The 144179-nt window shown below is 37.8% G+C and overlaps 1 protein-coding gene, 1 long non-coding RNA gene and 1 pseudogene across 2 annotated transcripts; all 3 read left to right on the top strand.

Annotated features, from left to right (window-relative positions):
* The first annotated feature begins 5702 nt into the window (after positions 1 to 5702).
* On the top strand, positions 5703 to 6608 carry LOC131272918 (vomeronasal type-1 receptor 4-like). The gene has a single exon (XM_004476310.3). It carries the CDS (start codon positions 5706 to 5708, stop codon positions 6606 to 6608), a length of 903 nt encoding a protein of 300 aa, XP_004476367.2. The 5' UTR covers positions 5703 to 5705.
* Positions 6609 to 45667: 39059 nt separating this feature from the next.
* On the top strand, positions 45668 to 124726 carry LOC131276709 (uncharacterized). The gene is made up of 3 exons (XR_009184102.2): positions 45668 to 46039; positions 122388 to 122481; positions 124540 to 124726. It is a non-coding gene; the product is annotated as an uncharacterized lncRNA (long non-coding RNA).
* Positions 124727 to 139010: 14284 nt separating this feature from the next.
* Positions 139011 to 140856, top strand: LOC131276907 (G2/M phase-specific E3 ubiquitin-protein ligase pseudogene; annotated as a pseudogene).
* Positions 140857 to 144179: the final 3323 nt, after the last annotated feature.

Genomic DNA, 144179 nt, shown 5'->3' with positions numbered 1-144179 from the left:
CATGTAGTAGACGGACACCCTAACCACTGGACCAAGTCTGCTTCCATTAACCTTTTTAATGTAATATTTTTGTGATGTATGTATCTTTTTAAAAAGACAATAAAATAACTCTATAGTAGAATAAAAATAAAAGAGCATCAAATGCCCCTAGTGCTTCAAATGTATGACTTTCTCCGCTGAGACATTTCTGTGATTTTACTTTAATGATTCATGTGATTACATCAGGCCTGCCAAGTTTATCCAGAATAAGCTCCCTGTTTTAAGGCCAGATAATTAGCAGTATTAATTATGTCTGCCTAGGCTGCAACATAACACAAACATGGAGATCTGCATATGATATTATGAGACTATTGAAATTTTGGTCAAATTTATGTATATAAATTTTATATGCATATTTGTGTATAAAATTACATATATATTTGTTGTGTCTACAATTTTATTGTCTTTCATTACATCTTTGAGGGTATCTCACAAGGAAGAAGCAAGTGGAAAACATAATTAAAATTTGCAATGTATTATTTTATTTTCTAATAATTAAACATGTGTTCTACTTTAGAAACACCACATTTAAAATGTTTTTTATTTCATACCAGTCTTGGGAAATTTAAGCAATTTGTAGCATAGGCAGAACTTGGGAAAAGGACAGACTGGCACCTCTTTCCCATATTGAGGGCCAGATATTAGTCAACAGACTTTCCTGCCAAGGCAGCTGTGGTCACACCTGTACCTGATATACCACGAGCAGAGAGGCTGTGGAGATTTGATCCCCCAAAATCCAATGTGCAGTCCTTTACTATATGCTCAGCTTGAGAGGTTTTAAGCATATTTAGTGCAAGAAAAGTTTTTACCTCATATACTGAAACTAGACTCTATCAATGAATATGTTCTAAGTTGACTGTAAATGTGTGAATCAAAGAATGGTGGAATGATTTAATGACTCATCCGCCACTGTAAATTTTATCCCCAACCTTCATGCCTTCTTTCCCTGCATAGTTGTGATTTGTAGGCATTCCTTAAACATCCACCTGCCACCTCACCTCCACTCAATTATTCTCAACTTCTTTATTGCTCCCCTGAATCCACCCCATATCCCTTTTGACCTCCATCCCTCCATGGTTCATATTCCAGAATTAGCACAACCCTCTGAAATTACATTGTCTCCACAACCTTCCTCCTCCATGCCTTGCTGAGACTAGCTCAGCAGTAGGTCTGCACAAAGGGAAGGCAATTCAGAATGAAGAAATAAAGGACAGAAAGAGAGACACAAGAGAGGAAACAAAGATGGTATCAGGGGGCTTCACCGCTTTTGAAACTGAGAACCTCAACCCTAGTTTCTCCATTGTATTTACTTGAAAGTTAAGAAGCAACTTGCAAAGTCTACAATAAGGTACTGGAACATCTTGACAATAACAAGAAAAAACAAATAGGTAATAAACAATAACAGGAGGCAACTCCGACCATCATGTACAACAAGAAACAACTAATAGGTAAGCCAGTTTCCCACAACAATGCCTTCCTTCTCCCCTACCCTAAAACAACTCCCCTGTTCCAATGATCTCAGGCTATTTCCTGAGACTTTGGTTTCTGCTGCCCTCGAGCCCAAACCCATGACCATAGGGCATGCTTGGGTCCCATATGTCTGCCATCCACACCCCTTCAAAATTATGCCAATACTATGAAGCCTGTTCATTTCTCCGGGGACATTTAGTTCTATGATGCCAACTAGCTTCCTCACATCCATTAATTGCCCTTTGCACATTTTGCATCCCTTTGTCATTGTTGTTCATAACCTTCATCTCCTTTTTCCACCCTCTATCCTTCCCTTGAGAAACTAAGTATCCTGGTCTTCATACCTCAATAGTTATTCCTCTTCTCCCAATGATGTTCTTTAACTCCTCAAAGCTATTAAATCTCTTGTGCCTCTTATTCATACCTGCCTTTTTCTATGCCTTTTATCCGTCTTTATTTTCTATTTTCCCTGCATTCTTTACCCTCCTGTGCCCCTGAATCTGCACCCATGTATTATTCCTATGTTCCTTTTCCCAGTGCACTTTTTATTACCCTGCTCTATCACACACATAGGAAAATTCACTCCCCTAAACGCTCCAGCTTTCCCAACATGAAACCTTGATCTTGGCCACGGTAGTTGCTGAGGGTAGGAAGAGGGAGAAAGAGATGAGATGTGGGGACATTTTTGGAACTTGGAGTTGTCCTAAATGATATTGCAGGGACAGATGCTGGACATTATATATCCTGCCATAATCCTCTGAATGTACTGGGGGAGAGTGTAAACTACAATGTAAACTATAATCCATGCAGTGCAGCAGTGTTCCAAGATGTCTTCACCAAATGCAATGAACGTGCCACAGTAATGAACGAGGTTGATGTGGGAGGAGTGGGGAATGGGGGTGGGGTATGTGGGATCCTCATATTTTTTAATGTAACATTTTTTGTGATCTATGTATCCTTTTTAAAAAGACAATTTAATAAAAATTTAAAAATAGAATGTTAAAATAAAAAACAACTCATTTGTAAATGCTGAACATGGAAAATGAGGCTTTTGTAGGTGATTGGAGTCTTGGGAAGATCACAAATATGTAATAAGCACCACCTAGGCCTCCAGAGGTCTGAAGGTATCACTACTCTTCCATACATGAGCAATTTACTTCATTACACATCCACGTGGTGACGGTGAGGGTGTGAATTTATGAGAGTGGGTTTGACTGTGTGAGTTTATGTGAGCGTGCATAATTGAGAGGGTGTTTTTACATGGTAAGTGTATGCATGAGTGCAAGTGTGTGAGACTGAGATTGTGGGAATGTGGATATGAAGATGTTTATGTGAATAGATGTGATTTGGGATTATGAGTGATCATGCACGTGTGTGTCTGCATCTGTGTGAAAAGAGCAAATTTGTGTTTGTGCATGTTTGTAAAGTATGGGTAGTCTATAAATTTACAATTCCTGACATGTAAAATGGGGCAGATGGATTGAATAGTGGACAGGATCAAATTGTTTTTTGGTGAAAACAAATGATTGGTTGGTACACTTATATTTTAGGCTTCTTCATTAATAACAAAAATCAATGAATTCTTATAATTCAAAATTTTGCAAAAAATAATGGCAATTGAGTAAGTAGCATTGACTTATCTGTTAAAAGAATGGGTAGATCTGTCTTTTAAAAACCTGATCCTGGATGTTTTATTTCTGAGGAATCCTTTTATAAACTTTTCTCTTTTTTCTATCATTGTTCTAATTATTTATTTCTAGTGTGGGACAGTACTAGAAAAATGTATTTTCCTAAAAAATTCCATATTGATAGACATTCACTTGTGTAAATCAATCTGGTGATTTCTAATATAAGTTATTAGAAGCATGTTTTCTTTTTCTTATAGCTCTTTGAAAATCCTCAGTTATTTTGTCTGATTCCCTATCTGCTCATGTGGCAGGGTGAGATATTAGAGTCCTGTATGGTGTTATATATGCTTGTTTTGTAAGTTCACAACATTACTATACACTTATTGTTTATGTGCATTTATGTGTGATTATATACTTGAAAAAAATTAAAAAATAAAGAAAAGTTTTAAAAAATTAAATGATGTTTACCTAAATAGTATGAAGATTAGGAAAGAACTCACTTTGTGGTATAAAAGCTTATAAGGGAAGCAGAGAATAAAGTGACTTACTGCGTGCTCAGACATGAACGTTTCCTGCTTCTCTTCATATGTGTCCCTGTTTGCCTCCAGGGATTATGGAAAAGAAAGAGCCTCATGCAAACACTCCAATGGTCTCTTTTGAGACCCTGATTAGAAACTTGTAATTGTTTTTGGTAATTAGCGACTGCAAAAATGTTTTTCAGAAATATTCTCAGGAACCCATGACTGCACTCTCATGATACAAGTGAAATTATAATTGTTGCATGGGGAGGTGAGGTCACAAAATCACAAAACCCTATTTCAGGATCTTATTTCCCCTCTACCACACACATATTTGCAATCATGACCACCTCACTGAGACCAGAGGATTGAGAGTGAGAAGAATTTGGGTAAGTATTTTCTAAATCAATGGGAAAGGCAGAATCATAAGAGAAGGAGGCCTATCAAGTGTCAGGATAAGTGATACTATTCTAAAAAGGAATTCTTCAGGGTGTGAAACTGCTCCAGAATAAAAAATGCACAGATGAGAAGAAAAATTCCTGCAGCATGAGCTAAGCTAGTAAAGAAAAGTGTGGGTCCTAGATCCAATACCATTCCCTGGTGTTTCCTAATGTAATTTGGTTAATTCCTCACTGACGGTAATTGTTAATGTTTAGTCCAAGTGATCAAGAAATCTCTGATTTTTAGAATGATTAAGGATTGCAATTCTGTAACGAATCTGCTGTTTAGTCAGTCTACCTAATAGGAATCATATAGAAAATTCTCAGAATTAATATAGGTGTGCATGTAATACATCCATGTTTGTAATAATGAACAGGACGTATCAACAGGAATCATCCAATCCTGTGCAGAAATTGTGTATCTGAACCACAGTTGACAAAAAGGAAATGCTTTCTTTAAGTCAGGGGTTATGAATTGCTTCATGAAGACAGTAAATGTGCCTTTACTGAAAATATCTGTGGTCTCTTGATTATGGTGATACTGTTTTGCTCCTTGATGTTAGGGAAGGAATATTTAAGGATAATGTAACTTTATTAACAAGTCTTTCAGACAGTGTCTGTTAGGCTCAAATATATCTTTCAATATTTTCTGTTTTAAAAACAGATTATCAAACATAATCTTATTATTTTTATTTATACAGTGCAGAAGATTTCACGCTTTACAGATGCTATTTTTCATACATATTATATTTTGATATCTTTCACAGATTTATCTTATTGGTAACTCAATTTAGATAGTAATAGATAAATATATGATCCACAATTAGTAAGGATATAGTTTCAACTCCATGATATTTTATCATGCTTTAGCGTTTCAAGTCCCTTATATTAGAGCATGACCTAATGTTGTTAAATAAGTTCAGTGAGAGATGTCATTATACTTTTTTTTCCTGACATTAAAACAAAGGAATCTTTCTCTTGCCATCTTAAATCAGAATTTATCAGGCATTTACTAAATCCATTTTGTCATAGCATAGGTTTATGTAGTAATATGCTACAAAGAGGACATCCATATTTTACTGTAATCATTAAATCCTTATTCATAACTGATATTGAGCTATGTAATAACTTCAATACTTACTTGGAAAGCTTTAAATAAAATGCCATCAATCTAAAATAAATTGATAGGTTGTAAGAACAAATATAGAGAGATTATTTGAATAATACAGGTAGGTATCTTCCTTAGTATAGCATGTGTGGTTAAAGCTACCTAGGGTGTAAATTTTGCAAATCATTTAACTTCTTTGTGCCTAAATTAACCTCAACTTTATGATTAAAGTTTCAGTGTGTGCATCATGGATTTGCAAAGAAAATAGAAATTAGTATATGTACAGACTTGATAGCAGAAGTTCATACATAGTAATTTCTCTTTATATATTCAATGCTTAGAAATCTCTTAATTAAAGAAAAACTAATATGTCTTTAAGTACAATCTAACAGTAAGTGGAGAATTTTGTATTTTGATTGAGATGATAAATGTAGCTCATGATTTATGTTCCCAATGCAGTATTTTCTGGTTTTGAGATAATCAGTCACAGATAACTGACAAAATGGCCTCCAAGGATTTGGCAATAGGAATGATCTTCTTATTACAAACCGTATTTGGAATGCTGGGGAATTTCTCACTTTTTTGCCATTATATCTTCCTTTCCTTCACCGGGTGCAGATTAAGGTCCACAGATTTGATTGTCAAGCACCTGTTAGTAGCCAATTCCTTGGTCCTTCTCTGTAAAGGAATACCACAAACAACGGCAGCATTTGATTTGAAAGATGTGTTCAATGATTTTGTATGCAAAGTTGTTTTGTATCTTCACAGAGTGGGAAGGGGGGTGTCCATTGGAACCACCTGTCTCTTGAGTATTTTCCAGGCCATCATGATCAGTCCCAGGAATGCCCGGTGGACAGAGTTGAAATTTAAAGCCCCAAAGTACACTGGTTTTTCCCTTTTCCTGTGCTGGATCATCTACATTGCAGTAAATATTATTTTTCCAGTGCATATGTCCGGCAGACAGAACACCAAAAACATCACAAACCTTAAAAGTTTTGGATACTGTGCTTCTGTACGTCATGACAAAATCTCAGACTCACTCTATGCAGTGTTGTTATCAGTCCCTGATGCTTTATGTCTGGGGCTCATGCTCTGGGCCAGTGGCTCCATGGTTTGCATCTTGTACAGGCACAAGCAGAGGGTCCAATATATTCATAGGAACAATGTCTCCCCCAGATCCTCCCCTGAGTCCAGAGCTGCCCAAAACATCCTTTTACTGGTGAGCACTTTTGTAACTTTTTATACCTTTTCCTCCATATTTCAGATTTGTCTTGCTCTTTTAAATAATCCTAGTTGGTGGCTGGTAGACACCGCTGCACTTCTTAATTCCTGTTTCCCATCTCTCAGCCCCTTTGTTCTCATGTGTCGTGACCCCAGTGTTTTCAGGTTCCACTCTGCCAAGTAAGGCGTACAGAATTCCCCATCTTTTCAGAAATATGTAAATGTACGTTTCTGCAAGATGTTCAGTTATGATTTATACATCTCTTAGTTTATCATAAGAACTGTTATGAAAAGTCACACTTCAAGTGCAAGGAAAAAGACAACCTAACCTGCCTTTGCCACAAGAATAAACAAATGATAACAACAATTGAAAATGAAATATTATGCAATTACTACATAAGTATGTCTTCGAGTATGTAAGTTTCTACCTGATATAGTATATTTTTCCAAAAATTCACTACATATCAAATTGTTGCACAAGTTATATAATAAAGGAAGAGAGTGTGTGTGGGGGGGGGGGATTCAAAATACCTAAAAGAAAATATCTGCATGGAATAATGAAGAAGTAGGGTGTGAAAATGGAATCTGTATTTCAGATTCTGAATCAGAGAATATGATCATTGTGGGCAAGTTGTGATTTTGGTATCTAATGTAATTAGATAGATGGCAGTCATTTGAAATATGATGCTGAGAAGAGAGATTGGCATATATAAAATAGTGTAGAAATGTTCATATAGAACTGAAATAGATCAAACAAGAATGTGAAAAATATGTTTTTGCTGTTTTTTGGAGAGATCAGATGAGTTTGAGAATATGAAAAAATCTGGGTAACTGGTAGAAAATTTCATGGATTTTTGAACTGTAGATGGAGGTTTGTGTGTCTTGGGGTGTTTTATTTGATATTATGAGAACATTTCTATTGGGCATTTTGGCAACAAAAATTTTGGGAAGAGCACTCTCATTTCTTTAAGTTAAAGGACATAAGATTTTCACTAAGCCTTTCATTAACCTTGGAGCAGTAGAAGAATAGCCATTTGAAAGAAGAAAAGCATATATCCTTTTTTGGTTTATAATGTGGAGTTAATAACTTATTGGATTCTGAATTATCATAATGATGTTTCCTCAACTTTAAGAAACATTTTCTTACATCTCTCTCTCTGTAGCTACATGTAAAGCAGATGTAAAGTGGTAAAATCATAAAAATTTTAAACAGCAGCATCAGTTTGCTGTACATTGAATGTTATGCCAAAATATAAAGAAACACATTTTAGCTCCCCCAAAACATATAACTTATATATATTTACATATACACATATATTAACATTTTCATGTACATATATATGTGCATATATATAAAACGAGATTATGTTTGATATAAAATAATATTGGAAAAGTATAAATTGAGAAATTAAAATAACAGCAAATTTTGTTTAACTGTAAAGCATATTTAAACTGATGATTTATATCACCAGGCTTGTTACTTTATTTGTTAAAATTATAACTATGTGTAAGTATATATACTGAAATAGTTAATTAGCTGAATTAATGAGAAACTGTTTTAACTGAATAAAATCATAATATGAAATGTAATGAAAATGAGGTTAAAAACTATTCTATTGTAATTATGTATTAGTAATATCTCTTTTAAAATATCCTATTTAATATATGCAAATATTGTTTGATATTAATAGGAGCAATAATATACTTAGGAGTAATATAATGATGCCTGTATTTGAGAGTGTATGTCCAAATTTGTTGCGTGCTCTTTATTACATCACACTTAGTTAACTTCCTTGTTCTTTGTATCTTCTGCTTATTTGTGTTTAAAATTCCACATTTTGCCTTTTTTCTTTGGAGGTTGCAAACTCAGTATCTCTTAGTTTATAACCTAGAAATTAAAGTATACTTTAAAAATTAATCACAGGGTAAAGTTACCCGATATGTTCAACTGCCTTCCTGCAAATATAAAGTCAATGCAACTCTAATCTACAGATATAACTTGTTTTATTGTACTTTGCTTTATTGCATTTTGCATGTGTTGCAATTTTTTACAAATTGAAGGTTAGTGGCAACCCTGCATTGGGCAAGTCTGTCAGCACCATTTTTCCAAAAGCTTGTACTTGTTTCTTTCTCTATGTCATATTATGCTAATTACACTAATATTTCAAATATTTATTTTATTATTATATCTTTTAGGTTATCTGAGATTTTTGGTGCTATTGTTATAATTGTTTGGGGAGCAACATGACCACATAAGATGGCAAACTTAATAAATGCACGTGATCTGACTGCTCCACTGAACAATCATTCCCACATTTCTCCTACCTTCCTCAGGCCTTATTCCCTGAGACACAACTTTATTGAAATTAAGCCAATTAGTAACCCTAAAATGACCTCTATGTGGTCAAATGAAGAGATGCACATCTCTTACTTTAAATCAAACCTTGAAATTATTAAGCTTATTAAGGAAGGCATGTTGAAAGTTAAGATAGGCCAAAAATGTGGACTCTTGTGCCAACAGTTAGCCAAGTTGTGAAAGTAAATGAAATGTTTTGGAAGGAAATTAAAAGTGCCACTTCAATAGGCACACAAATGATAAGAAAACATAAAACCCATATTGCTGATGTAGAGAAAACCGTAGTGATCAAACCAACACAACATTCCATTGAAGCCAAAATCTAATCTGGAGCAAGGCCCAGCTCTCAGTAATTCTATGAAGGCTGAAAGGAATACAGAAGATGAAAAAGGAAAACTAAGGTAGCATAGGTCACTGCATGAGATCTAAGGAAATAACTCACTTCCAAAGCATAAAAGTGCAATGTGAAGCAGCAAGTGCTGAGATAAATGCTGAAGCAAGTTATCTAGAAGATCCAGCTAAGTGCAGATTGAAGGATTTTTTATGTGGAGGAAACAACCTTCTCTTGGAAGAATTTACATCTAGGACTTTCATAACTGAAAAGAGAAGTCAGTTTGATTTGACTTCAATGCTTGGAAGCACAGGCTGACTCTAATATTAGGGGAAAATACAGCTGCTGACTTTAAGTTGAAGCCAGTGCTCACTTACCACACTGAAAATTAGGACCCTTAAGAATTATGCTAAAATGGAATAACAAAGCCTGGATGACAGCAAATCTGTTAACAACACAGTTTGCTGAATATTTTAAGCCCATTGTTGAGACCTACTGCTCAGAATCAATAATACCATTCTAAATATCACAGTTCATTGACAACACACCTGTTCACCCAAAAGCACTGATGAGTATGTACAATGAAATTCATGACTTTGCCACAACATCCATTTGCAGTGCATGTATCAAGGAGTTAATTTTGACTTTCAAGTCTTATTCTTGAAGAAATAGATTTTGTAAGACATAACTGCCTTAGATGGTGATTCCTCATATGGATCTGGAAAAGTAAATTGAAAGCCTTCTGGAAAGGATTACTTTTTTTGATACCCTGAAGAACAAACATGGTTCATGGTAGGATATCAAAATATCAACATCAAAAGATGTTTGAAGAAAGGTGAGTCTAACCCTCTTGGATGACTTTGAAGCATTGAAGATGTCAGTGAAGGACATCTCAGCATATGTGAATTCAAGATAACTAGAATTAAATGTGGAACCTGAAGAAGTAACTGAATTGTTGCAATCTCATATCAAAACTTGAATAGATAAGGAGTTTTTTTTTTATGTATGAGGAAAGAAAGAGGTTTCTTGAGATGGAATTTTCTGGTGAAGATCCTGTGAACATCGTCAAAATGACAAGAAGAGATTTAGAACATTACACCAACTTCATTGATAAAGTAGCAACAGGCTTTGAAAGGATTGATTCCAATTTTGAAATAATGTCTACTGTGTATAAAATGCTATCAGACAGCATGGCATACTACAGAGAAATCTGTTGTGAAAAAGTCAATCAATGCAACAAAATTAATTATTGTCTTATTTTAAGAAATTGTTACAGCCAATCCACTGTTACCTCCACTGTTACCATTCAGCAGCTATTTACATATAGGAAAGACCTTCTACCAGGAAAAAGGTAATGACTTGTTGAAGGATCAGAAGATGATAAGCATTTTATTTTAGCAATAAAGAGTTTTTAAATGAACCTATGTACATTTTTTTAGATGTAATGCTATTACACACTTCATAGACCAAGGTACAGCATAAACATAGCTTATAATCACTGGGTAACCAAAAATTTTGTTTAATCACTGTATTGTGATATCCATTTTATTGTGGTTGTCTGGCATCAAACCTACAAAATCGCTAAGTTGTGTCTGTCCTAATGCTCTACCAGCCTTTTACGTTGCTTTTATGTATTTAGGACTATTTATAAGATGTATGTATTGATGTTACATGGAGAACTTCCAAATCCTGAGCAAACTACTTGTATTAGTCTGCCAATGCAGTGTCAATGCAAAGTACCAGAAATCTTTTGGTTTTTATAAAAGGTATTTTATTTGAGTTAAAAACTTATTGTTACAAGGCGCTAGAGAGTTCAGTTCAAGTTGCTTTCCCACCAGAGTCAGTTGCCAAATGTTGAAGCAAGCTGGCCAGTGATCTCTGTGTGGGTTCAGCCTTCCCCTCTGTTCTTCCTCTCTCTCAGCTGCAGGCTGGCATAAGGCCTGTCTCTCAGGGCTTCCTCTCTCTCCCAACATAGAGCTCATTTATTTCTGGGCCTTCTGTATCAATTTCAGCTGTATGGTTCTGTTTCCAAGGTCAGCTGCAAACTACCAGACAAATGACTTATCTCTCCCTGGGACCCCAGGATAAACTTTGTCAGAGCTCTCTCTCTTCCCAACATTTCTTCTTGAGCGTCAATTTATATTGGTCCACCAAGAGTCAGGGAGTCAACCTGAGTCAAGTGTTACTCACATGGTAGAATCAAAGCCCTACTCTTAAGAGGTAATTTAATTAAGGACCCCTCAAATGAATTTAATATTATCAAATGAATTTAATAATCAAAGGGCAACACACCCAGAAGAATAGAATAGTTTACAAACATAATATTTCTCATTTTGGGATTCACAGAAATAATTGCAAACTGTAACACCACCCAAACCAGAATACTGATATGCTCTAGTATCATTTTATGTTTCCTCCGTGCCACTATCCACACTGGAAACACTAGTCTGACAGCTATTACCACTGAGCAGTTCCTTCTGTTTTTTACTTTATATAAATGGAATCATTTAGCACTAATGTTTTTGTACGTTGAATTTCCATTCCTTATGTTTTTTGTGACAAAATGTACTGCTACAAGTTCTTGTGGATCATTCATTAGGATTGTTGTATAAAATTCCATTGTATCATTATCAAATATTTAATATAATAATTCCATTGGTTATGTGCATGTGAATAATTTTCATTATGGAGCTAGGATCATTAGTGTAGGTATTCAAATGGCAGAATTTGTGTTTTGGTGAAATGTATGAGTTTTTGTAACCTCTATGTGTTTACTGAAATTATTCATCATGTTTACATCCATTCTGACATAGATGATGATGCCAAACTGTTTTCCTATATTTCTGTAGCAATTTTCACACCCACCTTAAGTGGATGAGATTTCTTATTTATCCACATCATTATCCACATTTGATTATTTTTGTCATTTTCATTTTAGCCTTCTGGTTGTTGTGTCATGCTACAAGTTAATGGTTTACTAAAGAAGTTGAACATGTTTTCACATGTTTATCAGCCCCTTGCTGACTCTTTCTGGGAAATGCCTGTTCATTTACTCTGTCCATTTTTTCTCAGTTGAATTTTCTTTCATTCTCTTTTCAGTTTGTAAACATTCTTTATGTACTCTGGAAACAAGTTCTTAACTTCTCTGTCCCCGATTCTCTGTCTCTCTCTCTGATAAGCTCTTAATTCTACTAAAATCTAATTTGCATACACCCCTTTAAATTTTTTTCCTTTATGAATATTTTTCTTTTCTAATGCCATAATGCCATTGTTTTCTTATAAATATTTCATTATTAGTCTTTAAAATTTCAATCAGCCATTCATTAAGAATGGACTTTTTATGTGGTGGGAGTATGGATTGATGTTTTCCCAAAAACAACTATAAATACAGTTCATTCTGAAAATAAATCATAATTTGATTTCATTTGCTCTCACTTGCCATTGTGTCAAATAGGTTAACATCTCCCCATCCTTGGAGATGTTTATTCATACTATTTCTACCTATCATCTTATTTTTAGCAATCCCACTTTGTCACACCAGCAAGATGGGACTTGGAGAAAAAAGTCTTCAAAATCTTTTTGGTCATAGGATTGATTTTTCCCATATTTTAATGTGAAAGTTGTCCCTATTAGGATATATTTCTCAGTGGGTATCTCAGCTTTTTCACGTATGCATCAGCTTTATTTCAAAATAAATTTTTAATGATTCTTGTAGTGCAAGCCAGCTTTCAAGATGTTAGTAAATTATTTCTCTGGGGCATGGGTCGTATTAATTACCTGGTGATTGTAATATAGGTAAATCCTTCCACTGAGGAAAAACTAGGGCAAACTTCATGATAATGCAGTTAAAAATTGGGGGATTCTGGGAAGTGGACATGACTCAACTGACAGTGTCCATCTGCCATATAGAGGTTCCAGGGTTTAATTCCCTGGGCCTCCTGACCCATGTGGTAAGCCGGCCCATGCATGGTGCTGCTGTGTGCAAGGAGTGCTGTGCCATGTAGGGGCGCCCCAGGGTTGGGGTGCCCCATGCGCAAGGAGTGCACCCCATGGGGAGAGCCACCCCACGTGAAAAAAACACAGCCCACCCAGGAGTGTTGCTGCATGGAGAACTGATGCAGCAAGATGACTCAACAAGAAAGAGATGCAGTTTCCCAGTGCCCCTGAATTAATATAAGTGGATGCAGAAAACACACAGTGAATGGACACAGAGAGCAGAAAACGGAGTCAAGGGGAGAGAAAGAAAGAAAATAAATCTTTAAAAAACAAAATTGAGGGAGTCATATGCCCAAGTCCCTCACTTATAGCACAAATCTATTATTTGTGCAGCGTATACCTGAGTTCCTTTGTATTAACATCATGGAACTTGCAGGGGGAAAGAGTGAGCAAGAGAATAATATTAACATGAAGATATTGTTGCCAGTTCTGCAAGGAAAAATAAAGCCTTTTGTTTCAGATCCAGAATCCTCATGCCTTCTGCCAGCATCCATGAAACCGACTGTCTAGTTTGTTAGCTTGCAAATAGGGTTGAATATAAAATCATACATATTCTTTGATAATGTCTGTGATGAAGATATAATGCTGACAGAAACCTAATATCTGGAAGAGCAAAGGACAAGGACACTTTGTGGTTATGGTGTGAGAAGCCTCCCTTGAACTAATAGAAAATTCTCTAACCCAATGTTGGGTGAGGTGGAGCGAAGGGCCCTGCACATTTAATGGGGAAACTGTGGGAAAGGCAGGATTGAAAGAGGTAGCTACATGTGCTTTGTTTACTGTCTACTCTCCTTCTGCAGCAGGAGGAACCATCAAGAAATTTTGTTCATTCTCTTCTTGGCAGGAGAAAGGTCAAGCAGTCCCCAAAACTGATGGTTAAGGTAAATCAAAATAATGATTTGAGGTCATGTGGGTGATCTGCGAATAGTCACTAGGTCGCTAGGCATGAAAAGGGAATGCGTCTTGCTCACTCTGACACTTTGTGTCCCTTGATGTCTTCCTCCACCTGCAACCCGACCTCCAAATCTTTAAGGAAAAGTTGAATTTGTGTGGGATTTGAGGAAGAGAAGGGTTTAGAACTTTTATAGTCCTTTTGGATACTCGTGCCAAATTTGTCATCTTTTATCAAAGACCCAGGGGAGGGATGCTACGTGCAGAGGGTGTTAATCATGGCTAGGGATGTGGAATTGAGCATGGCTGCAAGCAGTCAGAAAGAAAGATGCCCCGAAACCTTGGTATTCTCCAGGTGCTGCAAGGCACAAGACTTTAAGATGAGAATTCTAAGAAAAAGGAGAGAAATAGGAAAAATCTCCTCATCCTGGCACTATTCCCCCATGGTTGCCTCATTTGGCTCCTTAAGATCTCCAAGCTCCTGCCTAGGGGATACACTAATCTTGCTGCAGCCTTTGACTCATGCTGGTGTTAAACTCTTTCATCTGTGTTCATGTAATAAAAATTAATAAAATAAAATAAAATAAAAACACCCAAACTCAACTGGTAGGGTTTTCACAAGGTGCACAATGAGGGAACAGAATTTATCTGATGATATAGATGGGGTCTTATGAGATAATTCAACATCCAGTTTACTTTTTTTCATGAGAATCGATTTTTGGAATTAATGTATTATATACTTTACTTCCCTGTCCCATAATGCCGCAGGGGATTATCCTAATTGTGGCAAGTTGCCAGTAGAGAAGTATTGATGAGATAAACTCCCCTATCATTTGCTCTCAGTGGGCAGGTAAAAATGAAGCATGTGCACCTCTAGCTTGTGATTACAACTTTTCAATCTGTAGATGATGTTCTATTTGTTGGAAAGTCAGAAGCTTCAGTCCCAATAGCCCTGCAGTAGACATTATCTTATGATCTCCAGGGAGGGGGAAAAAAAGAAAATAAGAACAAAACAAAGAATTCCAGAAACCTGACTCCTAGTTAAATATTATTGAATGTATTTAGGAGGATTTACACTACTCAATTCTTCAAGGAAAATTGTGACAGTATTTTGTCATTTGCAGCTGCTGGCAAATGGAGGCAGCCTTTAACTAGAGATATCCCTTGTAGCTACTTCTTTTTTTTTTTTTTGAGTTTTTTTTTTATCAAATTCTACTCAATTTATTCATTTTTTAAAAAATATTACATTAAAAAAATATGAGGACTCCATTCACCCCTACCACCCCCACCGCACCACTCCCCCCACAGTAACACTCTCCCCCATCATCATGACATATCCATTGCATCTGATGAGTACATCTCTGGGCATCGTTGCACCCCATGGCCTGTGGTCCACACCATAGCCCACACTCTCCCACGTTCCATCCAGTGGACCATGGGAGGACAAACAATGTCCAGCAGTTGTCCCTGGAGCACCACCCAGGACAACTCCAAGTCCTGAATATGCCTCCATATCTAATCTCTTCCTCCCATTCTCCACACCCAGCAGCGACCATGGCCACTTTCTCCACACCAATGCCACATTTTCTCGATTATTAACCACAATAGTTCATGAATAGAATATCATTAAGTCCACTCTATTACTTAATATATTCCTCCTTCCTGTGGACCTTGGCTTGGTTGTGTCCATTCCACATCTATGTCAAGAGGGGGCTTAAATTCCACATGGATACTGGATGCAGTCCTCCTGCTTTCAGTTGTAGGCACTCTAGTCTCCATGGTGTGGTGGTTGACATTCTTCAACTCCATGCTAGCTGAGTGGCGTAAGTCCAATAAATCAGAGTGTAGAAGCTGAAGTCTGTTGAGGCTCAGGGCCTAGCTATCATATTGTCAGTTCAGAGATTCAAATCCCCTAGATATATCTTAAACCCCAGCACCAACTACAATTCCAGTAAAGTAGCATAAAAGGCTTGTGAAAAGAGATCCCATCTGAGTCCAGATCCATCACGCAGAAACACCAGCTCCAAAGAAGGGCCAACTGACATGGCAGTGAACCCGATCTGCCATGAACATAGAACCTGTGGGTCTCTTTAGCCCTCAAAAGGACCAATACTTGCGGTTGTATCTACTTTATCATCTCTGAGACTCTGCTCAGGTGTGCATAAGGGCAATCCTTCTGACAACCTTCATACTCTTTTTTAGAGACTCATAGCCATATAAACTCATTTGTCCTTTCCATTTCCCCCTTACCTTAGGTCAAACAGCATTTTTAAATCTTGTTATTATATGCAGACAGGGATATTCTGCTGGTCCGCGTTGAACCTTTAATTCAAGGTCATTTTCTAGTTACATCATCAGCTGGTACTTGGTAGTGATCCCTTGGTGCCAGAGAGGCTCATCCCCGGGTGTCCTGTACCACGCTGGGGGGAAGGCATTGCATTTACATGCTGAGTTTGGCTTCGAGACTGGCCATATTTGAGTAACACAGAGGCTGTCAGGAGGGAACTCTTAGGCACAGTGCTGCTCTAGGCCTTGTTCTTATTTCAGGTGTATAGGCTCACAAGCATAGTCATTAGTATCAGGGGCTCACTGTTGGACCCTCATTCCTTCCTGGTCCTTACCGTTGCACCTGGGGGACTGCTGCTACTCCGTGAGGGACCACGGCAGAGCCCCCCCACCCAGCCAGGAATCCAGTACCCCCCCAGCTGTTGTTTTTAATTGTTTCCACTATGAGTATATCCAAACATTTCCATGCAACCTGGACACATGCCCTGTATAACTCCCTGTCAACCAAATATCGCCTGTCAATAACATCCCATACCAGTATTCCTCCGCTGCCACTGTTGAACCACTCTGTGATCCAAAACTTCCTGAAATGTGAAGCCCAATATAATGTCAGGTTCCCTTACTAATAAAATGGAATATAGCGATGAGTTTAAAGGTTAGATATAGAATACATATTTGCGGCCACCCCTCGGGCTGAAGTGTGGTTTGCTGACCTGGCGGGGGGCGGCGGCCGCGGTAGGCCTATTCCAAACCGCTGCCCCCATAATAGGGTGGTTGGTCGGGCCCACCGCCACCCCTGAAGGAAGCTCGGCATGGGCACAGAGTGCCCTCGGGTCTCCCCTTCTTGGCAGCCATGCTTCCGCGGCCGCCCCTCCTCCCGGATGGCGCCACACGATGCCTTATGGGGCAGCACCCTTCTTCTTCTTTCTCTCTGCGCAGGCGCAGGGCGGAAGATTCCAGTCCGCCTTTTCCCCTCCCCCCGACAGCAGCAACAGCCAGGTGTGGGCGGGAAACTCAAGTCTGCCCTCTACCCCAGCAACAGCAGCCACCAATCCCTAAACCCTGCCCCTTCCCCCAGCAACAGCAACAGCCAATCCCTAACCACCATCCCTCCCCCTTCCAGTACCTCCCACTGACCTTTCTCCGGCAACCAATCAGAACAGGGCGTGGCTTCGACCAATCAGCCTTCCCCAGCCCCTATAAAACTGTTGCCTCTCCCTCAATAAAGTTGGACTTGTGTGTTTACCTTGTCTCCGTGGTAGTTCTTCTGCTGTGCGCCCTCCAGTCCTGAGAGCCCCCAACAAGGGCCTGGCCTCCCTTGTCCCCAGTTCATCGCCTGCTTCTCCGGGCGACCCCTTCGTTGCTGGCTTCGCCGGGCGACCCCGTCAGCCGAACCGCGCAACCCCTGTGAGACCGACCCCTCGTCTGCTACCGGACCGACCCCTCGTCCCAAGTGGGACCGACCCCTTGTCCTAAGCTGGACCGACCCCTCGTCCGCAGCCAGACCCCACCTCTACTGACCGAGCAAGCCGCCGCACATATTGATTTGGAAAAATTCTACATCCTATCTTTTTCTTTTCTTTTTTCCTAATTATTGAGCATATCTTCACAAGAGCCTTAGATCACAGTAATTCATATATGGAATATACAGTACTCCTGCATATCCATTACAAAACCTTTTCCCTTCCACAGCAATAATCTTTTAACTTATTCATATCATATTTACTGAAACTGATGTAAAGATATTGAGACAATAGCTTTCAAACAAGGTAATATTTGTGTTTACATTGTGGTTTATACTTTAGGATATACAGTATTCTAAATTTTTTAGTTATCCTATGTTTTACCTTATGGTTTACATTATTAGTCTGTCATCCCCTATATGTTTTTGGTGTAATATTACATGTTTTATATCCATCCTTGTGTACTCTTATGAAGCACTTCTTTTGCCCTCACAGTTACTTTGGTTCCATCTATTCAATATCTATTTCCCCCTCCCTTTGGGGCCCACAGTGACAGTCAATCTTCATTTCTTGAGAAGCCATGTTCAGAGATACTTGCAACAGTGTTGAGGGCTTGACTTGCTCAACTGCCCTAATGCCCTAGGAGCCACCATTCCTCTTGAGAGATACAGTTCCCCCTATTTGATGGCATTAGTCCTCCCCAGGATGTGGGTCTACCTTCACTCTCATTTTATGGGTTTCTACCCAATGGTATAACCCACTCTGGCAAAATGAGCATTCAGATATTCCCAAGGAGTCTGTCCTGCATCAGATTATCCCGTTTGAGTATCTTAAACAGGTAACTTTCCTAATTATATTTTGAAAAGGTTTTCTCAGCATTATACTCTCAACCAACACCTGACAATACCTATGTTCATATGTTGTCCCACCCTCCCCCCAATTTCTTGGGCAATATTACCCATCTACCCATCCCTAGCCCCCCTCAAACCCGGGAAGCCCCACCCAAAGGTAACCCTATGCCCCCATTTTATCCCTTCCTTGTGCACATACTTACCTTCAGCTTATCATAGATTTCACCCATGTAGATGTCAGCTTACATCCTTCCTCTACCCCCCAATTTCTTGTAAGCCTCTCTTGCAGTCTCTAGCTCTCTGAGGCAGCTTGCTTATTTCATATCATTGAGGTCATGGAGTATTTATCCTTCAATGCCTGGGTTGCTTCACTCAACATAAGGTTCTCAAGATTCATCCGTGTTATCACATGTGTTTGTAATGTATTTGTTCTTAAAGCCGAATAGTATTCCATTGTATGTATATACCACATTTATTGATCCACTCATCTGTTGATGGGCATTGGGTTGATTCCAACTTTTGGCGATAGTGAACAATGCTGCTATGAACATTGGTGTGTATATATAGGTTTGTGTCCTTGTTTTCAGTTGTGCTGGGTATATACCCAGCAGTGGTATTGCTGGGTCATATGGCAAATCTATGGTTAGATTTTGAGAAACCGTCAAACTGTCCTCCAGAATGGAAGGATCCTTCTGCATTCCCACCAGCAGTGGATGAGTGTTCCCCTTTCTTCACATCCTCTCCAGCATTTGTATTCTTCTATTTTTTTTTCATAGTGCCAATCTAATGGGAGTAAGATGGTATCTCATTGTAGTTTTGATTTGCATTTCCCTGATAGCTAAAGATTTGGAGCATTTTTTCAAGTTCTTTTTAGCCATTTGTATTTCTTCTTTGGAGAAGTGTCTGTTTGAATCTTTTTCCCATTTTTTAAATGGGTTGTTTATCTTTTTATTTTCAAGATAAGGAGTTCTTTATATATGCAAGTTATAAGTCTCTTATTGGATATATGGTTGCCAAATATTTTCTCCCATTGTGTAGGTTCTCTTTTTGTTTTCTTGACAAACTCCTTTGAGGTGCAGAAGGCTTTAATTTTGAGGAAGTCCCATTTATCTATTTCTCCTTTTGCTGCTCGTGTTTTTGGTGTGAAGTTCATCAAGCCATTTCCTATTACAAGGTCGTGGAGATGTTTCCCTACATTGCTTTCCAAGGTCTTTATGGTCTTGGCTCTTATATTTAGGTCTTTGGTCCATCTTGAGTTGATCTTTGTATAAGGTGTGAGATGGTAATCCTCTTTCATTCTTCCACATATGGATATCCAGTTCTCCAGGCACCATTTGTTGAATAGGCTATTCTCTCCCTGTTGAGAGGGTTTGGTGGCTTTATCGAATATTAAATGGCTATATAGATAAGGTTCTATATCAGAACTTTCATGTCGATTCCATTTGTCTGTGTGTTCCTCCTTATGCCAATAACATGCTGTTTTCACTACTGTAGCTTTGTAGTATGTTTTAAAGTCAGGAAGTGTGATTCCTCCAATTTCGTATTTCTTTTTCAATATGTCTTTGGCTATTCGGGGCCTCTTTCCTTTCCAAATAAATTTCATAGTTAGTTTTTCTAGTTCCTTAAAGAAGGCTGTGTTGATTTTTATTGGGATTTCATTGAATGTTTAGATCAGTTTTGGTAGGATAGAGATCTTAATAATATTTAGTCTTCCTATCCATGAACAGGGAATATTCATCCTTTTATTTAGGTCTTCTTTGATTTCCTTGAATAGTCTTGTAGAGTTCTCAGTGTATAAGTTTTTCACATCTTTAGTTAGATTTATTCCTACATATTTGATTTTTTTTTTACTATTGTGAATGGTATTTGTTTCTTGATTTCCTCCTGATCTTGCTCATTATTGGTGTACAGAAATGCTACTGATTTTTGCGCATTGATCTTATAACCTGTGACTTTACTAAACTCATTTATGAGTTCTAGTAGCTTTGTTGTAGACCTCTCAGGGTTTTCTATGTATAGGATCATGTCATCTGCAAATAATGAAATTTTGACTTCTTCCTTTCCAATTTGAATGCCTTTTATATCTGGTTCTTGCCTCAGTGCTCAAGCAAGTACTTCTAAGACAATGTTAAATAGAAGGGGAGACAGTGGGCATCCTTGTCTTGTTCCTGACATTACAGGGAAGAATTTTTTGATTTCTCCATTGTAAACGATGTTGGCTGTAGGTTTTTCATGTATACTCTTTATCATGTACAAAAAATTTCCTTGAATTCTCATCTTTTGGAGTGTTTTTATCAAGAAAGGGTGCTGAATTTGTCAAATGCTTTTTCTGCATCTATAGATATAATCATGTGATTTTTTTCCTTCAATCTGTTTATATGGTGTATTACATTGATTGATTTCCTTATGTTGAACCATCCTTGCATACCTGGAATGAATCCCACTTGGTCGTGGTATATAATTCCTTCAATGTGTTGTTGAATACAATTAGCAAGTATTTTGTTAAGTATTTTTGCATCCAGGTTCATTAGAGAAATTGGTCTGTAATTTTCCTTTCTTGTGATGTCTTTGTTTGGTTTTGGTACTAGGGTAATGTTGGCATCATAGAAGGAGTTAGGCAATGTTCCTTCTGTTTCAATTTTTTGGAAGAGTTTCAGCAGGATTGGTGTTAATTCTTCCCAGAATGTTATGTAGAATTCATCTGTGAAGCCATCTGGCCCTGGGCTCTTCTTAGTTGGGAGATTTTTAATAACTGATTCTATCTCTTTACTTGTGATTGGTTTGTTGAGATCATCAATTTCTTCTTTTGTCAATATATGATGCTTTTGTGTTTCTAGGAATATGTCCATTTCTTCTGAATTCTCATTTTTGTTGGAATATAGTTTTTCAAAGTATCCTCTTATGATAGTCTTTATTTCTGTGGGGTCAGTGGTGATATCTCCTTTCTCATTTCTCATTTTGTGTATTTGCATCTTCTCTCTTTTTTTCTTTGTTAGTCTCCCTAAAGGTTTGTCAATTTTATTGATCTTCTCAAAAAACCAGCTCTTGGTCTTGTTTATCTTTTCAAGTGCTTTCTTATTTCCTACTTCATTTACTTCTGCTCTTATCTTTGTTATTTCCTTCCTTCTTCTTCCTGTTGGATTACTTTTTTGTTTTTTGTTTTTCTAATTCCTCCAAATGTGCAGTTAGTTCTTCAATTTTTGCTCTTCTTTTTTAATGTATGAATTTATGACTATAAATTTCCCTCTCAGTACTGCTTTTGCTGCATCCCATAAATTTTGGTATGTTGTGTTAACATTATCATTTGTTTCAAGGTAGTCATTGATTTCTTTTGAGATTTCCCCTTTGACCCACTGTTTTTCTAAGAGTGTGCTGTTTAATTTCCATATCTTGGTGTGAAATCTGGGCCTTGGCCCTTGTAGATTTGCAGCTTCACTCCACTGTGGTCATAGATATTATTTTGTATGATTTTGATCTTTCTGAATTCATTAAACCTTTCTTTGTGGCCTAGCATATGGTCTATTTTGGAGAATGATCCATGGGCACTTGAGAAAAATGTATATCCTGCTATGTTTGGGTGTAGTGATCTATATATATCTATTACATCCAGCTCCTCTAATATACTGTTCAAATGTTTTGTTTCTTTAGTGATTCTCTTTTGAGATATTCTGTCCAGAGTTGATAGTGGTGTATTAAAATCCCCCACTATAATTGTAGATGCATCTATTCTTTCACTTAGTTTTTCCAGAGTTTGCCTCACATATTTATAGGCACCCTTGTTAGGAGCATAAATATTTATGATTGTTCGTTCTTCTTGACAGATTGTCCCTTTCACTAATATGTAGTATCCTTCTTTGTCTCTCACAGTTGTTTCATATTTAAAGTCTATTTTGTCTGATATTAATATAGCACCTCCTGCGTTTTTTTGGTTATTGTTTGCTTGTAAGAATGTTTTCCAAACATTCACTTTCAGCCTCCATGAATCTCTGGGTCTAAGATCTGTCTCCTGTAGACAGAATATAGATGGGTCATATTTCCTTATCAGATGTCCCAGTCTGAATCTTTTGATAGGTGAGTTTATTCCGTTGACATTCAGTGTTATTACTTTCAAGGAATTATTTATATTAGCCATATTTTGATTGGATTTGTGTTTGTTATATTTTGTTTGTTTGATTTTTTCTTCTCTTTTTATCTTTTTTGTTGCTCTTACACTCTCTTCTAACTCTACCTGTCCTGTTTTTTCCTTTCTTCCTGCAGAACTCTCTCTAGAATTTCTTGAAAGGGAGGTTTCTTGTTGGCCTACTCTTTCAATTTCTGTTCATCTGTGAATATTTTGAACTCTCCATCATTTTTGAATGCTAGTTTAATTGGCTAAAGAATTCTTGGTTGGAAATTTTTTTCCTTTAGTACTTTGACTATATCATTCCACTGACTTCTTGCCTCCATGTTTTCCGATGAGAAATCAGCACTTAATCTTATGGAGCTTCCCATGTATGTGATGGTTTTCTTTTCTCTTGTTGCTTTTAGAATTTTCTCTTTGTCTTGAGCGTTGGATAATTTGACAAGTATATGTCTTGGGGTGGGTCTGTTAGGGTTTATGATGTTTGGGGTGCTTTGTGCTTCTTGGATATGTACATCTGTCTCTTTCAGTAGATTTGGGAAGTTTTCAGCCATTATTTCCTGCAACACTCTTTCTGACCCCTTTCCCTTCTCTTCTCCTTCTGTGATGCATATTATATATATGTATGTTTGTGCATTTTGCATTGTCATTCACATCCCTAAGTCCTAGCTGGATTTTTTCTATCTTCTTAATGATCAATTTACTATCTGTTTGATTTCCAATGTACTGTCTTCCACATCACTAATTCTCTGCTCTGCCTCTTCTAATCTGCTGCTATTTGCTGTCAGTGTGTTTTTGATTTCTTGAACTGTGGTGTTCATTCCCATCATATCTGTTATCTTTTTGCGTATGTCTGCAATTTCCCCTCCAAATGTTGTCTTCATATTGTTAACCTCTTCCTTTACTTCATTAAATTTGTCTGTGATATATGCTCTGAGATCTTTAATTACTTGTGTGAAGTTGTGCTCCCCTTCCTGGTTTTTAGTTTGTTCATTGGATTCAGCCATGTTTCCCTCATTACTGGTTTGGTTTGTAGTTTTTTGTTGCTGCCTGGTCATCATTTTATCTTGACGGATTTAATCAGTTCCTTAGCTTCTTCGTCTAGTCTTGGGGATTAATTAGCTGTTGTTTTTGCACAAGTGTGATATCATCTCTTTGTCACTTTGTTCTTCTTATTCTAATTTCTTTATGCTGGCTGAGTTAACTTTGAAGGAAAGTATTAGGGCCAGGGAAAGGCACATGTGTAAGAAAGGAAAATGTGTAAAGTAGTATTGGTGATATATGTTAACAGAGCAACAATATGAGATCTGGGAGGATGGATATTAGATTCATGTAAGTTGTGTAGAGTTATAGCAATAGGTAGAGTACCTATAATGAGGTAGTCGACTGAATATGGGAGAAATATGGTATGAATTAAAAAGCTAGTGTTTTCGTGAGAGAGGGAAAGAGAAAAGAAAGGCAATAGTTTCAAGTGTGGATAAAAGACAGAAAACAAAACAAAGGTATTAGAAATTAAGAGTTAGACAATTTGGGGATCAAAGAAAGGGGGCTGGAATATAGGAGAGACAGTAGATGATGGAGGATATCAAGATGTGGGTGAAAGGGGATAATGTAGGTAGCCAAAATCAATTCACACAAAATGAGGCAATGGAGGATGAGGAAACCCAGCAAATGTGAGGTGCAGTACCTATTGTATAATTAAGATAAAATATAATAAGAAGACAATATGGGACAAGAGAGAAAAAAAAGAGAGAAGAAAGAAAGAAAGAAAAATTGGTGTGTGTAAAGGGAGGGGAACAAGTAAGGAAAAGAAAAAAAGTTATAGAACAACCACAACAGCAACAAAAAATATAACCCTAAATAAATGAAGAAAAAAAAAGACTTTGGGGGATACAATGGGAGAGAAGACTAGGAGATAATGCAATGTTCACAACCAGGACAATAAAAAATAAAAAATAAAATAAAAATAAAAAAACAAAAAACAAAAAATGCAAACGTTGAGGGCTAGGACATTCAAGGACCTCAGATGGACCTCAGGGCATGGTGGATTCAGGGATGGAAATTCTGTGATATTGCAGACTCAAGAGGTGTGAGTCTCTGGGGTGTGGGCCACCACTGTTTAGGGGTCATAGACCTGGCAACCTCAAATCCGGTTAACAGGGAGCCTGGGAGCACCGCAGTGCAACACAGCCTTCAGGGATCCCTGCAGCTGGTTGCCAGCCCTATGGGGGAGGTCACATCTGCAAACTCTGACCTATGTGTCAGAAACCTGCAATTCACCCTCTCACTAGGGTCTCTTCTGTGGCTGTATCACCAATTCCACTTCAGGACTCCTCCCACCCTGTAAGCCCCCAAAACAGCCACCTGGGGGCGCCTCTACACTGCAGCTGATTTAATGATGCTGCAGATCAGTAGCCAGGCCCACGGGGCAGTGCTCCAGCCAGAAGCGCTGATATCAGTGTCTGAAACTGAAATTCCCACGCTTCACAAAATATTCCCCTAATCGGCTTCCAGATGTCTCCCACCCTGCCAGCCCCTGAAACAGCCTCCTGGTGATGTCTCTTTTTTGCGAGCGATTTAAGGCAGCTGCAGATTGGCAGCTGGCCTTGGGGGCGGGGCTCTAGCCGGAAGCACTATTATTTGTGTCCGCAATCAAAAATTCCCCGCCTCACAATAAAACTCCCGTCTGTCTCCCCAAATCAGTCTGCAAAGTCCTCCTGCCCTGTTACCCCCCAGTATCCCGCTTAGGACTTATGAATTCTCCAGTACCACAGAGCCTCCAGGAATCACTGCTGCGGTGCCGGTGCCGTGGCTTCACCCACCCCAGGAGGGAGCGTCCTGCATGCAGCCCCCACCTCCGTGTAATAGAGGCTCAATTTTATCTTATACATGAATTTTCTTTGTTACCTTCCAACCAAATCAGTGCCTAGACACCTCCTGCCCTGCAAAATCCTGAAACAGCCTGGTCCTGAAGAATTTCCAATGCTGCCCAGCTGCTTCTTTGCAGGAGAGATTATCAGGTGCACACACTCAACCACCATCTTGCCCCGCCCCCCTACTTATTCTAAAGTACCAGTCACACTGCATTTGAAAGTCAGGCACGAGCTTGATACTTAGCTCTAGTCAAAATTGAAATTTGACATATAAAAGATTGGGTCTCCACCCATAATATCTCAATTTCAGGGTCAACTTGGACTCTATGACCAATAAGTTAAGCATGACCAAACTGCTTTGTCAACTAGAAATGGTATATTTCGTAAAGATGCTTGACCTGAACCAATAACATCACAGGTTTACAGGAAAAGTTGAGAAATACTTTTTTTTTAAAGTTTTTTTAAAATCTATAATTGTTTTGATTTCATACAAACTCATGTGCAAAAAATCATAAGAGCAGTCATATAAGGACATTGGAAATATTCTAAGTTGGTGATTACAGGATATTTTATCTCTTGCCCTAAATAGGGATTCTTCTATGCTATTAAATCCTTTTTCATAATTGTTCATTTTTAAAAGAGAGTTGGATTACATAAATTTCACATAAAAAATATGTGATTGCCATATAGCCTGCTCCCTACCTACCCCACACTTACCCACATTAGCAACATTTTTCATTCATATGGTACATTTCTTACAGTCTTGCTGAGATATGTATAAGCATAAATCTGGAATGACCTCCCAATTCACTTTTAAGTCCCTTAGGCATATAAACACAGTTATCTTTACACTTTCCCCCTTTTGGTGAAGCTCTTTTTCCAGTTGCGTTGCTAGTTGGTGCTCGGTAGTAATCCCTCAGAGCCAGGGAGGATCATTCCCAGGAGTCATGTCCTACATCAGCAGAAAAGTTATGCATTTATATGCTTATATGCTGAGTTTGGCTTATAGAGAGGCCATATTTGAGCAACAAGGAGGCTCTCAGGAGGTAACTCTCAGACACCCAATAATACTAGGCTGAGTTTCAATTTCAAAAGTAAAGTTTCGTAAGTATAGTCATCAATATCAAGAACCTGTCAATGGTCCATCCTCCTTCAATAGTTACTGCTTCTGTATTCAGGGGATTCCTCCTGTCCCATTAAAGAATGTGACAGAGCTTCCCAGGGTGAGAAATCAATATTCTTACTGTTACTGTGTGAATCTCCACCCACCGTGACAATGCTCCATGAACCCTTGAATACATTCATATGCCTTATATGTATGCCCCAGGTGAACATCTTCCCATGCATCCCTATCATTGACAACTCACACCAATGATCCTTCCCTGACACACTTGTAAATCCTCTGTGATCCAAAAACTTCTTCAAATATGAAGCCAACAGGGAAGCAGATTTGCCCCAAGTGATTGAGCTTCCGTCTATGACATGGGAGGTCCCAGGTTTGGTTCCTAGGGCCTTCTGGTAAAGGCAAACTGGCATGACAGGCAGGTGTGGTGCAGGAAGAAGATGCAACAAAGAGACCCAGAGGAAAGACAATGAGATACACAACAAATCAGGTAGCTGAGGTGGCTCAAGTATTTGAGTGCCTCTTTTCCACATCAGAAGTCCCATGATCACTTTCCAGTGCCTCCTAAAGAGCAGACTAGCAGTTACAGAGAGCACACAGCAAATGGACAGAGAGAGCAAACACCAAGCACAGAAACAACAAGGGGAGAGGAATAAATAATGAAAAAAATTAATCTTTAAAAAAATGAAGCCAGCAAAATAACCAAATGAAATTAATACAAAAAAGAATTGATAGTTTTAAAAATAACACATAAAATGTAAATAATTTTTAAAAACATTATTGACTAATAAAAATAAATAAAAACATAAAATCAAAATAACTTTTTTGAGATTATGTCTTTCATCACTCTAAGATATGTTGTCTTGTATGTATAGTAACAATTTTTTTCTGTTTATTCCCCTGCCATCTTCTTTTTTTCATATTGTCTTCAAAGAACATTTAGGTTACAGAAAAGTCACATACAGATTATAGGAGATTCATTTATACCTCTTTTTCCCTTTCCTTTATTAATAACATTTTACATGTGGATGCTACATTTGTTACAATTTATGTACAAATACTGAAACATTGTTTTGAACCACAATCAATGGTTCACATTGTGGTTTACATATTGGACCATGCACTTTTATAATTTTTTTAAATTAAATTTTTAATTGTCCTTTTTTAAGAAGCATAGATGAAAAAAAGTGTTACATTTAAAAACATAAGAGGTTTCCATATATCCTACACTCCACACCTTCACTCCCCCCATCTCAACTACCTCTTTCATCATTGTGGCACATTCATTGCATTTGGTGAATACATTTTGGAGCACTGCTGTACTGCATGGATTATAATTTACATTATAGTTTACACTCTCCCCCAGTCCATTCACTGGGTTATGGCAGGATATATAATGTTCAGCATCTGTCCCTGCACTATCATTGAGGACAACTCCAAGTCCTGAAAATGCACACACATTACTTTTCTTCTTCCCTCTCCCTGCCCTCAGCAACTACTGTCACCACTGTCTTCACATCAGTGATACAATTTCTTCCATTGTTAGAGTCAAAATAGTTCTATAGTAGAATATCAGTAAGTCCACTCTGGTTCATATTTTATTCCTCCATCCTGTGGTCCCTGAGATGGTGATGTCCACTCCACCTACCATGGCCTGTATCCATCATTGTGAGATCATGTAGAACAATTCCATCAACCCTCAAATCCACATGTTCCAATACAATTATTTATCCCTCTCCCTCCCCTCAAAACCCATAACAACCACCACTTCATTCCCTGAAGAAGAAGATTCATTACTGTTTGCAACAACTCTGAGGCCTTGACATACTGGCCAGTCTTTCCCCATTAAGCACTGCCTATGCTCCTATGAGACTCGAGCCCCATTATTTGAGAACATAGAAGGACTCCCCAGGATGGGAATCCTACAACTTCCCACTCATTCTGTGGCTCTACACCCACAGATACAGCAAACTATGACAAGGTCAACTTTCTCATACTCCCTTGTAGCCTGCCTCAGGTGTGCCCAGTCCTGCGTGCCACACATAGACCCATCCTAAACCAGTAACCTTTCCCTGCAATATTTGCTAAAAGAACATTCCCAATATTGTAGTTTCAACCACATACCTGCAAATCCCCAGAGGTCACCTGTTCCCTCCCCTAACCCTCCTCGCAGTTCCATGGACAACCCAACCCACCTTCCCACACTAACTCCCTCACACCCCAGCACTTCCCCACCCAATGTCATCAATGTACCACTATACCACTTTCATGCTCATCCACTGCACAATAGCTTTCCACATTATCACAGATTTTGCCCTTATGGGCATTGGCTCACAAACTCACTCTCCCTTTCTGTCTCCTGAAACCTATTTTCCAGAATCTACCTCTGTGAGTCAGCTCAACTCACTTAATTCCTTTCAGTGACATCATGTACTATTTGTCTTTCAGTTCCTGTCTGGCATCACTCATTATAAGGTCTTCAAGATTCATTCATGTAATCCCATGGGTTAACACTGCATTTTTTCTTACAGCTGAGTAATATACCACTGAATGTATATACCAATATTTGTTTATCCCTTACTGTTGATGGACATTTGGGTTGTTTCCAACTCTTGGCAAAAGTGATTAATGCTGCTTTGAACTTGGATGTCCCTATATCTTTTCTTACCCTTGCTTTAATTCTTTTGGATATATACCCAGCAGTGGGATTACTGAATCATAAGGCAGTTCTATAGTTAGTTTCCTGAGGAACTGTCAAACTGTCCTCCACGATGCCTGCAACATTCTGTGTTCCCATCAGCAGAGGATAACTGTTCCCATTCCTCAACATCTTCTCCAGCAGTTGTTGTTCTCTGTTTAGTTTTTTTTTTGTAATAACCACCAGTCTAATGGGTATAAGATGATATCTCCTTGTAGTTTTGATTTGCATTTCCCTAATAGCTAGTGATTTTGAGCATCTTTTCATGTGCTTTTTAACGATTTGAATTTCTTCTTAAGAAGTGTGTATTCCAATCACTTAACCATTTTTTAAATAGTTTTTATTTTTGAGTTGTAGGAATTTTTATATATGCTGATATTAGACCTCTATCAGATATATGGTTACCAAATATTTTCTCCCATTGAGTAGGTTGCCTTTTCACTTTCTTGACAAACTGCTTAGAGGTGCAAAGCTTTTTCATTTTGAAGAGATCCTATTTATGTTTTTTTTTTCATTTATTGTTCATGCTTTGCATGTAAAGTTCATGAAACCATTTCCTGATACATGATCTTGTGGATAATTCCCTACATTATTTTTCAAGAGATTTATGTTTTTGGCTCTTATATTTAGATCTTTGATCCATCTTGAGTTAATTCGTGTATAAACTGTGAGAATGTGTTCCTCTCTTAATCTTTTGGTTATGGATATCCAGTTCTCACAGCACCATTTGTCAAAGAGGCCATTTTCTCCTAGTTGAGTGGGCTTGCTGGGTTTGTCCAATATCAGTTGATAGTATGTGTGAGAATTTGTATCAGAACTTTCTACTAGATTCCATTGGTCAATATGAATATTCTTGTATCAATGCCGTGCAGTTTTGACCACAGTTGTCTTTTAGTATGTTTTAAAGTCAGGCAGTGTGAGTCCTCTGATTTTGTTTTTCTATTTCAGTGTGTTTTTGGCTCTTTGTATCCCCTTGTCTTTCCAGATAAATTTCAAAGTTAGCTTTCCCAATTCAAGAAAATAATTCTGTGTTAATTTTTATTGTAATTGTGCTTAATCTGTAAATCATAATGGGTAAGAGAGACATTTTAATGATGTTTAGTCTTCCTCTCCAGCAACATGGAATATTCTTCCATTTTTTTATGCCTTCTTTGGTTTCCTTTATCAGTGCTGTGTAGTTTTCTGCATATAATCTTTTACATTTTTAGGTAAATTTATCCCTATTTATTTGATTCCTTTAGTTGCTATTATAAATGAGATTTTTAAAAAATTTCTTCCTCAGATTGCTCAGTATTGGTGTACAAAAATGCTACTTATGTTTGCACATTTATCATATAACCTGCCACATTACTGAACTCATTTTTTATAGATTTCCCTGGGCTTTCTATGTCAATGATCATGATATTTGCAAATAGAGAAATTTTTACTTCTTCCTTTCCAATTTGGACGCATTTTATTATTTTTCTTGCCTGAGTGCTTGAGCAAGTTCTTCTAACATAGTGTTAAATAAGGGCAGTGACGATGCACATGTTGGTTTTTTTTCCAGATCTTAGAGGGAAAGATTTTAGGAATTCACCTTTGAATATGATGTTAACTGTGTGTTTTTATATATACCTTTTATCAGGTTGAGGGAGCTCCCATCTATTCCTAACTTTTGTATTATTTTTATAATGAAAGTTTTCTTTATTTTGTTAAATGTTTTTCTGCATCTTTTAAGATGATCTTATTGTTTTTTTTCTTTCAATTTGTTTATATGATGTATTATATTGATTGATTTTCTTAATTTGAAACTAATACCTAGGATGAATCCCATTTGGTCATATTGTATAATTCACTTGATATGCTGTTAAATATGTTAGCAAATATTTTTGTTGAGGACCTTAGCATCTAAGCTCATTAGAGAAATTGGTCTATAGTTTTCCCTTCTTGTGGCATCTTTGTTTGGCTTGGTATTAGGGTGATGCTGACATCCTAGAATGAGTTAGACAATGTTACCTCAATGTCTGGTTTTTGGAAGAGTTTAAGCTGGAAGAGTGTTAGTTCTTTCCCGATGTTTGGATTAACTCACCTGTGAAGTCATGTGGCCCTGGACTCTTTTTGTTGAGTGGGTTTTTGTTTTGTTTTGTTTTTTAAGATTTATGTATTTATTTATTTATTTCTCTCCCCTTCCCCCTCACCCCGATTGTCTGTTCTCTGTGTCTATTTGCTGCATCTTCTTTGTCCACTTCTGTTGTCAACGGCACAGGAATCTGTGTTTTTGTTGCATCATCTTGTTGTGTCAGCTCTCCGTGTGTGCGGCACCATTCCTGGGCAGGCTGCACTTTCTTTCATGCCAGGCATCTCTCCTTATGAGGCGCACTCCTTGTGCGTGGGGCTCCCCTACACGTGGGACACCCCTGTGTGGCACGGCACTCCTTGGGCGCATCAGCACTGCGCATGGGCCAGCTCCACATGGGTCAAGGAGGCACAGGGTTTGAACTGCGTACCTCTCACGTGGTAGACAGATTCCCCAACCACTGGGCCAAGTCTGCCACCCATTGGGTGGTTTTTCATGACTGATTCTATCTTGTTACTTGTGATTGGTCTGCTGAGTTCATCAATTTCTCCTCTTGTCAATGTAGGCTGCTTGTGTGTGTCCAGAAATTTTTCCATTTCCTCTAAATTATCCATGTTGTTGGCATACAATTTTTGAAGGTATTCTCTCATGATACTCTTATTTCTGTGGGGTCAGTGGTGATATCCCCTTTCTCATTTCTTATTTTATTTTATTTATTTATTTTTTTTAAAGATTTATTTATTTAATTCCCCCCCCTCCCCTGGTTGTCTGTTCTTGGTGTCTATTTGCTGCGTCTTGTTGCTTTGTCCGATTCTGTTGTCGTCAGCGGCACGGGAAGTGTGGGCGGCGCCATTCCTGGGCAGGCTGCTCTTTCTTTTCGCGCTGGGCGGCTCTCCTCACGGGCGCACTCCTTGCGCGTGGGGTTCCCCCACGCGGGGGACACCTTTGCGTGGCATGGCACTCCTTGCGCGCATCAGCACTACGCATGGCCAGCTCCACACGGGTCAAGGAGGCCCGGGGTTTGAACCGCGGACCTCCCATATGGTAGACGGACGCCCTAACCACTGGGCCAAAGTCCGTTTCCCTATTTCTTATTTTATTTATTTGCATCTTCCATTTCTTTTTTTCTTTGTTAGTCTAGCTAAGGGTTTATCAACTTTATTAATCTTCTCAAAGATCCAGCTTTTGGTTTTGCTTATTTTTTCCAGTGCTTTCTGATTTTCTTTTTCATTTATCTCTGCTCTAATCTTTGTTATTTCCTTCTTTCTACTTACTTTGCAGTACTTTGTTGTTCTTTTTCTAATTCCTGCATGTGTGCAGTTAGGACTTTCATTTTATCTCTTTTGTCTTTGACAAAAGTCTATGACTTTCCCTCTCTGTACAGGTTAGGCTGCATCCCTCAGGTTTTGATACTTTGTGTTGTCATTTTCAATCATTTCAAGGTGGTTTCCGATTTCTTTTGCAATTTCATCCTTGTCCAACAGATTGTCGAAGAGTGTGTTGTGTAACTTCCCTATCTTTGTTCCTAATCTAATTCTCTACCCCTTACTGATTCATTGCCTTCAGGTCAGAGCAATTATTTGTATAATTTAAAACTTTCTGAATTCGCTGAATGTTGTTCTGTGGCCAAATATGGGGTCTATCCTGAACAATCATCCATGTACCCTCAAGAAGAATGTCTTTCCAACTGCATTGTGGTGTAATGTACTATGTCTATTAGGTCTATCTCCTCTAATGTAATATTCAAGGTCTCTGTGGAGATGATCTGTCTCATGGTGTTAATGGTGTATTAAAGTCCCCACTATAATTATAGAAGCATCATTATTGGTGTACAAAATGCTGTTGAGATTATCTGTCTATTGCTGTTAATGGTGTATTTAAGTTCACACTATAAATGTAGAGGCATTTATTTCTCCACTTACTTTTTTCAATGTTTGCCTCGTGTCTTTTGAGGTACCTCATTAGGTGCATAAATGTTTACCATTCTTCTTACTTCCTTGATAGATGACCCCTTTTATTAAGATATAGTGTCCTCTTTTTTCTTATAGTCATCTTGCATTTAAAGTTTATTATGTCTGGTTTTAATATAGTTACTTTCACCATTTTTTGGTTATTGTTTGTTTTTCAAATTGTTTTCCAGCAATTCACTTTCGGCACCCTCATGTCCCTGGGTCTAAGATGGGTTTCTTGTAGGCAGTATATAGGTATGGCATATTTCCTTATCCATTCGGCCAATCTGTGTCTCTGTATTGGAGATTTTAATCCATTATTATTAAATGTTACTACTGTCAAGGAATTACTCACTTCCACCATATTTTCTTTAATTTTATGTAACCATGTGAAGTTTTATTTCTCTTTTTATATTTTTGTTTGTTCTTACACTCTCATCCAACTCTCTCCTCTTTTTTTCCTTTCAACCTACTGAACTCCCTTCATTACTTTTTGAAGGGCAGATATCTTATTGACAAGCTTTCTTATTTTCTGTTTATTTGCAAATATTTTGAAATCTTCCTCATTTTTGAATGCCCACTTTGCAAAATAGAGAACTCTTGGCTAGGAGCTTCTTATTTTAGCACTTTACTATCCATACCCCTGCCCTCATGCCTCCATGGTTTAGATGAAAAATCAACACTTAATCTTATCAAGCTTCCATTGTATGTGATGGGTCTCCTATCTCTTGGTGCTTTCAATATTCTTTGTCTTGAGCATTGGACAATTTGACAAGCATATGTCCTGAGGGAGACCTATTAAGATTTATACTGTTTGGTGTGAGCTGTGCTTTTCCCTCAGGCTAATTCAGCTTCTGTTGGTTTGTTGGTTGCCACTCCTGGCTTCACTCTCTCCAGGACTGTTAGGTGCCTGTCAGTCCTCACTCTCACTGAACCATTTCCTCTCTCTTCCAGGATGGGTGGGTGTGACAAGCTGCCTGTAAGCACCCCTTCCCCTCTCCCTGGAGCCATTCAGCTCTGGCCAGGTTGTATCTATCCTTCTTTTGCCCCTCTCTGGGCTGCCTATTCTACCTCCTACATCCCTAATCCTCTCTTCCCCTGAGTTGGCTGCTGGCCCCAACTTTGTGCCTCGCTGCTCCCCCACTTCAAGAGCCCGCTGGGTACCAGGAAGCTTCCTTGGTTGCCTGAGGACTTTCTCCACTCTCTGAGCCTGCTGAACCCTGGTCTTCCAGGCAGTAACCCTCTAGCTTCCTTGGCATTATGAGCCATCTGTCTGCTGGTTTGAGTGCCCTATGTTCTTCAGCTTCCCTTTAGCCTGGCCATCTGGGCCCACTTTCTAGCTGCATTCTCCAATTGCTCCCATGATTCCATGACTTTCCTTCTGCTAGGTAAACCTGCCTAACTTCCTGTGGTTTCTCAAGTAGCAGGCTGTCATTCCCTACTCTGCCATCTTGCATCTTATTGCATATGTGTTGTAATGAATCTTGTGAGGGAACTGATAAAATTATCTATAGATTTTGGTTGAGAGTAAGTATAAGTATTTATGCCTGAAGTTCATAAAAATTCAAGCCAAGGGATGGGATTCCCGTAAGACAGACTCATTATTCTTTTGGCCCTTGGGTGTCTGCATATTGCTTCCACACTTACGTCCTCTCCCATAAATAATATATAACCTCCATAATACTGAAAACAGAACTTTACAATGAAATCATTAGTTACTTAGTTGAGAGAATAAAGATTAAAATATAACTAGTTCTATACGAGTAAATTCACCATTAATACTATATCCAATGATCACATGTGTAATCAGCTGTAATATTGTGGGAGCAAGCCAGAAGATAAGGACATCTCAAAGAAGAAGAGACTAGGCATGAAATATATCTTACTATACTATGGTATAATGCTCCTAGAACAATAACAATATTTTGTTTTGAAACATTGGAAACAGAGATTTGTTTCACTCTTATATCGTCTTATTTCAAATTAAAACTGAAATAACTATTGAAGTTATTTAATTCATTTTGGAGGCAGAAATCAGGGTACATTCATAAGCAATGAGAAATATCACTATATGAATTACTGAAATGTGGATAGAAATTAATATTTCATGGATTCTCTTAATATAATGATAACTAATAAATTTCTTTAAATAGCTATAGAAAAAAATTTTTAATTCAGAAAGGGCATTCACTAAATGCCTCTAAGCAATGATAAGGGTTTGAAACGAATATGTTCAGCAAATATTTATTGAACACCTATGCTGTCTAAGGCAACATTCTAGATGCACTCGTAGGGATTGCTAAATTAAGTAGAAATTGAACTTATCTTTAGAAAACTCACTGACCAAATTAGAATAGAAGAAAATAGATTATATTTGTCATGATGGAGACAAAGATTTTTAAGAAATGAGAAGGAAAATATTTAAAGTTATCATAATATAGTTATTGTGCTGTCAGGATACATAAGCATTATTGTTACAACCGTTTTAAAGGTAAAATAGCTAAGGTTCACAGGAATGAAATATTTGTGTATTTATATGCTTATGTATGTGTGCATAGATATATGCATGCAATTTCTTATGTGTGTGTTCATAAGTATATCTGTGGAGAATGAAAGTTGGACAGGAAAAAAATGACAAGGAAATCCATAGGAGACATACTATTTATAGCTTTTTCAATTACTAGTCTGAATAGTTTTCTTACATTCAATATTTATTCAAAATATTATGTTTACTATTGCATAAGTTCCATTAAAATCCACCAGGATTTACTATTATTATGGTTCCAAAATTTGCTCTTAAAACAATGATGTATCAATTTAAAAAGGTTGATTGACTAAACTTCATTTCAGTAATTCATTAACATAATCGTAGAGCTATAATCTCCTTTACTAATACACAATGACCAAGATAAAAAAAAAGAGTTACAAGCTGAAGGATGATTTGGATTGAGAAATGGCCAACCAAGTCTTGATAAACAAAAATTAGAATTTTGTGGGAGAGGAAGCAGTTATTCGGTAGGAGCCAATTTTCCCTGCAGAATCCAAAAATATTTGCAGTGATGTAAAGCAGGAATGAGATATAAAGTACAAAACAGATTACTGATGTTTCTGCAGGAAGCTAATGATTTCCTCGATCCTACCCTTTTCCCTGAACACAGAATTCCTGGATCCAGTCTATTGACAATCTCTGTGAAGAATCAGAATGATTTGCTAAAAGTGAATAAATATGCCCAGAGATGAACTCTGCATTCTGGCCTAAAGGATCAAAGCATAGTGGTTGTTGCTCTGCCTAATGATTCTTAGCAAATCGCACTGATCATACGTCCGTCCATATCTACATAACTCCAGGGTACCTTTCCTGGTGGCCTCATTCCTACCTTAAGGAGACATCCAAGACCAACATGAATTGAAATATAGTGAAACATGAACTAGGCCTCGATTAACAGAAAAAAAGTTCTAATAAATCAAATAAATTAAGGAAACTAAACAGTACTTTAATGCAAACTAATCTCCTCTTTAATCATACCAGTGCGAGACAATATTGAATTAATCAACAATGTACGGGCTGGTCCGCCTGGTGGCAGCGCGGGCTGCAGCCTGGAGGGGGCGTCCGCCGAGGCCCCCCCCACCCCCGGCTCCCCGCTCTCCAGCCCTCGCGGCGGGCCCCGGCCCCTTCTGCCGCCCTCCCGCCCGCGGTGCCCACCCCTCGGAGCCTTTGTGCTCGCGTCGCCCCACGACCCTCTCTCCGCAGGAACCCCAGCGCAGCCGGCCCGCCACTGCGTTCCAAGCCAGCGTGGGCGCGCGCCAGAGCCGGTGGCGAGGGGCCGCGGCGCGTGCCCGGGCGCTGCGGGCAGACTCCGCCAGACTGGCGACGCGCCCACCAGCATTGTCTCGGTCCGGTGCCCTGGTCCCGAGCCGCAGGCGGCGCCGGAGAAGCGAGGAGCAAGCCGCGGAGATGGAGGAACTGACCTAGGAGGTCCCTGGTGTGACTAGCAGGAGCTGGAGCAGGGGCTCTTCCAGGAGGAAAACCTCCACCCCAGGCCTGCTGGATGCTTAGCAGATGCTCGCCTGGAACAGCTGAATTCGAGAACCCTGCCTAAGGGAGGATAGAGACCATCCATCCTCAGGGGGAAATAATGAAAGAGCAGAACCCTTGGACCACTTTACATCAGCCCCGGAAGAATGAAGTGTTGCCCTTTCTGCGTTTTGATCTGAATTTACACAATCGACTCCAACTAAGCATTGTCTTAAGAAATAGCCTCGTGCTGTGAAAAAGACCAGTGACTTCCTGAACAGTATTTTAGCAAAACGAACGAAATAAGCCTCCCCTTTTGTACCAGTACTTCTGTTTCTAGGAAAATATTCTAAGAAAGTAGGAAGTGATTTGCGCAAAGATTTTTGGTCAAAGAAAATAATTATTGTTTCATTTTTAACAGAGAAAAATGTTAAACGCCGTGCAGGTCCAACAATAAAGACTTTTTTAGGAACATCTCTTTAGAGACCTGTATGCAATAGAAACCTATCCGTACCCTATTGTTGAAAGAAAATAACAGGAAAACATGATTCTGTTCACACAGGCTTTCATCTATGATTGTTTACAGCACAGAGAACCGGTTAGAAATATAATCACAAATACTAACATTTCCTTTCTCTAGGGGTGTATCGTCTTTTCTTTCTTCCCTGCCCCCTGACACACAAGCACACACCTGCACACACACATGCACCTGCACACACATACGGTGCATCTTTAATTACTTACACATAGCATTATCCTTTCACAAACATTTCAGACCAAGTTCATAAAATGAAGGAAAAGGTGGATGTCAACGAAAAACCAATCCAAGGGGGCAAGATATGAAATATAGAACTTTCTGAAAAAATAACAGGGAAGAGACATGGGAAGGTTGTTCAGATACACTGCTGGGGAAACGGACTTTGGCCCAGTGGTTAGGGCGTCCGTCTACCACATGGGAGGTCCGTGGTTCAAGCCCCGGACCTCCTTGACCGTGTGGAACTGGCCATGCGCAGTGCGGATGCGCACAAGGAGTGCCCTGCCAGGCGGGGGTGTCCCGGCGTAGGGGAGCCCCACGCGCAAGGGAGCCCCACGCCAAGGGAGCCCCACGCGCAAGGAGTGCACCCGGTAAGGAGAGCCGCCCAGCGCGAAGGAGGGAGCAGCCTGCCCAGGAATGGCGCCGCCCACACTTCCCTTGCCGCTGACGACAACAGAAGCGGACAAAGAAACAAGACGCAGCAAAAAGACACAGAAAACAGACAACCGGGGGAGGAGAATTAAATAAATAAAAATAAATCTTTAAAAAAAAAAAAAAGATACACTGCTGAAGAATTACTCAAACTAAATAAATGATGTCAGTATGATTTGGACCAACCAATTGTGGAGCAAAATGAATGAGATAAAGAAATTTACTTTCAAAGCGCAGTGTAATTCAAAAGTCTAAAATACTGAGATTATCCTAATATTTATGAAGAAATAAAATCATTGAAATGACCAGAAATATTTCAGCAATACTGATTGTTATAATATGAAAAATAAAAGTTAAACTTGAGGAAGAAATGTTTCCCCTAGGAATACACTCCTAGCAAAAGTATCATTCAAGGGTAAATGTAGAATAACAAATTGAAGACATGCAGGGTTACCAGGTTGCTATCTGCATACCTTTTCATAGGAATTGTGCTCCGGAGAAATGAAGGAAAACCAAAACAGAAAGCAAAACCTTAAAAACTGTAGATTTCTATCAATAGAGTTGTAAAGAGTTGCTTTAATATCATACTAAGCAACGAGCTTTAACTGGAACAGGGTAATGGAAATGTTTGTGGGGAGAAAAAACATTACAGAATATCTAATATGATTGTGAGATTAGAAAGAGGGGCCATGATGAAAACAACACTAGAAAAATAACATAAAAAAATAAACTAATAACTGAAGAAAATGTATTCCTAGTATTTACTTCTGCAATAGAAAATATTTATGTAATCAAAATTACATTCAAACTTCCTATCACAACTTAATACTATGAAGATCTGTGGAAAAGAGGAAAGTATTAAGAAAGGTATCAACATCTAGTGTCACATTAAATTAGTAGATTGTGTTAAAAATGATACATGGAAGATGATGGTATAAAGAATTAAGAGAAATGGAGGGTCCTCACTAAGGAGTGAAATTATGGACAGATACTTCTGCATGTCTTTGTAGATATCACACTTCTTTATTTTATTAGTTTAATGTTTTAGCAAGTTTCTCAAGGTATAATTCACATACCATAACATTCACCATTTTAAGTTACAATCTAATGACTTTTTGTACATTTACTGAGATGTGTAACCATTACCACAACCAGTTCTAGGGCATTTCTATCACTGAAGAGATTCTTTTCATAATCATTAACAAATAATATTTATTCTCACTGTGAAGCCCTAGGAAACTGTTAATCTGCTTTTTGCCTGCCTAGATCTCCCTTTACCAGACATTTTATATTATTGTATTATTTAATTTTAACTAATTCTCATATATTAGTTTTATAAGTTTTTGACACTGAAATGCAAATATACATTCTTATACAGACATATTTGCCCACAATTATAGTTATTATATCTTAATGTGAACTCAAAAAAGAAACTTGGTGGATGTTGAAAATTGTGTTTAGTCAGGCATGTTATTTATTTGATCTTTAACCAATATTCATCCAGAGTGGAAGATATTCCTAAAACATTTCAGATATTCATAAAAGCAAGTCTACATATTTGGTAGGAGTGAGAGGATAATAAAATGATTTTTTTAAACTTTGTTTTTTGATGTGTAGGAAGATGTTATATACCATCTAAAGAACTCATATTATTTACTTTTTCTTTCATAATATCTTTCATCAATTATTTATAACATATGTATTATATTCATCTTAGTGACTCTTTTTCATTCTTTAAATTGAAATTTTCCAGATTGTAGTTTTCCATTCAACTTGTTAATTGTATATTTAACTTCTTTGATCAATGATATTTTATTTAATTAAATAAACAATTCCTTACTTTATGGAATATGAATTTGTCTTTATGATAATAAAGTATTTCACATCTGAAAAAAATTATTTTAGTTCTTTAATATCATTCTTTATTTTGCATTTTTAAATGAAATATTTGTTGGTTCATATTATATGGTTGAAATGTGATGCTTTGTATTCCAGTTAATTCTGTGTGTCCACTTGGCTAGGTTATGGTGTCCAGGTGTTAGATCAAGTAAGCCCTAGACTGACTGTTACTGTGATGATATTTTATTGATGGAGCTAAGTCATTAGTTAGTTGACTGTGTCTATGGCTTACTACATCTACAATCAGCAAAGGAGTTTGACCTCCACAATGAAAGGAATCTCCTAAGTCAATTAGATCTGAGGATTTCAGCCGTCAGAAAGAATTTCTATCTCTTTTTCAGTCAACCTGCTGCTCCTGGAGATTCATTGTCATCCTCCAGATCCAACCTGTGGCTTATCTTATGAAATTCGTATGTGCCAGTGTCATGATAATGTGTGCCAATTCCTATAATAAATCTCTTTGTGTTTATATATATATATATATGTAATACTGACATACATATAATTATATATATGCTATTGTTATAATATCTATTATAAATGTATATATTACTGTATAAGATATGCATATATGTATGCCAATTTTATTTTTCTGGGAACCCTAATACACTTTCATTCTATACATTTTTAATCAATTGTCTAAAATCCACTAATTCTGGGACATTAAGTAAAGACGGGGGTATGAAAAGGGCATGGTACACACCATTCTTCAGGGAATATTTCCCGAAACAATTCCAGGATGAACAGGTATATACAGCCCTTTGTAGTTTTTTAATCCGAAAACAGTCTTATTGCGCATCTGTTACTCATACCTCCCAATAATGCCTACCACCACGAAATCTGTTCTGACTTAGGGTAGCCACAAGAATATAAAATAGCTCTTGGTTTTCAGGCAAGTATTGCTTTTCTAGCATCATCTGGCACAGAAAGGGAAGGATGAGCAGTGATTCTATCCAGCTTAATGTCCTCTTCAAGAATAGGAAGTAGAAGGAAAAAGGAAGAAATTAACTCTTAGACTTCATATAAAACCTTTCAAATTCTGAGAGAGATCAGAGCAGGAGTGGGAAGCAATGTAGATAGCATTTGAGATTCCTTCTTACATACACAGAGGAATAAATAGATATAATCTATATAAGTATTGTCTATAGTGCCACACAATCCATAAATTTGAATCTCCTGACTTGTGGAAATCATCAGAAGCCTCACATTTCCAAGGACACTGTTGTTAGACAGGAAATATGGCCATATTCTGTTGAAATGCCTGTGGCAATAGACTGATTCTCATGATTTTTTAAATATATTCTTACTAGGAATATTATACCCAGCAATTTAGCATGGAAAGAGTGAAATGTATAGCAGAGGAATGTCTGTAAAGCAACACTATATGAAATCATAAATGCAGAAGTACATATATGGTGTTTAAAGAGCAGGAAGTGTCCAATATAGCAGTGGATGAGTAAGAGAGGGGGGAAGAAGGATATGTTGTCAGAAAGTCAAGGGTGGGGATGATTCAGCACCATTTATGGACCATAAAGATATTTGCAGGATGTTGATATCTTTCTGAAATAGAGATAGAAAAATGGAGGGTTAAAATTTAGAGAAAATAAGTATTTCCAAGTATTTAGTAAGATTTTACTATAAGGAAAAATAAATCTGTTTGTAGTAGTATGGAGAAATTTAATCAAGAGTGTTTGTCAATATAGGTTATGAAAGCGATCTATGTTCATTTCACTAAAGTAACAGCAAAGAGAGAGAGAGAGGGAAAATCCCATCCAGTGTTTTATTCATTATTAGAGAGGTTGTGCATTTAATGGACAATCATGAAGAAGAAATCAAGATATAAATTTCATTTACAATAACAATTAAAATAATAAAATGTCTAGGGATAAATCTAACCAAGAATTTAATCAAGAATGTAATGTAGTCTGTGTGTGCAGAAAATGACAAAACATTGCTAAAAAAAAAAAAAAATCAGAGGACCTGAAAATACAAAGGAATTCCACGTTCATGGATGGTAATATTAGATATTGTTAAAATGTAAATCCTATCCAAAGCAATTTATTGATTCAATGCAATCTGAATAAAAATGCCAACAACTATTTTTGCATAAATGGAAAAGGCAACAAACAAATTTATATGGAAGTGTAAGGGTCCCCGAATATCTAGAGCCATTTTGAAAAAATGAAGAATGAAATTGGAACACTCATAATTCCTGACAGGAAAATTTATTACAAAGTCACAGTAATCAAAACAGCTTGATACTGGGACAAGAACATATATATAAAGCAATGAAATAGAATTAACACTCATATATCTAGAAATTAATTTAGCAAGAAATGTAAAGGATCTTTATTCAGAAAACTATAAAACAATGCTAAAAGGAAACAAAGAAGAACTAAAGAAATGGAAGGACATTCCGTGTTCATACATGAAGAAGTCAATTCTACTCAGGTTCATTTACAGGTTCAATACATTACCAATGAAAACTCTAACAGCTTACTTTACAGAAACTGATTAGAGAAATAGGACTTAGGACTTCCTCAAAATGAAACACTTTTGTTTTTCAAACAAGTTTTTAAGAAGGTAAAAATGCAGACTCTTCAATGGGAGAAAATCTTCAGTAGCCACATATCCAACAAGGGTTTTATTTCCATGTTATACCAAAAGATCACATAACTCAATGACAGAAATATGAAAACCTAATTTAAAAATGGGCAAAAGACTTGAATAGACATTTTTTCTAAGAAGAAATACAAATGACCAATATAGCTTATGAAAAGATGCCCTGCATTTCTAGCTATTAGGAAATGCTGGTGAAAAGTACAATGAGAGTTTCATGCCTTATAGAATGGTAATTATTAAAAAAATAGAAAGCTATGTGTGCTGGAGAGGATGTGGAGAAATATGAACACTTCTTCACTGTTGGTGGGAATGTTAATGGTTTGCTTCTACGGAGGATAATTTGATGGTCCCTCAGGAAGCTAAATATAGAACTGCCCTCTGCTTCAGCCATCCTACTACTAGTAAAATACATGCAGAAGGACTGAAAGCAAAGATGCTAAAAGATATTTGCACAGCCATGTTCATAGCGGTAAAACTGACAATTGCTAAAAGATGGAAATTTTAAATGTCAATCAACTGATGAATGGATAAACAAAACGTGGTATATACATACTATGTAATACTATTTGGGTGTAAGAAGAAATGTAATCAGGATTCATGTGTCAATAAGGATAAACCTTGATGATATTACGTTGAGTGAAATAAGACAGAAACAAAAGGATGAATATTGTATGTTCTCATTGATATGAACTAAATACAATCAGTAAACTTAAGGAATTACATTATAGTGTATAGATTAGGAGACAATGCTGGTTAAGAACGGGAGATGATACTGAATGTATATAGAATGTTTAATGAGGTCAGTTGTAAATATACTGTAATGGATAGAGTTGACATAGCACATTATAATGACTATTACACACACTGCTTATTTATAACCTGGGATTGAAGTTGAAAGATGTAGTCTAGAGAGGTTAATGTTAATTGAATGACAACATAACGGTAATCTAGGAGTTGCATAAAATGGTGATTTTGGTGGTAGATGAGGATTGTGGTTAATACTATAAATACAAGAATGTTCTTCAATGACAAGATGTTAAGAATTTTGTGATAAATAGGAAAAATACAACTAATAAAATTTGTGGCTTATAGTTATCAGTAATATTGTAATATTTTTGTAGAAATGGTAAAGAAGGTGCTATATTGCTGCTAACGGGAAAAATACATGTTTAATTTTATGAACTATGAATAAGATCAAAGATTTTTTCTTCAATTTCTTCATTAAGAAGGAGACGTTGGTCATGACATGTAACCTACGTCGAATCATTTATATATCTTTTTTTATGGGCTAAAAATAGCTTATTTCAAAGGCTGTGGCAGAACTCATTAAAAGTAGGACTTTTCCATCTCTGGACCTATAAATGAGCCCTCAACAATTATGAAGCACAAAACCCAGTGTCCACATATTCTTCCATCCCACTGGTCAGAAAATATCTGATTAATAAAATCTTCAGTAACATAACCCACTGTCCGAAAGGCTCAAGTACTGGAATTCCTTTTCATTCTGGCTAGTATTCAAAAGTAAAAAGAATACTACTCCTAGTAGTAGTAATAACATTGACGCCGCACCAATAGATTTATTCAATAACACTCCAACCAACGAAGAAGACCACCATCCCCTTTCAGGAAGCTGACAGGTGGGCAGGCGCTAGGGCTCCACCTGGAGACCCAGGCAGCCGAGCACCGGGCGGCAGGAAGTGTCGCAGGGCAGGGCCGAGGCAGGGGCTAGATCTAAGGGCGCCCCCCACGGAGCCACCAGTGCGTGGAGGTGGGAAGAGAGCAGCCCTTTAGCCCTCGGCACCGCCGCGGCCGTGTTCCGTCCACCCCGGCTTGGGCCTCGGCCCAGGGAGAGCCCGAGCTTAGAAAGTCCCAGCGCCGAGCCCGGGCCCCGGCTCTGCCCTTGGCCGGGAGGAGGGAGGCTGGAGCCAGGCACGGCGCCCGCGGACCCGGCCTCCCGCCGCCTCCCGCGGAGTGAGAGGGGTCTGGGGGCCCGGCGCCCCCCTCCCTCCAGCCGAGGCGGGGCCGGCGGGACGCAGCCCGCGGGGCGGGAGGTCACGGCTGCGGGGCCCAGGCGAGGGCAGCGACCTCAGCGGTCCCTTTGGCCTCGCGGCCTGCGGGGCCTCGTCCTCCTCCCGCAGCAGCTTGGACGGAAGGAGCTGGGGCTGCTCGCTCAGCTCTGAGCCTCCTCCTGGCCGGAGCGCGGCGCCATCTCCACCGCGGGAGGAGAAGCCGGGACGGCTGAGGGGGCGGCGGACTGAGGACCCTCAGCGAGGGCTCCTGGCGCCGCCGGGCTCGCGGGGGACGCAGCCCGAGAAGCCGCTGCGGCGGTGGTGGCAGCCCCGACAGGTCCCGCCTCCTCGCCCGGCCGGCCCGGTCCCTACGGACGGAGCCTGCGGGAGACGGGGAACCCATTTATGTGTCTTTCTTAACACTGGGGAAACAGTCGTTAGCTTTTAGGATAAATAAGATAAATGTGACTGGAAAGAAGATTTTAGATTAATGCTTCCCTAAATTGTTAAGCTTCCTTTTGTCTGTTTTTTATTTTTTGAACTTGAGATAAAGTCAGAAAAAAATCAGGGAGGGAGGTGGTTCCCTGCTTTTCCCATGTGGGAGGTCCTGGGTTAAATCCCTGGTACCCACTAAAAACAAAACAAACAAATGAGAAAATCGACTGGCATTGGGGAGCAGATGCAACTCAGTGGGTGAGCGCCTGTTTTCCGTGTACAGGTCTTGGGTTCAATCTCTCCTTCTTTAAAAAAAAAAAATCAGCGGTGGAGGGGTGACGTCATCAACACAGCGACGGAAGCCGTCTCCTGGAAACGTCTCCCCTGAGTCTCTGGAGAGTGGCTGAGACTGGGGGACTCCACAAATGCTGAATTGAAGAAAGAGAAAAATAGCAGGTAGGAAATTCCCGTCAAGGACCTACAGGTCCTCCTCCTTTCCCTCCCAACTGGTCTGTTCAACGCTTGGGATTTCTCCAGAGGCAGCTGGCAGCCTGGATACCTCTCACCCGGGAAACAGATTTTCGAGAACCTCACAGTAGTGCGATAGAACCCCATGCATATCCAGGTACAGAGGCAAAAGCTCACAGAGACCTAGTGCTGAAAACAAGCGGCTGAGGAATGCTAAAAGCAACAAGGCCGCCATTTGAGGAGGGTAGGGAGTAGAGTCGCAGCAGAATGGCTATGGCCTAGTAGCGCCCTCACTCAATCCAGATACTACTTTTGGTGGAATTCATTATGGACTCTTCTGGGGGTCCCACCTTTCTGGAATGACCCTGTCTGACTCTCAGAGGCAGGATAACCTAGTAGGGAAGAAATGTTTGGCAGAAAAGCCTCAACGAGAAAAATGGAGGGGGAGGGTTAAACTGAACTGCTGCTAGATTGGAGAGTTCCAGAAATGAAAAGTATAACAAAAATGGTGCACTAAGTGAGAAAGGAGCACGTACAAGAGGTAGAAACTAAGTTAAGCTTCAGTTTACTGATGTAAGGCTTAGCACAAAGGAGTCCAGCGAGGGCCCCCTGTTTGATCTGGCCATTGAGAGTTGTGATGAAAGTGTAGAATGTGGAGCCCATTTTCAGTTACTGCCTAAGGTCTTAGTGTAGTACTTGCAGATTATTTTCATGTTGGGCTCATAGATGTTCCTGATGCCAGTTTTTCCATGATCATCACTTTTATGTCATTCCAGACATGAAGAAATCATTTGCTCCATCACAAGTGGCTGGGAACATACATTCAAAACTCTTGAGAGTAAACAGTACACCAGGGAAACTGCAATGAGTACTAGAGTGATAAAAGGCCCAACTGCCTACATCCTAGTTATCTCCTAAGCCCAGGACTCATGATTTGACCCAACTGAAATCAATGTTATCAAATCAGGTCCTTGAGGAAGGCCTACCTATTTAAACCATGTAGTCTGTCCAGTTATTTCATGCAGTTGTGTCTCACCTTCCTCAGAAGTGTCTACCCAGGTACAACACATGATGTTGGCAATGGCAAAAATGCTTCCTGTTTCAACGAATAAGTAACAAGTTTGGTAATGCTATTGTCTAAAAATTTAATTTTTTAAAAGAAATTTGCTTTTACTTCTGTTTTCACCGGAAATATTAGAATTTTGTTTTCCTTAATTTTGGGAATTATACAACTATTGATTTACATATGTGCTTATTTATCTTTAAGCCAACTTGTATAGAGCTCTTTGAATGAATTCCATGTTACTTTGGTGATAGTATTCAAAGATAGGAAAATGTCATACATCAAACATACAGACAGACACAAATACAGAACTTATAGCTTCAATTAAAACTAATTTAGCCATTTGTCAGACACAAAAGCAAAACAAAATTCCTCTGAGCTTACACTTTCTCATTTGTCTTTTGCGAAGAGTCCTTTAAAGAAACTATTTTTCTTGCATTTCTTGGCAAATTCTGAGTATTAAATGTAGTAGACATTTCATTTAGCTGTTTTGTTTTGGTGCTCCTTTTCTAGAATGATAAATAGTTTTTTCTAAGTGGACATTTCCCGAAATGAACATGGTAATTCTAGATTGTCTTTGGTGAGATCTTGCCATTTTGTTAGACTGATACAGCTTCCAGCCCCCAATTTTTTAAAAAGAGACTTTAAATTATCTAAATGTTACATGAAAATATAGGGGATTCCCATATATCCCACTCCCTCCCCCTACCACACTATCCCACGTTAACAATATACTACATTAGTGTGGTACATTTGTTATAATTTATGGACACATATTCAAGCTTTGCTACTAACCATGGATTATAGTTCATAGTATAGCTTATACTCTGTCATGCATAATTTTGTAAGTTATGACAAAATATATAATGGCCTGTATCTGTCATTGCAAAGTTATTCAGGACAATTCCAGTGTCCCCAAAATGCCCCCATATTACACCTCTTCCTTCCTCTCCCCACAGAACCTCCAGTGATCACTCCCTCCACATGAATGCTAAAAGTTCTTCCATTGCTACAATAATAAGTTTATAGTAGAATAATAGTAATTCCATTTTAGTCCATTGTTCATTCCCCAATCTTGAGGATTTTGGGATGGTGATGCCTACTCTGCCTTTAATTCAAAGGGAACTTAGATTCCTTGGGACAGATGGATGGAACTATCTTGCCTGCAGTTGCAGACTCTCTGTTCCTTGGGATAGGTTTTGTCTTTCATCATCAAATTGTTGTTCTGGGTGAGCTCAATGAACTGGAAAGTAGGTTTTGCAACTCTGCTGACATTCAGAACCCAACTGCCATGGGGACAGACCAAAGATTTAAGTGTCTTGGACATACACCTATCAAGTATAATACTACCTGTAGCTTCAAATAGAAGATGCAGAAGAACCATGTGTAGGGAAACCACAGATGAGTCTAGCTCTGTCACAATGAGGAGCATAAATTCCAAAGTAAGGCCCACTCTCAGGGTGCCAAACTCCTGAGCTGTCCGCCCTGCCTATACTGTCTGGATATCTCTAGAGTCCTCAGTAGCCCCACTTTTTGAGGCATTGTTTACTGTGGCAGTGAGATCCTGCTGAGATGTGCACAAGTATAACCTCTGGAATGAGCTCCTGGCTCACTTTGAAATCTCTTAGCCATAAAAACTCACTTGTATTTACCATTCCCCCTTTTGGTCAAGGTCTGTTTTCAGGTTTATTGCTAGTTGGTGCTTGGTAATAATACTTCCGTGCCAGGAAGGCTCATCCCCAGGAGTCCTGTTCCATGATAGGGGGAGATAGTGTGTTTATATACTGAGTTTGATTTAGAAGCCACATTTGAGCAATAAGGAGGCCCTCAGGGGGTAACTCTTAGGCAATATATGGTTTATATAATCTCAGAAAATTTTATAAACTCCAAAGGAAACCTCATACTCACAAAAGTAGTTATTCCATATTTTTGACTCCCCTCAGTCCCTGTCAACCATTAATCATCTTTCTATCTCTTGATTTTCCTCTGCTAGATATTATATGTAAATGGAATCTTCTATAAATTGTCCTTTTCTATCTGACCTAAGTTTTGAAAACACTTAGCACATTTTCAGGTCTTTTCCATGGTATAGGTTATAAATTAATTCATTCCATTTTAAAACTGAACAAAATTCCAATGTATGGATATTACACGTTTTGCTTATATATTAGGCGATAGAAATTTTGGTTGTTTCTACCTGTTATTTTAAATAATGCTAATGAGAACATTTGTACACAATTACTTGAATATCTTTCTTCAGTTCTGAGGGGTATCTAACAAGGAAGAAAATTGCTAGATGTTCAGCAAATTTAGTGTCAATCTTATTGAAGAACTGCATAAATATTTTTCAAGTGGTTGTTCCATTGCACATACCTACCAGCTATGTACAAGGATTCCAGTTTCTCTACATCCTTATCAACAGTTGTTTTAGACTTTCAGAAAAAGTAAAACTATCCTGGCAGATTTGAAGTAATGTCATATTTTGATGTTGATTTCCACATCCCTAATAAGTAAAGATGTTGAGCATTATTTCATGTGTTTTTATCCAGTTGCATATATTCTTTGAAAAAATGTCTACTCAAAATACTTTGCCCATTTTTAATCATATTATTTGTCTTTATGTTCAAGGGTAAAGGATTTTAAAAATATATATCTTCTGTGTTATTAGGCCCTTATCAGATGTATGATTGGAAACTTATGTTTTCCTTTATGTAGGTTATCTTACTATTTTCTTGGTAGGGTTTCCTTTGATTAAAAGGCTTTTAGTTTTTGTGAGAAACAATTTGTTTATTTTTATTTTTAATTATTTTAATGTCATATCTAAATATCAATTGCCACATGAAAAGTAATGAAGAATTTCCCCTATATTTACTTGTAAGTGTGGTATAGTTTTGCTCTTATATTTACATTGCTAAATGACAAGTATACAAGGTAAAGATCAAAATTCATGCTCTGTATGTACATATCCAGTTGTTCCACCACCATGTGGTGAAGACACTGTTCTTTCCTGAGTGCAAGACCGTGGTACTATGTATGTTAAAAATAAATAGATGATATATATATAGGTTTATTTCTGAAGAATCAATTCTATTCTATTGTTTAGGTGTTTACCTTTATGCCAATATCATATTACGTCAATAAACGTAGATTTGTAATACATTTTGAATTATAGAGTTGGATACCTTCGAGTTTTGTTCTTTTTCAGTATAATTTTATCTATTAAGGTGTCTTCATAATTCCATGATTTCAAGGGTTGGTTCTTGTATTTATTTTGTTTAAAACAAATCAAGTTTATGGTACATATTAATAAAGAATAAAATTCATCTGAAGTGTACAGTGAGTGGTATTTGGTAGAATCACAGTTGTGCGTTCATGTCCATCTTTATTAGAGCATTTTCATTAAGAGGGGAAGAATTTTCTTGGTTTTTTATTTTTTTAAGTGGCTATGAGATTTTGATAAGCATTCATTGTATTTCTAAATGTTCTGAGGGTAGAATTGCCACCTTAACTATATTAAATCTGCCATTCCATTAAATGGGCTATCTTTCCTTTTATTCAGGTCCTCTTTATTTTCTTTCAGCAATATTTTATAGATATTATACAAATTTTGTATATTTTGGTTAAAATTATTCATAGCAATTTTATTATTTTGGTGCCTCTGAAAATTATATTTTTCTTAATTTTCTTTTTGGATTCTCACAATCTGTTTGCCTAAATACAACTAACTTATGCATGTTAATCTTTTACCCTGAAACTTTATTGCATTTATGTATTAGCTCTAGTAGATAGGGTGTGTGTGTGCATGAGTGTAAATAGACATGTGTTTGTGTGGTTGCTATAGGATTTTTTACTTATAAGATCATGTCCTCTCAAAATAGAGATAATTTTACTTCTTGTTCTAAAATATATTTTTATTAGGGTTGTAAAATTTCAAATCAATCATGAACATGTGTGGAATTCCCACACAACAACTATCCATCAACACACTATATTGTTGTGGAACATTTGTTACATATTATGAGATTAAAAAATGAGAATATTACCACTAACTGTGGTCTATAGTATTCATTTTGTATATATTTCCATTCCCCCTATTATGAACACAGTACCTCTTTGTATTGATACAAGAATATTACAGTATTGTTGTTAACAATAATCCATAGGTTAAATTAATTGTATTTTTTCCATGCTTCTCCACATTCTTACCACCTTGCAATAGTGATGTACATTTTTGTATTTCATGGAAGGACTTTTCATATTTGAACTATTAGCCAAAATTCTCAACCACCTCTGGGTTAACTATGATATTCAACCCCTAGATTATTCTAGAGCTTTAATTCAATTCACATTTACATCATGAGGCTACCCTTTTCAGCCTCAATTATAGTCCAGTTACGTTAGTACTACTCACTATGTTTTACCATCAAACCCATTTCCACACATTTACAGTCAAATTAATTTAAACTTCCACATATATTAAACATCAGTACACCTTCTCAGCCCTCCTTTTATCTCCTAAAAACCTTTACTCTAGATTTTAACTTCAAGCATTTATTCTTCATATTTAATTCATATTAGTGAGACCAGACAATATTTCTCCTTTTGTCTCTGGCTTAGTTCACTTAAAATAATATCTTAAAGTTCATCCATGTTATCATATATGTCCCAATTCATTTTTTCTTAAAGCAGCTTAGAATTCCATCATATCTGCATACCACATTTTGTTTACCTGTTCATTGGTGGATGGACATGTGGGTTGCTTCCATGTTTTGGCACCTATGTACATTGCTGTGCTAATGTCTGTTTGCATCACAGTTTTCAGTTCTTCTGAATATATTCCAAGAAAAGGAATTGTTGGATCATATGGTAAATCTATATTTAGCTTCCTGAAGAACTCCCAAACTGTCTTCCTGAAGAACTCCCAAACTGTCTTCTATAGAGGCTGCACCATTTTACAATCCCACCAACAATGAAAGAGCATTCCTCTTTCTCCACATCCTCTCCAGAACTTAACTTTTTTTTAAAAAAATGGCCATTCTCTGTGGTGTGAGATGATATCTCAGTGTCATTTCGATTTGATTTTTCCCTAATAGCTACTGATATTAAACATTTTTTCATGTCCTCTTTGGCCATTTATATTTCCTCTTTGGAGAAATGCCTAAGTCTTTTGCCCATTTTAAAAATTGGATTCCTTGCTCTTTTTTTGTTGAGTTGTATGATCTCTTTAAATAGAATGGAAATCAAACCTTTATTGGACATGTGGTTTCCAAATATTTTTCCATTGAGTCGGCTGCCTTTTCACTTTCTTGGCAAAGTCCTTTGAATCATGAAGTGCTTTTAAGTTTGAGGAGGTCCCCTATCTTCCATTTCTTTGTTCCTTATTTCAGTGTAAAGTTAAAGAATCCACCTCATACCACCAGGTCTTGAGGATGTTTTCCTACATTTTCTTGTAGGAACTTTATTTCTAGCTCTTATATTTAGGCCTTTGATCCATTTTGAGTTAATTTTGGTATAAAGTTTGAAATAGGGTCCCCTTTCCTTCTTTGGGCTATGGATTTCCTGTTCTCCCAGCACAATTTCTTGAATAGATTATTCTGCCCCAACTGGGTGGCTTTAACAGCCTTGTCAAAAATCACTTCACCATAGAAGTGATTATTTCTGAAACATCCATTTGGTTCCATTGGTCTGTGTTTTTATCTTCATGCCAGTACCATGCTGTTTTGTTACTGCTTTAGCTGGGTAATATCATTTAAAGACCAAAGTGAAATTTCTCCATCTTCACTTTTCATTTTTTAGATGTTTTTCACTATTTAAGGCTACTTACCCTCCCAAATAATTTGAAAATTGTGTTTTCTGCTTGTTTACAAAATAATGATGCAAGTTTTGTCAGGATTGCATTGAATCTATATATCAATTTGGGTAGAATTGATATCTTAATAATAATTAGTGTTCTCTAGTCCATGAGCATGGAATCTTCAATTATTATGACCATTTATTTATTTATTTTTAATTGTATTTTTTTGAAGATACATAGATCACAAAAATGTTAGATTAAAAAATATAAGAGGTTCTGTTATACCTCACACCCCACCCTCCCCACTCCTCCCACATCAACAACATCTTTCATCAGTGTGGCACATTCATTGCAACTGATGAATACCTTTTGGAGCACTGCAATACAGCATGGATAATAGTTTACATTGTAGTTTACACTCTCCCCCAGTATGTTCAGTGGGTTATAGCAGGATATATAATGTCCAGCATCTGTCCCTGCAATATCATTTAGGACAACTCCAAGTCCCCAGAATGCCCCCATATCATACCTCTTTTCCCTCTCCCTGCCTTCAGCAACTCCTTTGGCCACTTTCTCCACATAAATGATATAATTTCTCCCATTGCTACAGTCACAATATTTCTATAGTAGAATACCAGTAAGTCCACTTTAGGCTATATTTTATTCCTCCATTCTGAGGTCCCTGGGATGGTGATACCCACTCCTCCTCTAAATTGAGAGAGGGCTTAGATCCCACGTGGCTGATGGATGGGATTCTCCTGCTTGCAGTTGTAGGCACTTTCAGTTCCTTGGTATGGTGGTTGACCATCCTCATCTCCCTGTTAGCTGACCTGGGTAAGTCCAATAAACTGGAGAGAGTAGGTGTTGCCTTGAAAATCTCCTCAAGCTCAGGACCCAGCTGGGACATGGTTAGTCCAGGGATTCATGTCTCCTGGACAAACACCAACCTCAGCACCAACCACAGGTTCAGTAAAAGTAACAGAAGAGGCATGTGTAGAAAGGTCACATCTGAGTCAAACTCCACGACACTCTGGGACACAAATTACAAAGTGGGGCCCACTGACAAGGCACTGAAGTCCAGAGCCATCTTCCATGACCATAGGACCTGTGTGTCTCTGCAGCCCTCAGGAGCACCATTACCTGTTGTGGTATCTACTTTGGCTGTCTCTGGGATCCTCCTGAGGGTTGTGTAAGTCTGACCCCTCTGATGACCTCCTGACTCTTTTTTTGGAGACTCTTAGCCACATTAACTCATTTGTTTACCATTCCCCCCTTTTATTCAGATCTTTTTCTAGTTGCATCACCAACTAGTGATTAGTAGTAGTCCATCGGCACCAGGGAGGCTGATCCCCGGGAATCATGTCCCATGCTGGGGGGAAGTTAATGCATCTACATGCTCAGTTTGACTTAGAGAGTGGCCACATTTGAGCAACATGGAGGTTCTCAGGAGGTAACTCTTAGGCATCCTGTAGATCTAGGTCATGTTGACATTTCAAGCACATAGGCTCATAAGCATAGCCATTAATATCAAGGGCCCATCATTGGACCATCCTTCACTGGTCTTTGCCCTTGCACTTGGGGGATTGTCACTGTTCAATTGGGGAATGCGACAGAGCTCCCTAGGATGTGAACACAGCACTCCCTCAGTTGTCATTTGAAACTGTACCTCCTATGTCAGTATCCCATGAATAGACAAACATATCTATATACCCTATATGCATGCCCTGGAGAACTCCCACCTATATATCCCCCATCAATGACATCCCACAGCAGTGCTCCTCCCCTGCCATAGTTGAACCCCTCTGATCCAAAACTTCTTCAAAAATGAAGCCTAATACATTGCCTAATTCCATTAAAAGGAAATAAAATAGTAATGATTGGTTTAAAGATTAGAAATAAAATACATTGTAATTTAGAAAAAATAAAGTAAAAAATAAATTGTGGTATTAAGTGAAAAATACAAATTTTTTTTTTAACATTTTGCCTTTCATCACTTTAATAGCTGTTGTCCTGCATGTGCAGTGGCAAGGCAATCTTTTCCATTTCTTCCTCAATGTCTTACATCTTTTTGTTATCATGTCTTCAAAAAAGTTTTAGTTCACAATAAAATCACATATAGAATATAGGGGACTCCCATATACACAACATTCTCCCCATTTCTCCTTTCCCCAGCCATGATCTTTTTGCTTGTGGATGTTACATTTACTACAACTGATGTATGAATATTGAAACATAGCTACTAACAATGTTTACATTATGGTTTACATTATGGTTTACATTTTAGACACTTTTATAAATTTTTGGTAAAATTTAACATGGTCTATATCCATCATTGCATGATCATGCAGAACACTTCCATTGCCCCTCAGTTACCACTGCTTCCATCTATTCTATTACTCTCTTCCCCTCCCCTCCCTTTGGGGCTCACAGTGACTCCCACGCTTCACTGCTTGAAGGACAAGATTCATAGATACTTGCAACTGTGCTGAGGGCTTGACACACTAGTCTGTCCTCCCCCATTGGGAGCCACCCATGCTCTCAAGAGACACCTTCCCCTCTGTATGAGAATATCAGGCCTCCCCAGGATGGGGTTACAACACCTTCCCACTCATTGTATGGGCCACCACCCACTGATATAACACAATATGACAAGATGAGCACTTACTCCCTAGAAGCCTGCCCCAGGTGCCCCCATCAAACACCTTAAATCCATAACCTTTCCTTATATTTTCTGAAGAGTTTTCTCAACTTTATAGTTTCAACCATGTACCTGACAATTTTCCATGTTCACCTCCTCCCCAATATTCTCCTGTGGTCCATTTTATTTTTGTGGGGTCAGTTGTAACATCCCCCTTTCATTTCTGATTGTATTTATTTGTAGCTTTCTTTTTTTCTTTGTTATTCTAGATAGGGGCTTATCAATTTTATTCATCTTTTCAAAGAACCAGTTTTTGCTTTTGTTGATTTTCTCTATTGTCTTTTGTTATAATTTCATTGATTTCTTCTCTAACCTTTATTATTCACTTCCTTCTGCTTACTTTTATATTGGTTAGTTGTTGTTTTTCTAGTTTTTCCAATTATCCTGGCAGAGCTCCCAGGAATTGGTATTCAGTATTCTTTTGGTTATTGTGTGAAACTCAACCCAATGTGACAGTGCCCCATGAGCACTTGAATATATTCATATGCCTTATAGATATGCACCAGATTAACTTCCTACTGTGTATCCACCATCCATGACACCCCACCCCAATGATCCTCCCCTGTAATAGATGCAATCCTTCTGTGATCCAAAACTTCTTCAAATATGAAGCCAATAAAATAACCAAAGAATCAATAAGATAAAATAATTATAGTTTTGAAAATAAGAAATAAAATAGAAAAATTTTAAAAATACATTTAATAAAATGAGGAAAAAAAATAAACTTTTTGACATGTCTTTCAATACTTTAAAATCTGTTGTCTTATATGTACAGTGTTATTTTCTTCCTTTTACCCATGTATTATATTTTTCATTTTGTCTTCAAAAAACTTTACAAAAAAGTCACTTACACAATATAAAGAATTCTCATATATCCATCACCTTTTTCCCCTTTCCCCTCTCCCATATAAATAACATTTTACTTGAGGATGGTTTATTTATTACAATTGATGTACAAATATTGAAACATTGTTACTAACCATCCTTTATGATTTACATTATGGTATTTATTTTGGACCATACACTTTTATAAATTTTGATGAAATTTAAAGTGGTCTGTATCCATTATTGCAAGATCATGTATTATAATTCCATTGCCCCAAAAATGCCTCATGTTCCATTTATTCTTCTCCCTCCCCTTCTCCTCAGTTCCTATGGCAACAACCAGGCTTCACTCCTTGAAGAAAAAGAGTGAACCTGTCCCAAATGTTCCCCACATCCAACACCCTAAGCCAATAACCTTCTCACATATTTGCCAAAGATACATTCCCAACTTTGTAGCTTCAACCACATACCACAAATCCCTAACTTCACCAGCTTCCTCCCCCAACCATCCCCAGTTTTGTAGACCGCCCAACCCACCCTACACTCCCCACCTCACAAACCAGCACTACCCAACCCAATAGGGTCACTGTTCCACTAGTCATGCAGGACTACTGAACAACCACACCCTTCTGCCTTATAGATTTTGCCCATATGGGCATTGGCTAACAAACATACTCTCCCTTTCTGTCTCCTGTAAACCTGTCTCCCAGACTGTAGCTCTGTGAGTGTGCTCAATTTGCTTAATTTTTATCAGTGAGGTAATGTAATATTTGTCCTTCAGTCCCTGGTTTGCTTCACTCAACATAAGGTCTTCAAGAGTTATATATGTTATCCCATCTTTTAATGCTGCATTCCTTCTTTTTTTCTTCCCCTCCCCCACCCTACTGGTTTTGCTGTGTCTATTCTGTGTGTGATCTTCCCTATTTCTCTTTTTGTCTTCTTATCTTTCTCTAGGATTCACTGGGATTTGATCCTGGGGAACTCTGATGTGGCGAGAGGTTCCCTGTCAATTGCGCCACTTTAGTACCTGGTCCCTGCTGTGCTTCACCGTCACTCTCCCCTTCATCTCTCTTTTGTTGCATCTTCATCTTGTTGTGTGACTCACTTGCATAGGCACTGGCTCACCAGGTTGGCACTCAGCTTGCTGCAAGGGCCCTGGCTTACCATGTGGGCACTTGTACAGGCACTCAGCTTGCCATGCTGGTACTCGACTCACCATGCAGATACTCAGCTTACAACACAGGCACTTGGTTTGCCATGTGGGCACTCATGTGAGCACTTGGATCACTGCATGGGCCCTCACATTGCCACATGGTCACCTACACAGGCACTTGGCTCACCACATGGGCACTTGGTTTGCAGTGCAGGCACTGTCTCACTGTGGAGGCATGCTTTCTCTTCTGTTTTAGCCAGGAAGCCCCAGGGATCAAACCCATATCCTCCCATATGGTAGGCTGAGGCCCTATCACTTGAGCCACTTCCCATTCCCTGCATTCCTTCTTACATCTAAGTAATTTGTTAATCCATTCATCTATTGATGGTCATTTGGATGGTTTCCAACTTTTGGCAATAGTGATGATCCCTTTATGAACATTGATGTGTATGTATCTGCTTGTGTTCCTGCTTTTAGTATTTCTGAGTGTATATCCAGCAGTGGAATTGTGGAATCATATGGCCGTTCTATACCTAGCTTCCTGAGGAAATGCCAAACTGTCCTCCACAATGGCTGCACCATTCTACATTCCCAACAGCAGTGGATAAGTGTTCCCTTTACTCCACATCGTCTCCAACAGTTGTAGTCCTCTGGTTTTTTCATAACCACCAGTCTAATGGTTGTGAGAGGATATCTCATTATAATCTTGACTTGGATTTCTCTAATAGCTAGTGATGTTGAGCATGTTTTCATGTGCTTTTTAGCAATTTGTATTTCTTCTTTGGAGAAGTGTCTATTCAAATCACTTGCTCATTTTTTAAATGGGTTGTTTTTTTATTTTTGAGGAGTAGGATTTCTTTACATATGCTGGATATTAGGCCCCTATAAGATATTCGTTTACCAAATATTTTCTCCCATTGAGTAGGCAGCCTTTTTTATTTCCTTGCAAACTTTGAGGTATAAAGTTTTTCAATTTTGAGGAGGTACCATTTATCTATTTTTTCTTTTGTTGCTTTGGTTGTAAAGTTCATGAAGCCATTTCCTAATAAAAGATCATTTAGATGCTTCCCTACATTATCTTCCAAGATCTTTATGGTCTTGGCTCTTATATTCAGATCTTTGATCCATCTTGAAATATTTTTTGTATAAGGTTTGAAATGGTGCTCCTCTCTCATTCTTATGGAAATGGATGTCCAGTTCTCCAAGCACCATTTATTGAAGAGGCCATTCTCTCCAGTTGAATGGGCTTGGTGGCCTTGTCAAATATCATTTGTATATGTGAGGATCTATATCAGAACGCTCAGGTTCCATTTGTCATCATGTCTACCCTTGTAACAGTACCATGCAGTTTTGACCACTGTAGCTTTGAAGTATGTTTTTCATTCAGGTGGTATGATTCCTTCAATATTATTTTTCTTTTTCAATGTATCTTTGCCTCTTCAGGGCCACTTGCCGTTCCAAATAAATTTCATAGTTAGCTCTTCTATTTCAGTAAAAATGCTGTGGTAATTTTTATTGGGATTGCACCAAATCTCCAAATGAGTTTGGATAAGATATACATCTTAATGTTGTTTAGTCTTTCTATCCATAAACAGTGAATATTCTTCCATTTATTTAGTTCTCCTTTGATTTCCTTGAACAGTGTTGTACTTTTCTGTGTACAGTTCATTTACATCTTTAATTAAATTTATTCTTAAGTAATTGATACTTTTCATTGCTATTGTAAATGGGATCTTATTGATTTCCTCCTCAGATAGTTCATTAGTGGGTTACAGATATGCTACTGATTTTTGTGCATTTGATCTTATAACCTGTGTCTTTACTGATCGCATTTATAAGTTCTAAGAGCTTTATTGTAGATTTCTTAGGGCTTCCTATATTTAGGATCATGTCATCTGCAAATAGTGAAATTTTTACTTCTTCCTTTACAATTTGGGTGTTTTTTAAAAAAATCTTTTTCTTTTCTAAGTGCTCAACCAAATATTTCTAACAGAATGTTAAATAAGAGTGGTGAAAGTGGGCATCCTTGTCTTGTTTCAGATATTAGAGGGAAAGCTTTTAGGATTTCACCATTGAAAACTATGTTCCTTGTTAGTTTTTCAAATACACCCTTTATCATTTTGAAGAAGTTTCCTTCTATTCATATCTTTTACAGTGTTTTTATCAGAAACGTGTGCTGTATTTTTTCAAATGCTTTTTCTGCATTTTTGCAGCTCTGTTTATGTGGTATATTACATAGATTTTCTTATGTTGGACCATCCTGGCTCACCAGTCTTGAAACTCGCTTGGTCATGGTGAATAATTCATTTAATGTGTTGTCAAAAATGATTACCAAGTATTTTATTGAGAATTTTAGCATCTAGGTTCATTAGAGTTTGGTCTATAATTTTCCTTTCTCTTTCATCTTTGGCTTTGGTATTATGGTGATGTTGGCATCATAGAATGACTTAGGCAAAGTTCCTCAACATCTTTATTTTGGAAGAATTTAAGCAGGAATTGTGTCAGTTCTTTCCAGAATGTTTAGTATAATTTACCTGTGAAGCTTGTCTTGTCCTAGACTCTTCTTAGTTGGGAAATTTTGATGTCTAAATCTGTTTCATTACTTGTGATTGATCTGTTGGATTCATATTCTTTCATCAATGAAGTCTGCTTGTGTGTCTCTAGGAATTTGTCCATTTCCACTAAATTACCCATCTTGTTGGTATACAATTTTTCAAATAATCCTCTTATGATACTCTTTATTTCTGTGGGGTCAGTAGTGATAGCATCTTCCTCACTTCTTATTTTATGTGTTTGCATCTTCTTTTTTTCCTTTGGTAGTCTGAGGTTTTATCAATTTTATTAATCTTCTCAAGAAATTGGCTTTGGCTTTGTTTATGTTTTCTAGTGCACTCTTAGTTTCAATTTTATTTAGCTCTGCTCTAATCTTTGTTATTTCCTTCTTTCTGCTTGCTTTGTGGTTATTTTGTTGTTCTTTTTCTAAGTCCTCCAGGTTGCTGACAGGTGTTTGATTTTAGCTCTTTCTTCTTTTCCAATATAGGCATTTATGGGTATGTATTTCCCTCTCAGCACTGCTTTTTTTGCAGCACATAAGTTTTGATATTTTTTTGTTGTCATTGTCATTTGTTTCTGATAGTTATTGATTTCTTTTGAATTTCCTCCTTGACCCACTGATTGTCTGAGTTGTTTTTTAAATGAATTTTTATTTATTTTTAAAAGATACTTAGATTACATGAAATGTGGCATAAAAATTATATAAGGGATTCCCATATACCACCCTCCCCACATGTGCCCCTTTTCCCCACATTAACAATTTCTTTCATTAGTGTGGTATATTCATTGCACATGAGGAACACACTTTGGATTATTAACACATAGCATGGATTATAGTTTACATTATAGTTTACACTCTCTCCCACTCTGCTCTGTAGGTTATGGCAGGACATATAATGGGCTGTGTCTGACTTGCAGTGTCATACAGGACAATTCCAAGTACTGAAAGTGCCCCAATTTTACACCTCTTTTACTCTCTCCCTGCATTCAGCATCTCCAGTGGCCACTTATCCATATCGATGATATAATTTCTTCCATTGCTAGAATCACAATAAATCTATAGTAGAACACCAGTAAGACCACACTAATCCATATTTTATTCCCCAATCCTGAGGATTCTGGGATAGTGATGCCCAATCCACCTCTAATTGAGAGGGGTTTTTGCTCCCATATGACTGATGGATGGGACTCTCTTGCTTGCTGTTGTAGACTCTATTCCTTGGTGTAGATGTTGTCCACCTTACCTCCTTGTTAGTTATCCTTGATGAATCCAATGAACTGGAGATTAGGTGTTGCAATTCTGCTGTGGTTCAGGGACCACCTGGCAAATGGACATCTAAGAGATTAAAGTTTCTTGGACATACATTTACCAACTCTGCTGCCAACTGTAGGTTCAATAAATGGGACAGAAGAGGTACGTGTAGAGAAGTCACATCTGAGTCCAGTTCTGTCACACTCAGGTGCACAAATTCTAAAATAGGGCCCACTGGCAAGGCACCAAAATCTGTAGCTATCTGCCATAACCATAGGATGTAGTATTCTCAAAGCCCTCAGGAGTCCCACTATTTGGGATAGTATCTACTTTGGCTGTTTATGATATCCTGCTGAGATGTGCATAAGCATTGCTTCTCTGGTGACCTCCCAACACATTTAAAGTCTCATAGTCATATGTACTCATTTGTCTTTACCATATACCCTTTTCATTCAAGGTCTTTTTCCAGTTGCATCACCAGCTGGTGCTTGGTAGTAATCCCTCAATGCCAGGGAGGCTCATCCCCAGGAGTCATGCCACATGTTGGGAGGAATGTAATGTTTTCGTATGCTAAGTTTGGCTTACAGAGTGACCACATTTGAACAAAATGGTGGTTCTCAGGTGGTAACTCTTGAGCACCCTACAGCATTAGGCTAAGTTGCAATTTCAAGAACAAAAGGCTCATAAGCATAGTCATCAATATTAAGGGCCCATCAATGGGACTATCCTCCTTTAGTCATTGCCCCTGTACCTGGGGAATTGTTACTGTTCCATTAGAGAATGTGGCAGGACTCCTGAGAATGGGAATTCTGTATTCTTTGAGTTCTGTGAATTTCTACCCTTGATGGCATTTGAACATATTTATATACATTGCGGGTATACCCAGGTGAACTTCCTCCCATGTATTTTCCCATCACTGACACCCCATGCCGCTGGTCCTCCCTTGCCACTTTTGTAAACCATTCTGTGATCCAAAACTTCTTCAAAAATGAAGCCATGAATACTGCAAATTCAATTAATGGGAAAATGAGATAGTAATGATAGGTTTAAACACAGAACATAAAATACATAATTTAGAAAAACTAAAAGTAAAAAAGAAAAAATTGCAGGTTTAAGAAAACGAGGGAAACGGACTTTGGCCCAGGGGTTAGGGCGTCCGTCTACCATATGGGAGGTCCGCGGTTCAAACCCCTGGCCTCCTTGACCCGTGTGGAGCTGGCCATGCGCAGTGCTGATGCGCGCAAGGAGTGCCGTGCCACGCAAGGGTGTCCCCCGCGTGCGGGAGCCCCACACGCAAGGAGTGCGCCCGTGAGGAAAGCCGCCCAGCGTGAAAAGAAAGTGCAGCCTGCTCAGGAATGGCGTCGCCCACACTTCCCGTGCCGCTGACGACAACAGAAGCGGACAAAGAAACAAGATGCAGCAAATAGACACCAAGAACAGACAACCAGGGGAGGGGGGAAATTAAATAAATCTTTTTTAAAAAAAGAAGTTTTTTCATCCCTAAAATAAATGTTGTCCTGTATGTACAGGGGCAGTTTCTTCCATTTCTTCTTCATTGTCTTTTTTATCATTATTTCTTAAAAGAAGTTTTAAGTCATAGTAAAGTCACATACAGTATATAGGTGACTCCCATATACCCAACATTCTTCCTTTTCCCCTTCCTTATTACTGAACTTTTTACATTTGCATCATACATTTGTTGCAACTGATGTACAATTATTAAAACATATCTACTAACCATGCTCAGTATTTTACATTATGGTTTATAACTTAGACTTACACTATTATAAATTTTTGATGAAATTTAACATGGCCTGTATCCATCATTGCAAGATCATGCAGAACATTTCTACTGCCCCCTAACTACCCTCCATTGCGTCTGTGCTATTCCTCCCTCCCTCTCCCATGAGGGCCCAACATCAACCACCAGGTTCATTACTTGAAGGTTGAGATTCGTAGATACTTGAGGTAAAGCTGGGGTTTGACACACTACTCTGTCCTCCCCTATTAGAAATCACCCATGCTCTCAAAAGACAACCTCCCCTCTGAGAACATACCAGGCCTCCCTAGTATGTGAGTCCAATGCCTTCCATGTGTCTCCTCCCACTGATAACACACTATGACAAAATGATAACATGCATATTCAGAAGACTGCCCCATATGCACCCTGTCCCAAATGCCCCTCCATCCAACACTCTATACCAGTAGCCCTTGCCAAAAGTTTTCTCAACATTGTAATTTGAAGCACATACCCACCAATCCCTTGTGTTCACCTTCTCCCTCCCACAACCCTCGACCAGTTCAATTAATTGTCTAACCCATTTTCCCCACCCTAGAACTTTGTCAAGTTTGCACCACCCAACCCATTAGTATCCCTACACTCTTGTCATATCCCTTCACTGCAAAACTATTCACTTCTACCTTATCATAGATTTCATGCATGTGGGCCTTGGTTCAGAACCTTCTCCCTATTTCCTGTAAACCTATCTTCTGGACTCCAGCTCTCTGAATTCACTCAGTTTGCTTAATTCCTATCAGAGAGGTCATGTCATGTTTTTCCTTCAATGCCTGACTTGCTTCACTCAACATAAGGTCCTCAAGATTCATCCAAGTTATCCTGTGTGTTAACACTCTAGTCCCTCTTACAGGGGAGTAATAGTTCATTGAATGTATGTACCACAGTTTCTTTATCCATTCATTTGTTGATGAGCATTTGGGTTTATTCCAACTATTGGAAGTAGTGTTTAAGGCCAGTGTAAACTATGGTGTGCATATATCTGTTCATGTTCTTGCTTTCAATTCTTCTGGGAACATAAACAGTAATGGAATTTCTGGATCATATGGTAGTTCTATAGTTTTTTGAGGAACTGCCAAACTCTCCTCCACAATCACTAAACCATTATACATTCCCACCAGCAGTGGATGAGCGTTCCCATTCCTCCACATCCTCTCTAACACTTTCAGTCCTCTGATTTTTTATATTCATCAGTTTAATGGGTATAAAGTGGTATCTCATTGTATTTTTTATTTATATTTCACTAGTAGCTTGTGACCTTTAGTATCTTCAATGTGCTCTTCACCCAATATTTCTTTTTCAGAGAGTATCTTTTCAAGTCACTTGTCAATTTTTTGAATGGGTTGTTGGTATTTTTATTTTTGCAGTGTAGGATTTCTTTTTATATGCTGGATATTAGGCTCCTATCACTTATATGCTTTCCAAATATTTTCTCCCATTTGGTAAGCTGCTTTTTTACTTTCTTGATAACCTCCTTTGAGGTGCAAATGTTTTTAATTTTGAGGTGATCCCATTTATATCTTTTTTCTTTCACTGCTTGTGTTTTGGGCGTGAAGTTCATGAAACCATTTCCTATTACAAGGTCCCATAGATGGTTTCCTACATTATCTTCCTAGTCTTTATGTCTTGGCTCTTATACTTAGATCTTAGAACCATCTTGAGTTTATTCTTGTATAAGGTGTGAGGTGATATTCCTCTCTCATTCTTTTTGATATGGATTTCCAGTTCTCCAAGCACCATTTTTTTTAGGAGACCATTCTCTCCCCATTGAATGAGCTTGATGGACTTGTCAAATATCAGATGACTGTGTATGTGAGGAACTATATCAAAACTCTGGATTCAGTTCAATTGGTCAGTGTGTCTATCCTTGTGACAGTATCATGCCGTCTTGAACACTTTAGCTTTCTAATGTGTTTTAAAGTCTGATTTCATTTTTTTTCTTTTAAAATAAGTCTTTGGCTATTCAGGGCCTCTTGCCTGTCCAGATAAATTTCACAATAAATTTAGTTTTTGCAATGCAGTAAAAATTGCTGTCTTCATTTTTATTGCATTAAATCTATAGATTAGTTTGGGTAGGATAGACATTTTAATGATGTTTAGTCTTCCTATCCAAGAACATGGAATATTCTTCCATTTATTTAAGTCATTTTTGATTTCCTTAACAGTGTTATGTAGTTTTCTGTGTATACATCATTTATATCTTCAGTTAAATTTATTCCTATGTATTTCATTCTTTTAGTTACTATTGTAAATGGTATTTTTTTTTCTTGAATCCACCTCAGATTGCTCATTATTGGTATACAGAAATGCTACTGATTTTTGTGCATTGATCTTTTAACTTGTGACTTTACTGAACTCATTTATAAGTTCTAGAAGCTTTGTTGTAGATTTCTCAGAACTTTTCTTTGTATAGGATCATGTTGTCTGCAAATAGGGAAATTTTGACTTCTTACTTTCCAATTTGAATGCCTTTTATATCTTTTTCTATCTTAAGTGCTTGAGAAAGTACTTCTAAAACAATGTTAAATAGGAGTAATGATAGTGGGCATCCTTGTCTTGTTCCAGATACTAGAGGGAAAGCCTTTAGGATTTCACCATTGTATATAATGTTAGCTGTGGTTTTTTTCCATATATACCCTTTATCGTGTTCAGAAAATTTCCTTCTCTTCCTATATTAGTGGGTTTTTTTTTTAAATCAGGAAAGGGTGCTGTATTTTGTCAAATGCTGTTTCTGCACCTATAGAGATAATTATGTGATTTTTTTCTTTTGATCTATGTATATGGTGTGTTACTGTGATTTTCTTATGTTGAACCACCCTTGCATACCCAGGATGAAACTCGGTCATGGTGTATAATTCATTTTTTGTTGAATATGATTAGCAAGTATTTTATTGATAATTTTAGCATATAGATTCATTAGAGAGAATGATCTGTAATTTTTCTCTCAGGTAGCATATTTGGCTTTGGTTAGGGTAATATTGGCATCATAGAATGAATTAGGCAATGTTCTTTCTACTTCTATTTTTTGGAAGAGTTTAAGTGGGATTTGTGTTCGTTCTTTCTGGAATGTTTGTTAGAATTCACCCGTGAAGCTGTCTGGTCCTGGGCTCTTCTTATTTGGGAGACTTTTGATAACTGATTCTATATCTTTACTTGTGATAGTTCTGTTAATTCTTTCGTCAAGGTAAGCTGCTTGTGTGTTTGTAAAAAATCATCCATTTCCTCTAAATTATTCTTCTTGTTGGCATATAAATTTTCACAGTATCTTCTTATGATACTCTATTTCTGTGGGATGACTGGTGATATGCCCTTCCTTTCTTCTTCTTTTGTGTGTTTGCATCTTCTCTCTCTTTTTCTTTGGTAGTCTAGGTAAAGGGTTGTCAATTTTATTGATCTTCTCAAAGAACCAGCTTATGGTTTTATTTTATCTTGTGCTTTCTTACTTTCTTTTTCATTCATTTCTGTTGTAGTCATTGTTATTTCCTTCTTTCTACTTCATTTGGGGTTAGTTTGTTTATATTTTTCTAATTCCCCCAGGTGTGCTGTTAGGTCTTTGATTTTAGCTCTTCTTATTTGATATATGCATTTATGACTTTCAATTTTCTTCTCATTACAGCTTTTGCTGCATCCCAAAGATTTTGATGTGTTGTCTTGTAATTTTCATTTATTTCAAGTTAGGTACTGATTTCTTTTGAAATTTCCTCCTTGACCCACTGTTTGTTTAAAAGTGTATTGTTTAACTTCCATCTTTGTTTCTAATCTGCTTCTCTGGATCTTTCTGATTTCCAGCTTCATTCCACTGTTTTCATAGAAATTACTTTGTATATTTTTCAGTCTTTCTGAATTCCTTGAGAATTTTTCTGTGGCCTAGCATTTGGTCTATCTTAGAGAATGATCCATATGCATTTGAGAAGAATGTATATCCTGCTGTATTTGGATATAGTGTTCTGTATATGTATATTATGTCCAGGTCCTCTAATATATCATTCAAAGTCTTTGCTTCTTTACTGATTTTCTCTGAAGATGTTCTGTCTAATGGGTAATGGTATATTAAATTACCCCACTATAATTGTAGAGGCATCTATTTCTCCACTTAGTTTTTCCAGTATTTACCTCATGTATTTTGAGGTGGTCTGGTTAGGTGCATAAATGTCTGTGATTGTTCTTTCCTCTTGAAAGATATCCCCTTTTATTATTATACTGCATCCATTTTTGTCTCTTACAATAGTTTTGCATTTAAAGTCTATTTTGTATTATACAAATATAGCTACTCCCACCATTTTTAAGTTATTGTTTCCTTGTAAGATTGTTTAATGGTCATTCATTTTCAACTTCCTTGAGTTCCTGGGTCTAAGGTGGGTTTCTTGTGGACAGCATAAGGGTGGATCATATGTCCTTATCCATTCTGCCAACCTGTGTCTCCTGACTGGTTATTTTTATCCATTAACATTCAGTATTATCACTCTCAAGGAATTACTTCCATTCACCATATTTTCTTTGGTTTATGTGTGTCATATATTATTTCTTTTTCCTTTTTCCTTGTTATTACACTCACCTCCAACTCTCACCTGTTTTTTCCTTTCAATATGCAGAGATCCTTTTAGTGTTTCTTGAAGGGCATACTCTCTTAATTTCTGTTTATCTTTGAATATTTTGAACTTTCAATTTTTAAATGCCAACATTGGTGGATAGAGAATTCTTGGCTGGAAATTTTTTCATTTAGTACCTTAAATATGTCCTGCCACTGCCTTCTTGCCTCCATTGTTTCAGATGAGAAATAGCACTTAATCTTATTGGGCTTCCCTTGGATACAATGGTCCTCTTTTCTCTTGCTGCTTTCAGTATTTTCTTTTCTTGACCATTGTACAGTTTTACAAGTATATGTCTTGGAATAGACATGTTGGGATTTATACACTTTGTTGTGTGCTGCACTTCCTGGTCATGTACATCCATCTCCCTCAAAAGGGTTGGGAAGTTTTCAGCCATATTTCTCCCAACACTCCTTCTGTCCCCTTTTTCTCTCTCTTCTCCCTGCGATGCTTATAATGCCTATGTTTGTGGATTTTGTGTTGTTGTTCAAATCCCTAAGTCCCTGCAGGACTTTTTCTTTTTATCTATCTCTTCTTTTTGATTTCAGATGTACTGTCTTCCACATCACTAATTCTTTCCTCTGCCTGTTCAAATATGCTGTTATATGCTTCCTTTGTACTTTTGATTTCTTGGGTTGTGCCATTCACCACCTTCATGTCTGTTATCATTTTACTTATGTTTCAATTTCTTCAGTATGTTTTCCCAGTGTCTTCTGAATATCCTTAATCTCTTCCTTCACTTCATTAAGTTAGTCCATGATATTTTTTTTTGGACAGTGCCAATTAGTTGTTCACTGTTCTGCATCTCTTCCTGGTTTTTAGTTTCTTCATTGGACTGGGCCATGACTTCCTGTTTCTTAGTGTGATTTGTACTGTTTTATTGCTGTCCCATCATCTTTTTATATTGGTAGGTTTTTTCAGTTGATTAGTTTCTCTCACTATCAGATTTTATTTAGTTGCTGTTTTTGTGTATGTGTTAACTTTTCTTTTTGGTACTTTTTTCTTCTTATTCTATTTCCTTGCTGAAATCTATGTTCCCTTAAAAGAAAAGATTAGGGCCAGAGAAAGCAAAGGAGGTAAGAAAAGAGAAAGGACAATAGTAATAATAATAGTAAAAGTTAGAAGAGGAACCATATAAGACTTAAGAAAATTTATATTTAACTCGTGTAAGCAGTGTAGAGTAATAGGAATAAAAAGTGTATTCTAACAATGAAATGGGAAATCAAATAGAGAAAAATATATAGGATATATTAAAAGCCAGAATGATGAGAAGAGAGGGGAAGAGAAAAAAGATAAAAAGGAAAATAAATGTTAATAAAAGGAAAAACAGATGAGATAGAAAAAAAAAAAACCAGGAAGATTGAGGACTGAAAAAAGAGAGTTGGAATGTAAGAAGAACAGAAAATAGAAGATAGAAAGATGAGGGACAGAAAAGAGATAGTTTTGGTAGACAAAATGGGTAACCCATAAAAGGGGAAACCAAGGAAGAGTTAACACAGCAAACAAGGAAAAAGCAGCAGCACCTACTTTTTTTTTTTTTAAGGAGGGAAGGAGAAGAGGAAAGGAAAAGAAAATTAACAAAAACAAGCAAGCAGTCAAACAAAAACTAAGGTAAAATAGCCTTCCATCTCAGTCCCCTGAGGAGCTTCTCATGCTGCTAGTGTTCACCAACCAATTACACTGCTACCTGCCCTTTCTTCAGGTTTTAAAGTAAGTTTAAGCAAGCAAACTAAGTTAAATTTTGAAAATGTACCCTTTTTAGGAAAAAATAAGAGATCCAAGAAAAGCTAATAAATTAAGGTCTATGTTTTCCCTGTCCCAAAGTAACAGCTGGATATTTGATATCCTGATGGAAAATTACTCTAAGAGGAGCCTGCTATCAAACTAGGGACTTTGTGTATTCAAGGTGAAAGTCTTACATTGAGCTAAATTTTCTCATTGGGTCATTTAGCTCTTCAGAAAGCTATCCAGTCTCTTTTCCTTAGTTTTTTACTCTTTGCCATTGGGTAGATAACTGTTGATTAGGAGCCTGTCTGTTCCTGCCCCTTTTCTCTTCTTTTTGCTTTCTCTCCCAGGGTGGCAGTATGCAACAGTCTGTGTGAACAGATACCCCCTCACCTCTCCTTGTCAGATTGGGTTCCTTTCTGAAATTTAAAGGGAATCCTGATGGCCAAACTTGACAGGAAAATTACTCTCAATCCTCTTCCAGACCCCCCCTTCCTCCCAGGTTACCCTAAATAATCTCTTGGAAGCTTATTAAGCACTTCCTACTGCCTGCCTCCCTTAGGGGAGTTGAAATTTTGATCCTTTTCACCACAGAGCTAGTCGATTGGCTTACTCTGCTCTCTCTCAGGCCAATTTTCTCTATCCCAGGGTGGTTAAGTAAATCAGGCAGCCTCAGTAGATTTGCCTCTCCCTTCTTCTTTGTGTAGTCTTTAGCTGGCTGGTATGCTCCCCAAAGCTCAAAGGGGGTCCAGGCAACCAAGCCCACAGAAAAGAAACCCCTCCCACCTTTCATCATAATCCTCCCACTCTTGGAGAACACTCCCTCCTGCTGGTGGTTGGTGGGAATTGGGACTTCCAGGGTTTTTTTTTTTGCCTTGAGGGTGGGGCTTAATCATCCCTCATTTCCTGCCACAGGGGTGAGAAATCTTTGTTTTACCTTGAGCCATTTATCTTTGTCCAGCTTCCTCCAGATAAATGCTCTTAAGCTCCTGTTCTTTGTTTCCCAGAACAGCTCACTTGCACAGGATCTTGCCTGCACTCAGCGATTTTGTGTGGGAGAGATAGTGAGTGTCCACTTAAACTGATGCCATCTTGCTGCCTCCCCCTCGGGCTGTCTTTTATCTGTGTCATTTCCAGTAGACCAATTATCCTGGTGTCAGATTATGATTAGTGGTGTATGTCTGTCATTTGGGACAGGAAAAGTGTCTTTTACTTGTTGAAGAAAACCTTTGGTATAATGCATTTAAGGAGTTGCAAATTGGGTCATATCATGGTGTGACAATAAGTGATCAGTTCTCAATTTTATTCCCAGAGACAAGTCTGCTTGTAACAATTTCATACGGGTTGGGTTTGTTTCCCGAAAGGAATGCTATGAGTAAACATGAGGGCCGAAAGTAAAATTTTGGGCCAGAGAAGGCCAGGTTCTTCAATTAACTTAGACAGATTTAATTTAAATTTATAATTACAGTTCTTTTATTTGTGGTTGCTTTCACATGAAAATGTGAAAGAGCATTTTATAAAATTTCAGACTCTATCATTTCTGGGTGAACCTCTATCTTAATGATGGCAAGCATAGATGGGAGTAAAATGGCAGAAAAGAGGTAATTTACTTGTTCATAATTTTCCACTGGCATACCAGAAGAAGTGAAAATCCCTGTTTCCATAGCATGCTGAAATAATAAGTTATAACAAAAGCATATATGCTATCGGTATAAATGAATTCTCTTTCAGATAGAAAGCAAGAATGGGTAAGAGAATAGAGTTCATCCTCTTTGGCAGAAAAAATTGAAGAAGGCTACCTAATTCTATCAGTATGTGGTAACTACATAGTCTTTTTGGAATGTACCATTTAAATTTTCAGTACAAGAAGCATTAACAAATAGAATGACATTGGGTTTGATCATAAGAGCATGTAGGGAGTTAATTTTTTAAATCAATTTATTGAAGTATATCACGCATGCATAAACATACATAAACAATAAGTGTATAATAATAGTTGATTACTTAGAAAACAAACGTATGTAACATCATACAGGACTCTCCTAACACACCCTACCACCAATAACTTGCATTGTTGTTAAACCTTTTAATTAATGATTAAAGAGCATTGTCAAAATATTACTACTAACCAAAGTATTTTTACCCCAACCAATCCTATTATTATCTTTATATCATTTATATATGAACATACATGAGCAATTAAGTGTATAGTAAAAGTTGTGAACTTACAAAGCAAATATGCATAACGTTATATGGGGTCCCATACATCAACCCACCACCAACACCTTGGATTGTTGTGAGATGTTTGTTACAAATTATGAAAGAATATTGTCAAAATCTTACTACAAATCATAGGCCTTATCTTACATTTAGTTTGTTTTTCCCACAACCCACCCTGTTATTATTTTTTAAATATATTTTTTATGACAGAAGTTTTAAAGTTATAAAACAATCATGCCCATGTGCGGAATTCCCAAACAGCACCTCTCCATCAACACACATTTGCTACAGATAAGATAATATCTGAATGTTACTATGTCCATAATGTACATTTGGCTCACATTTTCCATGCTGCCTCATTTTCAACACAGTACTTCTTTTGCATAGATGTAAGAATTTTATATTACTGCTAACCACAGTCCATAGGTCACTCCAGCTCTATTTTTCCCATTATTTTCATTCCCAACACTGTGCAGTAGTGATGTACATTTGCTCTAGCTTACAAAGGACATGCTTGCATCTGTACCATCAACCACAATTCTCACCCACCTCTTGGTATACTGTGCTATTCAGTTCCTAGATTATTCGCTCACATTCTGTCAGTTGTCTTTTACATACCTAGACTACCATTTTCAGCCACTTCCCCATTTATAAGCTAGTTGTTACTCACTATGTTATCCACTCTACAGCTTTCCACACTTCTACAGTAAAGCTAATTAAAGCTTCTACATACATTAAACATCAGTAGTCCATCTCAGTCCTCCTCTTATCTCCTTTAAGATTCCACCACCTACCACCGGGTTTTGAAGATATTTTCCTACAGTTTCCTCTAGAAGTTTTATGGCTCTTTTATATTTGGGTTTTTGATCCATTTTGAGTTACTTTTTGGATAAGGTGTGAGATAGGTGTCTTTTTCCTTCTTTCGGCTATGGATACACAATTCTTTCAGCACCATTTATTGAATAGACTGTTCTGCCAAGCTGTGTGGGTTTGACAGGCTAGTCAAAAATCACTTGACCATACATGTGAGGGTCTGTTTCTGAGCCATAAATTGGTTCCATTGGTTTATAGGTCTGTCTTTATGCCAGTACCCTTGTGTTTTTACACTATAGCTAGGTAATACGATTTAAAGTCTGGAGATGAGGGTTTGCTTTTTCCTTTTTATGATGTTTCTGGCTATTCAGGACCCCTACCCTTCCAAATAAATGTGATCATCTTGTTTTCAACTTTTTTTTAATGCACGTGGATTTTTTTATTGGGATTGCATTGAATCTGTTTATCAATTTGAGTAGAATTGCCATCTTCATATTTATTCTTCCAGTCCATGAGCATGAAATGTTCTTCCAGTTATTTAGGCTATTTTTTATTTCTTTTAACATTGAGTTGCAGTTTTCTGAATACAAGGGCTTTATATTGTTGGTTATGTTTATTCCTGACTATTTTATATATCTGTCATATTTTATTTTCACCACTCTTTTGACACTTTTAGTTACTATTATTGATATAATCTTTATTTCTGAACTTTCTTCCAGGCTTCTCTCTCCCATTTTTCTTTACAGGTTCTAGCACACCCTTTAGTATTTCCTAAAATTCTGGCCTCTTGCTTAGAAATTCTCTCAGTTTCTGTTTATCTGGGAATATTCTAATCTCGCCCTCATTTTTGAAAGACAGTTTTGCTGGATATAAGATTCTTGGCTGGAAGTTTTTCTCTTGTAATATCTTAAATATATCTTTCCTCCATGGTTTCTGGTGAGAAATCAGCATTTAATCTTATTAGGTATTCCTTATATGTTATACATTGCTTTTCTCTTGCTCTTCTCAGAATTTTCTTTGTCTTTGGCATGCAGCATTATGATGAGTATGTGTCTCAGAGTTGGTCTATTTGGATTTTTTTGGATGAGAGTGTGTTGTGCTTCTGGGACATGGATATCTATTGCATTCAGTAGGGTGGGAAATTTTCTACTATTATTTCTTCAAACATTCCTTCTGCCACTTTTCCCTTCTCTTCTTCATCTGGGATACATATGACATGTATATTTGCACTCTTTTTGCTGTCATTTAGTTCCCTGAGACCTTGTTTAATTTTTTCCATGCTTCATCTGTTCTTTTTTATGTTCACTTTCAGAGGCCATTTCTTCAAGGTCACCAATCCTTTCTTCTGACTCCACAAATCTGCTATTATATGATTCCAGTGTTTTTTATTTTCATTTATTGCACCTTTCATTCCCATAAGCTCTGCTATTTTTCTATGTATGCTTTCAAATTCTTCTTTGTTCTCATCCAGTGTCTTTTTAATATCCTTAATCTCTTTAGTCATCACATTGAATTTATTAAGGAGATTTGTTTGAACATCTACAATTAGTTGTCTCAACTCCTTTGTGTCATCTGGAGGCTTATCTTCTTTAACTGGGTCATAGCTTCCTGTGTCTTGGTATGGATAATAATTTTTGTTGGTGTCTTGGCATCTGGGTTACTAGAGTATTCGTTCTGGATTGCCAAACCATCACTTTCTCCCCCATTTTGGGGAAGTGCCGCTTTCAACTCCAGCCACCGAACAACTCCTAAGGCAGCTTATATCTCCAGTGGGGATGGGCACTGGGCTCCATGGTGTGGAGCACTCTACTTATGAGTCTTCTCTGCAGATGGCCAGTCTCCCCCCATTCCTTCAAATGTGTTGCAGGATGGTCTTCTGGTCCCTGGAGCTCCCAAATAGGTGCTTCAGCTAGCTCCAGATACCTCTGGGTGCTTACTAACTGCCCCATAGCAGGAGTTGACTCTAGGAGCTCCTTACTCTGCTGCCATCTTGCTGGTATTTCTTGGAGTTGTTAATTTTGAAGTTAGCAGTTTACAGTATGAGTTTATCCCCTCATTGCATAAAGGTAGCAGAGTAGCAAGGCAAGAACATTGCATTATATTAGGAGATTAAGAGGTGAAGTAGAAGGATCTCATAAGAAGTCAGTTTTCTCAAAAAATGTTACATCTGCACAGAGTTAATTTGGTAAAGGTTTAAGTAATTTTGCAGCTTAACACAGTTTGGATAAGCACAGGTAACTGTGCTCATAGGCTTGTAACTCTTGTTTTGCCAAAAAAATCTCAACAGCTTTCTCAAAAGAAATTAGAATAATTTCAAGTTATTCAACAAAGCAGCTATTAAAGTTCCACACCCTGAAAAAAAAATCTGCATTTAAAGAGCTCATGGACCCACCATACAAATGTTTCATACAAGATTCCCTAATCAAAAGAAAAGAAAACTATAAAATAATGAGAAAGATAGAAGATAATCTATGACCTGAAAATAAAGGGGTAAACCTCATAAAATAAGATGTATGCAAATAAAAATATGCATTATGAAAAATATCAAAACTAGTTGAATACATTACATAAAATTTCCAGAGTCACAAATCTAAACCAATATTCCTGAAATAATTATTGGTCTTGCTTTGTGTAAAATACTGATATAGTTAAAATAAATAACTAAATGATAAAAGTAGCTACCTTAGAAGTTAGAGTAAGTAAAATTAAACATTAGAGTGTAGACATATAAGTTAATAGAGCAGCAAAAAACAAATCATTTATAAATGGAAAAAAATAGAATAGCTAAGATTCAGATTAGCATTCTTAATCATTCTTTCTGCAATGAAGATAGTGTTCTATTTCTGCACAAGCTATTACCGAAGCCACAAGCAACATATACCTATTGAGCACTTGAGATTTGTATACAATTACTTGAATATCTTTCTTCAATTTTGTGGGTCATATATCAAGAAATATAATTGTTAATCATCAGCTAATTCCATGTATATCTTATTGAGGAACTGCATAAATAATTTTGACAGTGGTTGCATCATTGTACATAACTACCAGCTGTGTACACAGATTCCAATTTCTCCACATCCTCACCAGCAGTTGTTTTAGATTTTCAAAAAAGTATAACTAACCCAGCAGGTGTGAAGTGATATCACATTGTGGTGTTGATTTGCACATCCCTAATGACTAAGCATGTTGAGTATCATTTCATGTTGTTGTTATCCAATTTCATGTATTCCTTGGAGAAATGTCTATTGAATACTTTGCCCATTTTATATTAGGTTATTTGTCTATGTTAAATGGTAAGGGATTTTTAGAATATACATTCTGGATATTTGGCCCTTCTGAGATATGTGATTAGAAAGTATTTTCTCCCTTTTCACTTTCTGGAGAGGGTCCTTTGATGAAAAAGTTTTTAAATTTTTTTGTGAAATACAGTCTGCCTATTTTTTTCTTTTGTTTCTACTTATTTTAATGTCATATCTAAGCATCAATTGGCACATCCAAAGTAATGAAGAATTACCCCTATATTTACTTGTATGAGCGTTGTTGTTTTGCTGTATCATTTACCTCTCAAAATGACAATATTTTGTAAACATTGTAAGGTAAGGATCAAAATTCATGCTTTTTATTTGCATATCTAGTTGTTCCACCACCATACGGTAAAGACTCTTCCTTTCTGAGTGCAAGACCTTGATGCTTTTTTGGGGGAAATTAATTGACCATAGATATATGGGTATATTTCTGAAGTATCCATTCTATTCCATTGTTTTAGATGTTTACCTTTATGCCAATATCATGCCATTTTAATAACTGTAGATTTGTATTATGCTTTCAAATATAGAATTTGATGTCTTCTAGTTTTGTTCTTCTTTTTCAGTATATTTTTACCTATTCAGGGTCTTCTGTAATTCCATGATTTCAAGTGTCAGCTTATTTTTCTTTTAAAAAATGGGCTGTGAGATTTTGATAGGTATTGCTTTGTATTTCTGAATCTTTTGGGGGAGATTTCCACCTTGACTATATTAAATCTGCTATTCCATTAAATGGGATGTCTTTCCATTTATTTAGGTATCTTTAATTTCTTTCAGCAATATTTTATAGATATTTTATAAATCTTGCATACCTTGGATAAAATTATTTGTAGCAATTTATTATATTTGATGCCTTTCAAAATTATTTTTTCTTAAAAATTTTGGATTTCTTACAATTTGTTTGCCTACATACAACTGATTTATGCATGTTAATTTTTTACCCTAACACTTAACTGCGTTTCTTAGCTCTAATAGTTAGGGTGTGTGTGGGTGTATAAGTGTAAATAGGCACGTGTGGCCGCTATAGGTTTTTCTATATAATAAGATCGTGTCATCTCAAATCAGATAATTTTACTTCTTATTTTCCAATTTGCACCCCTTTTCCTTCTTTTTATGGCCAAGCTGATTTTACAGGAATATTGAGTACAATGTTTAATAGCAGAAAGTGAAAGTAAGCATCCTTGCCTTGTTACTGACCTTAGGAGGAAAGCTTCGGACTTTCTCCATTGTATATGATGCTGGCTTTTGATTATTCATAAATTCCCTTTATTAGGTTGAGGAAATTCCTTTCCATTTCTAGTGTGTTGATTGCATTTATCATGAAATGATATTGCATTTACCAAATGTTTTTCTGCATCAAACTAGAAATCATTTTTGTTACTCTAATATGGTTTAATACATTGGTTGATTTCTATATGTCAGCACATCCCTTGCCACCTTAAGCTAAACCCCACTTGGTCATGTTGTGTAATCCTATTAGTATTCTGCTAGATTTGGTTTGCTAGTATTTTGTTGAGTATTTTGGCATCTGTATTGAAGAGGGATAATTGTCTATAGATTCAGTACCTTTTACTGGCTTTCTTATAAGGTTAAGGCTGGACTGATAGAGTAACTTAGGATGTATTCCTTTCTCTTACATTTTTTGTAAGAGTTTGAGAAGGATTGGTGCTAATCCTTTATTTTTTATTTTTTAATATACTTTCTAACTTTTCTGTAAGATACCTAGATTATATAAATTTTACATAAAATATATGGGAGATTCTCATATGTCCCACTCCCTACCCCTCATACATTTTCCTACATTAACAGCACTCTTCAATCATGTGGTACATTTCTTACAATTGATGAACACATTTTGGAGCATTCTCCAGGATTGACCACATGCTAGGCCACAGATAACTCTAAATGAATTCAGAAAGATTGAAATTATACAGAGTATTTTCTTTGACCACAATGGAATGAAGCTGGAAATCTGTAAAGGGCTGAGAACCACATTACACAAAAAAGTATGAAGGTTATGTAACACACTCAAACAATGAACCAAGGAGGGAATCACAAAAGAAATCACAACTTCCTTGAATGAAAATGATAACACAACATATCAAAACCTGTGGGATGCAGCAAAGGCTGTACTGAGAGGGAAATTCATAGCTGTAGATACCTATATTATAAAAGAAGAAAGAGCTAAAATCAAAGACCTAACTGCACACCTAGAGGAATTAGAAAAATAACCAAAAACTAACCTGAAAACATGTAGAGGGAAGGACATAACAAAGATTAGAGCAGAGCTAAATGAAATTTCAAGAAAGTACCAGAAAAAATAAAACCAAAAGCTGGCTCTTTGAGAAGATTAATAAAATTGACAGTCACTTAGCTACACTAACAAAGAAAAAAGAGAGAAGATGCAAATTCTAATTCTTTAAATGTTTCATAGATTTCATCAACATAACCATTTTGTCTTGAAAATGTCCTTCATTAGGTACTGCTCATGTAATAGAGATTCTTGCCACCCTATTAAAGAATGTAGCATGACTCCTCAAGATGGAAATTCAATATTCTTTCGGTTGTGATGTGGCTCTCTACCCACCAAGATAACACCCTTATTGATGAAACACTCTTCAAAATCTTCCAGGATGACCTCTTTTCAAATACTGACCCATGCCTGAACAATTTGGAAGCCTTCCTTGAATACTCAAATCCAATTTTATTGCCTATCCAAAGTTTATGAAAATCTCTGTGTTTCTACCAAAGCCTGTCCTACTAATAATACACTTTTCTTGACTGAACTCTTAACTCTAAAATTAAATCCAAATGGCCAGGTATCTTGTCTGTCTTATCTTTCACCGTAAGAGTTTATCATATGAAGAAGCTCAGAAGCATTATTTGCAGAATGGAACACTGGTTTGGGTCTTTGTTATTTATTAAAGTCCAAGTTTAGGGATTAGCATTGATGGAAACCACTCATGAGGGAAGTAATTGAAGAGTTATGAAGAAGTGAGTGTCCAACCAATGAATGCTGGGGGTTATAGTGGATGTATATGTGGGCTACCTGAATCAGTTGCAAGGATGATTGAATAAATATCATCAAGTTTTGTTGAAGCAAACCCTTGGTGATGATAAGACAACATACATATTTCGTGGTATCAAGCTGGGGATTGAATCTGGGACCTCATATGTATGAAACTGGCACTCAACCACAGATCTTCATTGGCTCCCAAGTTGATATTTTTCATTTGTTTGACTATTGATTGTTGTTTGTTTTTAGGAGGCACTGGGGCTGAACCCAGGACCTCCCATGAGGGAAGCAGGCACTCAACCACTTGAGCCACATCCTCTCCGCACAATATATTTTTGTTTCATCACTTTAGGGGTCTTTTAGATTATTCTGAAAGTTTCTCTTTTCCATTTTATCTAAATCATTTCATGTTTCATATCTAATTTACAAAGAATGGTTGCTGGATTTCTTAGCCTAATTTATGGCATCTATTTTTAGGTATTTTAATAACAGATCTTCTAATATTGAAGATGAATAATTATCCATAAAGTTTGTTGTTTCCTCAATTTATCCTGAGATGTTTCTGCTTTTAGAATTATTCCTTCCAGAAAAAAGTTAGTGAAGATGTTTGATAATATTTAGAAAATTTGGAAGATTGTGAACAGTGCTCCTTTCCTTTCTAAAGATTATCCTGTTTTCTATGGTTTGTATGTTATAATTAGTACTCAAGTATTTCTACATTGTTCTGTTCAACTTGCATGCAATTTTTTCTAAATTGATAAAATATCTAAGGGCTCAAACTTCATAGTTTTTATATGGAAGACGTGAATGGGAAAACCCTTGATACAAAAAGAGCTTCAGGGCCTGAAAACTAATAACAAGAATAATAATAATTAAATAGCAAATAAAATATGTTTGTTTTATAAAACTTCAAGGGAATATATGAAAAATATATCAAGATAGAAATGAGAAGGAATTCAAAATTTTACAATACAGAAAATCTAATAAATATGAAAGTAGGCATTAATGGGAGAATTGAGGGTCAATAAAAGATATTACACTCAAAAGACAATTAAAAATGGCTGAGGATACTCCTACATTATCAGTAGTAACCTTAAGTGTAAATGGATTAAACTCTGAAGTCAAAAACAGAAATTTACAGAATGGACAGAAAAACATGACCCAACTATATGTTCTCTACAAAAGACTCACCTATCATTCAAGGACATACATAGATTGAATGTTAAAGGTGAAACTATGCCATGAAAGTACTACCAAAGAGAGCTGGGAAGTGAGACTAATAGATAAAAGACTTTAATATAAAAGAGTGTTATAGAGGCAAAATGTCACTAAATACTGATAAAAGAGCTATTCAATAAGAATATGTAACCATTATGAATATAAACGCAGAGGTCCAGAATATATGAGGCAAATTTTGACAGAGAAGTAAAATCTGATGATTCTTAATTAATAGTAAGAGACAGTATTACACCGCTTTTACTAATGAATAGAAAATCAATAAGGAAATACAAGGCTTGAATGATACTGTAAACATGGGATTCTTAGCTTTTTTTTATTCCACAGACATCTTTGCCAGTCAGGTGAGAACCACGGACCCTTTATCAGAATGTAACAGCAGATAGTTTTATGACACTCAACATTAACATGTCTTTAAATTGAAATTTTCCATTCAATCTCATGGACCCCAGAAAGCTTTCTCCTGAAATCTTTCCACTAACTGTTTTATGGGTCCATGGACCCCTGGTTAAGAACCCCTGCAAATAAGCTATACCTGACAGACATGTATAGAACACTTCACACAAAAGCAGAATGTGCATTTTTCTCAAGTGTACATGGATCATTCTACAGCCCCAATCATATTTTGACCCACAAAACAAGCCTCAAAATTAAAACAAACAAACAAACATGGAAGTCATATGATGTGTCTTCAACCATAATGGAATAAAACTAGAAAGCAATACCTTAAGTACATCAGAAAATAAAACAATAAGTGAAAATTAAAGGACAGATTCTTAAAACTACAATAAGTTAAAGAGAGACTCATAGGGGAAATTAGGAAATAATTTGAGGTGAATGAAAATGAAAATGTATTATCAAAATTTGTGGGATGCAGGAAGGGCAGCGCTGACAAGTAAAATTATAGCTATAAGTATTTTATGTTTATATTAAAAAGAAAGATTTCAAATCAGAGACCTATCTTCACACTGAAAAAACTAGATAAATAAGAGCAAATTAAGCTCCTAGTGAACAGAAAGGACATAAATATTAGAACATAGATAAATAAAATAGAGAATTTTAAAAATCAAAAGAGAGAAAAGTTAAGCTGTAAGTTGGTTCATTGAAAAGAGGTAAAATTCTCAAAACTTCAGCTATACTCATGAAAAACTAAGGAGAGAGGATACAAATGACTAAAATAAGAGATGACAAGTGGGCTTTATATCTGTCCATCCTGAAATAAAAAGGACTATATGAGTCCTTTTTATAAAGGTCTATAATAGCACTATGAAGAAGTGTATCTAATGAAGGAAGTTGATGTGGGAGGAGTGGGGGCGTGGGGAATGGGGTATATGGGAACCTCTTATTTATTTTAATGTAACATTTTGTGTATGTATGTATCTCTAAAAAGAGAATAGGAGTTGGACTTGGCCCAGTGGTTTGGGATCTGTCTACCACATGGGAGGTCCGTGGTTCAAACCCCGGGCCTCCTTGACCCCTGTGCAGCTGGCTCATGCGCAGTGCTGATGCGCGCAAGGAGTGCCGTGCCATGCAGGGGTGTCCCCCATGTAGGGGAGCCCCACACGCAAGAAGTGCACCCCATAAGGAGAGCCACCCAGCACGAAAGAAAGTGTAGCCTGCCCAGGAATGGCGACGCACACACGGAGAGCTGACACAACAAGATGACGCAACGAAAAGAAACACAGATTCCCATGCTGCTGACGACAACAGAAGTGGACAAAAAAGACACAGCAAGTAGACACAGAGAATAGACAACTGGGGTGTGGGGGGAAGGGAGAGAAATAAATAAATCTTTAAAAAAAAAGAATAAAGTCTGAAAGTGTATGCGAAAATGTTAGCTATTCTAGATGAAATGGCCAAATTATTCTTTGAAATACACAAACTCCCTATGCTGAATCCAAATGAACCAGGTGATCTCAAAAACCCAATAAGTAGTAGAGAGATGGAATCAGTTATCAAATACCTCCCAAAAAAGGAAAGCCAAGGACCACATGGCTTACAGGAAAATTTTAATATTCAAAGAAGAATTAACACCAATTCTACTCAAACATTTGCAAAAACTTGGAGGAGGTAAAACTCCTGAATTCTGTGAGGCGAGCATCACCCTCATACCAAAGCCAGATAAACCTAACCAATTAAAAGAAAGTTACAGACCATTATTTCTTGTGAATATTGCAAAAATTCTCAAAAGAAATACTAGCCACTAAAATCCAACAGAACATTAAAATAATTATACACCAGGAGCAAGTTGGATTTATCCCAGGTATGCACGGGTGGTTGAACATAAGAAAATTAATGTAATACACCACATTAACAGAACAAAGCCAATAAAACCCACACAATCATCTCAATTAATGCAGAAAAGGCAGTTGACAAAATCCAGCATTGCTTCTTGATGAAAACACTTAAAAAATTAGGAATAGAAGGGAACTTCCTCAACATGATAAAGGATATATATGGATAGCATGCAGCTAACACACTACAAAATAGTGAAAGACTGAAATCTTTCCGTCTACAATCAGGGAAAGGACAAAGATATCCACTGACACCAGAGGTATTCAATAGTGCACTGCAAGATCTAACCAAAGTAGGCAAAAAGAAAAAGGAAGGAAAGAAGGAAGGGAGGGAGGGAGGAGACATCCATATTGGAAGTGAAGTGTAGTCTCCCTCTTTTCAGATGACATGATTCTATATATAGAAAATTCTGAAAACTTTATAACAAAGTTAAAAGAGCTAAAAGTGAATTTAGCAAATTTGTGGAATATATGATCAGAACAGAAAAATCAGTAGTAATGTATCTAAACACTGGTAATGAACAATCAGAAGGAAATCAAGAAAACATTCCATTTATAACAGCATCTAAAAGAATCAAATATCTAGGAATAAATCTAACCAGGCATATAAAGTACTTGTAGAGAGAAAACAACCAAACATTGCTAAAAGAAATCAGAGGAGGCCCAAATTAATAGATATTACATGTCCATTGATTGGATTTCTGATCTTTGTCAAGATGTCATTTATACCAAAAGCAATTTCTAGCTTAGTATAATCCCATCAAAACTGTACTGACCTTTGCAGAAATGGAAAAGCCAATCACCAAATGTATATGGATGGATAAGTATTCCCTAATATCCAAAGCTGTCTTGTAATGGAAGAATGAAGTTCATAAGAATAATATTTCCAAATCATAAAAATCTTCAAAGCACAGTAATCAAATCATGGTACTGGCTGGAGTCAAACATACAGACCAATAGGATTCAGTTGAGGGCTCAGAAACCTACCCTTATTTTGACGGATAGCTGATTTTTGATAAGTGGGCCAAATCCACCTTTGGGGATGGAAGAGTCTCTTCAAAATGTGGTGCTGGGGAAATTGGATTTCCATTAGCAAGAGATTGAAGGAGGATGCCTTCCTCATACCATATACAGAAATCAACTCAAAATGGAACAAAGTGTGAAATATGAGCCAGAACTTTGAAATGCCTGGAAGCAAATATGTGGAAGCATCTTTAAGAGATTGCATTAGGCAATGGTTTTTTAGACTTTACATCCAACACACAAGCAAAAAAAAAAAAAAAAAATACGTGTGACCTCAACAAAATTAAAAATCTTTGTGTTATTGGAGGTGGCTCAAGCAATTGGGCACCTCCCTCCTACATGGGAGGTCCCACATTCTGTTCAGGGGCCTCCTTAATAAAAGAACAAGAGCACACAATGAACAGACACAGAGACCAGTCAGTGAGTGCAATGACAGGAGGAGAAATAAATAAAATAAATCTTAAAAAATAATTGCAAACCTGTCTGAATCAAAGGGCATTACCATGAAAGTAGAAAGACAACTTACCCAATGGGAGAAAATATTTGAATCTGAATATCCAATAAAGGTGTAATGTCCAGACTATATTAAAAAATCTTTAACATTTTCAATAAAAAGAGGAATATTTACCTGTTTGAAATAAGGAAAAAGTGTCTGACCAGGTATTTCTACAAAGAGGATGTACAAATGACCAAGAAGGCTATGAAAATTTGCTTATCATCATTAACACTTAGGGTAATGCAGATTAAACCATAATATAATTTCACACTCACTAGAATGGCTACTATTTAAAAATGTATAATTACAAGTATTGGAAATGATGTGGAGAAATAGGAACACTCATTCATCGTTGGTGGGAATGTAAAATTGTGTGACTGCTGTGGAATAAATATTGGCAGTTTTCAGAAATTTAGGTATAGAAAGTTAGGTATAGATCCAGTAATCCCATGACTAATTAAAGAATGGACTCAAAGAGATATTTGCACACCCATTACCATAGCATTATCATGAAGTGTGAAAAGATTGAAGAAACCAAGTATCCATCAACTGATGAATGGATAAATAAAATATAAGTACATAATATGTATTGAATATTATTCAGCCATAAAAAGAAATGGAATTTTGAAGATACATGGGTGGACATATAAGACATCAGGCTGAGTGAAAAAATTCAGACACAAAAGGACAAATATTGTATGAGCTCACTGGTATAAAATAATTAGAACAAGAAAACTTAAAATCTGAGCCTAGAATATTGTTTCCCATAGGAACAAGACATGAAATGAGTTAGGGCTCAAATTATACAGGGTTTCTATTGGGGTGGAGTGTAATGTTTTTGTAATGGAAGGTGGTGATGGTATTACAACATTGTGAATGTAATTAAGGACTGAATTACCTATGCATATGTTGCTCAAGGGGAAATCATGTTCTATGTATGCTACTGGAATAAAATTCTAAAAAGCATACAGCTGTACAATAGATTCTGGGAGCAATATTGTAAATAATGGACTAATTAATCATACAATTTTTAATATGTTCTTTCAAGAATTGTAACAATTCTACATATGAATACATGTTAATTATAGGGTGATATATGGGAACTCTTTATTTTATGCGTGATTGTTAGCCAAACCCATAACATTTCTAATAAAAAATAAAATTAATTTTTAAAAATTGAAATTGGAAGAAAACAGGGAGAGTTAAGGCAACCCCACATAAATACAAGTTGTGTGAATCTGTGACCACTATAAACGCCCTACAAGAAGCAAAAGGAAGTTGTCCATGTTGAAAGGAAAGGACACTGGACAATAGATTGAAGATTCATGAGAAAATAAAAATCTCCCATAGAGGAAATGACATGAGTAAAAATAAATGTCATTACGATTGAGGGGGGTTCTAATTCCACATTTTCCATACTATAGGATCTAAACTGCAAATGCATGAAAAGTCACAAATCAATGACTTTTGATTTATATATAATTAAGTAATTAGTGAAGTAACTGCATAACTATGGAGAGATAGAGAGGTATATGAACATAGCATGTATATGATATTGAAGTTTCACTGATATAAAAACAGATGAGATTGTTATAGCTTTAAGATGTTAAATTTAAGTCCCAATGTAATAACAAAGAAACAGTGGGGAAAATGCCCACAAAGAAATGAGAAGGTTTTCTCAAGTTTTCTCTATTAAAGTGAGCAAAGGACTTGAATAGATATTTATCCATAGATGTACATATGGCTATGAGCATATGTAAAGATAATCAGCATCATTGACCTTTGGGGGGTATAGATCAAAGCCATAGTGAATTACTACCTCACAACCCCTAGAATGACTGCTTATTAAAAATGAAAAGAAGCTAGTGCTGATGAGGACACAGAGAAATGGGATAAAGTACAGTGTTGGTAATGTGAGATGATGCAGCTTATGTTCGGTGGTTCCTAAGGTAGTTGAATATAGAAATACTAATTGACAAAGCAATCCCAATTCTAGATATGTAGAAAAAGTATTGAAAGCATGGTCTGGGATATGTATATGTGCACAAATGTTAAGAGGGGCATTGTTCAGAATGTCAAGGGGTGGAGTGAATCAAATGCTAGATTCAAAGAAAATGAAACAAATTGCTAAATTATGCAAGGAACATCATTGCAGTAGCTAGAAATTTGTATACAGCTATACTTAGCAAAAAATAATATTTGGGCAAGGATACAAGTAATGAAATAATTCAGCTAAAACTGTGACTAGTTTTAACATGCTGGGCAGATTTGCTTTGAGAATGCTAAAATTTTGATATTTTAAGTATTTGTTAGAAGAAATAAATTTTAAAATGAATGCATGTAATTGAAACATGGGGATATGCATGAAAAGAGTTCCAATATACAGAATCTATTACATCAGAAAATGGGGAAAAATAGGACAAACTCCTGTCATTCTATGATTGGCTTATTAACCAGTATTTTAAACAAAGATTACTTTATTTTGAGACGAAATTCAAAGCAGGGGAAAGAAGTTGGGAAACTAGGAGCTTAGCACAAAACTCAGGGTATCTGAAATTTTATCATGTAGTCAAAATCTCTGGGATTATCTTTCTGTGAAATGTCAAACTTTTCTCTTTTTAGCACACATTCATTTTGATATGAAACTATTATAACTATGATCCCTAGCATGCATTTGGGATATTTTTCCATATTCCTCCATTATTAATACAATACATCTTTGATATTAATGCAAGAATTTTACAGTATAACTATAATCTGTAGTCTATAGGTTACATTATTCATATTTTCCCATGCTTCTCCACATTCCCACTACCTTGTTTTCATTCACAGAAGGACATTCTTGCATTTGTACTATTAATGACAGTTCTCATCTGTGGCTGGGTTCACTGTATTCATTCCCTAGATTATTGTCTAGCTTTCTTTAAATTGACATTTATACCCCTAGATTACCCTTTCAGCCACAATCCCATTTATTTACCAGCTGCTACTCACTGTAATGTGTTACCATCAACTCTATCCATTTCCACACTTTTGCAGTCAAGTTAATTAAAACTTCTGCATACATTATGCATTAATTCTTCTAAGTTTTCCTCTTATCTCCTAAAACACAGAAAGCAGTGGAACCAATAATAAACCCAATAGCCAACCAATAATAAATCCAATAGGCTAATTCTTGTTTTATACTGCCTCCCCACCCCCACCTTGTCATGCACTATTACCTATAAAATATTACAAAGAAAAAAAATGGTAATATTGTCTGGTTTCATTATGATGGCATAGGGTTTTTGCTCCCTCATTTTCTAATGTGACCATCAATTACCAAGTGGAGTTGCTTATCTCCTCCTTGGTGGTACACACTTTGTGTAAATGGCCCTGGAGCAACAATTTAAATTTACTGAAAGAGATTATGGGGGAAGAGTAATCATCTATCCCTTCTATCCTGTAAAATGTGAAACATACTTAGGTGTTGAAATTTAGGTACAAATGAGTTCCATAACAAATGGTTCCATAACAGAGTTTGGGGCTGTATGATAATCTAACATTAATGGGCCCCAGGAGAGTATCTTCCCTCCTCAGGCCTCCAGTCCTTATGGGTTGGGACATGATAGAAAATATTCATGAGAAAAAATATTATTGAAGGGTCTCTTGTATACAGAATTTTCATAAACATGAAGATGGACATGCTCCATATAAATACATAAAAGGGCAAGAGGAATGGTTGCAAAAATTAGTATGTGATGCAACTCTTCCCAAAGAAGAGAAATTAGTGTTTTGGGCAAAAGTGAAACCCAAGCAACAAGAATCAGTGGTTAGGCTTCTTGGATGATGGCATCAAAGTAGTTCAGACAGGTTGCAGCTCTCTTACAAAATAGGGAGAAAGCAAAGAATTCAACCCAGGAAGCTGGCTTTGGGACCTGCAAACCAGCAGACTGCTGCACAGATCATCCAGGGGGGACTGGGAATGGAGAAAGTAAGAGGTCAAAAGGAAAACTGGGTTGCTGCGCTGTCTGGGAGTAATGCCCATCATCACTCCCTTGAGGAAAACAGCCTTGCTAAAACCTGTGGCTTAGAAGCCAAAGGAGAGGGGAAAGGACATATTACTCCTCAGGAAGTGTGTTTGTGCATCAAAGGGCTGTGTTTTTCTTCTGTGAGTTTAACCAGCATAAAGTCAGTTTTTAATCTCTGGCTCAGAAGCGCAGGTCCTTGGAAACTGAAGGATTCAACTCAGGTTTATCAAAGGTTGCCACCTGGTGGACAGTAGGGAAAGGGAAAGAAGACAAAGCTTGACTCACTTTCATTTCACAGACAACTTAGATCTGGTCTATTCCCCATTAGTGGCTCCCTGCCCCTCTTTTGATGACTTAAGCTGGGCAAGCTTAAAGTTTCAAAAAAATTTGAAACAAAACTCAAAGAAGAGCTGTAAAATAAAAACACTAGTCACAAAAGAGAATTCCTGAACAGTAAAAAGTCAACACAATCAGATGCCTACATATCAACAAAAAAATGCAAGCCATATTAACACACAGGAAGATATGGCCTGGCCAAAGGAACAAACCAAAATTTTAGATGGACTAATGAATTATGTTTACACAAGTCTCCTTAAGCAATTCTAGTTATTGAAGGGAAATGTGTCTAAAGAGATAAAGGATATTAAGATGACACTATGTGAGCATGAAGAACAATTTGAAAGTCTGAAAAGGAAAGTAAAATTTATGGGAATGAGGGACACAATAGATGACATTTAAAATATATTAATGGTGGGAGCTGATGTGGCTCAGGTAGAATGTTGGCTTCCCACATATGAGGTCCCAGGTTCAATTCCCATCCTTGGCACTTAAAATAAAAATACATTAGAACCCACCCACTGGGCAGACTGGGGGAGAGTGTAAACTACAATGCAAACCATTATCCATGTGGCACAGCAGTGTTTCCAAATGTATTCACCAAATGCAATGAATGTCCCATGATGATGAAAGAGGTTATTGATGTGGGAGGAGTGGGGTGAGGGGGTGGGGGTATATGGGACCTCATTTTTTGAATGTAACATTTTTTAAAAATAGAGAAAAAAAAGATGAAGATCACAAAAAATACATTAGAGGTATATAATAAGAGATTTGAATTGGTTGAGATTAGAATTAGCATCTGAACTTGAAAAGACAGAAAAAACAGAAAGAGGAAAGAATGGAAAAAATTGAACAGGCTCTCAGGAAAGTCAAAGATAATGTGACTTACACAAACTTATGCATTATAAGTGTCCAAAAAGGAGAAGAAAATGGGAAAGGGTCAGAAAGAATATTTGAGGAAATAATGACCAAACATTTTCCAATCCTTATGGAAGGCAAGGATATTAATATTTAATAAGTACAATTGTGATGATTAGGTTAATGTGTCAACTTGGCGGGGTAGTTGTGCTGAGTTGTTTGGTTAAACTAGCACTGGGCTAATGTAATACAAGGACATTTATGGATTTTAGCCATTACTGAGTTTACTGCATAGATGGCTGTTTATATCTACGATTAACCAGGGAGATTGCCTTCAGCAAGAGCATTATTTTATCCAGTCAGTTGAGTACCTTAAAAAGGGAAGTGACTTCAGCCTTCAGAGAGAATTTCCAAGCTCATCTTTGGACAGCCAACATCTCCAAGGTACACAAGAGCTTCATTGGGCCACTGCCTAAGAGTATGTTAATTTCCATATCTTTGTGCATAATCTCTTTTTTTTTTTTGCCCCTTACTGATTTCCAGTTTCATTCTATTGTGGTCAGAAAAATTACTTTGTATAATTTCAATCTTTCTGAATTTATTGAGAGTTGTTCTGTGACCTAGCATGAGGTCTATCTTGGAAAATGTGCCATGTGCTCTTGAGAAGAATGATATCCCACTGTATTGAGGTGTAGTGTTCTGTATATATCTAGTAGGTCCAGATCCTGTAATGTATTATTCAAGGTCTCAGTTTCTTTATTGATCTTCTGTTGAGATGTTCTTTCTAATGGTGGTAATGGTGTATTAAAACCCCCGCTATAATTATAGAGGCATCTATTTCTCCACTTCATTTTTCCAGTGTTTGCCTCGTGTTTTAAGGTGACCTGATTAAGTTCACAAATGTTTATGTTGTTCTTTCTTCTTGAGAGATCACCCCTTTTATTAATATATAGTGTCCTTCTTTGTCTCCCATTTTGTTCAAGTTTTTTACTTAAAGTCTATTTGTCTGATACTAGTATAGCTACTACTGTTCTTTTCTGATTGTTTTCATGTAAAATTGTTTTCCATGCTTTCACTTTTACCATCCTTGCATCCCTGGGTCTAAGGTGAGTTTCTGGTAGACAGCATATAGATAGTTATATTTCCTTTACCATTCCTCCAATCTGTGCCTCGTGATTGGATAATTTAATATTTTAAAATTCAATGTTATTGGGGAGGAGGAGATGGTTGGCTGCCGATTTCACCTACTGATTGGGAGACTTGGCTGCCTAAGAGATAACCCCGGGAACAGCTGGGGTGAGAACCAGCCCAAGTCAGAAAGAGGCCGGTAACCACCATTCTGACTCTGCTCCCAGCCTGAGGAGAAGCCAGACTGACAGTTTCTTTCATGCAGATCAGCCTGCAGTCCACCTAGGCTTCAGCCCCACCTCTGGCGGGGAGGAGGCTGAGGAGCTCTGCACCAGCCTGTACAGATAACTGCAGGGAGCTTTGGCTGTCATAGACTGAAAATCAGAAGTCTACCAGGGCAACTGCGGTTATCTTGGACCCACACTGCCTACATTGCTGCCCACACCTGCAGCTCCATCCCTGCCCCAGGCAGGAGAGAAAGGGATGTGAAGCTTCATCAGTCTCCCTGGGCAACTATAGTCTAAGCCTACATGTAGATTATCCCACAGAGCTGTGACTCTGTCCCTACCCCTGGCAAAGGAGAAAGTTGGAAGAAGCTTCACCGGTCCCTGGTGCAATGAGGGAAGCTTCAGCCTCCACATCTTATAGCAGCAACTACATGCTTGGCTCATACTACACAACCAGCAAGGGAGAAACAATAGGAAGCCCTAAACTAAAGAGAAAACTGCACCCAGAAAAAATACTCTAGTAAGCCAGATGCAAAGACACCAAAAATTGCAATCCACACCAATAAACAGGAAGCTATTTCCCAGTTAAAGGAACAAGATAAGCCTGCAGATGACATAAAGGAGTAGAGACAACTAATCGTAGATGTTCAAACAAATCTCCTTAATAAATTCAATGAAATGGCTAAAGAGATTAAGGACATGAAGAAGATATTGGATGAGCACAAAAAAGAACTTGAAAGCATACATAGGAAAATAGCAGATCTTATGGGAATGAAAGGTGCAATGAATGAAATTAAAAAAACACTGGAATCATATAATAACAGATTTGAGGAGGCAGAAGAAAGGATTGGTGAGCTTGAAGAAATGGCCTCTGAAAGTGAACATACCAAAGAACAGATGAAGAAAAGAATGGAAAAAATTGAACAAGGTCTCAGAACTAAATGACAGCAAAAGGTGTCATGGGCATCCCAGAAGGAGAAGAGAAGGGAAAAGGGGCAGAAGGAACATTTAAAGGAAATAATGGTACAAAATTTCCCAACCCTATTAAAGGACATAGATAACCCTGTCCAAGAAGCACAACGTACTCCCACCCGAAAAAAATCCAAATAGACCAACTCCAAGACACATACTTATCAGAATGTCAACAAAAACAAAGAGAAAATTCTGAGAGCAGCAAGAGAAAAGAAATGCACAACATATAAAGGATATCCAAAAAGATTAAGTGCTGATTTCTCACCAGAAACCATGGAGGAAAGAAGACAGTGGTCTAATATATTTAAGATACTGCAAGAGAAAAACTTCCAGCCAAAATCTTATATCCAGCAAGACTGTCTTTCAAAAATGAGGGCAAGATTAGAATATTCCCAGATAAACAGAAACTGAGAGAATTTCTAAGCAAAAGGCCAGAATTTTAGGAAATACTAAAGGGTGTGCTAGAACCTGTAAAGAAAATATGGTAGAGAGAAGCCTGGAAGAAAGTTCAGAAAAAAAGATTATATCAATAAAAGTAACTAAAAGTGTCAAAAGAGTGGTGAAAATAAAATATGACAGATAAAACTCAAATTGTCAGGAATAAACTTAATCAATGATATAAAGCACTTGTATTAAGAAAACTGCAGTTCAATGTTAAAACAAATTAAAAAAAAAACTAAATAACTGGAAGAACATTCCATGCTCATGAATTAGAAGATTAAATATCATTATGGTGTCAATTCTACTCAAATTGATATACAGATTTAATGCAATCCTGATCAAAATTCCACCCGCATTAAAGAAAAAATTGAAAACACTATCATTAAATTTATTTGGAAGGGTTAGGAGTCCTGAATAGCCAGAAACATCATAAAAAGGAAAAATGAACCCTCATCTCCAGACTTTAGATCATAATACCTACCTATAGTGGTAAAAACAACATGGTACTTGCCTAAAGACAGACAGAAAAGATCAATGGACCCAAATTTATGGTACAGAAACAGACCCTCACAGGTATGGTCAAGTGATTTTTGACTAGCCTGTCAAACACACAGCTCAGGCAGAACAATCCATTCAACAAATGGTGCTGAAAGAATTGGACATCCATAGCTGAAAGAAGGAAAGAGGACCCCTATCTCACATCTTATCCAAAAGTTAACTCAAAATGGATCAAAAAACTAAAAATGAAAGCAAGAGTCATAAAACTTCTAGAAGAAACTATTGGAAAATATCTTCAAGACCTGGTGATAGGTGGTGGATTCTTAAAGGAGATATGAGAAGGACTGAGTGGAATACTGATGTTTAATGGATATAGAAGCTTTAATTAGCTTTACTGTAAAATTGTGGAAATGTATAGAATGGACGGTAACACACAGTAACAGCTAGTTTATAAATGGGGATGTGGACTGAAAATAATCTAGTTATGTAAATGCCAATTGACAGTATGCTTGAGAATAATCTAGGAACTGAATAGCCTAGTAAACCAAGAAGTGGCTGAGAATTGTGGTTGATGGTACAGATGCAAGAGTGTCCTTTGTTAGCTAGAACAAATGTGTATCACTACTGCAGGGTGTTGAGAATGTGGAGAAGCATGGGAAAAACTGCTGGAGTGACTTCTGGACTGTGGTTAGTAGTAATAATATAATATTCTTGCATCTATGCAAAAGATCTACTGTGCTGATACTGAGACAGTATGGGAAATGTGAGCCAAATGTACACTATGGACATGGTAACAATCAGATGATATTATTTTATCTGTAACAAGTGTTCCACCGCTCTGTGGTGTGTTGATGGAGGGGTGTTGTTGGGGAATTCTGCACATGTGCATGATTGTTTTATAAGTTTACAACTTCTGTCATAAAAAATATATTTAAAAAATAATAATAGGGTGGGTTGGGGAAAACATTCCAAATGTAAGTAGGGACTATGATTAATAGTAAGATTTTGGCAGTGTTCTTTCATAGTTTGTAACAAACATCTCATGACAATGCAAGGTGGTGGAGGGTTAATGTATAAGACCCCTGTATGATGTTATACATGTTTGCTTTGTAAGTTCACAACTTTTACTTTACAATTAATTATTTATGTATTGTCATATATAAGTGATATAAAGATAATAATTGGATTGGTTAGGGGAAAACTACTTTGTCTAGTAGTAATATTTTGACAGTGCTCTTTAATCATTAGTTAAAAAGGTTTAAAACAATGCAAGTTATTGGTAGGGTGAGATGTTTTATATGTTTGATGTTATATATATTTGTTTTGTAAGTTCACAACTATTATACACTTATTGTTTATGTGTGTTTATGTATGAGTGATATATTTCTATAAATTTTTTAAAAATGTATTATAAAAAATTCAATGTTATTACTGTCAAGGGCTTTCTTACATAAGCCATATTTTCTTTACATTTATGTATGCCATATGTTATTTTTATTTCTCTTTTTACCTATTGTTCTTACACTCCCCTCCAATTAACTCTCTTGTTTCTTCCTTTCAACATGCAAAACTCCTTTTAGTATTTCTTGAATGGCAGGCTTCTTATTGACATACTCTCTTAATTTCTGTTTACCTGTGAATACTTTGAACTGTACCTCATTTTTGAATGTCAGTTTTTATGAACGGAGTAGTCTTAGCTGGAAATCTTTTTCTTTTAGCACCTTCACTATGTCATACCACTGCCTTCTTGCTGCCATGGTTCAGATGAGAAATCTGTACTTAATCTTATTGATGTGGTGGATCTCTTTTCTCTTGCTGCTTTCAATATTCTTTCTTTGTCTTGAACATTGGACAACTTGATAAGTATATGTGTTGTATTAGGCCTGTTGGTATTTATTCTGTCTGGGGTGACAGTGCTTCCTGGACATGTACATCAGTTGTCCCTCAATAGAGTTAAAAATTTTCAACCATTATTTTCTCTAGTACTCCTTCTGCTCCCTTTCCCTTCTCTTCTCTTTCTGGGAGACCTATAATATATATGTTTGCCCATTTTGTTTTGTCATTTAAATCCCTAAGTCTCTGTTGGATTTTCTCTATCTTTTTATCTATCTGTTCTATCTGTCTGATTTCAGCTGAACTGCCTTCCACATCACTGATTCTTTCATCTGCATGATCAGTTTTTGCTGCTCTGTGCATCCTGTGTATATTTGAGTTCTTGCTTTGTGCCATCAGTCACCTTCAGGTCTGTTTTCTTTTTATGTCTGCTTACAGTGTTTTCAGTATGTTCCTCCAGTGTCTTCTTATAATACTTTCTCTCTTCCTTCACTTTATTAAGTTGATTCTTGATATTTGTTTGGACATCCTTGATTAGTCATTCTACATTCTGCATCTTCTCCTTTTTTGTTTTTTTAGACAAGGATAGGTTTTCCTGTTTCTTAGAATTGCTTGTGATTTTTTGTTGGTGTCTGGGCATCTGTTTATCTTGAGGGGCTTATTTGGTGAATTAGCTTCTCTTTTTACTTTAGGGTTATATTTTGTTGTTTCTTTTTATGTTAATTTTTTGATACTTGGCTCCTTTTATTCTATATCCTTCCAATTGTCTTTGTTTCCTTGGGAAAAAACATAAGGACCATAGAAAAGTCAGAGATAAGAGAAAAAGAATAATGGCAATATAATACAAAAAAAAAAAAGATACAAGAGGATATGTGCAAGAGCTAAGAAACTAGGTAATACAAGTAAAAAATTACAAAAAGAATACAAAGGAAAAAGAATAAAAGGTGAAATAGAAAAAATAAATGGGACAAAATATAGGGAAAAATATAATGAATTAAAAGACTGGACAGATGAGCAGAAAAGATACAACTAGAAACAAAACAGAGAGAAAAAAATAGAATTAATTAAAAGACAGGCAGATGGGAAGAGAATAGATGGAGAGAATAAAAGGAGAGAGAGGAAAGGTAAAAATGAAGACCAAGCAAGAAGTGATGAAATGGAAGAAAAGCAGAAGACAGAAAAATTAAGAAAAGTAGAGAAATAAAGCCGGTAAAAAAAATAAGCAAAATATAAAAAGGAAACAGAAAGGGAAAACAAGTAACAAAAAACAAAACAGCAACAAAGAAGCAGCCCAGGAAAAACAGTCTTCCCTCATAGGACCATAGAGAGCTTCTCAGGATGCTAGTGCTCAAAAACTAATCGCCCTGCAGCCTGCCCTCCCCAGGAGATATATCCAGTTTTAGCAAATAAAATGAAAGATAAAAAAATCCAAAAAGCAAAACAGTAGAAACTCATTCATATGTTCTCTATCATAAGGTATCAGTTGCATGCCTTAACTGTTCCTGGATCCCTTCCCTTGGTGGTATCAGGATTTGAACCAGAGACGTACATGGAAGGCAGGAATTTTCCCACTGTGCTACTGGAGCTATATAGACTAAAGAGGCTTTTGAAAGATTATTGGGCTCTTTCTGCCCCCTTTCACTTAGGCAAGATGGACTTTTCATAGTTTTCAGTGACTGGACTAGTTATTGTCTTATCTCTGCCCCCTCACCGGTCAAGTTCTTTTCTCCCATTGCAGCTGGGTGTGACAGCCTTTCCGAGCAGATTCCCCTTTCCCCTTGCCCTGGGGCTACCTCAATAATAGCTGGTATCCTCCCTGAGACTCAAATGGAACTCTTGTATCCAAACACACAGAAAGGAAATGACTCTCCACACTTTGTCAGTCCTGTATCCCTCCCAGGGAATATTCCCTCTTAGCTGGCTGGTGAGAGCCAGGTCATCCACAGAGCCTATTTGCCTTGAAGGGGGCTTAGCTGCCCACTGTTTCCAGCCACAGGAGTGAGCAACTCATGGTTTTCCCTTGTACTCTATCCCTTTGTCCAGCTTCCTTCAGATCAATGTCCTCAAGCCTCCTGCTCTGTGGATTTCCAAAACAGCTCACTCATGTAGGATTTTGCCTCTTTGCTGTTTTTCATTAAAAAGCTGGGCAGTGCCTAATTGCAATAATGCCATTTTCCTGGAAACTCCAGCCTTTCAATTTCAATCTATTGGTATCCTTGGGACTAAGGTAAGTCTCTTATTGACAGCATATAGATGGCTCTATTTCCTATCAATCCACCAGTCTATGTCTTTTGATTGGGGAGTTTAATCTGTTAGCATTCAATGTTATTACTCTAAAGGCAGTTCTTTTTTTTTTTTAAGGTAATTGTATGCTATTTTTTTTAATTTTATTCATTTTGTAAAAATATTACATTCAAAAAATATGAGGTCCCATTGAACCCTACCACCACCACCCCACCACTCCCCCCACAGCAACACTCACTCCCATCATCATGACACATCCATTGCATTTGGTAAGTACATCTCTGGGAATCTCTGCACCTCATGGTCAGTGGTCCACATCATAGCCCATACTCTCCCACGTTCCATCCAGTGGGCCCTGGGAGGGTTTACAATGTCCAGTGATTGCCCCTGAAGCACCATCCAGGGCAACTCCAAGTCCCAAAAACGCCTCCACATCTCATCTCTTCCTCCCATTCCCCATACCCATCAGCCACCATGGCCTCTTTTCCCACACCAGTGCCACCTTTTCTCTGTGGACCTTGGATTGGTTGCGTCCGTTGCACCTCTGTGTCAAGAGGAGGCTCAGATTCCACATGGATACTGGGATGCAACCCTCCTACTTTCAGTTGTAGGCACTCTAGGCTCCATGGTGTGGTGGTTGTCCTTCAACTCCATCTTAGCTGAGTGGGGTGAGTCCAATAAATCAGAGTGTAGGAGCTGAAATCTGTTGAGTCTCAGGGCCTGGCTATCATATTGTCAGTCCAGAGATTCAAATCCCCTAAATATATCTTAAACCCCAAAACCAACTACAATTCCAGTAAAGTAGCATGAAAGTCTTGTGAAAAGAGATCCCATCTGAGTCCAGTTCCATCACGCAGAAACACCAGCTCCAAAGAAGGGCCATCTGACATGGCAGTGAACCCCATTTGCCATGACCATAGAACCCGTGGGTCTCTAGCCCTCAAAGGAACCAATACCTGGGGTTGTATCTACTTTATCTGTATCTTAGACTCTGCTCAGCTGTGCATAAGGGCAATCCTTCTGACAACCTCCAGACTCTTTTTTAGAGACTCATAGCCATATAAACTCATTTCTCCTTTCCATTTCCCCCTTACATTAGGTCAAACAGCATTTTAATGTCATGTTATTATATGTAGACAGGGATATTCTGCTGATCCACATTGAACCTTTAATTCAAGGTCATTTTCTAGTTGCATCATCAGTTGGTACTTGGTAGTGATCCCTCGGTGCCAGGGAGGCTCATCCCTTGGTGTCATGTCCCACGCTGGGGGGAAGGCATTGCATTTACATGCTGAGTTTGGCTTTGAGACTGGCCACATTTGAGTAACATGAAGGCTGTCAGGAGGAAATTCCTAGGCACAGTGCTTCTCTAGACCTTGTTCTTATTTCAGGCATATAGGCTCACAAGCATAGTCATTAGTATCATGGTCTCACTGTTGGACCCTCATTCCCTCCTGGGGGACTGCCACTGCTCCCCTAGGGACCACGACAGAGCACCCCCGGCCAGGAACCCAGTACCCCCCCCAGCTGTAGTTTTTAATTGTTGCCATTATCAGTATATCCAAACATTACCATGCACCCTTTACATAAGGCAGTTCTTATTTCACCTATTTTGACTGTGGGTTTTATCTGTCATATTTTATTTTTACCAATCTTTTAATACTTTTAGTTACTTGTACTGATATAATATTCATTTCTAGACTCTCTTTCAAGCATCTCTCTCAGTATCTTAAATACATCATGCCACTGCCTTCTTTCCTGCATGGTTACTCATGAGAAATCAACACTTAATCTTATCAGGTATGCCTTGTAGGATATGCATCATTTTTCTCTTGCTGCTCTCAGAATTCTCTTTGTCTTTTTTATTTGACATTCTGATTTGTATGTGTCTTGGATTTGGTCTATTTGGATTTATTCTCATAGGAGTATGTTTTTTTTGGACATGGATATTTATGTCTTTCAATACGTTGGTAAATATTCTATCATTATTTCTTCATATATTCCTTCTGCACCCTTTCCCTTTTCTTCTACTCCTGGGACAGTCATACTAGATGAGATGTTTGCACATCTCTTGCTGTCATTTGGTTACTTGAGACCCTGTTCAATTTTTTCCACTTATCCATTTTTTCTTCATCTTTTTGTATGTTCACTCTCATAGTCCATGTCTTCAAGTTTTATTCATTTATTTTCCCTTTCCCAACATCGCTCCCTCATCTGTCTGCTCATTGTTTTGTACTTGTGTCTGCTCACTATGTGTGCTCATCTTCTTTAGGAGGCCCCTGGAATTGAACCCAGGAGCTCCCATGTAGGAGGTGGACACCCAGTTGCTTGAGCCACATGTGCTGCCTGCTTGTTTCTCCTCGTGTCAGCACATTGCATCATCTTGTTGCATCAGCTCATCTTATTTAAGAGACAATGAGAACTGAACCCAGGACCACCCATGTGAGAGCCAGACACCCAACTGCTTGAGCTACATCCATTCCTTCCAGTGAATTTTTTATTTAATTTATTGTGCCTTTTGACGTTTGGGGGGTTCCTCTGGCTCTGCCCAAGCTGCTTGAGGGGGAGGTGTTAGATGGACGCACAGCGGGCACGAAGAATGCTGCGGAGACGGCAAGTGGTGGTAACATGCAGTCTGCTTTATTCAGGAAGTGCTGGACAATATATATTGTGGGGTGAGGGGATGGGGCAGGCAGGAGATGGCGTGTGGGGCATTGGTCGGTTGGGGCTGGTGGGAGTTAGGCAATGTGAAAGTTGGCCAGCGGGGATTGGCCGGTGGTCGTTGGATGGCATGGCCCCGGCGAGGGGGAAGAGGGGGAGGCAGTAGGTCGGGTTTGGCGGTTAGGCAGGAACGGTCGAGAGGGCGTGGCTTGCCCGTACCTCGGCGAAGAGCGGGCGGCCCATTCGCCAGACAGGGAGGGCGGGACTCACCCATGCCCCTGCGGAGAGCAGGAAGCCGTCCGTTCTACCAGTTCCCTTGGCCCACCGCAGCTCGCCTAGATAGCCTTCCCTCAATTCCCCCTCTCTGAGTGGCAGGGAGGTGGGCGAAGTTTGCATTGGCAAAGGAAAGAGGGGGAGCGGGAGGGCATAGTGGCAATCTGGGGCTAGCAGGTAGCCAGTCGGCAGGTCCGCAGCTCGAAGGTGGTCTGGCGATGGGACAGGCGAATGGCTGCTTGGTTCTGGAGGGCAGCGGCGGTATTGGCAGGGCCCGGGGCAAATGAAGTTTTGGAAGATCCATCTCCTGAAAAGTTTGTGGGGGCTAAAAGGCAGGTAAGCCATGGGCTGGGGGAAGTGGGAGCGCGAGGTGTCGTGGACAGTTTAGCGGGGCCGTAGCTGCTTGAGAGAGAGGGCAGCAGGTGAGCTGAGGTTACAGGAGGCGCGGGGCACCTGCGGGGAGAAGGGGCGGGAGGAGGCCAGGAAGACAAAATGGGGGGGCGTTCTCCGTGGTGGCGAGTCGCTGATAGTTGACCTGTACGTGTGAGCTAAAAATTGCATTAGCCTGATCCTTGGCGAGTTGTCCGACTGCCAAAGCGAAGAGGAGAATAATTAGGGGGCCCAAAATAGGGAGGATGTAGGGGAGGATCCAGTTGAATCCCCAGGAGAGGCCTCCTTGGGTTTCTCTTTCTCTTTTATGTTTTGCTAGCCCCTCCCTCACTTGGGCCATGTTATCTCTAATGAGGCCGGAATGATTAACATAAAAACAACATTCTTCCCCTAAGGCTGCGCAGAGCCCTCCCTCTTTAAGGAAGAGAAGATCTAAACCTCTGCGATTTTGGAGCACTACTTCGGACAGAGAGTTTAGGGATTTTTCTAGGTGGGAAATGGAGCTTTCCAGACGAGTTATGTCTTTGTCGATGGCTCTCCTGATAGAGGAAAAGGAGGTTTGTTGTGTAGTGAGGGCTGCAATCCCAGTACTAGCTCCAGCAAGACCTAGAAGTGAAGCAATTGTAATGGCGGTGATAATTTCTCTCTTCTGTACGTAGGTTGGTAGAAGGTGGCGCTGCCAGGAGTCAAAGAATTGGTTATCATTGTGAAAATAAATGCGGGGGAGTATAATAGCGAGCATGCAGGTTTCACGGGTAGAGTTGAGGGTTTGGACACTAAGACATGGGGTGAGGCCAGTGGAGGAACATAGCCATCTTGTGTCATTATGGGGTATTAGGAACTGGGCAGTTGCTTCAGGGGTAGCGGTGAAATTGCAAAGAGTTTTCATGGAAAAAACGATAGTACCCCCGATCTTAGTGATGCAGAGCCCGCTCTGAGAGACTGACCGAATTGTCAGCCCTATTCTCGTTTGATTCCAGCTGCAGGAGGCAGGATTGCTACTTGTGGAGGTTTGGTAAGAGGCATTGGTGGCTATAGCCTCATAGTATGGTGCCGCGGAGGAGTAGCATAACCAACAATCTTTTGTGAGATTGGGGTTGGAAGAGTTTAGAGAGAGAAATGAGGCATTAAGGAGGGCGATGAGCGGGTTATGCAGACTCAGTGAGGGTTCGTCAGAGGAGACATTAGAGGAGACGCTAGAACGAGAAATGATAGGGCGAGTATAATGAGGCAATGGATTGAGGACTGAATTAGGGACGACTGGGATGGGGGACGGTGAGGAGATGGCCGGGTTTTTTCTTATAAGAAAGAAGGCACCAGCGTCATGCCCATTCATGTAGAGCCGTATTCCCCATGTGCGGCCAGCAAGCCATTGGACGTCACTGGGATTTTTTACTTGTAGGGTGACGTTGGTTTGCTGCGGGGAGAGTTGACGACCGAGTAACTTAAGGTTGGGGTCATTATTCGGGGCTCCCTGCCATCCGACTGCCATGGATTCGCACCCCCAGGCGGGGCAATAATAGTGTGCAGGGTCATGGCAGGAACGGGAGGAGGAGCCTGCTGAAGAAGGACAGATATAATAGCCTGAAATTGGAGGTCCCCCGGGGCCTGGGACAGCACCTCCCCCACCGCCATAGCAGCCCTGTCCCTGGCATCCCGGGTAACAATTGGGACTTTGGCCTGTAAGGCGGCAAAGGTGAACAGAGAAGATAGGGGAGGTGGAGGTGACCTTGTATTGAAGTAATTTCTCCTGTTGCCAGAGGCTCAATGTCCAATTAAAGGGTTGGTGTGATGGGTTAGAGAGGACAGGTGCAGGGTTGGATAGGAGCGCGAGCATTAAGAGGAGCAAAGATTTAAGTGGAGGAGTACCCGTTGGGGGGGGTGCAGCCTGAGATGTCACTGGCTCGGTGGTAGAGCCAGATTAGCTGCAAGAGTTGGGGGTCATTGGTTGGGGCGATTGGAGAGGTCTCTTCGCTCAGCGTCATCTTGGACACCTGATGGGCGAGGAACCACAGCTTGCGCTTGTCTCGTCGTGTCATTGTGGGCGGTGGTGGCGGGCGGATGTTGCCTCCGGGGATCCAGATTGGCTGTGAGGCGGTTTCTGGAAAGACACAAGCAAAACCTCTCCCTTGGGTAAGGAGGGGGCATGGCCCTTCCCATGTGTTCTTCTCTGGGTCTTTCCAATAGACCATGGGCATGGGGGTGGGCAGATAAGATGGCCCCCAGTGCTTATGGGTGGGCGAGAGGCCCTTGTTGTCGAAGGTTAGAAGGTTTAGGTGGATGAGACATGTTGTAATGATTTCATCTGCAGAATTTTGGGGGGCAATTGCCTTCTCTTTCTCTATTTGGGTTTTTAGGCGGCGGTGCTTATTTTCAACGAGCGCTTGCCCCTGTGGGTTGTAAGGAATGCCAAAATGGTGCGTGATGTTATAGGCTTGCAGGAATAATTTAAAGCTGCTGCTGTGGTATGCGGGCCCATTATCAGTTTTTAGATCCCAGGGGACGCCCATGAACAGGATGGCCTGTCGGAGGGCCTTGATGCAGTATTTGGCTGATTCTCCTGGGAGGGCGGCCGCATAGGTGAGGTGTGAGTAAGTGTCAATAGCGATGTGGACATATTTGAGCCTCCCGAATGAGGGGACGTGGGTAACGTCCATTTGCCATCGAGAGTTGGGTTTTAGACCTCAGGGTTTACTCCTTGAGGCTGCAAGGGCCGAAGCGGAAGGAAAGGCGCGCAGGTCTGACATGAGCGCACGAGGTGCTTGCACGTTTCAATAGGTAAGTCTGGCAGTAGATGCCTTAGCGAGGCGGCCGAGAAATGAGAACGGGCGTGTAGGGACTTACCCTGGTTAATATGATCCCCAGCGGTGGCGAGGGCAAAGGCAGAGACTGCCCGATCGGCCTCCGCGTTGCCCGCGGCCAAAGGGCCAGGCAGGGCTGTGTGACTCCAAACGTGAGCAATGTACCAGGGGTGGGACCTCCCTTTAAGAAGGCGCTGGAGCATGGCAAGGGCCGTGTCAATGGGTGTATCTCTCGGGAAGAATACCGCATAGGCAAGGGACTTGCATACCTGCAGCGTATATAAGCTGTCTGTGAAGATGTTAAGGGGCTGGTCTGCAAAGCTTGGAGGCAGGCGACAACTGCTGAGAGTTCGCCCGCCTGTACCGAGTGAGGGTTAGTAAAGACTCGCCTAATGGGCTGGTTTTGGTGCTTGACATAGGCAACAAACGCAAACTTAGTTTTAGAGGTGTCGGTAAAGGCCGTGGTACAGTGAGGCAGCGGTGTAGAGGAAGGGAAAGAGTGCTGCTGGGCTGCCAAGGGCGTACGAGTAAGTCCCTGGAGGAGTTTGTGGGAGGGGTAGTGGTTATCAAAGGACCCCTGGAAGCGTGACAAGAGGATTTGAGCTGAAGGTTCCTCTTGAAGAAGCAGGCTGAACCCTTGCGATGTGAGGGGCCAGACTATGGTGGAGGGTGTGGTATTGTAGGTGTGGAGGCTGAGTGTTAGGAGGTCATGTGCCAGGCTGAGCCAGGTGTGGGTGCAGTGGCAAATTTTGGGAAGTCGGCTCTTGGATAAGTGCACCCATTGGAGTGGACCCTCTTGCCAGAGGACGCTGGTAGGCGTTCCGGGGGTGTGGAGTACAAGGGCCAAGATGGGCTTACTGGGGTCATGCCTCTGTAGAGACATGCTGGTTAGAGCCTCATTGACTAACTTAATAGCGCCCCTAGCCTCAGGCGAGAGCTTGATGCTCCGGGCAGCTGCGGATGTCATAGGTCCTGGGTGCCTGAGGAGGGAGAACAGCGGCTCGAGTTGGGCAGTGGTGATTGGGATAGCAGTGTGAACCCAATTAATATTGCCGCACAGTTGTTGCAGCTCGGCTAGCGACAAGCGATCGGGTACGCGCAGTTGCGGGGCGGTGGGCTGCACATGAGAGGATATACGGAACCCCAGAAATGTAAATGGGGGTGCATGTTGGACCTTTTCCCTGCTGACGGTGAGGCCTAGTGCCAACAGGTTATCAATGAGCTTAGTCATAATGGTTTGTAGATGTTCTGCGTCCTGATGGGCTAGGAGGACATCGTCCATATAGTGGATGATATATGCCTCTGGCCGAAGCGGGGCGACTGTGTAGTTGACAAAATTCTGACAGATGGTGGGGCTGTTGCGCATGCCTTGTGGAAGGACGCGCCATTGATAGCGGGGGTTAGCCCCCCTGTGGTTGCCCAGGGGCACCGTGAAGGCGAACTTGGGCCTGTCCCTAGGGTGTAATGGGATGGAGAAGAAACAATCCTTGATGTCTAGGATGAGTATATGATAGTGTGCAGGGATGGCTGATGGGTGAGGTAAACCGGGCTACGCGGAACCCATGGGAATAATGTGTTTGTTAATCTCCCTGAGGTCATGTAAAAGCTGGTACTTATCTGTGGATTTCTTGTGGATAATGAAGACAGGCGAATTGTAGGGGCTGGTGGAAGGCTCTATGTGTCCCTTTTTTAGTTGTTCCTGCACTAGTTGTGCCAGAGCTTCAAGCTTGTGAGGCGGTAAAGGCCACTGCTCAACCCATATAGGCTCCTCTGTGTCCCACTGCAGAGGGGCGGGTTTTGGCCGAGTGCCGCGAGCAGTGGCCCACTCTATTGGTGGGGGGGCCATGGTGATGGATGCTCCAGCCTGTGAGAGGACATCTCTTCCCCAAAGGACAGTGGGGAGCATGGGGAGGAAGAGGGGCCGAAAGGTGCCAGAATGTCCCTCTTCATCCTCCCAGGTGAGGGTATCGCACGCCTGCTTAGAGGCGGCGGCCCCTGTGGCCCCTTGGACGGGGGCGCCGTCCACTAGGTACCAGTAATTTTCATAAAGGGAGGGGAAGCAGGAAACTTCCACTCCCGAGTCCAGGGTACCGTGAAACCATTGCCCATCTACTTTGAGCGCTAGCGTCGGGCGGTCGTTCCCGATGGGGAGCGCCCACATCAGGGTTTTGGAGGCCGCGCAGTGGTCTCTTGGTGTTGGGGCTGAGACCTGCCCCACTGGGAGTTTAAAGGCGGCGCAGGCTGGAGGGAGGTTACGCGGCATTCTCGGGCCCAGTGGTAGCCGCGGCCACAGGCACCTGGAAGTTCTGCCATAGGATTCGATAGCCATGATGTCCATTTTCCTGTGGAGTCACTACACTGCTTCTTGGCTTTCAATGATATGGCTCTGTATCTTCTGAGGGCATCTACCTCAACAGTCTTGAATGGGATGTTAGAGGAGTGGGCAGAGACATGGTAGAGAGTTACTTGCTGCTGCTGGTAGGCAATCAAGTTGTCCTTCCACAAATTTCTCCCACACAGAGGGCAGCTCATGACAGTCCATTGTTCCTGTTTCATTTTTAGTATTTACAGTCCACCTCTTGATAGGGATGGCATGTTCAGAGTGACTGGACACTATTGGGTTAAGCCCTTCACTTGCATCAAATCTTAGGCTGCACATAGTTGCTTTTATAAGGGGCTATATTGTACTTTGGCCCTTTCCACAATTGTGACTAAAATGCAAGGGTTACTTGTTTAGAATGTTGCCTGTGTCACAAACCCCACCCAAAGCCATTATTCATGCTGGCCACATTCAATTAGCAGGGTAAGTCAAGGTCAGCCCCCATTACTGCTTGAGACTTTGCTATTGCCCTCTTTAACTTTTTTTAAAAAGCAGCCTGTGGGGTGTTCTCATTTACATGCATAACATTTCCTAATTAACACATACAATGGTTTTAATATCTGAGCTAAAAGTGTCTTCAATATGCCAACAACCTCAGAAAGACCATGAACTTTTTTAGAGTTTATGGTGTGGGAAAATATACTTTAACAACAATGGTTTGACAGAGCAGCAAGGACCTTGTAGTTTGTCCCAGTTGTTTGCCCATTCCAGGCACTTAAGATACCATTATTTCTGATGCTTCTTTTAATTTTGAAAGAATTAGTGGTTAATATATCATCAGTATAATGAAATAGGGTTACAACCACAAGTTTTTTTCCATGCAGCGAGATTCTTTGCCACGAGGCCAGGACAAATGGTTGAGCTATGCACATTGCCTTGGGGAAGCAGTGCAAAATACACCATTGCCCTTTTCACATGAAGGTGAATGTAGGCTGGCTTCACTTTCCTAAAGAGATAATAAAGCCTTAGCATGTTCTAAAACAAAGGAGTAATGATATAACTGGATATTAATTTCTTGCAACAGACTAGCAATATTTGGGGCCACTGCATACAGCAGTGTTATTACTTTAATTCATGATAATCTATTGTTATGCACCACCCCTGACTGTCCCCAATCACCACTCTCTTTCTGTAACCAGAGAACTGCTGCTTAAGTAAGAGGTGGAATAAATCAGTTACATACAAGCCAAACCATCTGCTGCTTGATTTTCAGAAAGAGAGGTTGTTTCTGTGACACATAACATTGTAAAAAAAATCATTAAAACCATAATTAACAATGTTGTACTTTTATCTGATATTATGCTGAAACATTGCTAAATTTCCAGGAATTTTATATACTCTTAAGTATTCATGTGAGCATTTTAGTCAAACAACTTTCATTAACAGAGAGTTAAAGAGTCTCTCTTAAATAAACATTTTTCATTCAACTCAAAACATATCAAATGAACTTAACCATCTCATTAGTTTACTTTTGTCTTTTACACCTTTACCATGATTACATTAATTAACAGGTATTTTATTTTAGCAGAACAGGAAAAAATACTTTCTCCTTAATTTTATGAAAACCTAAGGTTTCTAATGGAATCAAGATGTATCTCTCTACCACCACTTCAATATGCAGATTCAGATGGCCTCTTACAAGTTTTCCTTGTATGAAGCTACCTTTTGTTATTAGCATCAATTCAGTTCCTGTTTGATAATGACTTCCTGGAATTAGCCATTTAAATATTTCACTTTAAACAATACTTCTATAAACTCCTTATAACTATTCATAACCACATAGGTTATATTACTTCATCTTAAGACAAATTCCACCCTCACAGCACACAGAACACATTCCGTTTCTTGATGGTCCCTCTTACAATACATTCTACAAGTTTTGTTCCACATATTTCCATTCTGCTTTTATGAAAACCAGCCATTTTTTTTTCCTTGTCTGCACCTGTTCTCATGCTAATTTTGGTTTCTTAGTTAAATTCTCCCTCTGATCCACGTACATCAGTCAGAGATCCTGCTCCAACTATTAACTCTTCCTCCACTCACCTTGCCTTTGCTTTGGCTGCTAATGGATTGTTAGTACTATCGTGCAAGGCAAAGAGGAAGGACCAGGCAATGTCTACAACCACTATACATTGCTCTTTCTTAATAAAAGTTCCCTTTACTCTTTGCTCTAACTGCACTAATCCAGCAGGAGTGTATGGGGCATCCCCCAACTCCCTCATGGTCCTCAATCATCTCTCAGCTGGTCAAGCTCATATTACATGGAAGTGCCTGATTGCCCCAGGATCCTACCCACAGCAGACACCCGATGTAAAGTAGGGTCTCCCTAACACTATCTGGAATGGCTAGCATGCTTTCAACTGCCTTATCCTGGTGGGATTCTCTGGAAAATCCTGCAAACTATGCCATTTCTAACACAGGAGGATCAAGCCTGGTAAAGCCAACAAAATATTTTTGATATTCCGAAGAATCCACATAGAAGTTATAAAGCCAGCAGAAGCCATGCCATTTTATTTACTCACATAACCCAATGATGGCCATCAGGCAGTGACTGTGATGTGGGCTATGGGTGGAAGGCTCTTTGTCTTTTCAGAGATAACTAAGCTGTTTGACTTGTGAGTGTGGAACGGTAATAGGCTGCAGTCCTGCCCTTAGGGAAAATGGCAACAGGCTCCAGTCCCAGGAAATGTTTAACAATGCAAAGGCTATAAACTTTAAGTATTTAGGGGAAATGCGAAAAGTAAATATGCTAAAAGCTTATCTAGAATATCTGGAGTCCATGCTAAAAGCTTAACCTAAGATATGGAAGATATATGCTAATTGAAGCCTATTGAGAACTGGAACAAAGGGACCATTTGGCCTTTCCTCTCTGTATAAAAGACGTTTGAAAATCTTGTTCGGGACTCAAGATTCAAACAGAAGTTCCCGAGTCCGGCCGGCTGTCAATAAACCATTTTTCCTTCTCAAAATCATTCCTGAGTCCTGGCCTCTCTATACTTAAATAATTAAACTTCTCTTAAATTCCACAACATTTTTGGCGACCACGAAGGGACAACAAATGAAGGCCAGAGACGGTAGCATTTTGCTGCCCCTTCCAAATCCCCGAGGAAGCCGGGAGGACTCAGGTGAACCCCAAATCTGGGCGCCCCTGGATTAAATTTAATCCAGAAAAGATGTGGGCTCCACCAGAATCTTCCCAACAAAAATCGAGGGCAATGAAAGGTCTGAAGAGAAAGATTCTGGGAACGAAAAAGAACTCCGAACTTGGAAGAAAGTAAGACTCCCTGGGTGAGCACAGTCTGGAAGGCCCTAGCTTTAATTGCTAGGAAGGGGAGGCTGATCACCTCCCGAGAGAACCCTAGTAGCCCCAAAAGGCTGGGAAGAAGCCATTCTCTCTAGGCTTGGGAAAAGGAGAAAAACCGGGGAAAAGCCCTGGTGTTTTGGGTTTGTCTAACTGCATGTTAGAATCTGGTACTTGTCTTATATCCACTAAAGGAGTGGAGTCTCGATTTTAATAGGAAGGGCTATTTATAGGTTCAAGTCCTAATGTCCTGAAAATTGGTCTAGATTAAGGAAAACAAAACTTGGTTACAGGAAAATGGATCGGCTTTTCTAGTGGAGCTTGGTCTGGGTGTAAACTTTAAACAGAAGAAAAGTCTAGCTGAAATCTTTTGTTATGGTGCTAATTTGTGAATGAATTTGCTTTATACCAAATGTTAAGTGTTCTGAGGTTTGTGATGGCTGTGGGGGCAGCCATGGTGAAAATAAATATATAAACTTGTGGGTCAGATTAGTAACCTTTGTGCTTCTGTCTGTGTCAGCTCAATGCTAATGTTGGAGTTGTGTCCTTATGTAAAGTGAAATTACAGCTGAGCTGGAGCCCTCCCTTGCCATTGGCAAGGGGGTGAAATGATTCTGGGGCAAAAGCTGAGGAGTCTGGATGTTTGCAGAGTCTAGATGTTTGTGCATGCTCTGCTGTCTTGTCTCTGGTCTGGCCCTTTGCCGGGGCTTGGAGGCCATCTGTGTCCACGCCAAGCACCCAAGTTTGTTGGGAATGTCCCAGTCAGGGCGGCTGGGTTCCTGGGAGAGTTGCCAAATTTGAGTAGGTTTTGTCTGCCCATTTTGGCTGAAAGCTGGAAAGGGGGGAGTGGCTTGCCCCTTTCCAGTGAGTCCACCCTTCTATTCATAAGCTGCATTCCTGTTTGTTGTGCACCCGACTGCCTGGAAGGGGGGGAAGTGAAGGGGGTAGAAAGCAGAATCAGAATAAATGCAGTAAAGTTTCCTCCTTAGGGTGTCAAAGCCAAAATACGTTTGCATTCTGCTCAGGTTCTTAGAAGGTATTGTAGTAACTTTAAGTAAGAGAATGTGTTCTGTGAAAGTAAAATTTGTCTTAAGGGTATAAATAATTATAAAAGTTTTACAAAGCATTGTTTAAATTAAGGTTTTTAAATGGCTAATTGCAGAAAGTCATTATTTAACAAAACTGAATTGATAATAATAATAATAAAAGGCAATTTTATAACAAACTTATTCGGCAGCCAATCTCCCCTGCCAACTTGCTTCCAAAAAAAACTGTTTCTAGTATTACATGCTACTAAGTATTTAAAGTGAAAAAAAGTTCATTATTTTAACAAGCTTGTTTAGTATTAATGGCAATTATATGTTGTAAGAAGTTTGCCTGGTAACTTAGTATGTGGGATATATGGAGTGTGTTTTTATTGTTAAGGAAACAGAAGATGATTTTGTCCTAAGATAAAATGATTGATTATTGGAAAGAGTAGAGTGTGAGACAGAACCTGAATGAATACTGAAAGTGTAGAAGGTTTGTGGAAGAAAAATTTTTATGATTAAAATTGAGTAAGATCAATATACAAAGAATCTTTTATCAATAGCTTCTTGTGCTTTAACCTCATCATTTCCTCAGTGTTTAAAGAAGAGTCTTACCTCTTTTAAAAGAACATTTATGTTCTAGAAATCAAATCCTGAAAAGTAGCTTTTTATTTCAAACTAACTGCAAGAGATTTATTCTTTTACTTTAAAGAAAAAATTAAAGTAATAGTTAAGTTCATTTAATATGTTATAAGTCAAATGAAAGGTATTATAAAATTAATAAGTTTTTTTAAAAAATTAATAAAAACTGTAACTAAGAGTTAAAATCATTTATAAATGCATTTATATTATAAAACAGTGGAAAGACAATAACTAAAATTATACCTGAGTGAATTTAGCCTGAAACTATTATTTAAGTGTAAATTCTAAACTAACCTTTCCTTTGTTTATGGTTACTTCAAGCCTAACCTCACCCTTTCCCTTTGCCTATGGTTATTTCATAATTAAGAAGAGCTGGGACATCACTGTCTCCTCTCCTGGTATTAGTAACCCTTTCTCTCATGAATTCAAGTGTAAACTAAATAAATTGCTGCCTGATAGAATAAGGTTAAATGACCACTAAAGTTTTATTATCTCCAAAACCAAAAAGGGGGGTAGAGGGGAAGAAGTTTCCTGCCTTGACGGTCAGTGTTCCTAAGAGTGGCAATTCATGAGAGAAAGCAGTCTGTCTCCCTGAGGCTTCAAATAGCCTCAGTAAATATATATAAAATTAATCTTGTTGCTTATCCAAAATTCTTCTAATTTCAAAGTAAAATATAAAGTTCTAAAACAAAATAGTGCTAAGGCATTGAGAACATTTTAGTTATTACAGTCCATTAAGTAAGAAGGAAAATTCTTGTAGTAAACTGCATAGTCATAATGCAAATTAAAAAGAGTTTCAAGAGTCCTTGAAATGTTTGCAGTCACACTTGTTTTGTAAAGATTAGAAGTTTAAAGTAATTAAAGTTATGTTTTTGTCTCAAACTATTTATATCTGCCTATTTGCTCAAATTGTTGAAGTTAAATATGCAGTTATATAAGTAATATGTATTTCTGGACCCCTAATTAATTAAGCTAAACAGTATATAAAATAATGCAAACTATAAGTAATATCAATGAGTTGTGTTTGTGTCTAACCCTTTGTGTCTGCCCATTTAAAAAAAAAAGTGCTCAATGTATGTCTTCATACATCAGGATAATATCAAATTAACAAATAAAAATTCTTAAAAGAAGTCTATTCAAATTGTTAAAAATTAGATATGCAGTTATATGTATAAATATTCTTAAAGCCCAAATTAAACTAAGCAAGATAAAAAAGTCATAGAAATCTGATTATAGAAACAATTAAGAAAGGGCCTCCTCTTTGCAAGAGCTTTTAAAACAAGACTAGGTGTGGCAGATTAAACCTATCTACTAGGCTAGAGAATTAAGAATCAGTTTGCCTAGTAATTTCCCAGTTTAAACCTTTGTCAGCCATAAAATGCAAAAAAAAAAAAAAAAAAAAAAAAAAACAAAGATCAGGTTAATTTTCACATAAAAAAAATGTTAATGTAACCTAGTGGCCTGCTGCCTCAGTCTCCCACTCCCGGGTTGGACAGCAGTAAAAGAGACCAGTTTAAGCCAGTCCTATGGGCAGTAAAAAAATGCCCAAGAAGGAGCTAACTAAGTTAGTGCCATTTCAGCACTAAATTCTATTCCTTATTTGACAAAGAGGAGCAAGTAAAAACTAAAATAGTTGGAATGTGATAGAAAAAGCAGTTAAATCAAACTTTTGCGTGAGAAAGTTAAATCTCAGATAAGCTGTAACTTCTGAAGTATCCAATCTATAGAAAAACAGAGGAAGAGCTTGCATGCTAAGCTTAGGGGTATAAATTGTGTCATTTTTCTTTGTTTGTGGCACCAGCCATATCTAGCTCTGCACCCCTTCTTGCAAGATTGAGAATAAATTATTTTCTTCTCCACAATCTAGTGAGCCTTATTTTCTTCCAGAAGATTTCTTTCCAACAAAATAAAAGTAATTAGTGGCTCTATTAACAAATTTCAGTAAGTAAAAGAAAGTCCATAAAAACTATGGAGAGATCTTTCCTGAGTTATGATTTAAAAAATTAAGTAATTGTGTAATGTGTTTTAAAACCTAGTAGTCAGTATGCATGTGTTTTAAAACCTGGTAGTCAGTATGCATGTGTTTTAAAACCTGGTAGTCAGTAAGCTTTTAAATTAATAATTTTCATAACTTAAAGAAAAGAAGTTTTTAGCTTCCTGTAAAAGAAAAAGAGAACATTCCTTGCATAAACTATTATAGTTTCAATTTTATTTAACTTGAGTGTAATCTCCCATAGTTAATTTATAAACCAAATTAACATTATGTACAAAATCTTTAGAGTAATAAATATTGTAAGTTCACATTAGTGAAATTATGCTAAAGGAAAAAGATTGTAGATATGCTCTCTTAAATAGTGAATTTCTTTCATTAGTAATTGTAATTTAGTAAGTTTATTTAAACATGAAGTGACTAGTCAATGTAGTTATAGTCAATTATAAAGAGTTTGTAAAACATCTTCCAAACTAAAAATGTTTAAATAGTTCTAGTTGTAGAAGTCATTGTTAACTAAAAAAACTTAGATTAGTATTAGTAGCAGAAATAACTTCATGATAATAAACCTGTCTGAAGGCCACTGCAAAGTACACATTTAAGTAAATGGTAATAAAAAGTTGTCTTGATTCTATTGGAAATATTCTGTTTTCATTCTAACAATGAAAAATAATATTTTTCCTCTTACTAAAGTAAAGTACCTTCTGTTATCTTCATAGTAAAATTGTGTAAGTAAACAGTCATTTGATATATCTGTTGCATTAAGTTGTTTAAAATATATATAAAAACAAAGAATAAACTTTAACATTGTCAAACTCTTGTGCATTCACACCAGACCTTGAATACATTACAGGTGGCCTCTCCATGTGAGTTATTGGCTAGGCTGGTCACTGACCCCTCAATTAAAATATGTGCTATATCAGTCTCTGGTTCTGCTCCTAAAGTCAATGAAAACTATATTGCAGTTTCAAGCTCCTGCAGCAGCCAATAATGACTCAGTACAGCCAAGTGTACAATAGATATCGCCTCCAGACTGGCACTGTTCCATAGTGCCAGAGAGCACTATGCACCAGGCTAGTAGAATACTAGAAAATCTCTCTAAGATGAAAGATGCTGCAACTTGCTCACTGCGTTGCAGAACATGCTAAGTAGAGCCATGATACCAGGATACTGTAAGTAAAACTTAAACACAATTGGCATTATAGCCTGCTCTCATGGAGAGATAACATGTAAGGTATTACAAACCTGAAACTCAAAACTAATAATTGCAACTCTGAATCCTTATGCATTAAGTAATACATTAGTTAATATTAAGTGCTGTACTTTTATCCTGTACTAAATATATGCCTAATAATTGTAATGTTATCTTTTCTATTTTGAATCAAGTGCAAAAGTATATTAGACATGTTAAATTCCTAGTAAAATCATTTTCTAAACAGTTAATAACATGTCTATAGAATAAGGTGGCAGTCTCAGCCAGTCTCAGTCACCTTCTATATTCTGCTGTACTCTGCTGTGTAGCAAAAGTAAGGCTTGCTTGCTGATAGTGAGTCACCTATTGAACAAGTCAAAATTGCTAGAAATTGTACAATAAAAACCAAGGTGTAAAAATCTTTATTCTGTAGTTCTGATCACTCCCACAAATGAAAACTAAGAGTATTTCCAAATTAGTGTTCTAATCCTGAGTGAAGCCAGTTGCCCAAGGAGTGCCAGTTCACCAGGAGCATCTGACAGAGCGAATGAGTGTCAATCATTAAACAGCTTAGAATGTGTCTTCAGACAAAGCTAAGTGTCTGTTGCAATTTATCTCTAAAGATAAATAACTTAAAAAAGAATATATATGCTGTTCCCACCAGCTTTTAAAAAGTGCCATCTTTATAGGCATCTAACCTTGTCTACCTCTGTAATCCAATGGGTCCTCTTTTAAAAACGGGTATTCCAAATTTTTAATTAAGTTTGTTTCTTTCAGAGTGAACATCTTATTAACCATATGAAAACTTCATCCAACTTTGTACAAAATGCCAGATCCATCTTCCTCCAGTTAGAATAAATTAAGAGTTTTACACCTTATTAAGCAATGACTACAGCCCATGGCCAGCAGGAAGCAGTTACAGAAAAGAGAACGTCTCCCTTCAGCACCCCTTTTAAATTAAAGGTGTAAACTCTTTAAGAGTAAAATAAAAATAATAGATGGATCTGGAACCTGACTAGAAATCCACGTGAGTGCCAGTGGCAGCAGAATAACTGCAAGAGGCCCCTGCCCAAGATTCTGCTGTCCAGAATAAAAAGTTCTAAACTTCTAAAAACAGTCCTGGATGCTGTACTAAAGACTGATAAATAATCAATCAAAACAACAAGCAGCCATCCACCTCATAGCTCCAACAATAATTATGCCAACGCTTAGCAAGTTAACTTTGGCAAAAAGAGGAGAATAATGTGGGCTATGGGTGGAAGGCTCTTTGTCTCTTCAGAGATAACTAAGCTGTTTGACTTGTGAGTGTAGAACGGTAAGAGGCTGCAATCCTGCCCTTAGGGAAAATAGCAACAGGCTCCAGTCCCAGCAAATGTTTAACAATGCAAAAGCTATAAACTTTAAGTATTTAGGGAAAATGCGAAAAGTAAATATGCTAAAAGCTTATTTAGAATATCTGGAGTCCATGCTAAAAGCTTACCTAAGATGTAGAAGATATATGCTAATTGAAGCCTATTGAGAACTGGAACAAAGGGACCATTTGGCCTTTCCTCTCTGTATAAAAGACGTTTGAAAATCTTGTTCGGGGCTCAAGATTCAAACAGAAGTTCCGGAGTCCGGCCAGCCGTCAATAAACCATTTTTCCTTCTCAAAATCATTCCTGAGTCCTGGCCTCTCTATACTTAAATAATTAAACTTCTCTTAAATTCTACAACAACTGCACCCATACAGTAGGGAAACAAAGCAGCACAAAGTGGGGTGCTAGCTAATACCTAGCATATGGAATGATTAACAGTGAGTACTTATCTGTGTGGGTTCCCAGGACAGTAAATCAATGGTTTGAGCAATTAACATTCTTTTGTAGGAGACCAGTTGTGCTCTTGGTGCCAGTCTATCCTGAGGGGGAATGATCGATCAGCCAGTATGGCCTTCCCCTCCCAGCCCTTCTGCAGACAGCTCAAGGAAAGGGCATTCCTTCTATATACTCTACATTTACATTTTGGTCTGTACACTTTGATAACATTCAATGAAATTTAAAACAGCCCATACCCGTTATTGGAAGATTATGTAGAACAATTCTAATGCCCTAAAAAAAGCCCTATGTTCCATCTATTTTATTCTTCCTTCCCCTTCCCATCAGAACTTTTGGTAACCACAAAGTTTCACTTTTTGAAGAACAATAACTCAACACTAGATAAGGGAGGTGACAGTGGGCATCCTTGTCTTGTTCCAGATCTGAGGGAAATCTGGGGGAAGGAGCAGGTGAAATCTGGGGTTTTGCAGGTCCATGGTTAAAACTACAATATTAGTAATGTCCTCTTGGCAAATATATCATAGGAGGATTACTGGTGTACGGCGTTGGATGTAGGGGGTATGTGGGTCAGTGTGCACATGGGCAGCAGTCTATGGAATATGTTAGTGTTCATCTTGTCAAAGCATGTAATATCAGTTGGTGATATCTCATTTATTGATATCTCAATAAATGAGAAAATATTCAACTCCAATCCTGAGGAGTCCTGCTATATTCTAAATTAGATGGACAACAATCCCACCAGAACAGAAGTAGTGCCTAATAAAAAGAAAACAGACCAATATGTCAAGTTGTCAATTACCCCTCCCTTTGCTAATTCCAATGGTTGGGACCCCAGCTGCCATTGGCTACCCCACAAATGGGTAGCCATGCTAATCGTGAGGATTACTTTAACTTTAAACAAGCTTGTTAAAAATTACAATTAGTAATCAAAGAAATTCACTTTAACCATTTTAAGAGATGGTAAATCTCCATTTCCTTCTATAACATAATTTCATTAAACATGAATGTGCAACTTCCATCATCCTAAAGATTTAATACATATAATGGTAATTTATCTCATTGGTATCCTATAAAACTAGGGAGATTATACATAAGCTAAATAAGATTAAAACCATTATATTTCATGCAAGGAATATTCTTTTCCCTCCCTTTACAGGAGGCTAAAACCTCTTTAATAAAATTGCAAATGTGTGAATAATCTTGAAATATACTGACTGCTAGGTTTTAGAATATACTTGTTTAAATTGTTTTAAAAGATATTTCCATAGTTTTCAAGGACTTTTCCTTCATTTATTGAAATTTGGTAATTGGGTTATTAACCACCCTTATTTTAAGGCTGGTAGTTTTAAATTGGGGAATTACGGGCAAACTGATTCTTAATTCCACAGCCTAGAAGATACAATTTTAATCTTTCACACCTAGCCCCTCCCTCAGAGCTCTTGCAAAGAGAAGGCCTTGAGGATTGGATAGGTCAAAGATCTTGGAAAATGTTTTTCCCTTTCCCAATTGTCTCTATTTTCAGATTTCTATATGACATTTCCTTCCTGCTTAGCCTAATTTAGGTTCTAGGAATACTTATTCACATATATAAGTGTGCATTTAATTTTACAATTTGAATAGATCTCTTTTAAGAATTTTCAGTTGTTAACATGATATTACCATCTTGGTCCAGTTCCCAGGGTGAATACTCAAGCTGGGCTGACCCTAGGAAAGGACTTGGCTAGAGATATTTCTTTTGCCTTCTTTTCAGAGGTGTTGGGAGTCAACCATGAGCAAACTAATCTCGTGGTGACTCTCAGAATCTGAGTTCTGCAGTTAAATCCAACATTAAAAGCCGATTAAAAAAACTAGAGACTAATTATTCTGTGGCTTTCCAGGAAGCAGCTTCAGGGAGCTACCAATGGTGGGACTTATTCCTTGCTTACAAATACATTTTTGGTTTCTAAGGCATCCTAAAGCATCTCACAGGCCCAAAATGAGGACAGCAGTAGTTGGAAGATTAAAGGCATTTCTAGTTAAACAGTTAACTAGTGGTCTAAGAAAATGATATGATGGCCAAGTAAACTCCCAGTGGACTCCTGTTTGACTTAGTCCACTTGCCTAGTCATGTCACAAGGACTTTTTCACCTATCACCCAGAACTTCCTTGGATCTACATGGCATCAGTTCTTGCCCCTACCACCTCTGTAGAGGAAACAGACTTAGTTTTTGTCATGTGGGAAACTATCCAGGAACCCCTTTAAAATGGCAGAACCAAGAGTGCACAGACAGGCTTCAATTAAAACTCACCCATCTCTGGTGGGATGGGGCCCACCACTTGTCTGCCAACTGAAGCTGGGGAAGTGTTGGATTCCTCTAGGTCCATGGCTATATTGCATGAAAGAATTTTAGAGCATGCCCGTTGAGTTAGGCCAATAAAAGAATTTATTAGGAAATGGAGGAAAAGAACAGAGCTTGCTAAGAAATGGTAGAGAAGGATAGAAATATGCATTGATATTTTCTGAGGGCTCCTCTAGGCAAAAAAAGATTCTTCTTTTTTAATGTAAGCATTTATGGTTTTAAATTTTCTTCTCAGTATTCTTTGCTGTGTCCCAGATGGTGTGATATGTTATGTCCTCATTTTCATATATATCAAGATATTTGCAGAATTCTCTTGCAACTTCTTCTTTGACCCAGTGATTATTCAAGTATGTTTTTTTAATCTCCATATATTTATGAACTTTCCCATGTTCTGTCCATTATTTCTTTCCAGCTTCATTCTGTTATGAAAAGAAAAAGTATTGTGTATCATTTCTATCTTTTTCAATGTACTGAGACTTTTTTTGTGACCCAATATAGGGTCTATCTGGGAGAATGATCAATGAGTCCTTGTAAAGACTGCTGTTTTGGGGTGTAATGCTTTATAGATGCCTGATAGACCTAGTTTATTCACCATATTATTCATGATCTCTATTTCTTTATCTTCTGCCCAGGTGTTCTGTTCTATACTAAGAGTAGCATATTGAAGTCTCCAACTGTTATTGTAGAGACATCTCTTTCCCTCTTGTTTTGCCACTGTTTGTCTCATGTATCATGTGGCACTCCATTTAGGTGCCTAAATGTTTAGTATGGTTTCTTCCTTTTGGTGAGTTGCCCCTTTAATTAATATATAATGACCTTCTCCACCTTTTATAACCATAGTGCATTTAAAATCTATTTTGTCCAATGTTAGTATCACTACTCTAGGTGGGTTTTCTTTTTTGGGTAGATAACTAGTACTAGGCAAAGTGAGATCATAGCCAGGAGATGACTTCTAACCTCCACACCTTTTCAAAAGGGCTTTCAGTAAAACTTACTCTAGGGAGACTAAAATGAAAAATAAATATTGTGAGAGAAGCAGAAGGCTACTGTCCTTAATTTCTTTCATTAATTGTCTTATCTTAAAAAGAATTAATTGAAAATGACTGACAAATATTACCTGTGAATGCTATAGATTTTGTTCTTATGTTCTTGTTTTGCATTAGGTATTTGCTCCCTTAATGTCATGGTTTACTGGTACTGCTAGTAGGTTTCAATTTGTGCACTAACATCCATTGTCACTGAGTATTGATTAAAATTACTGGGATGCTATCATTGCTTGCTTTTTTATATGCCTTGAGGATTAAAAAACAAATGAAAATAAGCATATTAGAATTTTAATACCTGCTAGATATTACAATTTTTTTGAGAAATGTGTCATTGACTTCTTTTTCATAAAGGTCCATGCTTATGGAAACCACTCATCTGGAGGAATGGATTATAGAACCATATGTTACCAACTGGATATTCTGTTAGAAATCAATGCATAGTGCCTAGTATTTTAAATAGGCCTAGGGCCTTAAAATATAGAATGTATCTCTGATTACACTCATGCATCTAAATGGTCAAAAAGGAAAAATATTTTCTGGAGCAGGTTCTCTGATAGTGCTAGTAATTATTTAGCACTACTAAAATAGTAGGCTTTGTTAAAACTCAAAATAAACTGAATGTATTGTTAAAACATATACAGCATACACTAATTTTAGTTTACACAATTCTTTAAAACCTGACTTCTTCATAGGAAAATCAACAATGAAACAATCATTTCTTTTGGAAACGCCTAAGATTTTGAAGTTTGAATGTAGATATGACATAATGAGACCTATACTGGATAGTTTTTCCATTGCTTGATAGTAAAATATGCATACTCTAGAATAACTAAAACTTTCCTTGTATATTTCTTCAGCACAAATATTTCAACTCGTTTGGAGTCCTATGGATGACTGAGAAAGTAATTGTAGTTTTAAGTTCTTCTCAGATATACAGATTAGTAAGAATCTTCTTGGTATAGGTGCTTTAGAGTACTTCCCCAGGACAACCAAAATCCATAAAAAATGTGGGGTGTATTTGAAAAAGCAGGAAGATTGGTTGTGAGAGTTTTAGAAAGAAGTGAATGACACAAGGTGTGCCTTGAGTAGATCTTGACTAACATCCAACTTAATCGAGATATGTCTTTTGAATTATAAGACTTATGATGTTATTAACTACATAAAAAGATAGTTTGCTATCAAAGTGGTGCTTTTTCTAGAGCAAAAGAAACTCTGAACTACACATGTTGTGAAAGCAGGTTCATTAATACTTGGGTTCCTTGCATTCTCAGTCCATTTGTTTTCTCATGAATAAGGGAGAGAATTTTCACCAGGTGGAAGAGTCCTAATTTATTTTGTAAATGATTTTAATCAGAAAATATTATTTAATTTGACTGCAGGCCCAGGGTATGTGAGGTCAGGTTAACTTATTGAGGATATACAATATTTCTGGATTTAAAATTATTTGATCATTTTCAAAGGGTAACATTTAATCTATTACCATTCAAGGAAGTGTTTATGCAGTTAGACAAGGGAGAGAGACCAAAATATGAACAAACAAATAAATGTACAGTGAAAAATTATATGAGTGAACTGAAGGAATAGTAGAATTGTAGTATAGGCTATTGGAATGGCAAGGAGTTGGGCTCAATGAAGAGATCTCCAAGGAGATGGCAAAATAGAGACTGAAGGAACATGAGGATAATGTGTAAAGTGTTTGAGGGGATTTCCATGAAAATGAAGGATTATTGTAGTGGTCAGTGCTGAAATCATAGCTAAGTGACTGTATCTGTGTTTTTCTGAGTGATGAATTCTTATTCAATTCTTGGATGCCTGGTGGAGTCCTAACTTAAAATTACTTAATTTGAAGTGAAATACTTTGTTAAAGTGGAAAACCCAATTACATCAATCTTGATTGACATCTAGATTAATTAGAGAGTAAGCCTTAGAAGAGAATTTATTTTAGATTTCTGAGATCATGGTTGTATCCTGTTGTTTTGGAGCCAGCAGTGGAATAATTTGGAGTAATTGAATAGTTGTCTGAGATTATCATGATAGTGTACAGTATGCAAAAATGGGAGAGAGGGTGGGCTACAATTCATCCTTGAGATGTTAGAATATTGTTAGAGTAATGCCATTTAGAACACAAGAGGAGTGCCTAGAATATCTTGATTACACTCAAGGGACTGAGATGTCTAAGGAGTCTAAGAAAAAGAACATTCCCAAAAAGTCCAATTTGTCTATACTTTCAAGTTAGAGACTGAAGCACACACACTTCATTTATTCATGGGATACTTATTGGAGATGGTAGCATGATTTACTTCAGAGGAAGTCCATGAGGTTATTAACTCATCACTTAAGGCTGTGTAAGAAAAGTGTAAAGATGCTTATGTCAATTGAAGGAAAAGATCAGGCATAGGGGGCCTTTAAGTTCATAAGGTTAAATGATAAGGTAATTGTGGTAGATTTTAAAAAGATACAGGAAAAACAAGAATTCAGTTGGAGACATTCAACTTAATCAGATGACAAGCCTCTTCAATGAGAGAGAAGGAGTAACTAATGGGTATGAGTGCATGAGTAACTAGACATTATGGTATTAAGTTTAGGTGATTTTTTAAAATTACATCATTCTCTGGTTATTATGGTAGTCTCATGTGACAAAATTAATGTGAAATATAAGAATATGTTATATTCAAACTATCAGATTTGAAGTGATAAAGGAAGATGGAAGAATAATTCATTAACCAAGACAGCCCTTTTCCCAGATATATTTGAAAGCACTAAGAGTTGTGATTCAGTATTTAGTCATAAAGCAAGATCTTACTAATGTGCTATGTCACATGCAATAATAAATATGACAGGAAATTAAAATCACCTCCTATGTAGGCAGATGTGGAAAATATTAAGATATTTATTGACACATTAGTTAAATAGAGTTCTCAGGAAGCATAAGCTGAAATATGTATGTTCAAATACATCTGGCAGTGAATATTACATGAGGTGGAAGCTAATGTTTGGAAAGTGGGTTCAATGCAATGGAGGTTTCCTTGTGACAGGAGAACTTGTGCATGGGTTTAATTGTAACAAAGTATATGAAGTTGTAGTCTTGACAACAGAGAGAGTATCTGATTACTTAAATGAGGCATGACAATTCATGCCATACCTAGGTGTGACATGTAACCATTAAGATATTAGAAATTGGAATATAGGAAGAAAAAAATTAAATCTAGTTGTGTCTTTGTCTGGCCATATAAGATTGTAATATTACTTCAGCTTTCTGAACCTCTTTTTGGGACATTTCCTAAATGAGTAAATTAACCTTTATCAACTGGGTTAATGAGAAGATTTAATGATTAAAAATATGTAATTCTATAAACATGTTGAATACAGTCATTTTCTTCCTAGACTTGAGGCACAAATGGCTAAGTTAATCCTAGATCTGATCAACCCCATAATAGTATAAATTCTTTTTTTCCCCTTTTCCTTTTAATAATATCTATGCCTAAGTTTCTTAGTTGATTTCCAGATACATTGATATGAGATATAGAACTCAGCTTTAAGGAGGTGGCATTGTTATACATCACATATGGAAGAACTAAGATGTTTAATGACAAACATCAGGTCAGGTTCGTGGTAGAGCAGGAAGTGAACAAGAGAACAGAAGACAGAAATGCATGTGAGAGAACAAATACTACTGCAAAAACAAGTAATAACTGAGTAAATTCAAGTCTGCTTCCTCTTGTGGTGAGGACCCAGTTCCAGATGTGATTTTGGTCAGGGTTTCTTATGTTTTGGAATCAGGGATGAATTAAAAGTCTCTGAACATGATGGGCTAATTAACAAATATAATTCTTGGATATTCATGTACTTATCTGTAGAATGAAGGTAATAATACCATATTCACTACCCAGAGAAGACAAGACTTCCAGCATCTTGTCTCATGGAAAGGAAAGTCTTTCCCTTATTTTTCTTGAGCACATCCATATTCTTTTTATTGATTGGGCTGGTGATACTCCTGGATGAAGTTTTAGGTATTCATGACAAGTGGGGCAGAAAGTTGTGATCAACACTTGAATCTTAAGATTCTTTCTCCATTCTCAGCTTATGCGACCTTCTGCTCATCTCATTGTGAGTGAAAATCCAGAGGAAGGTAGATGCCAGCTAAGGTATTGATAATGCAATCATGCAATCACACGTGAGTAGAGAATTCTTCTTTAACTGAAATTCCACCTCTGTTGCCAGCAGATGGGAAGATTTCTCCTATTGGTGTGGGTATTCCAAGTGTACTCAGGAGACATTCAAGGATCTGAGCTTAAATTAAGTTTATACAGAACTCTAATAGTTATGGCAAGTTAGGGACTGAGCATTGAGTAATATTCCAAGGTAATTGCAAGAGTTGGTTCCAGCTTCTACAAAGACTGTATTCTCAGTATTTTCTTTTTCTCACACACCCTATGGCCTCATTGGATAAATAATGAATTCTTGAATCATGTTAGCACCTGAGATTGACCCTGGCATGTAATGAATTCAGTTGACAGAGATGAACAAGATGGGAAGTTTATAGTTAGTAGACTGGCTGAGTTGTTTTCATCTGTGGAGTTAATCCAACATTAGATGTAATTTGTTGTAGGGGTAGGCATATCTACCAGAAGCATGGGAACAGTAGTAAATTAAGGGAAATGAGGAACAACTTATTTTCCCCAAATTAATTTTCTTAAAATTTTGATGGAATATATTTGCACATTTTGAAATTTTTCTTAAAAGAAAATAGAAATTCACCTTACCACTGTTGTTAAAATTTCCAAACTTCAATTTTTTATATAAAATTTCTTCAGATTTTATTAATGAATGCAATGTATAGGATTTTTTCCCTTCATTATGGCTGTGGTTCAGGAGCTTTATTATAGGTAGAATAAAATTTATTTCTCTGTGAAAATTTTTGAAGTCTTGGAGAGACCAGAAGCAATGAACAGGATTCTATTACTCTTTTACACACAGATGAGATGGAAATAAAAGTGAGACAATGAAAATGTATTTGTAGACCCCAGAAAAAGTTGAGATTGTGAAGTCTTCATCCACAGGAATGGTCCTCATAAGGCAATGAGTGTATATATCAGTACAATTCTCTCAGAAGTGCCTGGCCCATGATCCTGAACCCTCTGTATTTATACATTATAATGCATGCCTGAGTTATGTATCTCTGAGGAAAGCAGGACTTACTGTTTTGATACCTATTCAGTTAAGCAGAATTCTGGATATTTCTTCAAGTTTCTCTGTCATTTCAATGAATAATAGACTTCTGAATTGAATTTGGATAGAAAGCAATTCACACATTAACTTGCATTTGTGAAAATGCAAAACATACTCAAATGATTTTATGAAAGAGAGGAAAATGAATTCATCTGTACAGGGGAATATGCTAACTCTACTCATTTTTTAAAATGACATGTGGGGAATGGACTTGGCCCAGTGGTTAGGGAGTCTGTCTACCACATGGGAGGTCTGCAATTCAAACCCCAGGCCTCCTTGGCCCATGTGGAGCTGGCCCATGCGCAGTGCTGATGCACGCAAGGAGTGCTGCGCCATGCAGGGGTGTCCCCCACGTAGGGGAGCCTCACGTGCAAGGAGTGTGCCCCATAAGGAGAGCTGCCCAGCGTGAAAGAAAGTGCAGCCTGCCCAGGAATGGCACTGCCCACACTTCCCGTGCCACTGACGACAACAGAAGCAGACAAAGAAACAAGACGCAGCCAATAGACACAGAGAACAGACACCCGGGGGAGGAGGGGGAATTAAATAAATAAATAAATCTTAAAAAAATAAAAATAAAAATAAAAAACTAAAAAAAATAAAATGACATGTGGATCTTGCTTGTCTTACAATAAGTGTGTAAATTTTCTTAAAATTGTTTGGAAAGATTGGTTTAGTTTTGAATGTTTAAATGAAAGCTTTATAATCAGCAGAAAGAAGGCATATTTGCAAGTTTATTGGGAAATTTTCAGGTGTATATAACATCCCATGTCATGGGATTTTCTTTTACAATGGGGTGTTATGTATTCAGAGTGTTTGTGTCTGAGAGTGTATCTGAAAAGCAGATGACAATTGAACATTGGTAATGCTGTTACCCTAACCCCATACACATTTTGAGTTTTATATATACAGTTTCTGCTTCTTTAGTGCTATTATTTTGTACATCACAATGTAGGATATTGGTTAGGATAATGCTGTGTGAACACAAATTTCCATGGTGTTTTAGGAGTATGTGACCTTCAAGGATGTGGCTATAGACTTCACCCAGGAAGAGTGGGACCTGTTATATACATCGCAGCAAAAGCTGTTCAGAGATGTTATGGTTGAGAATATAAAGAATCTGGTCTCAGTAGGTGAGACTCTCAAAATATGTCTACCATTTATATCTGTCTCATCTATCTACCATCTATCTAACCTATCTATCTACTTATATATTTATCATAACTCAATGTCTATTTATTCAAATATAAGCTTCTCCATATTTTATAATCTTTATTTTCTCTTATATTTTATAATTTTAATACATTTATATTTTGTAATAAAATAAGTCTGCCTAAATGAATGTTTCCTTATTTTTTTATTTTCTAAGTTCATTTTTATTTATTTTTGTCATCTTTTTAAAGATACATAAATCACACAAAATGTTACATTAAAAAATATAAGAGGTCCCTATGTACCCCGATCCCTACACTCCTCAGTCCTCCCACATTGACAACTTCTTTCATTAGTGTGGTATATTCATTGCATTTGATGAGTACACTTTGGGTCATTGTTCTACAGTATGGATCTTAGTGTCTGTTGTAGTTTACACTCTCTCCCAGTCCACTTAGCGGGTCATAGCAAGATATATAATGTCCTGCATCTGTCCCTGCAATATCATTCAGGACAACTCCAAGTACTGAAAATGCCACATTATCACACCTCTGTTTTCATCTCCTTGCCTTCAACAACTCCCATGGCCATGGTGTCCACATCAATGATACAATTTTTTTTCTACTAGAGTCACAATAATTCTATAGTGTAATACCAGTAAGTCTACTCTAATCCATATTTTATTCCTCTATCCTGAGGACACTGTGATGGTGATTATATATATATCCAGTTCACCCCAATAGAATTTAATCTTCTTGAGTACAACTTAATGCCTTCCTTGAATCTCAATTTCAACTCTCAGTGCTCTTCTGAGAACTCAATGAATATATTTTGACTAGATAAGTTAATTGACTATACTGAAATAAGTATTCTGCTCCAACAGCTATGCTGATGCTTCAGAACATAGTAGTAAAAACATTGCATATATAATTTTCCATATAGAATTTAGATCATCCTTTTGGGACTTATGTTAATTGAATTATTTTTAACATAATATTCAGTCACTTTGGAAACATAGATTTCTCCCCATTTAGAATACTGATGACACTGCAGTTTCTTTTTGTACTAGTGCTTGGGTAACTAACAAATAGTCCTTACTGAAATGGGAAAAAGTTCAAGAGTTACAATTTCTGTTGAGACATTTTCAATGATTTGAGTTCTAGGTTTTGTTGTATTGCTACCTTCAATGCTTACATTATTCTTTGGTAACTTGCCATGTACATCATGATCATGCTCTGTTACTATCACAATTCAAAATCCAGGTAAATTTTTTTCCATACAAAGAGGATATCAAGTCTGCAAAGCAGATGTGCTTTCCCAGCTGCAACAAGGAGAAGTGTTGAGAGAAGGAATAGGATTTCCTCAATACCACATTTCAGATGAGCTATAAGAACCTGTGCATCAGAAGAGGGGTCTCATTAAATAGGGTGTATGTGATTTGTCTAGGTTTCTTCTTAAGACTTGTATTTCTAACATGTAGCTAAGGATATTGGGGAAATTTTAGTCACATGGGCTTATTCCAAATACTTCTCAAGCTTTATCAAGTGTCATTGGCATTGTAAAAAGGATATTCAGTTGTTATTGCAATTAAACCTTCATATGATCCTCTTCCTGGTTCTATTATTGGAATATTTTTCCCTGTCTTTATCTCCCTAATATCCCAACTTCTTTTTTCTCATATTCCATGCCTGAAATTCTTTTCTGATCATAATGTCCTATAATGTTAATTTTATTATCCCTAAAATATTCATTAACTAAATATTCTCTCCTAGCTAATTGTGAATGTGGAAACATACTGAAGGAGATACTTGGAAATTTCCAAAATTTTGTCCCTCTAATGCTTTTCTAACAATCTTTTCTCAATTACTACAGGGAGGAAAAGTGCCTTTAAAACATATGATATGATAGAAATGATAGACTACCAGCCTACTTTTAGGAAAAACCCTTCCAAAATCATGACATTGGTAAGCTTAATTTTTTGAATCCTAGTATTACAAGTAGATACCTAAGGATGGGATGAATTAGGAATTCAGTAAAATGAAATTCTAATTAATGTTGGGATTAAGTACTAATCCAGCAAAAATCTGTGATAGTGTGAATTAAGGTGACAACTAACCTAAACATGAACTCTTGCCTGAGTTCTTATAAAAAGCAAATTGCTTAAACATGTTTCATTTACATAATCTTTGAAACATCATGAAGCTAAAACTTGATCAGATATCTCTGCAATTAGATTGTTATAATAGAGAATATCTGTGTATGGAATAGAATAAAGTGTATATGAAACAAACATGGCAGATATTTTCATTGAAGACTATCCCTAGAGGATTGGTCTTGGTTTCATATGTGGGGAAATGGAGAAATTCATTTCATGGACAAATATTTTACAGTCTCACATCTCATTCCCCACAGCAAAGATTTTACACCCAAAAGAATTCCTTTGAATATAACTATTTGCAAGAAGATTCCTCTCATACATTCACAGTGAACCAACATGCATTAATTCACATGACAAAGAAATCCTGTTTCAGAAAACCACCTTCAGAGGTCCACAGTGATCATTCATCTTTTAATCAACATAAGCATATTCAACCTAGAAGTAAATCATATGAATGTTCCCAAAGTGCTAAAAAATTGTTTGCAGTACTCTGATCTCAGACAACACAATGGAATTCCCATTGAAGAGAAACCCCATGAATGTCATCTATGTGGGAAAGTTTTCAGTCAACATTCCCAACTTCAATGACATGAGAGAACTCACCCTGTAGAGAAACCCTAAGACTGTCATTTATGCAGGAAGTCATTTAGTCATTCTTCTTCCCATAAATATCCTGAGAGAACTCACATTGGAGAGAAGCCCCATGAATGTCATCTTTGTGGGAAAGCCTTCATTTACTCCTTTTCCCTGAAAGAACATCAGAGAACTCACACTGGAGAGAGACCATATGAATGTCATCTTTGTGGGAAAGCCTTCACCAGTGTACTTCCTTAAGATGACATGAGAGAACTCATACTGGAGAGAAACCATATCAATGCAATCTTTGTGGGAAAGCCTTCAGTCACTCCTCTTCCTTAAAATGACATGAGAGAAGTCACACTGGTGAGAAACACCACAAGTGTCATCTATGTGGGAAAGCAATCAATTTGCTCATCTTAAAGAACATGAGATAACTCACACTGGAGAGAAGCTTCATGAATGTCATGTGGGAAACCCTTCAGTCACTCCTCTTCCTTAAAATGACATGAGAGAACTCACACTGGAGAGAAACCCCATGAATGTCATCTATGTGGGAAAGACTTTAGTCATTATTCTTCCCTTAAATAGCATGAGAGAACTCACACTGAAGAGAAACCCCGTGAATGTCATCTATTTGGGAAAGCCTTCATTAAATATTCTCATCTTAAAGTACATGAGAGAACTCACACTGGAGAAACCTCTTGAATGCCTTCTATTTGGGGAACACTTTAGGCACTCCTCTTCCTTAAAACATGAGGACACACACTATGAGAAACCCCACAAATGTAATCTATGTGGGAAAGCCTTCAGCCAATATGTTCATCTTAAAGAATATGAGAGAACTACACTGGAGAAGCTTCGTGAATGTCATCTATGTGGGATACCCTCCAGTCACTTCTCTTCCTTAAAATGACATGAGAGAACTCACACTGGAGAGAAACCCCATGTATGTCATCTGTGTGGGAAAGCATTTCATCATTATTCTTCTCTGAAATATCATGAGAGAACTCAAGTTGGAGAGAAAGCCCATGAAAATCCTTCAGTAAATATGCTCATCTTAAAGTACATGAGAGAACTCACACTGGAGAAACCCCTTCAGTGCCGTCTTTGTGGGAAACCCTTTAATCATTCTTCCCTTAAACACCATGAGAGAACTCACAAACTGGAGAGAAACCCTACGAATATCATCTTTATGGGAAAGTCTTCACTTGTTCCTCTTCCCTAAAAACAATCAGAGAACTCACACTGGAGAGAGACTGTATGAATGCCATCTTTGTAGGATAGCTTTCAGGCAATCCTCTCACCTAAGACAAGATGAGAGAACTCACACTGTAGGGAAACCCTAAGAAGGTCATTTATTTATGGAAGCTTTCAGTCAACATTGACATCTACAATAATTTGAGATAACTCACATTGGAGAGAAACCATAGCAATATCATTTTTGTGGGAAAGCCTTTGTATTAGCCAAAGGAGTACTGATGCAAATACCAGAAACTGGTTGGTTTTTATAAAGGGTATTTATTTGGGATAGGAACTTATAGATAGCAGGCAATAAAGCATAAGTTACTTCCCTCACCAAAGTCTATTTGGAGAAAGATGGCTGCCAATGTCTGTGAGGGTCAGGCTTTCTGGGTTCCTATGTTCCTGGGGTTTGCTTTACTCTGGCTTCAAGGATCCTTCCTTCCTGGGGCTGGCTTCTCTTCCTCTGTGTGCTGACTTCCTGCATCTTCAGCATCAAACTCTAACATCAGAAATCCCCAAATCTGTTCTTCATTGTGCCTTTTATCTGTGAGTCCTCACCCACCCAGGGGTGGGGATGCAATGTCCTAAAGTCAATAACTCAATCATGCCCAGATACAGATCCGATTACAAGCATAATCCAATATTTCTTTTTGGAAGTCACCAGTTATATCATACTGCTACCCTGTACCCTCTGATTCCAAAAGGACATTACAATATGCAAAAAAAAAAAAAAAAAATATATATATATATATATATATATATATATATATATCAGTTACAATGCAAGTACTAAATCGTATCACAATTTATTTTCTTAAAGATTTATTTATTTTTATTTATTTCTCTCCCCTTCCTCCCCACCCCCCACCCCAGTTGTCTGTCCTCTCTGTCTATTTGCTGTCTTCTTCATCTGCTTCTGTTGTTGTCAGTGGCACGGGAATCTCTGTTTCTTTTTGTTGCATCATCTTGTTGTATCAGCTCTCCATGTGAGTGGCACCATTCTTAGGCAGGCTGCACTTTGTTTTGCCCTGGGTGGCTCTCCTTATGGGGCACACTCCTTGCACATGGGGCTTCCCTATGCAGGAGACACCCCTGCATGGCATGGCACTCCTTGTGTGCATCAGCACTGCTCATGGGCCAGCTCCACATGGGTCAAGGAGGCCTGGGTTTGATACGCAGGCCTCCCATGTGGTAGACACCCTAACCACTGGTCCAAACCCACTTCCTGTATCACAATCAATTTAAGGAAATAATTTGTCCTGGGGCAATGTCATATCCGCTATACACCTCTGAAATTAGAAAACAACTGATCTGCTTCCAATACACAAATGGATAGAAAATGGATAAACATTTTCATTACAATAAGGAGAAATTGGAAGGGAAACATGAGTTACAGTTTCTCTGCAATAGACCTGCAGGACATCCTCTATTTGATCTTTTTTTTAAAAAAGATTTATTATTTATTTATTTCTCTCCCCCCCACCCCAGTTGTCTGTTCTCTGTGTTGATTTGCTGTGTGTTCTTTTGTCCACTTTTGTTGTCAGTGGCACGGGAATCTGTGTCTCTTTTTGTTGTGTCATCTTGTTGCATCAGCTCTCCGTGTGTACGGTGCCATTCCTGGGCAGGCTGAACTTTCTTTTGTGCTGGGTGGCTCTCCTTACAGGGTGCACTCCTTGCGTGTGGGGCTCCCCTATGTGGGTGACACCACTGCATGGCACGGCACTCCTTGCATGCATCAGCATTGCACATGGGCCAGCTCCACACAGGTCAAGGAGGCCCAGGGTTTGAACCGCAGACCTCCCATGTGGCAGACGGATGCCTTATCCATTGGGCCAAGTCTGCTTCCCTCTTTGATTTCAAAGTCTGAGAATCATTCTCAAGATGATGGTTTCTTCTCCTTTGGGCCATGTGAGGACCCATCTTTTCCACTGACTTGCCCAACAGTCATTTTCTTGGTTCCACCTTCATCAAGCATCTGAGTGTCAACCAAGTTCCAGACCTCTCCTTCCAAGACTGTTGGGGTGATTGCCACACCTTACCCAATCTCTGGGTTAGTCTTAACCCCCCTAGCACGGTGAGGTAAAGATATTCCCTCTAATCTTTGGCATACAGGGTCAACCCTTTCAGAGCAAGGAGTTGACCACCTGGCCTCCCCTAACCTTTGTGGGACAGGTCCACCCTTCTCAGACCTGTGGGGTGCTAATCTTAACTGCTTTAATCCTTGGGGAATGTGCTCCATCCTCTCTGCACTCTAGGGGTGAAAAATCCCCTAGAGCATAGGTGGGAAAACCCACCCTCTTCAACTGCTGGGGCAAACTCACCCTCTCTGTACACATGGGTGGGGTTCCTCTCTTGGCCCAAGATGATGTCCTAATTTCATGTCTCAGTTTCCATGGTTTTCCTCTTAAAGCTCTTTCTCTTTAAATTTCTCCTTTCTATGTCCCTTTTATTCAAGGCTGGCAGTGGTTCTTTTCATACAGCTCTCTCAGAAAGTCTGCTGGGTTTAGCATGCAGGAAGCAGGGGTCCAAGCCATCAGACAATAAGACTTTCCACAAGTCTTTCCAACATAACTGCATCTTCAATCCTGATTTACAAGTTCCGAGTTTAGTTAAGTCCTCCAGTGGGGTACTTTCAACTGGGAACCTGATTTCCAGGGGATTGGAATTTTCAATATCAGTTTCTGTTTTCTTTGTTCCCAATATTTCAGTTCTCAGCTTATCTTGTTCATCTAGCATTTTGCTATAAGCTGCAAGCAGAAGCCAAGCCGCATTCTCCAGGTTTACATTGGAAATTGCTTCAGCTAAATGCCCAGGATCACCATTTTCAAATTTTGCCTTCCATAAAACACCAGGAGTTAATCTTGCTTAATTCTCTGCAACTTTAAAACACAGATTGCCTTTCTGCCATTTTCTGAAAATAGTTTCACCATTTACTTCTCAGGCATCATAAAATTCTCTTTGGCATCCATATTGCTATCAACAGTCTCTTCAAAGCACTGTAGGTCTTTTCTTCCAAGCATCTCACAATCCCTCCAAAACATATCCTTTACCCATTTATAAAACCATTCCAGCATTTCAGTAATTGCAAAAGCACTCCTCCTCCCTTGTTACCAAATTTTGTATTAGCCAAAGGAGTGCTGATGTAAAATACCAGAAACTGGTTTGTTTTTATAAAGGGTATGTATTTGGGGTAGGAGCTTACAGATAACAGGCCATAAAACAGAAGTTATTTCCCTCACCAAAGTCTATTTGGAGCTAGATGGCTGCCAATGTCTGTGAGGGTTCAGGCTTCCTGGGTTCCTATGTTCCTGGGGCTTGCTTTACTCTGGCTTCAAGGATCCTTCCTTCCTGGGGCTGGCTTCTCTTTCCTCTGTGTGCTGACTTCCCAGGTCTTCATCAAATTCTAACATCAGAAATCCCCAACTCTGTTCTTCACTGTGCCTTTTATCTGTGAGTCCCCACCCACCAAGGGGTGGGGATGCAACACCATAATCTCAATTACTCAATCCTGCCCAGGTACAGATCAGATTATAATCATTATCCAATATTTCTTTTTGGAATTCAATTATATCAAACTGCTACAGCCTTCATTCAAGCCTCTTCCCTAAAATGTGAGAGAACTCACACAAGAGAGAAACCTTAGGAATGTCATATATGCAGGGATGCTTTCAGTTGCCATTCCCATCTTCAGTGACATGAGAGAACTCACACAGGAGAGAAATACCATGAATGCAATCTATTTGGGAAAGTTATTTCATCCCTCTTCCATTAAAAAAAAAACATAAAACAATTTACTCTGGAAATAAATACTGAATATTATCAATGTCAGAAAGCATATAGTAATTATTCTAAGAGGACATGAAAGAATTCCAACTGGAGAGAAACATGAGTTTCATCAATGCAGGAAAGCTTTTAGTCATCATTCCCACCTTCAAGAACATGAGAGAACTCACTCTGGGAAAACTTCAATTTTCTAATCTTAAACACCGTGAGAGAACTCACACTGTAGGAAAGACACATGAATGTTGTCTATGTAGGAAAATTTTCACCTGTATTTCTGCCCTCAGGCAACATTACAAAATTCCTGTGGGATGGAAATAATAACATACTTACGGGAAAGCCTTTATTTTTCTAGCCTTAAGCCATAGGAGATTACTCAAATATTCAAATGGAGAGAATCCCTATGACTGTCAACAATTTGAGAAAGTCATCAGTCAATATTCTTATTTTAAATGTAATATTCACACTATAAATCTTTTGCATACTTAAGAGACTTCAGTCATAAATTTAACTTTAAACATACCAGGGAACTCATATTCTGAAGAAACATTTTTTTTTTAAGATTTTTAAAAAATTTATTTCTCTCCCCTTCCCTGCACCTCCCCAGTTGTCTGCTCTCTGTGTTCATTCACTATGTGTTCTTCTGTGTCCACTTGTATTCTTGTCAGCAGCACCCAGAATCTGTGTCTCATTTTGTCGCATCATCTTGCTGCATCAGCTCTCCATGTGTGTGGCTTGTTCCTGGGCAGGCTGCACTTTTTCGTGCTGGGCAGCTCTCCTTATGGGGCACACTCCTTGCACATGGGGCCCCCTATGTGGGGGACACCCCTGCATGGCAGGGCACACCTTGCAAGCATCAACATTGCACATGGACCAGCTCATCACACAGGTCAGGAGGCCCTGGGTTTGAACCCTGGACCTCCCATGTAGTAGGTAGATGCCCTATCCATTGGGCCAAATCCACTTCCCTGAAGAAACACTTTTTAATGTGTTTAGAAGTTCTTGTTGTCATCCATGCTTCATCAGATAATCTAATAACATTCATAGTCTTGAGAATCCATGTGCATGTTATTTATGCAGCAAAGCCCTTAATAGGCAAATGATATTCTATGTGAGAAAGCACATAATGTAAATATAATGGAATTGGAGGGTGCTCTTCTACTACCTAATAAGCTAATCAGAAAATCACATGTGAGGAAACCTACAACTGTACTCAATGTCGGATTGCCTTAATTGCTAATTTATCCTTTAAATTAAATGAGTGAACTCCAAAAGAGTGAAACACTAGGTCTGTAATCACTGCACTATCATTCAGCCAAAACTAAGCCTTGTGCTAAAGGAAACTCAGTTTAAGAATAACCACAAAGATACAACCCCAGAATGTGGTGCTCTTGGGTTACAGAGACACCCAGGTCCTATAGTTATGGCAGATGGCTCTGGAGTTCAGGGCTTGCCAGTGAACCCAACTTTGGAATTTCTGCTCCTGCATGTGATGTAGTTAGACTCACATGTGACCTGGCTACACATGCCTTTTCTGTCACTTTTACTGGAACTGTGATTGGCACTGGGGTTGGTGTATGCTCAAGAGACTTGAATTCTTGGACTGTCCATGTGACAGCTGGGCCCTTAGCCTCAGCAGAGTTACAACACCTATTCACTGGGTCATTGAACTTATCCACATCAGCCAACAGGGAGGTAAGGATGGTCAACCACCACACCAGGGAACCAAGAGAGTCTACAACAGCAAGCAGGAGATTTAGTTTAGAAGTGGAGTGGACATCATCCCAGGGTCATCCAGATGGAGGAATACAATATGGATTAGGGTGGACTTACTAGTATTCTACTATAGAATCATTGTGATTTTACAATGGAAGAAACTGTATCATTGATGTGGAAACTGTGGCTACGGGATTTGCTGAGGATAGGAATAGAGAAGAAGAAGTGTGATATGGGGACATTTTCAGGACTTGGAGTTCATATGAATAATAGTGCAGGGACAGATGTAGGACATTATATATACTGCCATAACCCACTGAATGGACTGGGAGAGTGTAAACTACAATGTAATCTATAATTCATGCTGTGTAGCAGTGCTCCAAAATGTATTCATCAAATGCAATGAATGTGCCATACTGATGACATAATTTGGTGAAGTGGGAAGAGTGGGGGATAATAGTGAGTGGATATATGGGAACCTCATATTTTTTAATGTAACTTTTTTGTGATCTATGTATCTTTTAAAAAAGGTAATAAAATAGGGGGGAAAATTATCACCCATACCAGAAACCCTTTTAATGCAAATTTTTAAAAAAGAGGAAGAAGACTGTTAGGAGGATGAAACCCCTTGAGGAATTTCCAGAATATTCATTGTGAAGAATGTAATGAAAAGTCATGGGAAATCATTTATTCACTGATTGGGATGTTGCATGATTCAGTAATTTTGTTTCTGTGATGGATATTATTAGAGGGGTTTTGCAAATGGGTATCTGATAGCTGACTTTGTGGATATCAACTAGAAGTTTTATAGGTTTGGGGATAAGAAAATGTGTGAAATCTGTGATTTAGGAGTCTCCCTCATAAATAACTGTGGTTCTCTTGTTGCCTTTCCTGTCTCAGCGATTAAATAGCTGAAGGTGAGCAACAGGTATGGTCACGTATTCCTAATGGTAGATGAAACAATACTTCACCTCTGTAACTAGAATTGTTATCAGTGAGTGTGATAATCATGAACACAGTAGTTCACTGTGCCAGGCAGAGGTACAGATCATTTGCACTTCCCATCACTAATTTCCCAGTATGATATATCTAGGAAAAATGCACTGCCATAATGATTTTGTTAATAAAATAACTAATAGATTCCAAAACCTTCCATGCCCATAGGCAATGCCCTTATGATGGATGACATTTAGAAATCATTTCCTTGACATTAATTATTAAAATATTAAGTTCCAGATCATGCAAATATGGAAAACAATAAGCAAAAAACAAAAACCAAGCAAAAATGCATCATCTCTCACTTTCTCTGATTCCTCTGATGTACATAGCTGCTCTTTTTGACTATTCTTGCAGATTTATTTATTTTAAAGTTTAACTGAGATAGACACAAATACAATATATCCTAATTCTGTAATTGATAGGTCTTAATATAATCAAAATGTGCCTTCATCACCAAATAGTTTTAGAACAATTTCATTACTCCATTAAAAAAATACCCCACACCCCTTAGCAGTCTCCTCACTATCCCTCTATCCTGTCAAAATCCTACATTACTAATTTCATCTTTATAGATTGATATATATTTGCAAATTAAATGTAATCATACAATTTTGCACTTATTTTTGTATATGGTGTGATAGAATGGTCTACCTATTATACTTTTTAAACATATTTAGATCATTAAAATGTTACATGAAAAATATAGGGGGTTACCATATGCCCCACTGACTATCACTCCCACACAATCTAACATTAACAGCATCATTCATTAGTGTGGTACTAGTGAGGTTTCCTTCTATTCCAATCTTTTGAAGTGCTTTTATCAGGAAAGGATGCTATATTTTGCCAAATGCTTTTTCTTCATCTGTGGAGATTATCATGTGATTTCTTTTCTTTTGATCTGTTTATAAGGTGTATTACATTGATTTTCTCATGCTGAAACTTCCTTGCATAGGAAGGATGAAACTCATTGATCATGGTGTATAATTTGTTTGTTGTGTTTTTTAATACAATTATCAAGTATTTGGGTATTTAGCATCTAGGCTCATTAGAGTGATTGGTCTGTAGTTTTCCTTTTTTTGTGACATCTTTGTTTGGCTTTGGAATTGGGGTGATGTTGGCATCATAGAATGAGTTAGGCAGTGTTCCCTCCACTTCTATTTTTTGGAAGAATTTAAGCAGGATTGTTGTTCATTCTTCCTGGAATGTTAGGTAGAATTCACATGTGAAGCCATCTGGTCCTGGGCTCTTATCTGGGAGGTTTTTGATGACTTATTCAATCTCATTACTTGTGATTGTTCTGGTGAGTTCATGAATTTCTTGTTTCATCAATGTTAGGGTGCTTGTGGTTTCTAGGAATTTGTCCATTCCCTCAAAATTATCCACTGTTGGCATACACTTTTTCAAAATTTCCTCTTATGATATTCTATTTCTGTAGCATCTGTGGTGATACCTCCTTCCTTGTTTCTTATTTTATGTACTTGCCCCTTCTCTCCTTTTCTCTTTGTTAGTCTAAGTATTTGTCAATTTTATTAATCTTCACAAAGAACCAGATTTTGGTGTTTATTTTTCCTACTGCTTTCTTATTTTCAATTTCAGTTAGCTCTACTCTAATTTTTGTTATTTCCTTCTTGATACTTCCTTTGGGATTAGCTTGTTGTACATTTTCTAATTCCTCCAGATGTCCAGTGAGTTCTTTGATTTTACCTCTTCTATTTTAATATAGTGATTTATGGCTAAGAACTTCCCTCTAAGTATAGGTTTTGCTGTAACCTATAGATTTTGATACATTATGTTGTCATTTTATTTAGTTTCAATTTAGTTTCTGATATCTTTTGCAATTTCCTCCTTGACTCACTGATTGTCTAAGAGCAGTTTTACTTCAATATCTTTGTTTGTAATATTCTTCTCTGTACTTGACCAATTTCCAGCTCCATCCTGTGGTTGTCAGAGAAACTACTTGGTATAAGGTCAATCTTTCTGAATTCATTGACAGTTTTTCTAGGGCCTAGAATATTATCCATCCTGGAGAATGATCCATGTGCACTTGAGAATAATGTTTATCTGGATATATTTGGGCATAATGTTCTGTATATGTCTTTTCGGTCCAGATCCTTTAATGTATTATCCAAAGTCTTTGTTTTATTATTGATTCTCTGTTGAGATGTTCTGTCTAATTCTGATAATGCTGTTTTAATGTCCCCCACTATAACTGTAGAGGCATCTATTTCTTTACTTAGTTTTTCCAATATTTACCTCAAGTATTTTTAGGAGTCTTGGTTAGGTCCATAAATGTTTATGTTTGTCCTTTCTTCTTCATAGGTTATCCTTTTTTATACAAGTTTTATTTTTTCTCCCCCCCCCCCCATGGCTTTTTACATGCTGTCTGCCCTCTGTGTCCATTCACTGCAGTCTCTTCTGTGTTCTCCTTTGTCTCCCTTTTTGTTGTGTCATCTTGCTGCGTCAGCTCTCCATGTCATCTGTGGGCCAGATGGCACTACATGGCATTTGCAAGTGGCACTCCATGGCATCTACAGGCCAGGCAGCACTCTGTGGCATCTGTGGGCCTTGCAGTGTTCTGTGGCATCTGCAGGCCAGTTGGCACTCTGTGGTGTCTATGGACTGCACAGTACCATGCAGCACACGGGTAAGCCTGCCTTCACAAGGAGGCCCCAGGACGTAAACCAATGGCCTCCCATATGGTAAACGGGAGCTCATCTGATTGAGCCAGAGCTGCTTCCTACAATAGTTTTCTTTTCAAGTGTGTTTTGTCCGATATTAGTATAGCTACTCCCACCTGTTTTTGGTTATTGTTTGTATGTAAAATTATTTTCCAACTATTTACTTTCTGCATCCTTTCATCTCTGTGTCTAAGGTGAGTTTCTTGTAGATAGCATATAGATGGGTCCTATTTTTGCATCCATTCTGCCAGTCTCTGACTCTTGGTCAGAGAGTTTAATCCATTAACATTCAATGTTACTACTGTAGAAGAATTCATTTATTAGCCATATTTTTAGGTTTCTGATGTCATATATTGTTTATATTTCTCTTTATGTTTTTTTTCTTACACTCTCATCCAACTCTTTCCTGGTTTTCCTTTCAAACTGCAGAACTCTCTTTCAAAGAGAGTGCAGGTTTCTTATTGACAGATGCTCTTAATTTCTGTTTATCTGTGAGTATTTTGAGCTCTCCCTCATTTTTAATTGTGAGCTCTTCAGAATAGAGATTTCTTAGCTGGAAGTTTTTCATTTAGCACCTTAACTATGATATACCACTGCCTTCTTGCCCCTATGGTTTCAGAAGAGAAATTACCACTTAATCTGTATTAGTCAGTCAAAGGGACACTGATGCAAATTATCAGAAATGGTTGGTTTTTATGAATGTTATTTATTTTGTGTAATAGCTTACAGTTCCAGGCCATAAAACATGAGTCATTTCCTTCACCAAAGTCTATTGCTACATCTAGGGGCATGATGGCTCCTGTTGTCTGAGGGTTCTGGCTTCCTATGTTCCTCTCTTCCTGAGGCTTGCCTCTCTGGGTTCAACTGCTCTGCCTGCTTCACAAGGTCAGCTGTAGACCATCAGGCAAATGGCTCTCTCTCTCTCCCTAGGACTTGATTCTTTCTGGGTTCAATTGCTTTGCATTCTACTGTGTGTTTACTTACTAGGCTCCAGGTAAAATCTCCCAACTCTGTCCTTTGCCATGTCTTTTCTCTGAGAGTCCCTCCCCACCAAGGTGAAGGGACTCAACACCCTACTCACATGGCCCAAAGTCCTAATCATAACTTAATCAATTAAACATGATACTTGTGACAGAGCATTTTACAAATATAATCCAATAACCCTGTCTTTGCATGAAATCTGGCACTTTAGTTGGATATGATGCACCCCGATGTAAAAAGTTATTATCATTTTACATGTGGCCTTCAGAGAGAATGCATTTTCCAGATTACTGGCAATTTTGGGTCATTTCGTTGGAACCATCAACCTGTTCAAATAATTACATCTAATAGTTATAGAGAGTCCTTAGCATGTACCATTTGGAATTTATTGAGCCTATTCCAACATATAGTATATAACCAAGTCCTTGTAGTAAGAATGCTTGGTTGCACAGAAACGGTTTACAATTTTAAGCAATAAACGCAGGAGTGTTCTTCTTCAGATGCACGTATGCCATAATAGTGATACATTTCAGAAAGAGATGTTGAAAATGGGAATTCATATTCCTAAAAAAGATGTGTCTTGGGAACTAGAGGAAAATGATTATTGAGAGATTTTGCAGCACCATGAGCCTTGTGATGTACAGGGATGTTGCTGTAAAGGGCAAGAATAGAATGCACCTGACAGCAAATGAGAAATAAAACACTGTCAATGTTGTGGTTCTAGTGAAACCCATTTAGACTGTTGCTCACCACAATCATGGGAACAAAATTGGGAGTGTTCAGAATGTGGAAGGTATCATCTACAATTCAGGGGATTTCAAAAGAAGCCAAAAAACACACTCAGCCCAATTCAAATAACATGGACATTACTGATTGTTTTTTAGAAGAGTCATCACCGAAATTACTCAGTCACCTGGAGCCCAGATCTAATGAGAACACCCCTGGAAGTCCCACTGGTCTGGACAGGAGCAAGGAATCAACCTGTTAGAAGAAGGCAAGGCAGCAAATTTAGAAGAGTTTTTAAAATGTATTAATAGAGTTAGGATTCCCAATTAAAAGAAAAACTAAAAAATTATATATCAACAAAGCCAATATCTGGAATATTGCCTTAGATAGATTCAGAAATCAAAGCTTTAATCCTGTATACTCAATTGAAATAGCCTATGTAAGCGAAAATGATGAATTTGGCCAAGAGCATCCTGGATCAAGACAAGAGTTTCTGAGTCTTTCAATGCAGCATCTTGAAAGCTCATCACTGTTTGAAGGGTCCTTGTCAAAGAACTTGTCCCTTAATGCCCAAGATAAATACTACAACAAATATGGCTGACTTTATCTCAGCAATAAATGAATGCTCTAATTACCTACAGATTATTGGATGTCTTAGACATTAAGTGGTAAATATATGTTGGTAAAAGACATACTTTTCTACCGTGTAATTAAGAGAGCCCAAACAACCTTTGGGAGTTTTAAGCAGGGTCTGAAAATTCTTCACATTTTAGATAAAATTCTGACTTCTCCAGAAGCATTTTGCAGCATCCTCTCTCATAAACCTTATAATCTTTCTGTAAAAATTCTTAGTGATCTTTTTACAGTCTACCCATTGTCTAACATAAAACTTTGGGATTTTGGAACAGTTACTTACAAGCTATTGAAAATTGTAAATCTGCAACAACAATGGAAGATATTCTTATTTTTGCAACTGGTTGCAGTTCCATTCCACCTACTGAATTTAAACTCACTCCTTCAATTGAGTGCCTGCATATGGATTTTCCTATTAGAAACAAGTGTAGTATCTCTTCCAATAACTAATACATTTAAAGAATTTCAAGAAAATATGCAGTTTGCCATAAAGAAAAACACTTTAAGACTAGAAAAGGAAGAAAGTTCTCACTATGTGGGACATTAAAATGTTTCTTTGAACAAAGATATTTCTTTTAAAGTTGCTATTGAGCCTTTCTTTTGTTTCAGAAATCTGTCCATCATCACTTTTGAATAAACATGTCAGCTTCTGGGTCCAATAAAATTTGTATGAACATGAAGGAATGCTTTGGAAATTTAAGCTAAAAAAATTTTTGTTGAAGTGTACTAATCAAAATTGGTGAATTTTTCATTGTCTTAATATACATGCTTCATAAATTTCAATATAAATACTTACAGAATGACTGTAAAGAATTCTTGAAGCATAGTAGTATAATATTTAAGGAAAAAATGTTTTGCTACTTTTGTAAATTGTTAGCTGGAAGATGCCACAATGATTTTTCTCTTTTTATACAGTTTTCAAATTATTTCTTATTTAACTAAAGCATTTTGTAGAAAAGCTAAATGGATAATTCCTCTTATATAAATCAGAGGTGTATATTCTGGGCTGTATGTTTATGTGTGCTTTTCTAAAATGGCACTCAGTAGATGGTTAAACTGCATGAAAATTGTTGACTTATATTAAAACAGAATCATACTGCAGTTAGATTATGCGTAATGGGAAATAGTATTATATAAAAAGCAAAAGTGCACAATATTCTGAAAGCTACAGACATTCCATTGGCTTGAAAACACTTTAGAGGTGGATATAAATTGTATTTGAAAATATCTAAGAAAGTCTGTCATTTTTAAAACCTTAATTTTTTTTATTTATATCCAACATGTGGTATTAAACCATAGTTATGACTGATCCCCAAAAAGTTTAGGTATCTGAATGATCTCAGTAGATTGTCATATTGTAGGTTTGGCTATTTGACATTTATTTATTATCAGGATGTTTGTATGATAGGTAACCTGGCACCATAGCACTAGTTATTTTCTCTGGCTTTGAAGGGTATCTGTTATTACATAAGCAATGTAGAAATAAAGTGAAAACAACAACAACAAATAGACAAAATGAAAAATCCACACTAATCTCACCATACAGAGATAACTACTGTGTTTGTGTATGTCCTTCTATAAATTCTTTAATAAAATATTTGTATTTCCTTTCTAAGCTCTTTAAAAAACACCTGTTGATAGATTTAAATATGAATAATTATATTAATAGGAAAAAGAAATTGAAGGCATAAGTTATAAATAAAAAGGCATAATCACAAAAGACCTGGGATATTTTAAAAAGAATGAAGTTAGACTCCTGGAAAAAATAAATAAATAAATGCATCCTCAGAAGACAGATTTAGTACATTTGAATATGTATGTGATGAAATTACCCAGGAATGAATACAGTTAAATAGAAGACAAGGAAGAAAAGTTAACAGACCTTGAAGATAGAAGGGGAAGGTCTAACAAATTAATTAGAGCATCTGAAGAAAAGAATCCAGAGAACAGAAAAACCTGATATCAAAGATTACTACTGAGAATTTCCCATAACTGATTAAAGATAAGGGTCCTTACTAGGGAACATATTTAATAAAATATAGAAAAAAATAAAGTAAAATGTACACCTAACCACATTGAAATTAAACTGTTGAGTAAAAAGGCAAAGAACAGTTTGTAAAAATAGTCAAAGAGAAAGAAACAGACTAATTTTCTTGAAAAAGAAATTTTACCTTTGCTAATATTTTAGTAGCAATAATGGAGTCCAGAACATATGGGAATAAAATTAATGTGGTAAAAGAAAATTATTTATAATCACGATCCAGCTTAACTTTGATTCTGAAATAAGGAAAAAGTAAAAAAAAAAAAAAATTCTAAATCAAGAACAAAAGAGAGAAGATTTCCTCTAAGTAAGGATATACTTCATGGTAAAAGAAGTTAAATTCAGAAGGAAGAAATGTATTGCAAGAAGGAGTGGTGAGAAAGGAATGTACTGGATAGAGTGCTACATCTAAAGAAGGATTGACTATATCAGATAATAATAAAAATGATTTCTAGTTGGATGGGGCAGGGAGTAAAACTAAAATGCCAGAAATCAAATAACATATAAAAGCATTTTAATCTTTGTATTCTTAGGAGAAAAGGATATAAATTGCTTTAGAATTCATGTCAAATATGTATGTTATCGTTTTTTAAATTTTAGAATATTTTAAAATTGTAGAATTATAACTTCCAAGTCAGGGATGCAAAAATAAAATAAAAATGATAAGGAAAGCTTATCCAATCCAATAGGATAAAGATAAATAGAATCATAGAATAAAAATTAATTTGCCCTAACAGTTCCAGATGAAATATACATATATCTTCTTCAATATATTATGTAGGGCATATTTGGGCCAAAATCCAGAGAAAGGCAAGAACCTACAGAAATAAGTAGAAGTTCACATTTGCATTTAAGGCATTGATTGAACCCAGGAAACTTAAGCTTAGATTTTATGGACTCAGAAGTATATCAGAGAACAGAGACAAAGACCAGGACGCACTTCCAAGATGGGGAATATGACAGGACACTCATTTATAAGCCTGTGGCCCCTACAGGGCTACACATTTCAATGCAAGGTAGATCAGGAAAAAAGCTCTGCTCCCTTGTCTTCTCCTACCAACAGGGACCTGCAAGAAGACTGGCTATTTCAAGTTCTGTCACTATCAAGGGGGAAAGACCAACAATGTGAATGTACTTAGTACTACTGAACTGTACACTTGAAAGTGGTTAAAATGGGAAATTTTGAGTTGTGTATATGTCTCTACAAAAAAAGTTAAAAATTAAAAGTTTCTCTTTGAGAACTAATAACCACAAACAGCCTTCCCTTGAATAGTTCCTCAGATTTAATGGTCTCATTTTGGGGGTGCTACCAGTCATATAGCAGGACCTACTGGAAATATTCTCTGAAAGAACCCATGTTCATTCCAGGCTGAAAAGTATTCACAGTGTTAAAATTCCAAGAAGTATGGGCTCATAGCAGACAATACAAGATTCAGGTGAAAACAATGTACTATGAATAACAACCAACAGAAACAAGAGAGTAAAATCTGACCTATGAAGAATTCCAATATTAGAACTGTCAAACACAATATAAAACAAGTATTTTTTAATATATAAATATTTTTTAAAACATTGAGGTAAAGTATATTGACTAGGAGTAATTGAAAAACAAAGTAGAATGTTCTAGGAATGAATATTTTTATAACTGAAATATAATATATGATTATGATTTATAAATATATATGAAATAAAATATATAATTGAAGCAATAATAAGCTCAATAGGGTTAAAAGCAGTTTAGGTGCAGACATAATACAGCTGAATAAATTAACAGCCTGAAATATAGAACTGGAAATTATCCAGAAATGAAGTTCCAAAAGAACAGAAAGATGGAAAATATTTTTAAAAGGAGTGTATTGAACATGGAGGAGAGAATGAGGATGTTCAAATACAACTACTAGGGGCTTAAAATGAATAGCTGAAAATTATTAGATTGGAAAAAATGTTTTGATGAAATA

Source organism: Dasypus novemcinctus, chromosome 30 (genome assembly GCF_030445035.2).
Source record: "Dasypus novemcinctus isolate mDasNov1 chromosome 30, mDasNov1.1.hap2, whole genome shotgun sequence".
Lineage (NCBI taxonomy): Eukaryota > Metazoa > Chordata > Mammalia > Cingulata > Dasypodidae > Dasypus > Dasypus novemcinctus.
The sequence above is the reverse complement of the archived record's forward strand: the minus strand, read 5'-3'. Positions and strand labels throughout refer to the sequence as shown.

What these genes read in the sequence shown, in the direction of transcription:
- LOC131272918 (XM_004476310.3), top strand. Translation starts at nt 5,706, where the DNA reads ATGGCCTCCAAGGATTTGGCAATAGGAATGATCTTCTTATTACAAACC.